Genomic DNA, 144,179 nt, shown 5'->3' with positions numbered 1-144,179 from the left:
CTATTCCAACAAATGAAATTACATTGAATGTGGTCCTATTTCTGTTCCTTTAAGCCTAGCTCATTTTACATTTTCAAAGCATTCAACGAGAATACTTTGTGTTTAGGTAACATCTTTCATCCCCAAGTCTCAAGAATCTACTGGAGAGATGATTGGCAAGAAAATTCCCCAACGTGGAGAGCCCCTTGCTCTAGTGGGATGGCAAGTGTCTAACAGAAGGAAATTTGCTGTCGCTGAAGTCACCGATGGCTATTGAAGATGGTATCAAAGCTAATCAGCAGACAGAGGCCCCAGCTTGGACAACATGACCGTGGGCTTCCTATTTCCATGAATTAATTTAAGAAAAATGAAAGAAGTAGATATTTCCTGTTCTCTTTGTGATGCCCTAAGGACTTCACATTTAATCAGGGGGTGCTGGCCACCTCAGGCCTCGGTCCTGCCTGAGAAGTGCCCCAAATTACTTTGCATTGGATGCTGGTTCCAGATTCAGCAGGGAGCTAGAAACTTTAGACTCACATGAAAGTAGGACATAGGAAGAAGGTGAGCAGACCCAGCTAGGAGCTCCTTTCAGTTTGGCAGGTGACTTCTTTTTTTCTTATTTTCAAATAAAGGTTATTATTTTCTCCCTTCTGAGAAAAAAATGCATTCTTATAGAAAATTTGGTGAAAATAGAAGTGCAAGAAACAAAAACACTCCCATCACACAAAGAATATTACTATTAACACTTGGGTGTATTTCCCTTAAGTCTTTTTTCTAGGTATTAAAAAAAAAAAACAGAATCAAGGTCATACTGCCTGATTAATCCTGAGCCTGGGGTGTTAGGATACAAGACAAGCATGTACCCCCATTTTCCCAAATCCTGCGCAAATGAGACCACGCCATGTTGGAGGACCAGGACTGGGTTTGTCTCTCTCAAGATAGTGACCCTGAGACCTCGCTCAGAGCCTGGCACACAGCGATGTTCTGGAACAAAATAACAACAGGCAATATTTCATGGAGTGGATGTGCTCCAGAAATCATGTAACTCTCTCTCTGATGTGGACATGAAAGTCATCTCCAATTTTTCACTGTTAAGAGTGATACTACAATTCTTGTATGCCTTCTCCCTGCCCCACCCCCACCCCTTCTAAGGATTATCAGCTATAGCAGATACTGTCAGCATCCCAGTCATTTTCCACAGTCATTCCCAGGGACATCTGGACAGTCTGCAAGCTTCCTATGTCACCTGCCTGGACTCATTCTCTGGCCTTGGGAGGGTGCTTGGACTAAATGTGCGTGGAGTAGCCTGTACTAGCCAGTATTCAAGTCCCCTCACAATCTTCAGCCAATGGGGATGGGGTTCCAGTACCCTCGCACCTCAGGGTGAGATCTGTAAGATGTGCTGTGTGGTTTGCCAGGATTGCACCCCAGCCACACACACTGTCCAACTTCCCAGTGTACCCATCATGCTTCCCTTCCTCTCATCCCTTGTCCCACATTCCCTGCTCCCTCACTGTGCTCCCTGGGATCCCCTCCCAAAGAACCCACTTGCTTGTACCAAATCCTTCTCAGGCTCTGCTTCTGGGAGTCTCCAGAGTAAGTCTTTAACTTTGGATAGAGTCTCAGAAGCACAATTACTGAGTCAAATCAGATGACTTCTTTAAAGATCCAGGAGATATTGTTGGGGAAGTCACTTCCATGTGGAGGTTTTCAGAGCTCTTTTTACCAGTCCTGGATGTTGCTCAAAGAATTTGGACTGTGAACTGGACATTTCGGAAAGCGTGGAAAGGAGCTGCAAGCCCTCACCTGCTGGGCCAGCACTGTAGGACTGTTAAACAGTCTCAAGATTATTAAGAGTGTGTTAGTTTGTTTTTCACTTTTCTGTGTCGTCTGCCTTGCTTCACTTTCTTCTGTGTTCCTGGACAGAGGCCAATAGTTGTACAATCTTTTCTTTTGTCTCTGTAATAGAAAGGGAGGGGGAGTTGAAGGCAGCAGGGAAAGGAATCTGGGGGGAAAGATGAATAAGCTATTGCTTTGGAAGCTCTCAGCCTTGGTTCTCTGTAATAACCTCAGTTTGGTATCATCCAAAATAAAGCTGCCTGTTTGGGGATTCTCACGGTGACCCAGAAAGTGTGGCTCCTCCAGGGAAGCACAGGGATGAAGTTTCTTAGCGGCATTACTGCTGCAGCAACAGCTGCACACAGAGATCCAGGCGGTTGTCCTGAGAATTAAGGACAGATCACAATCTTTTGCCAAGATCGAGTGCATATTCTATGGTGGACATGATGGAAACGTAAAGACCTTGGGCACAGGCTCTTTGTGTCTAGGTGGGGAACCCTCTACTGTCCAGTTTTTGCGCATTCCATGTGGTGGAGAAGTGTTCCATTTTTCATTTTTCTTTTTTATAGAATAAAGAGGAGGCAGCCTCGGTCAATGTCTGTTTCATGGTGTTACTAAATCCGACTTGTCCTCCAACCAGAAATGTCAGGTGCCTCCTGGTTATCCTAGGTCCTCACAGCTCTTTCCAAAATGCCCTCAAACAAGCTCTGCTCCCCTCCTGAGAATTATAGCTTGTTCATGAGTCCAGATTGGGGGTGAGAGGGGGACACAATGGTCCAGCGCCTTCAAACTTGACACCTGCTTGCTGCAGAAGTTCCAGGTTTGACTGATCTGGAAGCACCTGGTCTTGTGTGGAAGGTTCAGTGTGGCATGGACTGTGTGATGCTTACAATCCAGATTTCCTTTTCCTTCTGAACACATAGTAGGAAACACATCCTGGACTCCCTGGGGGTTAGGTGGGGCCACGTGGCTGGCAGAGCGGTGCTGCCAGCATTTCCAGACCTGACCTCTGGTTCTTGCCTCTTCACCCTCCTTCCCCATCCCACAATCCTTGAGGCACAGGACTCCAAAGCCCCAGAGAATGGGGGCAATAACAAGACCACAGAAGACTGGTTCCCAAGTCAGGGCTTGGGGGTGACCTGCCTGAAGACCTGCCTGACCAGGGGCACCAACATGGGACCTCAATGAATGAGAAATCTTTCATGATTTAAGCTGGGGACACTGTGGAGCTGTTGGCTGTGGTGGTTCATTTATGGTGACTAGAGCTTCCTGCAGATATGAGCAGCTGGGTGGCAAGTGTATTGATTTACCTGGATGGCGAGTCCATTATGGTGCTTGTCCTGCCTAGCCCCTCCAAGGTCACACTCAGGAAGGAGCATTCAATCACAAGACAGAAAAGCTGCTGATGGACACCTGCTTACTTACTGCGAGAGCACAGAATAGAGGTGTCTACTCAGCCAAGGTGGGAGGGAGACCAAGCAATGTGGCATCAAAGGGGCACAGGTAAGCCGTCCATGGAACGCAAGATGAATCCAGGCTGCCTCTACCTGTCACCCCATGTGGGGGCTTCACGGGCCTCCCAAAGCAACTCAGAAGCAGTTCAAAGCCCTGTTGCAGGTCCTTAACCAACCCCATCACAATGAAAGCAAAACTTAAGATTCCTTTTCCTTCTGCTCCTCCCTGATGCCGTTCACATACACAAAGCAGCTGCTTCCCAAATCTCCTCCTCCCCTTTGCCAAACTCAGTCCCCTAAAACCTCTTGCTAAACCCCCTCAACCCACTCACCCTCCCCACCACCCCTCCTTTGTCCGAGCTGTTCTTAAAAGAATAGCTCCAGTGAGGAGTTCCCCACTTTCTTCACTAGAAATCTGCCTTTCCCGGCCCTGGCGTTTCCTGTGACAGCTCAAGTTGACCTTAAAGCCAAACAGAATCCTTAGGTGCAGCCTGAGGGAAGAGGCAGCAAATATTCACGCATTATTATTATTATTATCATTTTTAAAATATTACTACAAACAGGTTGATTGCCAACTCCCCTACTTGTGTGTTAGGTGACCTTGAGTAAATCCTTTTAACATCCTGAAGCCTCAATGTCCTCCCCTGTAAGTGGGGTTTATAGAGACCCTTGGAGGGAGGGGAGATGCAGCATGTGATGCTTAGCCAACAGTGAGCAACGTTATTTTTCCTGTGCTTTTGAACTTGCAGCTCCTTTGGTCTGTGTGCAGAGACGCAGAGGTGCAAATCCAGCCCATCAGCACAAAGGAGGGTAAACTGAGGCCTCGCAGTAGGCAGCAGCTTCCCTTGATGCCAGCGACTGGAAATCACACTCCTGAGTTTCCTGGTCAACTTTCAGGTGACCTTGAAGGAAGAATGGTTTTTCCCTGTGCCTCCAGCTGAGCGTTCCCACCACAGGGGAAACAGGCCCACCCCTGGCCCCCCAGGGTGGGTTGTGAAGGTTAATGAATTGGTATTTGTGAAGTGCTTTGAGATCCGTGGATGAAAGGCCCTATGAAGTCCAAAGCGTTTGGATGATTATTAAATTGCCTTGCCTGAGGTCAGACAGCGGAGGACTAGGAGAACCAGAAGGAAGACACGTTCCCTTTCTTGCATTCCCCTGCTGGAACAACGAAGACCGTAACCTGCTCTTGTTAAGACGGGCTGCCCCTCTGTGGGCGGATGTCCTCGGGCCCTCGCGTCTGTCGGCTTTATTCCCGGGCACCCTGGTTAGGACCAGACCAGGCTCATCACCAGCCCGGCTCATTGGAATGTCAAGCAGCTCCCCTGCTCTTGGGAAGAGAGCCCAGCTCGCAGGGCTTGACAAGCTCAGGGAAGCCGCTGTGTGAGGGACAGAGCATCACACTTGACCCTCAGACCCTTCTTGAGGAAGAGGGGTCAGCCGTCCCCCTGCCAAGCAGGGGCATCCGAACAAGGCTGCCCGGCTGAATGTGGCCTGGTGTTCCAGCACCGTATTTCTTTTCTCTTTTTCTCTCCCATCTGACCAGACTGGCAGTCACACAGTGTTTGTTTTACAAACATCTCCTCTGCACCTTTGTCTTTTCCTTCCCCCACGTTGCCGGCTGTAGACGCCTCATTGCAATTCAGACACCTGTCACTTTTGGACGTCAGTGTAGCTGTTGCCACACTGATTAGTTAAGATGAAGAAAAAAATACAGCGCCGTATAAATAAAAAATAGCGACTGTCACGTCGTGTAAAAAGGACCCACCTCCCTTAGCAGAGACCGCCGCAAAGCCGCTTCCCTCCCACTCCCTGACCATCCCAGCTAAGGGGGATGCTTATAATGGCTTGTTTTTAGTGATTAAGTGGTTAATGATTTAATGAACTAAAAAAAAAATCTCATTTGTTGCTTCCCTTGGTTGGAAAAAACCTCAAAGAGCTGATTTTCTGTGTACCTCAGTCCAATATTGCTACCTGCTGGGAGACCTACACAGTCTCTAAATAAATTGCTAGTGGCCTAAGGCGGGTGGAAGAGGCTCCCTTTGATCCTGCTCGAGCGGATGGAGTCAAATGTTCAATCAATCAATCACATTCATAACTTGCAGCTACAATCGGGCTGACAACAGCCTATTATTTATTTTTAAAATCATATATTTCATTATTGCAAAACACACAGGCTCTCACGAGGGGAAGAGACTAAATTATTGATAAGCCATATAGATGACGGAGTTTGTTGTTTCTGACATGCTTGTCACTAACTATTGTCAGGAAGAATTTGCTAAGATGTAGAGTCAGGAAAGTTGGCCAGGAATGTATGTCGTGCCAAAGCAGAGGTGGGGAGAGGCAGCCTTAATGGCCACGCGCTCTTCCAGAATTCTTGTAAGTAAAAGGCAGCTGAAGGCATAACAGGTTTCTATTGTAAAGCACGACTTGAAAAGCCCCCAATTTGATTGCTACAGAGTAGGAGATTTGGTTCTCAAAATAGCCATGCGTCTGGGAAATGAAATTTTGCTGGTGTCTGTACATTCCTGGAAATAACAATCGTAACTCTCCAGAATTCCCACATGAACCAGAGCCAGGCATATTTATTCAGCATTGTGTGCCGGGGGCTCCCGGGGAGGTGATGTGCAAACTCAGCCCGGAAAAGGAGGTAACACTGGGGTCCAATGGTGTGGGGGGCACTCTCTCTGCCACACCCCTGTCCCGCCATCTGAGTGGAAGCTGGTCTTATCACAGAGGAGTCCTTCCTATAGACTGCACTTGACCTTCTCCCATGGACTTGGGAGCAGGAGGGCAGGCAGGAAAAAGCTGACCGCTCCTTTCAGTGTGTGTGTCTGGGTCACCAGCAGGGGAGGCCTGGTGGTGCTGAACATCACCACTGACCCCCTGATCTGAACAGGGAGGTGTTGGACTGGAAGGTCTCTCAGTCCGGTCACCTGGTTGTCATCTCCATGACATGGAAGATGTTGCTGCTGGGTTTGCTGGAAGAAAAGCTCCCTGGACTCAGGGGAGGGAAGATGCTTTAAGGGAACTGAAACATTCAGCCACACGGATCAAATCCTCTTAGAACAAACACCACTATGTTTGAACAGAAACAGCTGTGGAGCTGTGGGCTGCTCTCACCCACCCACCCCATCTGATCCCCCCTAGAATGCAATGGAAGTTCCTTTGGAGGTCTAGTTGGGATTTGATTTGTAATCTGAAATTGGTAATTCCCAGAAAACCCCCTAGTTGCTGGGATGAGGGAGAAAGTGCTGTGTGTGTGCTCTAGAATCAGCTTTCTCGGGGCAGAAGGGACCTTTGAGAACAATTCTTCCAACCGCTCCCCTCCCCATTTCATAGATGAGAAAAATGAGTCTGAGAAATTGGAAACAGTTGGTGGCAGATGGCATGTCAAACCTCAGGCCGCAGGGAATTGAGTCAGAACTTGAGTCAGAAGACTCTCGCCTCCCAGGCCAGTGCTCCACGCATCCACTTTCCTCTGCTCCTTCCTGTGTAATATTCCAGGCCAGGCCTCCATGCATCTACTGCCCTCTGCTCCTTCCTGTGTAATATTCCACTCTGTGCTCTTGTGATTTCAAAACAAGCTCACTTAACTCCATGAGTTAACCCCATGCTGACCCCTGACAATGAGTGGACACAGTCACAGAGGGGCAGGATTTGGAAGTAGCTTCTGAATCCATCAGAAGACTTAGGCCCAGTTCCCCGGGGCTGGGAGTCCTCTCTTTTCAGCTGGGGCTGCCACTGCCTTGGTGTGTTCTCTCCTGGTGAACACAGCCCTGCAGGGTCAGAGGTTTCTGTACATGATGTAAGAAACAGTCTCCATGGGTTTCAAGGCAACTTCTAGCTCCCAAATCCTACATATAATCCTTAATTTATTTTTTGAACATTTTGCAGCCTGGATTGGAGCATATAGAAATGGAGTTGACCAAAGAAATCAGCGCTCCAAAACCCTAACCCTTATCATTCATAACACAGTCGAAGCACCTCTTCACCAGGAACCAGGAAGCCTGGCTCTGTGGGACATGGGGGAGTCATTGGCCCTCTGCCCCTCAGTCTGTAAAATGGAACCAGCAGGAGATGCAGATCTGAATCCACTGCCTAAGCAAGAGGAGGGAAAAATGCTTAATGTGCTCTACCGATGTAGAGATAGAGTAACAGTATTATTTGGGGGTGGGGAACTTATTATCGATGAGAGAGCTTGCTGCAAATATACGATTACATTTTTAATTACCTTCAGATGCCGACCTATGTAAATAAGTTATTTTACTTCTGGGGGAGGGGCATAAAAGAGGGATGGAGTGGGATTCATTACCTTCTTGGCAGTGCTTTTTTTTGCAGCAGTTTTCAGAAAAATCTTCAGGAGGGAGAAAAAACAGCTGCTTTTCTGCAAGGCTGCAGTGGAAGAAGAAGGACCCGCCCCTTCTTTTTGTTTTTACCCATTTCAGGTTTGGGGGTTGCAAAGAGCATTTGTCCACTAATAGCACACGGGCAGCTCCCCTTTGACCATGTCCGTAAACATGTCAATGATTTGTGACACTTGCGTGTTTCCTTTGAACCGGTTGGCTGCACTTTTGGTGCAAGTTGCCACCCCCAGGCGGACTGGGGCATCTGCACCAGGCAAGGTTGTGGGATGCCAGACAGATGGCTTTTTTTTCCCCTGGCAAGATAAGACTATATTAAGTATGGTTTTATGAATAGTCTCTCTCCTAGCCCTGGTCTCCTTGGGGGTCTCCCGTGATTGGTCAGTTGTGTGATTACAATGGGCACTAATTATATCCAGGAGCTAAAGGAGTAGCAGGCATCATTTACAAAGCCCTTGGTGATAAGAGTTTGGGTAAACATGAGATAAAAAGGACTTCATCCTTCCAAAAGGACAAAGGAACTACTTCTTGAAAATGAGCAATTTAGGAAAACAGTTAAAGAGAGGACAGAAATAAAGCAGAAATGCTTCCTGCTTTTTACTGGTTCAGGGAGCACAGACAATTTTGGATTAACCCTGTGCAGAACAGAGTGGAGCGAGACCAGTGTGGTCAGGGACTCCTGGATGGAGGCTGGGAGTGCTGACTTCATTGTGACTCCTCCAGGGTGGAGACAAATGGGGTCTTTCTTTCTAGACCCCAAATATGTACATTTGAATCAGGAAGCAGCTCCAACCTACACTGATATAATTGGCTTTTCCAAACACTCCCTTCTATTTCTTCCAAATGAACTTGTGTTCAGTCTATGGTTCTTCCCCTGGGATTCATCAACCAGGATGCTCAACAATGTCAGTTTGGTTGTATAATAACATGCGTGAGATGCAACTCAGGCATACACTGGTCACATAAGCCCTAGAAAGAGCTTTCTGGAAAGAGAGAAATGGGGAGCAGGAGGAAGACATACAGCTCAGGGAAAATCACTTATTTCTAAAGGATGGTTAACTCTGATGCCTGGCACAAAGACTGGACTTTTCATTTATTTCCTCCCTAAAAACATGCTGCTTCTCCATGATTAAGAGTGACTAGGGAGCCAGAGGGGGCTGCTGAGCTGCTGAGTGCTCCTTCCTTAGAAGTGTCTTACTGCAGTGACCAGGACTCACCAGTCCCTGTTGAGAGTAGACCCTCCGCACACTCCAGGGGCAAGTGGTTTCAGGCAGACAATCTCCATGGGTTGACTGCTAAGCCAGTGGGTCCTAAGCCAAAGTTCGATGTTCTGGCACTTGTTCACGAGGCCCCATGTGGTCTCACCCCCGCAGCTTCACTGGCCCTCATGACTTACCATCCTGCTGTAACGGGGTGGTCCCCAGGAAAGGGGGAGGTTCCAGATTTCCTGCCCCACCCAAGGGAGGGTGGAGCTGAGCAGGGAGAGAAGAAGCTGCAGAGGAGACTGAGGAAGGAAGCAGGATGGAGCCAGAAGGAGACCTGGAGGAGGCACATGGAGCCTGAGACACATGAAGAAACTGTGCTTGTCTTTTGGTCGTGGACGGGGTGACACAGATGTGGGTGAGACCCGTGGAGAGGTGACAATAGCAACTTTTATCTTGATTTTGATTTTGCTCTTTTCCTTCCGGGCTTGTCTGGTTGTTTCTGACCCTTTTCTGTGGGTACCCACTGGAAGGTGCTTTAGACTTGTGGCAGGCTTTGGGGACTTGCTCTGAGCCAATCCCATTTGGATGGAGTTTTACCCACGAGGGGACGGGTAACTTTGGGTGCTTGATTTAGAAACTATGTTCTTTGCCTTTCCTGTATTGTTTCCTAATTGTATTAAAGTTCCTTCCCATTAAAGTCTCATGTTTTGTGTTGATGCGGCGGAGGGCAGAACCCTATATAAAATAGGCAGGTTTGCGGGGTTTGGGCTGCCCCTCTCCCCGCCCTGTAACACTGCCACTTGTCCACTCAGATCTAGCCACATGGCTTTCTGGATCCTCCTCAAACAGGCCTAGTTCTTGCCCCACGAGCTCTGAGCTTGCACCTCCCTGTACCTGGAATGTTCCTCTTCCAAATCAACTTCATGTCTCCCTACACGCTTCTCCAGCAAGCCATTCCTGAGCACTCTAGAAGCAACTGCTCCTCCCTCAGGCCTTTCCCCCACCTCAGGGGTTTTTCTACAAATGTTTACTGCTATGAAACACACCATGTTCACTTGGTTGTTTATTGTCTGTCTCCCCAACTAATGAGGCTTCATGAGACAGAAGACTGCATCATTCATGCTGCCACCCCAGAGTTTAGCAAGGTTCTTTGTCTATAATTGATGTTAAAAGAACATTAAATTGAATTCCAATTCCAACGCCCATATAAGCCAGTTGACCTGCATCTCCTCTCAAGCTTCAGGATAAGGCAGTCCCAAAGTGCCAGGCCCATGGGGGATGTTAGAATACCAGAAACTTCCTTACACGTTTGTGGGCCATGGATGGTTTTGAGAGCTCTTGATTAAATCTAGAAGTAGAAGATGTGTGTGACAGAGACCTTGCCCTCTAGCAGTTGGGTGGGAAGAAACTTCAAAGTCCACACACCCATTATTTTTACTCGGCAGAGCATAATTTCTGGACTTGTTATGGCAGAATATTGATCATCTCACTAGATTCCACTTGTTCAAGCTGTCTTGGAGGCAGGAAGAGGAAGGGAGGCTGTTCCACAGCAGACTAGAGGAGGCAGCTTCAATCACTGGCTTCTGCTTGGAACTGGACATGCCAGCTCCTCCCAGCCACCTGCCCAACTGCCCCTCAGGCTCAGTGGGCTGGAGTGCATCACTGACTTCGAAGTTTTCTTCCCTCCTGCCCAACATTGTTCACTGTGAGTGGAGTGTGTGAAGTTAGATTTGACCATTCAGCTTGCTTTGGCATGTGACAGGGGCAGAAGCAACAAGGTAGCCTCCTGCCTACATAGCATCACTTTCTGTTGTTGTTTCTTCCTTTTTCTCTTGAGGTTCTGACACCCACCATGAGAAGCACTTGCCCAGAGGGCTACCAACCCCAAAATGAGAGACCCAAGGAAGAGAACTGAATCTAACCCACAACCTGAAGTTGAGCTGCCTCTGCTAATTCATAGACCCAGATTGAGAAAAGTGCATATTTGCTAGTGAGGTTTTGATGCTGTCCATTACTCAGCATTAGTGCAACAAATGCTGACTAATACACTCATTCAGATCTTTCCATGGTTAACACCTGCCAAGCCTTCACTCTACCTCTTCCGTCAATATCTTCCAAGTGACCAGCCTTTAAAGGCACAGCTACAAAAGGTTGATCTGCCCAGTGAAATTTTGGAACATTTACCAAAGTGTTGCTCAAAGACACCCCAAAAAGAGTTTTACCTAAGAGTAATTGGGAGGTGGGAGAGGCACAGAACACCGTAGCACAGAGTATTCAGAAGATGGAAGTGATAATAATGGACATATTTTGACTTTTAAATTGTTATTTATGAATACAAATTGGCTTTGCTTATCTTTTGTGCTGTATATTAAAGGCAGGTTTCTTGATTATTGACTGCTTTGGTGAACTCAAATGCTTCCTAATTAATAATCTACATTTTTCTAGATGAAGAAATAAAAGACTTCATCAGAGTAAAAGTTTTCATCGTGTGACTGTTTTAAAATTTAATCCTCATTGTTTGAACAGCAAGGATTTGGGATCTCCTTGCTGCCGAGCTCCAGGAATCTTGTAAAGGAAGGGGGTGGGTGCGACACTGTGGCTGACCCTGACTCTCAGGAAGGTAAGTTTGGATCATGCCTTAGGAGGTTCTGTTAGGCTTTTTCACACAGAGGTGGAATGGCCCTGGCTCCTAGTACAAAGTCAGAGAAGCTCATCAGCTTCCACCGAAAGTTGATGTTGCTGAACACTGACTTTGAGTAATGAACCCAATGCTATTCTTATGTGATTCTACCAAGCAATAATATGACATTAATTGAGGGCTTACTGTGTCCTGGGCATGTTATAAATGGATTGGTTTACTTTATGAGTCTGTTTGATGGGGTTGAGGGCTGCCCAGATAGCTGGCCAGACATTATTTCTAGGTGTCTCTGTAAGGGCATCTCTCGAAGACATTGATCAGCATTTGAACCAGTAGGCTGAGTGAAGGCATAGCCTTCACCTGGGGAAGTGGACATCTCATCTGTCAAAACTTCAAACACAGCAACAAGACAGAGGAAGGGCAAATTCACTCTCTGCTTGAGCTGGGACATCCGTCTTCTCCTGCTGCTAGACATTAGCACTCCAGGTTCTCAGGCTTCTAGACTGATGCCAGAATTTACCCCATCAGCTCCATAATTCTCTTGCCTTCGGACTTGGATTGAATTACACTACTCATTTTCCTGGTTCTGAAATTTGCAAACAGCAGTTTGTGGGACTTCTTGGTCTCCTAACCACATAAGTCAATTTCTGCAATAACTCTTCTCATACAGTTCTAATGCTGTATTATTGTTTCTGTTTCTTTGGAGAACTCTGACTAATAGAATAAATCTGTCTAATGTAGAACCTCATCTAAGCCTTCATTTCACTCACGAGAAAAGAGAATGAAATGTTTTCCCACCCAAAATCACACTGATGGTAAATAAGGAACCGGATTCAGACTCAGCAGTGGGCCCCTGAGTTGGCCCTCTGAACCAATAATCTCCAGAAACTTCCATTTGAGCTGTTGGCCAAAAACATAATCTTTAGTTCTTGACTTCACCAGCTACCAAAATCCAGATGAGCACTGAATGATGCAGGGTCCCTTCATTTATACACACTCACCAAGTCATGCCTGGATTAAGGAAATGTCTCAGATCGTTAGAGAAACATGGATTTCAGCACTTTCTGATGATTTTACTGAGTTGCCTTGGAGGATGAGCAGGCCCTTAACTTACACTGAGGTCACTATATGTCATGGCTGTATTACGTTGTCACTTGGTACGCTGAGGACATCTCTAGGGACATTGCCCTTGATGTAACCCAGTGACTACTCCAAGAGAATTCACAGAAGAAGGTCCTCTCAGGTCTGACATGTATTCATATGGCTGCATTTTATAGATACAGTGAATCAAGTAACTCAAAGTCTTTCCCACTTCACATCAACTCCTGGGAACTTAAGAGATAAATATCTGGCAACCACTAGCACAAGGAGAGAGTTTTGCAACCCCAAATTTGTAAGTTTACCTTCCTCTCCTGGCACCAGATGACTCTTCTAAACTTGGTTTCCTTTGCCTTGTTTTTTTCACCTGTTTTTAGCTGTTCTGGTGCATTATATGTGAGTAGTGTGCATATATGTGTATATACACGTTTTGTCACTTGTATATTTCTTGAACTTGGGGAATGTCTCTTTTACTTTCATTGTTTATACACCATCTTCTATTAGCATAATGTACCTCATGAGAAACCCTCCAGTCTCCCACCCATTCCTGAACCTTTGAGTCTTTAAATGAAAAAGTTAAACTTTCAGTCCTGCCTACAATTTCTGGAAGAACACAGAGAAATGGGACAGCTGAGGCATGCACTGGAGTCTCCCTATCACCACTCCCACACAACAAGAAATCAAGACAGGATGTCAGCAGGACAAACAGGGTGAGGACTGCAGTGGTAGGTGCTGTCTTTTCTTGGTTTCTAGCAAAGTCTGTTATGCAGATGTATTCCTAAGTAGAGCAGGATTTTCTTCCTGGGAAAATGTCTTGGGCAGTGGTGAGTAGGGAAGAGCAGTCTCCTGACTTGACTCCCTTCTGTTCTCTCTCCCCCGTGCTATCTGATTTGGTCTAAAAGTTCCATTTTGGACCAGCCCAACAATATTTTATACTGCCTTGGGCATTGTTACTGTTGACCAATGCCCAGTTCTCTCCTGCTAGGACATAGGAGGATTACTCTTGTTGTTCTTACCATCCATGGTCAGAGCTCTGACCATCCATTATTAACCTGAGACTGTGTGTTGTGCACTACAATGATTCATATTATTTCTGGACTAGGGCATTTAATTGTTGGCACAAGACCTCCAGTGTTCTCCTTATTTTGCTGCCAAGTTCTGCAACATCCCAGATAGGCCAGCCTCTGGGACTCTGATTCAAAGCCTTGTTTTACTGTACACCCACGGTTCTGTCCTGTCTATGATGAGGATTGCAACCTATATTCCATATATGCTGCCACTCCCCCTTTACTGTTCATTGCAGACATCAATAATCAACTGAGGCATTGACTCTAGTATTGGCCTTAGAGTCCTTCTCAACACAGAGTTCCAGGCAGTCACTACAAATCAATCAAAGACAGCATTCAAAAAGAAACCTACTTTCCTCTCTGCCCTTAAGGACATTTCTTCTTGCTGGCAGACATTGTTGATTGCGTAACCCAATAGCTATTTCAAAGTCTCTTTTCTGTGTTCTCCTCCCATGATAGATGTTGTGGGGGTGGGAGGGAAGCTAGGGATTTGTTTATGAACTGCCTTGCAGTTAAGTGTGGTCACGTGATCCAGTTAGGACATACTGGGGGACAGCTGGGGGCCTTCTCCAAGGAAGGACACACGCAAAAGGAGATGGAGCTAATGCAAAGCCTCCCCTTCTCATACTTTGAACCCAGACATATCTTTTTAACTATGAGAAAACAAACATGAAGACAAAAAATTAAGTTGCTAACTGATAATGCTTTCAGATTAACCTAAAATCACTTAACCTCTTGATGGCTTGTTAAGTAAATAGTAAATGTCCTTATAACTAAGATACTATTAGCTGCATTTCTCTTACATGCAGCCAAAGGTATTCCTAACTGATAAAGACACACTTTTAGGGATTCCTGCCTATTACCATCTTCATAGAGTAACTGTTACTGTGGGGACATGGTATAAGCTTGATTAGCAAATAGCTCATTTTTATCACAATAAAATTCACAGTACGTTTGCCATTTTAACCATTTAAAAAATGTACACTTCAGTGGTTTTTAGTATATTAACAATTCTGTGCTATCATTACAGCAAACTAATTCCACAACATTTTCATCTTTCCAAAAAGAAATTCCAGCCAGTCAATGAACTGGTTGGTTACCTGGAGGTTTTTGCAGAAATTTAGCACAGTCATGTTTTAGCCTTAAAGACACTGAGGTCATTAAGGTCCGTGAAAGTGGCTACAAGAAATAAAAAGAAATTCTGTATCTATTAAGCAGATACTTCCTCCTTCCCAGCCCCTAGAAATTCTTTCTCTCTCTGAACTTACCTATTCTGGACATTGCATATAAATGGGTCCATATATTATGACAATGCGTGGCCCTGATTTTTTTTTTTCATTTAGCATAATTTTCTCAAGTTTCACCATTGTTGAAGCATGTATCAGTACATTATTACTTGTAATGGCTGAATAATCCATTGCATGGACTCACTCATTCATCAGTTGATGGATATTTGGATTGTTTCCATTTTGGAGTAATGATAAATAATGCTTCCATGGACACTGTAAGCACATATATTTTCAGTTATCTTGGGTATATACCTACGAGTGGGTCACATGGTAAATCTACGTTTAACTTGTTGAGGAACTGCTGAATTGTTGTCCATGGAGTCTGCCATTTTACGCTAGCAGTGTGTGAGAACCCCAATTACTCCACAACCTCTCTCTCACTTGTATTTTCCTTTGGAAATCTTAGCCATCCCTGTCAGTGTAAAATGTAAAAGACATCACAAATGATGAACTACCATTGACTAGTGATTATTGCCTAATCTCAGGGGTTGTGATTGTATTTTTTAATTTTCTTATGCATATAAGAGCTGCGATGTAGGCCAGAGGTGTAGGGGGCGAGAGGGTTAACCAGAGACAGAGTGGGGAGCAGAAAAGGCGGATCTACTGAACCACACTGCTGAGGGGAACAGTGGGTGAGACAGGAGATGTCTGCTGTGTAGCCATGTGTGTAGCTCCCTGGCCGGGGATCAAACTTATGCCACAGTGGCTGGTACTAGCTTGATAGTGCTGAAACTTTAACCCCTGTGCCACCAGGGAGGCCCCATAATGTGTCTCTGGTTTATTGTTGCTTGTTGATTTTGATTTTCACTTTATTATAATTAGTCTTTTTCCTGGTCCCTTATTTAGGTTTCTAAATTCCTGCTATGAGTGAGACTATCCAGTATTTTTCTTTTGAATTATATTCTTAAAGAAAGGACATTGAATGTGAAATAAAGATGAGGAAAAAAGAGAGATCGAAGAGAGTGAGACAGGCAAGTGTTCAGGAGGATGAAGAGGTCCTGGTCCAACCCCTGGGACAGGAGGCATTGTGGGCAGCGGATCAGGTGCTGGGCATGGAGCAGAGGAGAGACAACGGTACCAGGGGATGCTGGGAACTGCAGTGCAGGGGCCATGTCATTGAGGATCTTGTGTACGTATCCATTGGGAGATTTTCATAGAAGTAATGGAAGCTTTTAGGATATTCCTAACCATAAAGCCATTGGGGGATGTTCACACTTACCCCCTCCTCAGAATCACAGGCGATCCTCAGACTATGACCCTGCGTTCTCATGGCCACTGGGACGGGTCACTGACACACTCCGTTCTCTCCTCCACACCCAGCTCCTCCAGTTTCCCCAGTTTCAAAACTCAAAGTTCCATGCCTGGGAAGCCTGCAGCCTCCAGCAGGTGCTGGGGATGGGGGGCCCTGCATGCATTCCTCCCTGGGCCCAGGGCTGGAAGCTGGGGCACCAGGGCTGGAAGATGGGAGCTCAGGACTGGAAGTTGGGGTCCCAGGGCTAGAAGTCAGGTGCCCAGGGCTGGAAATCAGGGACCCAGGGCTGGAAGCATGGAAAGAACCCCCATGGATACATATAAGAAGGCAAAGTGCTCACCCCCTAGACAGCCACAAGGCTTCCACGTGGGGCTCAATCCACCTTGTGAGAACACAAAAACCACCTCCTTACTCGTATACTTGCCAAGGAAGAGGTTATTCACCGCCTAAGTGGATTTGACAAAATAAATAAATAAAACACATGCTTTAAAGTGTAGGGATTAAGTAGCTAAACCTTATGCTGAAGTCAGAAAAGAAAAAAGAATCTTAGGTCATGTATCTAAGTTTACACAAACATCATCTAATTCTTATTTATTTGGTTAACACTTTGGAGCAGAAGAAAAAAGTCAAATGTTATAGTTTCAGCATCAAAAACATATGTAAAGCAGCTCTGACTTGCCCGCACAGTTGAAGGAAAGCGCCCCTTGGAAGGGGCATGGAGGAATGCCTTTGTTTGGAGGAGTTTTTCTGTTCTTGACTTGCCAGATCAAGGACAGATGTGAATGTATTTTTCGACTTCATCACCAACCAGGAGTACTGCAAATTAAAGCAGCTGGGAGAGAGAATATATGTAACACAACCTTCTTTCTAGAACTGGACTTATTCTAATGGTAAACTCGGAGCCATCAGGGTGGATATATGGATTCACAGGGAGAAATAGGAGGTAGGAGTAGATGGCAGGTTCAGGCCCTCCTGGTGTTACAGAAAGTCCCTTTTGTGGGAAAAGCCACCTCTTCAAGAGGATGCCCAGCTGTGTCCGCGCCTGAGGCCCGACTGGCAGCAAGGCCAGGACTAGGTAGAGACGTACTTGCAAGGTGCCAAATGCTGTGCCAAGTGCTTTCTATGGTTTATCTCATTTCATTTTCAGATTAATCTTTTGCTGAAGATGTTCTCAGGCCTTCATCCAAAAATGCTGGGGGCCTGATATGTTGCAAAGTTAAGTCTTTTCCCCCAGACTTTAGAAAAGGAATATTCTGGAGCATAGGCAGTAGCGCATGGAACACCCCAGGGGGCTCCTGTTGCATCCTTTGATCAAAGACATTAGTAATTTCACATTTAGCAGGAGAAATAAAATTTATAAATGGCTTCCAATCAATTCAGGTCAGTCCTCATCACTAGATGGATTTCAAGCCAAACAATCAGAAAAAAGCAAAGGCTTCCTGTTGTCAGAGATTCAGATTTCAGAGTGACAGGAAGGGGATTTGGACCTGTATTCTAGCAACACCCAGGAACAGACAGGGAAACTGTGGTCAAAAGAGCCCATTCCCTGTAGCTCAGCCTCTTCGAAATGTAAACAGTGGTTTAAAGACTAACTCCCTCTGCTTGGGGTCAATACTGTCCTTATAGAATTTGGGTTCAGCCAGACCTGGACTTGCCCTAGTCCCCTGAGGGGCCTTCTCCCCAGGTCGTGGGTCGCAGTGTCTGCAGGGTTCCTGCCTGCATGGAGACCCGGCACCCACCTTCCCTTCATCTACACCCGTCTGCCTTCCTTTTTATCTCAGGAAGGACGATCTGTGATCAAACAAACAAAAATAGACTCATTTTTACATAAAATGAGACACCTATGGATTCCTCTGCTGGGGACTCCTGGGTTCTGGGAGCTGTTATCTGTGGCTCTAGAACTCTCTGTATCTGTTGAACTGCAAGCATTTCCAGGGCAGTAGGGAAGGGTGTCTGCTCTCCACACACGGGCACCTCGGTTCATCACCTAAGAACCATCACTGCAGGGGCCTGGGGAGAGAGAGCCCAGTATGCCGGCAGAGGCGGGCAACTTCCCTACACTCTGAGGAGCACATGAGTGATCATAGTAGCCACAGGAGTGAAGCGCCTGCACAGGGGACTCCACCAGCATTGCAGGTGAAGTGCCTGGGGGTCGCCCACCCATGTGAGTGAGTGTGGCTGTGGTTCCTAGCCCCTGGGCAAAAGCAGAAGCTTCCATGAAGATCTCTGCCTCTCACTGCTTCCTCACGTCTGACGAAGGCGAGGCGAGGGGGCCAGGGCCCTGAGGAATTGTGGGTGCACTGGGACAGGGCAGTGGCCTTCTTGTCCCTGCTATGGACACCATTCTGCTTGGGATGATGGATGTGTGGATGCATGGGTGGATGGGTGGGTGGATGGGTGGGTGGGTGGATGCATGGATGGGTAGGTGGGTCACCAGTGGCTTCTAGAGAAATGGTTACAGAGGACAGGGGTCGGCGGCCACTCACTTTGCTGCCCTGCAGGGCTGTGGTGGGGTGGGAAGTCAGGACGCTTGACTTCTGCCTCTTCAGGCTGAGAGTGACTGTCTTTCAAGAAGGCAAACAAGCAGCTACAGAGAGGTGGATGGAGCAGGGACTCAGTCACACCTGGCAGAAAGACGTTTGCCCAAAGCAGAGGTGTGTGGGGTGCCAGAGGTCCCTGCGGACCGGCTCATGGCTAACGTTCTAACTTTCAAAGAACCACACAGGGGTCTGACCTGCTTACCAACAAAAGGGAGAGAAATCAATCTGTCCTGAGAATGTTTGATGTTACTTCTTTCTCTTCATTTCTGAAGGGACTTGAGCCCACACCTCACCTGGGGAGAAACTGATCCTGGAAGAGAGAAAGATCTAGAAGAGGGGAGAAGAGCTTCCTGGGTGCTCACTCTTGGGTGCACATGGAAGACACCCCCAGGACAGAGGCTGATGAACTGGGAAAGGCAGCCCCATCTGGCTCCATGGACCTGCCATGGCTGGGAGCCAGGCTCTGCGCCAAGGCCGTGTGGAACATCACCTGTGTCATCAATTCTAAGACAAACATCATTCCAAGTTTCATATCAACAGAAGCTGGCATCTCAGCATCGAGTCAAGTTTAATTGGCAACATTTTCCTAAAAATTTAACAATATTTTCAAATAATTGAAACACCCGATACTGGTAGAATCTGACACAGATAAGCACAAGTCAGTTTACAGAGGAGAAGCCTGAGGCCCGGAGAGGTTAGGAGAGCGGCCCAAAGCTGCACAGTCGCTATTAGGACTTGGAAGCAGATCAGGCAGATGTGCAGGGGCCAGTGTTCAGGGGCGCATCCAGTCCCGGAGACAGGAGCTCAAGCCCCACTCCCAGAGTTTGGGCCCAGGCTGCTCAGCCCCAGAAGGGGTTGTGGGAGACCAGGAAGGCACAGAATGGGCCCCCAGGTCTGTGAGGCTCCCTCCCTGCCCACTTCTTGCACCCAAGGTACTGTTTTTGTCGCTACTCATCTCTTAATATCAGCTGGCTTTTAGACTCTGCATCTGAGTTAAATGCATTTTAACCAATTGTCAAAGGAAATCACCTGGGTCTTTTGTCCTTTGGATCAAGAGTGACTAATTCTTCCCAAGGCAGTGAAAAATGGACAGAGGTGGAACATTGAAGTTAGATGCATCTAGATCTGAATTCTGGATTTTAGTGCTTCTCAGCAAGTTGGTAATTTCCTTAGACTCTGAGCCTCAAATGTTTTCATCTATTAAATGGGAATAAAGATGACACCTGCCTGGAGGCACTGTTGTGAGGATTTCATGCACAGAAAATGCCTGAAGTGTGGTAAGTGCTCAGTAAATTAAAACTAGGAGTTTCGATTTAATGGGACCATGATGCTCATATTCCAGATGAGAAACAGAGGCCCAGAGGTCAAGTGTCAGGCCCAAATTTACCCAACCAAGATGTGGAAGAACCTGGATTTGAGCTCAGGGCTGAATACAATGACCTTGTGATCTCCTGGCCCTGCCTCACACCCAGAGATTTAACAAATGTGGTGTTTGTTGTTTGCCACAAATTTTAAGCAGAGCCTGAAGCAATAAAATCAGGAGAAGCCCTTTTTGGAAAGGAGCTCAGAGTGAAAGATCAGGGCAGGATTTCAGCTGCTGAGGCTATGGTCTGTTTGCCCTGGGAGAAAACTGGACCCTCACCCCACCTCCAGCCTGAGGCAGGGAGGGTGCTGGGCAGGCCCCAGTGGTTCCTGGGCAGCCTCAGCCCTTTGGGATTGCTCCAGAAGACATCCATGATGCCCCTGCTAGGAAATCTCACCAATCTGCCAACAAGACTATCATCACAAGAACTTTCTAGAAGTTCTCCCACTGCTCCCCTTTCTCCAGAACCTGTAGTTCCACTCCTGTGGGTGGTTACAAACCTGACCAAAACAGATGGAAGAATTTCAGGAATGTTCATCTGAAGATAGCCATCAAGCTCCAGCCCCTGGCAAGCAGAATCATTTCAGTTCTACTCCAGGACCTTTTTTGGCTGCCAGTCTCCTGTTCCTCTTGCTTAAGATGTCTCCTCCCAGCTTCCTCCATTGGGAAACCCTCAGACCCCTCTGAGACCCAGCACAAAGTTCACTGTCTTTCAGAAGCCATCATGGACTCTTCTGAGGTTCCAGATAACTTTTAAAAACCTGTAGTGGAGTTGTTCGTTTACTTAGCCATCCTTAGCAGACAGCGCAGAGCTTGGGATACAGTAGGTGCTCAATAAGTGCAGGTGGACATTTATGAATAAAAGCTTATTTGGCTTAGAATACAGTGGAAATTGCGAAGAAGTCAGGGTTAGATCTTTGCACCAGGCTGCTGTGGGGGAGTCATCTGAAGACTGATGCCAGTGGTCCTGATACTTTTTAAAAATTGCTGCCAACATCTCCACCTGCTCCTAAAGCCCCCATGCAGTCTGGTGGGATTCCATCCTGGTAGCCTTGTCTTTACTGCCCTCCTGTGGCCAAAAGTTGCTGCTGCATCTGGAAAAGAGATTTCTTTGAGGCCACAGAGGGAGAGGTAGTTATGGCCCCTGAGCAGTTTTTCTTAGGATCCTGAGTCATGCACTCAGTCCCATAAACACTATATATGCTCCATTCCACTGTTTGAAAATTTGTTTAAAGGTTGATAGCTAATAATAGGGCCCAACCAGCCTTGAAATGATCATTAAAGAGACTTTAAGTCTCCATCATCTCTGGTTTAGGGTTGAGTACTTGGGTGTACCAGGGAAGGATGTGACAAAGTGTGTGACAGATTTCTGCCCTGGAAGATTTCTGCCCAGTCTGTTGCACCTTCACCAAAAGTGAGTAGCTCAGAATGACACTGTATACTAATAAAGGCACATAAAAATACCTGTCAGCCTATAGCCAAGCTTTGGAACCAGACAACCCTGGGTGCATGTCCTACCGAGATGACCTTGAAAAAGTTACTCCATCACTCTGAATATTGTTTCCTCGTTTACAAAGTGGACCCAGCAAAGGGTACCTCCTTCACTGAGTCATGGTGAGGAAATGAGATAATCTGTGCAAAAAGCTTGGCATGTTGCTCAGCACAGAGTAGGCCCTCATAAATGTTAGCCATCATTGTTATTAGCAAAGTTTTTAATCATCAGGTACAGACAGAGAAGAGGGCAGGGTCCATACATTCCCTGCCATAGTCTTCTCAACAGCTATCTTCTCAGTGTTTGTTTTTTTTTTTTTATTCTCAGAGTTCATTGCATAAGGGGCTTATTAATATGATATTATTAATTGATAAGATGACCCATAAGGCTGCCTTGTCTCATGACTGCCTCAGAGGTAGGTTATTAGTAGGCTGTGGCCAGAGTCAACTTGCTTCAATTTCTCCTTCCTTTGCCCAGGGAAGACATAACTAGTCTATCCTCTTTCCCCCACAACCATCATTCCTGCAACATAACAGACATCACTAATCAATCATAGCTCTCTTTGACAGAGACCGTGCATATAATGTCAGCATTTGTTGTATAGGATTCCAGGCAGTTACAGCAAGTAAACAGAATGGGAAAGGGACATAAAATCTGATTTACCTTTCTAAGTCTTTTCACATGGGTAGATTAAAGATGTGTGGAGGAGGGAGGAAGGCATTTTAGACAGAGAGAGTAAAATGAGCTGGACTTTGAGTGAGAACACAGACCTAATAGAGAAAGGAAGTCAGTCTGAGAGGCGCTGCTTTATGGAACCCCTTGGCCTCAGCTGATCTAAGTGGGCAGAGTCCTTTGTGGGCATGACCTCTTGTAGCCAGTGCTGGGCAATTAGGAAGGAGCCAGACTGCTCAGGACAGGTGTGGAGGGAACTACGTGGCAGATTCGGGGAAGGAAGCATGATGGGTTTGGCGACTCCTGGCACATCTGAATGTAGGAAGGGGCGCCATCAAAGCCGCTTCTCTGCCCTTGAGCTTTGCATGCAGGGGGAGGAGTGGCACCCCAAAGGAGGGGGCTGGGGCACCGGGGAGAGGATGGGCTTTGTTTCAGGCATGTGGATCAGATGCACCATTGGGACATCCAGTGGCAATTTTCTGTGGGGAGCTGGACACAGGGGATAGGAGCCAGGGGCAGAGCTGCAAATATTAGAGAATGAAAAGAGAAAAAGGTTAATGCTTTTCAGGTCCAGCCTCGCTTTTGCTCAAAGCCATTTGGGTAGGAAAAGAGAGAGTGCATTCGGGAAAAAGATGAACTGGGTGAAGGTCACAGCTTAATTAAGAGGCATTCGCTGCTACCAGTTATTCCAAAAGATACCGCTTATCTAGGTCAAGTGTCCTTTTCACAATATCACCTACAATGAGCAGGAGAAAAAAATGTTTTTTTGGTAATAGGGAACAGTAAGTCTCATGCACTGGACTTCTAATGTCCCTATTGCTAGGAAAGAAAGTGTATATTTAACTGAAATAACCAAGCAATCAGAGGGGATGTCAGAGTCGGTGTCCTTTATCAGGAGACTCCATTTCCTAATGTGTATTAAAGTCACTCGGGCTCGAAGGTCAAACAGACCTGGATTTGAACCTCAGCTCCACCACTTCCTAGCTGTGTGACCTTGGACAAGGTACTTAACCTCTCTGAACCTTGGCTCCCTCATCGGTAAAGTGAAGATAATAGAGTATCTCATTCACAGGGTTGCCGTGGTAATCAAATGGAATAACATATAAAAAGGCGAGGTCCTGTGCTTGACATGTAATCCATGCAGGCTGCATGAGAGTTAGCTTTTTATTCTAACTTCTTAAGGAACATGTTTTAAACAAACAGTGCATCTTGCCATAGCTGTCCTGATTCTGGGGACACCCTCTAAGGGAGGCAAACCCCACACTAATATGAGGCAGCAGGGCACAGTTCCTTTTGTCTCAGTCTTTTGTATCCTCCAATAAGGGATGGGGTCGGAGAGGCTTTGGGAATTCTGTAGGAAATAACAGCTTGCCTTCTCTGGGTTTCTGCTCTGGGGAGGCTGGAGGCCTCTGCTCTCTGCTCTCAGGGGTCCCTCCCCATTTCCACCCATGAGGACGTGACACAGGAGTCCTAAGGGGCTACATGAATCTTTGTCCCTGGAGGAGGTGTCCTTGAGCAAAGGCCAGTGAGCAGAAAGGCATCCTTATGTGCCCTGGGAGTGTCTTTTGAGGAGACTGGAAAATTCCTACCCTATTAGCTTGCATCAGACTGAACCTCTGGAAGGTTCTGGTTTGGAGGTTGGAGTTGAGGATAGAAAGGCAGTTGTCATGGGTTACAGTCTAGCAACAACGGCTGACTCTACTGCGCAGTCACTGCGCCGAACGTACTAACTTTCCCAGCAGCACCCTCACCAAGGCGGGCATTGATCGCTCATTCTCCAGATGGGACCTGGGGCCCAAAGACCTGAAATGACTTCCCTAAGGCCTCACAGTTATGGGGGGACAGAAGTGGGGAGGTCTTGTTAGGGGGAAAGGATGTCCTGAGCTAATCCCATGCAGGCTTTGTGGACGCTACCCCCACTCCAGACTAAAGCCATTAGGACATTGAGAAAGACAAATCCCATCACCACCAAAGGGAGGGTGGCTGGGACCTGAGGGTGGGGTTAAGCAACCAGGTTGGGTATAAAAACCAAAATGTGGGCCTTGGGGGGGGCTCGCTATCGCTCGCCTCCTGGCTTCACAGCTCCTGGCTCGCGGCCAGCTCTCAGAGCGCCAATTGGGATTCCTGATCGGCGGATCGGGTAGGACGCATTTAAAACTTTGTCTCCCACTTTTCTCCCTGAGCTGTCCATTTCCTCATTTCCCCTTCCCTTGTAAATAAACCTTTTATTAACCTTCCGCATGTGCCTGCAGTAGAGCATTGATAAGTCCTTTGAAGCGCGTGAGTGAGGACCCACAGTCAGGCACCCCGTTTTGTATCAGGGCTGCTCTACAACAGTCTGACCTGGGGGCCTGTGTTCTCGGCTGATACTGGGTCCCAAGGTGAGGCTCAGACTCGGAGGGCAGGCCCTCTGAGCCTAGGCTGCCGGCAAAGGAAAGCCTTAAGTGCATTTCCCAGGGCCAGGCCCGCCTGGTGCCAGGCATCCCATAAAGAGCCTTTCCGGCAGATGTCCCTGCGATGAGTCACCTCAGGAAGCAGCTGGGAGAGCCCAAGAGCCCCTCCTCTTTGAGCTGATCGTTCTTTTCTTGGGAAAGGTAAGAAGTTCTCGTTGCACAGCCTCCTCCCAACAAGGGGGTAGACGGTGGGCACGACTGAGCTCTCCTGGTTGAAGGAGTCACCTGGGCTTTGCCCGCTGCACCCACTTCCTCCCACCCCATGCTGAAGGAGCCATTCCCAGCTGGGGACACCCAAGGAAATGGATCCAACAATGTTGTCAGGCAGCCATGGGCATGAATTTCAGTTCTAGGGTGGACACGGCAAGACAGAAATAGGAAAAGATAGCGCAGGTCACAGGGGCCTTTGGAGCCCCCCTCCCAGGTCCTCATCATGAGCCTGGGGAAGATGCAGGAACGCTAAGGAATGAAGGGCAGCAACCCGCTCCCACACGACGCCCTCGTCCATGACGCCCTCGTCCATGCCGTGTACTCTCAGGGAGCCTTTCTGTGCGCAGCAACCCTGCGGGAGCTGCGGATGCAAAGCCACAAGGACACAGGTCCCAGGAGCCAGCCAGTGGGAAGACTGTCAACCTCTGCCCCGGGCTGGAGACCCACCCAGCCTCACTGAGACCCACCTGCGCCTTCACCACAGACCCCGCTGAGAGGCACTGGCAAAGGGACCCCACTTAGTGAGGTTTTGGCTGTCTAGCAAAAAAAATCACACTCGGAAAGATAAAAATCACTCTCTCTAGGGCCTCCCTTGTGCCACCAGGGGTTAAGACGCAACCTATGAAGCTATCCACAGCCACTGCAGCATGAGTTCGATCCCCGGCCAGGGAGCTACCCACGTGGAGCAGCAGACCTCTCCTGTCTCTCCTGCTGCTCCCCTCAGCAGTGTATTTCAGTAGTCTGCCTGTTCTGCTCCCCACTCTGTCTCTGGTGAATCCTCTCACCCTCCACACCTCTGGCCTGTACCCCAGTTCTTGTATGCACAAATAAATCTTAAAAAAAATCACTCTCTACAATAATAGACCAGTAATTCTCAGCCCGAGGTGCTTTTGTCCTACCCCCCCAGCCTGGGGACAGACATTTGGCAGTGTCTGGAGACATCTTCAGTCATGAAAAGTTGTGGGGGAGGGCAGGAAATGCCACTGGCAGCTAATGGGTAGGACCCACCATGTTAAACATCTTTAAGTGCACAGGACAGTCCTGCTCCCCCACCAAGAAAATGGTCTGGCCTAAAATGCCCGGCTCTGGTACTGAGGCCGAGCAGACCAGGTATGGGTCCCTGACGGGCACCATGCTCCTAGGAAGAGGATGGACTCACAGATGCAGTATCCAAGCCCTCGGGCCAGCTCCTCTCCACCCCACCCCCAGGTAAGTGCCCCCGCATTCCTGTCCACATCTCCCCCTCTGCTCTGAGCACTCCTTCATCGGGCAGGCAGCGTTCCAGGCCACTTCCTGCTGCCTGGCGCCTGCTGTGTGTCTAACCTGAAGGTGATGAATGTTCTGTGCTCGGGGCCATCCCTGTGTATGCAGCCCTGACATCTTGTGTGCGCCCTGCGTCCTGAAGTGTAATTTATTAAGCCTAATCCCTGTCTGGGGTAATGGTAAGTCTTCCCTGTAGAAATGCTGGGGAGGAGGCTACGCCCCATTATTATTTCATTAAGACACCGCTGGGTATTTCGGGAGTCCCTGGGTAGATATCACATGCTGCTTGGATGATTTAGGCGAGACAGCCAGGGCCTCATTCCTCCCAGAACGCAGGACAAGCATCCACACATTGCCAGGTACATATCGCAGGCCCCCTTCTTAGTACTAAATTCCTTCTTTTTTGCACCATGCCAATTTTGTTCTTCCACGGCCGGCATTTGTTGCTTTCTCAACAATGTGGCTAATAGATTGAAAAGCTAATGCCAGCAACAGAGCTTTCTAATTGATGGGGGCAGCTAACGCCAGTTAGCATTTCATAAATTCTTTACCCTACTTCCGCTCGGCTGTCTAAACTTGCAGAGTGAAGGGAAAGGCCTGGAAGTATCAAGAGACTTGGAGCCTCTGCTCCCCTCCAGAACAGTCTCTCAATCCACTGCTTTGGCCTGGATCCCGACCCCTCCATGTGCGAGGTCACCTCTATCGTGCCCTGGGTGATAGGTTTCAGAAGCTCTGGATTCTAATTCCCCAACTCACTTAGGTAAATTGTTTTTTCCACACTCTTTTCTGCTCCAAGATTCCTTCTCCTAGTTCCTTTTCTTCCCCACCCTATTGCATTGGCGTCTGCAATTGATTTCTTGGGGGACTGATTTATGGATCTTTCTTAATACCACAAAGTGCTCACACCTTGCCCAAGGGTGTGGCTATCATTCATCCCTATAGGAAGCAGCTGGACCAGAAAGGGCCCAGGAGGGCTAAGGAGTCAGAATTTTGGGTGCAGGCAAACACGGCACCTTAGTAGCAGAGATCCCTTGGGTAAGTGATCACCTCTCTCTCTGCCTCAGTCTCCTCACCTGGCAAATGGGAATCATTGCCCTCAACCACCTGGCAGGGTGAGCAGCAAATGAAGCAATGCCTGCAAAATGTGCTCAAACTGCAAGGAACAAGTGGGGTGTTAGGATCGCCCCCCTTATCTGCAGTTTCCATTTCCATGATTTCAGTTGCCCCCAGTCAAGCATGGTTCAAAAATTCTATGTACAATAAAATACTTCTACTGCAGAATATTGTCCTAATGGCTGTTTTTACTAATTATTGTTAATCTCTCACTGTGCCTAATTCAGCAATTAAGCTTCACCAGGGTTGTGTTTGTTCGGATGAATGAAAACAGAGCAGAGAGGGATTGGTGCTATTCAAGGTTTCAGGCATTCACTGGGGTTTTAAAACACAGCCCTGAGGACAAGGGCGGGAGATCAAGTGTGGTTTGCTGTGAATGGGGGAATGAGAAACAATGGGGTGATGTGAAAGGAAAGAGCATCTTCTCTCTGGGTGTGGCCAGAGCCCAGGGCTTGCTGTGCTGGGGTGACTTTGGTCTTGCCATTGTCACCTCTTAGCAGGAAGGAAATATTTGACAATATCTATCTCCCTCTATTTAAGATGAATTCACCTCTGGATAAACCCAACATCAGCTGAAAATGTCATAAGGAGAAAATGCATTTACTACACCTACCTGGTGGAAGATCCCTGCTCAGCCTCTGATCTCGTGGTGCATCCTGGTGATCGCGAGGCTAGGAGGGCTGCCTTAGCCAGCACCTCGAGAGAGCCTCACACCAAATAGTGCTCACCAGAGATCTACATTGAAATGGTGGGTGCGGTCTCTACTGAATGCAAATTGCTTTCCTCCACCCTCAGGTCAAAACTCGCAGAGGCGACCCATCTTAAATGGGGAACGTATGTTCAAGACACCAGGACGACCCTCTCTTGCCCTTTCTGCTTGACATCCGACAAGGCAGTCACAAAAAAGTTCACACACTGGTTGCTAAGTCATTTCTGTTTAGCTCATCAATAGTTGCCTTATAAGAACTATTCCATGCCTAAGAAGCACTTTAAGCCTTTTTAAGCTCCAAAGCTTAGGGCAAGTCGGGGAGGGGCTTGGAGGAGGACAGATAAACAACAGACTGGAGCTCGTGCTTGGTGCAGAGAAGTGGATTCTGCACTTTGGTCAGATTAATCCCCAAACTGAAACGGGCCCTGAACGTCCTTCAGAGAGAGGAGAGCTGAGATAAGAGAAAGCCCTCCACAAAGCCCTGGCATTGAGCTGTTTGTGGAAATGCCGAAGCATCCTTTCCCTGCAGCCACAGGACAGGAAAGCCAAGCCTGCAGAGGACAAATAGAGGGTGAGAGTTTCTTCAGGACAGTTAGGGGTGTGGGAGGGGGAAGTAAGGGCAGCGGCCAGCCAGGTGGGTGATGCCCACATGTTCCATCAAGCCAGCAAGTTGTCTCTCTTTCCCAGCCTGGGGAAGGCTGACCAGCTTGTTGCACACCATTAAAAACAAAACGTTAGGGTACTGGAAACACCAAAGGCAAGTTGGCTTTGCTTCCAGTCCTGGCAGAAGGACACTGCAGGAGCCCTTTTATGTGCAGAAGGAAGCTACTCCCATCTATGGCAAGTCTACTTTCCAATCCAGGTGGCCCTCTGGGGGAGGTGGGCTTTACTTCCAAAGGACCCCAAGGCTATTGTCACCAGAGGCGCCAGGGGCCATGGGCTCTGAAGGTGGATTCCAACAGACTTAATGCAGCCTGGCTGGAATTTCTGGGTCTTCTGGGAGAGCTGAGAACTTTGGATAGGACGGCGCTCATTTGGAGGTCTCGGCGACTCCAAATTATAGTCCCACGACTTGGGGTCACAGGCACACCGCTGGTCTGCGGGTGGGCCTCTGCCGAGTGTCAGCTTTTGGGAGCAGGGATGTGACAGGCCATGCGTGCAGTGAGCACGGCAGATGGAGGCTGGAGCGGACAGAGCTCAAGGACAACACCAGGGTCCCAGCCAGTTTTGTTAAAAATGAAACAAGAGGAAGTGACTGATAATTAGGGAGGGAGGTAGAATCCAGTCCCGTCCCAGAGCCCAGGAAGGAGTCAGGAGGGCTTGTCTGTCTGTCTGCCTGTCTGGGACCTGAGACGCTCTCAGGAGCAGGGTGTGGGCCACAATAGCAATGGGGAGCAAGGCAGAAAGGCAGTAGTGCATGCAGTACCTGGGGAACCCATGGGGCCACACCCATCACGGAGGCACACAAGCTTTCCAGGTTTCACCGCACCTCCTGATGCTTTCATTCCTTCTAGCCTCTTCCCTCTTCTTTGCTGCGATCGGCCTGTCTGTTAGGGGAAAAAAATGTCACACTATTTTAGAAAGTTTTCAAATGTTTAGGCGAACCACTGAAATGTTTTCAAATGTTTAGGCGAACCACTGAAATGTTCACTTAAAAAATAAAAATTAAAAAAATTGTATCCAAGTGAGAGGTATGCGTGATGGAAAGAATATAGTGTGCAAATGGCTTCTCATGAAAACAGCCCTCCCTGCTCCAGCTCCCAGACTCTTTCATCTTTTCACTTGTGTCTGGTTTCCTTCTTCTGGAGATGCCTCTGTTATAGGGCAGCCCCGATACAAAAAATGGGGTTCCTGACTGTGGGTCCTCACCCGCGCGCTTAAAAGGACTTATCAATGCTCTACTGCAGGCTCACGCGAAAGGTTCATAAAAGGTTTATTCACAAGGGAAGGGGAAATGAGGAAATGTACAGCTCTGGGAGAAAAGTGGGAGACAAAGTTTTAAATGAGTCCTACCCGATCCGCCGATCTGGAATCCCAAATGGTGCTCTGAGAGCTGGCCGCGAGCCAGGAGCCATGAAGCCAGGAGGCGAACGAGAGAGCGAGAGACCCCAAGACCCACGTGTTTGGTTTTTATACCCAACCCTGGCTGCTTAACTCCACCCTCAGGTCCCAGCCACCTTCCCTTTGGTGGTAACGGGATTTGTCTTTCCCAATGTCCTGATGGCTTTGGTCTGGAGTGGGGGTGGGGTCCACAAAGCCTGCATGGGATTAGCTCAGGACATCCTTTCCCCCTAACACCTCCACGTGTCCAAATCATGGCTTCCACTGCTATATCTTGCATCATGGATTTTGACTTAATTGACTCATAGTTAATATCCCAGTCATATCTCTACTGTGACAGATGAGGATTTAGCTCACTCAGGAACAGCCACTCACCGCTCCCCGTCTTCCTGATAGAACGAAACCGCCCTTCTCTGTCCCTCTGTCGGTCACTTTTGTCTGAACAATGTGTGCGTGTATATTACCTAAAAACATCAACGATTTACACACCTCCAGGTCGATACTGGCAGACGTGGTAGTGCCTTTCTTTCCTGTGTTTCATCATTTCTCTTACTATGTTTTCATCTACATGATCTCAAAATAGTGGGAGAAAATGGAGTGGGATGGGGCAATTATGGCTCACAGACCAGTTGCGAAGACAAGCAGAAAGAGGCACAGAGTGACATGCGTGAGGAGCTGGTGTCCCCAGCCCTGGAAATGGCCCAGAGAAAATGAAGCATTCAAGTCCACCCAGCATTTCACCCCTGTAACCCCCCTGCTGCACAGACACACACACACACACACAAACACACACACACACACAAACACACGTACACACTCATCTGCCTGCAGAAGGTCAGAGGCAGGAGACAGGCTGGGCATCGCTGCAGAAAGCCTCTGAAAGCAGGTGAGCACAGGCCTTCTCTTGCCTGTACGAACCTCCCTTGGTAATCTTCCCTCTTTGCCAGCCAGCTCCATTCCCACCCCCTCCAGAAGCAGCCACCCACCTTCCCACCTTCCGTGCCCTGCAGCAGTGGCTAGTTCTGCCTCTCTGCTTCCCTTAGCCACTGATGGAGTCAACAGATAGTCACTGAACAATCACCCTGGGGCTTAGACAGGGTAGGGGGCCTGGGAGGTGGAGAGGCGGAGTTTGGGTCTGGAGGGGAGTGGGGGGAACAGTCCTGCCGGAGACAGACAAGGCCCCTGAACTCTGAACTGAAGAGGACATTGAAAAGGAGAGTCAAGAAACTAACTGTATACTGTGTAAAGTACTCTCAAGGATGTCAAGGTAGAAAATAATTGTTTTTTCCTGAAAAGATAGGCCACCAAGTATTTAAGTTGAGACCAGAGACCGCTAAGGAGCCAGGCTTGTCAAGAGCAGCCTGAAGGGAGGTCCAAGAAGAGAAAAAGGAGTCTGCAAAGGCCCTCTGGTAGTGGGGGACACAGTGTGTTTGAGCAAGTGAGAGGAGGCCCATCATGGGTCCTGACGGGCAAACATGACCCACCGTGAGGTTGAAGAAATCAAGAGTCAGATCACTCAGCTTGGGTGGCTGACTAGGAGTTTGGATTTTATTTCATTTTATTTTAAGCACAAGAGAAAGCCACCAGGGAGGGCAGGACCCCATCTTTATACGTTGCGGTGTCCTTTCTGGAGAATGGAATGGAGCCATTTCATTCTTCCCTAACTAGAGGCAGGGTACCCCATCTTTCTTGGGGAGATGGGCTCATCTCCCCTTTACTTGCTATCATCTGGGGCCAGCAAGCAATCCGGGGATCTGGGAGCAGGGAGAGTCTTCACAGAAGAGCCCTCAAACCAAGTAGCTGTGGGCCACAGTTTACATGGTGATTCCCTTCCCACACCAAAGAAATACCCAAAGGGGAGGCAGCTCTGAGCATCATTTCCGGGTGAGTAGGGTCTGGCGGGGTGGGGCAGGCAGCAGCCTGAGGGCGGGCACTCTTCTGGGGATTTCAACCTTGGAATCAGAAGCCTAGAGTTACAGTCAGATGCATTTCAGTCTCTATTAACTTTTTTTTTTTATCACCTGAACTCTCCCGGTCTCCCTGGCTCCACAGCAGGGGTCCCCATGTGATTTCTGTCAGGATCCACCCCTACTTTCAGGGAGCGGGGTTTGAGGCCCTGCCCCTCCACTTTTCAAAGCTTTTCCTCTGGTCATCAGAGAGTGTCTTGTCAGGGCTGGGCTCTGTGAAATCGGGGACTCTCTCCCTCCACCCCTCCACTTGCTCCTCTCCTTTGTATTGAGTTTTCTGTTCAGAGCAAAGCCAGAGCAAAGCCATCTTCAGGAACTACGCGGACGGGATCTTGTCTCCCATCAAAGCCACAGAAGCTCCTTCAGGCCTGCTAGTGATGCTTGTCAAAATTTTATGGCTGCTTTGGGGGCCAGCGCTTCCCTTCCTGAGCCAGGAGAGCAGGAGGGTGCCCTTGGAGAGGCCCAGAGTGAGGAGTGCCAGCGTGGGGAGGTTCCACCTCCCCTAGTTAAAGGGAGCCTTGAGCAGTCACGGCTCTGTCAGCGGGGTCCAGAGGCAGTGTCTGCACACTGCGGACAAGCAGAAGGATTAACTTCTCTGAGACCCAGTTTCCTCCTTGGTAAAATGATGTCTCTTGCTAGGATTGGGGAAAAGACCAAACAAGATTAAGACATATGTGAAGCACTTAGCACATGGGCATATTCAAGGAGCCCCCCTATCATTAAACCAGGGACATTCCACCAGAGTGTGTGGGTGCTGGTGTTAGGGGGAAAAGGCGGTCCCAAAGCAAATTCCATACAGGCTTTGTGGACTCCACCCCCACCCCAGGTCAAAGCCAAAGACACTGGGGACTCCAAATCCCATCACCACCAAAGGGAAGGTGGCTGGGACCTGAGGGTGGGGTTAAGCAGCCAGGTGGATACAAAAGGCAGACACGTGGGCTTTGGGGGCGCTCTCCATTTTTGGGCTCTTGGCCAGCAGCAGCGTCCGGTCAGCTCTGAGAGTGACTTTGGGGTTTCCAGGTCGTCGGATCGGGTAGGACACATTAAAGACTTTATTTCCCTATTTTCTCCCTGAGTTGTACATTTTCCTTATTTCCTTTCCTCTTGTAAATAAACCTTTTATTAACCCTTTTGTGTGTGTCTGTAGTAGAGTATTCATAAGTCCCTTTAAAGCGCGCGGGTGAGGACCCACAGCCAGGAACCCATTTAATATCGGGGTTGCTCTATAACACTGGGATCCTGGAAGAGGCACAGAAGTTTCCAGAGATGCCCCAGGAAGCAAAGGAAGGAGCCCATACCCTAGCTTCTTCCCTCTTTCTGGCTGCTGACACCTCACTAGCGCCCACCAGTGGCCAGACCCAAGCAGACGTGAGCGAGCAAGAGAGTCTGATGACTGCGGGTCCCTGGTGCAAAGTGAAGCCCGGATGGATCTGAGAACACAAACACCCACGTGCAATGTGCACACATTGCACATCGGGGTACACATGGTGTGCACACATTGCACAATTGGGGTACATGAGGTCTTGGTGACACATTTATAACACACCAAGAAACAACAGCAAGGCACTTTCCATAGTGTACCCTATTTAATTTTCCAAAAACCCTATCAGATAAGCTACAGAGGCTCAGAGAGATGAACTTACCCCACACCATGCTAGTCAGAGGTTCTGGATCCAAAGTGGCAGCCCAGCCTCTGCTCCCCAACTCTAGACCATCCAGCCCTGTCAGTTAGCTCAGGCATGACTTTTGTCAAGGCCATTGCATTTTGAGGTGGCTGAAGGTGGCCACACTAACCCTGTCAGCAACAGGGGATTGCTCCTTCAGGGAAAGTCCCTGGGCGCCCCCTCATCCCGCTCTCATTTCTCACAGATATGCATTTTACCCCTTCAAGTTGCTTCCTCAGCAACAACGTGGCAATTTGGGAAAAGTAAGAATCAATTACCCACAAATAAATAAATGAACAAACAGTAGCTGTTGGGGAAAAAATATTGAATTCTGTTCGGATAAATGCAATGGGAATTCATTTCTGACAAGAAATCCCAATTATTGCTTTCCCTCTCCACACCCTTCCCCAGTGCTCCAGGTATGTCTGGGTAGGTCCTGGGCTAAAGGGAGTGCATGTAGCGACCCCAAGAGCCAGAGGCTGACCCCAAGCCAGGTCAGCTCTCTGCAGCATCACAGGGCCTGAGGGGAAGTCAGCGGGGAGGGAGGAGGCAGGTGAGCCAGCCAGCAACATGTGTTTTGTGTTTTTTTTTCTTTCTGGGGGGAATAGGGAGCTGGGCAGAGAAGGGCTGCCCACATCTCTTCCATGTGTAATCACTCAGGCCTTTGCTGGCAGGAAGGAAGACTCTGCCTCTGCTTCTCCCTCCAGACGTCCCACCACTGAGTGTGCAGGTTACCCTGGGGCTTTCCCAGTTCAAAGAGGGAATGAGCATAGGACCCAAATCTAGGAGGAGAGAAAGCTGGGAGTGGGGCCTCCCTGGTAGCACAAGGGGTTAAGTCTCAGCACTATGAAGCTATTGCCAGCCACTGAGGCATAAGTTCGATCCCCGTCCAGGGAGCTACCCACATGGTGCGGCAGACCTCTCCTGTCTCGCCTGCTGCTCCCCTCAGCAGTGTATTTCAGTATGTTTGCCTGCTCTGCTCCCCACTCTGTCTCTGATGAATCCTATCAATGCCCCCTCTACCCCGCCACACCTTTGGCCTATACCCCAACTCTTGTATGCATAAATAAGTAAAATAAATCTCAAAAAAAAAGAAAGCTGAAGGCCGAAGAGCAGGGTTGATAGCTGGCCAACAGTGTTTTCTGTGACCCATATGGGTTGAAAATCAATGAAATAGTTATCCACTCTTAGAAATCAGAGAAATTCAGGATTTCTGGTTTCTTTTTGCACTCGGCTCCTTTGCACACACCTCTTTTTGCACACACCACCGCATCGCCATCTTGGGATTGGCTGATTTGGTCTGGTCCTGGGATTACTAGCGCCCTGCCTAGGTTCCTGTGCGCAAACCTGGGCCGGAGGGGCACGGTTCCTGGAGTAGGTGGGCCTTCTCCTTGGCCGGTGACACCACTGGCTTAGTGGTATGCTGGTGAATGTTTAACAGCTGGCCCTCCAGGGAGCAGTTAAATATTCATATAAATATTCCCACATGGCAGATTTCAAGTGATCAGCTTGATTTTTACTGAATGTAGCGCTGGGAAGAGATGCGTAACATCGGCTCTCGTGAGCCAGTATGAGGCAGCTTCCGTCCGCCAGCTCTTGTGCATAAAATGAAAAATTGAGTAACTTGGTGAATCAGTGATTTCTTAAAAACTGGGAAAATTCTGATAGCTCTTCATGCAATTGTGTCTACCTGTGGGACTAGTACCATCTCCAGACTGCAAATGTTTTAAAGATCTCCCTGTGAAGAACATCTCAGAGGCTGGTTTCATGAGAAACGGCTGGAAGAATCTCTACCTAGACAGACCCAGAGACTGGAACCCCCAGGGTCGAGTGGCCTCCATGTGACCACAGAGTTCCACATCCAACTACAAAAAGAGCTTGACTAAGAAAATATGTGATTTGTTCCAAGAATATCATTCAGATATACACTGTGTGTTTCTTGGATATAATAATCAAGCTGAGGAGCCCAGTGAAGAATGCTGGCCTCGTGAAAGACCCATCAGGGTGTTGTATAAAGTTCATTAATTTTCTCCCACGATGTATGCACCTATTGATACTTGTCACGTCTTGCTTTTAGGCTGCCAGGAAAATGATAGCTGTGTTTACTGAGTACTTACTACAAGGCTCTGCATTTTATCTGATTTTATCAAATGACTGGCCTTGTTGGGCACAACTAATGGAATCACCAACCAGCCCCAGATCATTGGGCTAGAAAACTGAGGCCCGGAGATCCAGACCCCAACAGCCCAGCCCCACTGTTTCTGGGTGTTTACACTGGCCCTCAAGATGGAGTCCCAGTGGGAGGGATCAGCTGGAGCCCGAGTGGGAGGGACCATGAGCAGTGGCAGGGAAAGGAAGCTGTTTCTGAAAGAGTGGCGACTGCGGCTACTCCCTGTGCTCAGCAACAAGGATGGACGTCAAGGGAAGCCTCTGAATACACTCACACTGGATCTGGCACCTGTTATGACCAGAGGGGGCTGCTGCTTGTCTCCAAACCTCTTCTTCTTTTCCCCATGTCTGACATCCCTGTTACTTACTTGTCCCTAATGTGATGCAATCACGTCCTGAACATTCAGACAGCAATTATTAAGTACCTACTGTGTGCCATTGCTAGAAATCTGAAGATGAAAGAATGACAGACTTGGTCCCAAAGCATGTCTCTTGAGTGACATGCCAGCATCTGGGAGCCAGAAACAGGCAAGATCCACAGGACACCTTAAGGGAGAAAGCAGAGTCCAATTTCTAGGGGAAGAAAGCTTTGCCTGGAGGACTCTGGAGCTCAATTTTTAAAAAGGTGGAGTTCTCCAAGCAGCAGTGGTAGGAAAAGACTGGAAGGGCAGGCGTCAGACAGGCTTGGGGCCGGGGCTTGGGGTGGAGGTGTAGGATGTCTGTCAGGGAAGTGAGGATGATGGTTGGGAACAAAGTCGACGGGAAGAGGAGGAACAGGGCCCACCTCACCAGGGCCTCCAGTCACGCTAATCAGTCTGGACTTTGTCCTGCAGGCAACGAGGCACCGCGGTGACTCTACGCCCACAGATGACACAACCAGAGAGGCTTTCAGAAAGGGCTCATCTGTCATGAGTTAGGCTGTGTTTGTGGGCAGGGCTGAGAAGCTGGGGCTGCTGTGAAGGTCTAGGTGGGGATGTCAAAGGCCTGGATCACAGGTGGTGGTGAGGGTGTCCCAGAGGACAGGAATGGCAGGTATTTGGGGGTGTTCACGCAGACCAACATGCTCGCCTGTGTCCTTTGCAGGAAGGAAACCACAATGGACTTGAGCTTGGCCTGGCAGGAGAGAAGAAGCTGGCAGACCTCCTCAGGTCAGAGGAGAAAATGAACTCTGGAGGGAGAGGCCTGTTCAAGATAGAATCACCTGTCTCCAGGCCAGCTGATAGGCGCTAACTGCACAAACACAGAGGCGGCTGCGGGGGCAAGGCTGGGCCACCACACACAAATCGATTCTGTCATTCCGGGCAGCAGGGGCAGGACCAGGGCCGGCCCTCGCCTGTCCTCATCCCTCACGGCCCCAGGGGCAAACTCAGTCAGGTCACATTTTAGAGTGAGGCTCTGGGAAGCTGGCAGGAGAGGGAGCTAGAACTAGACCCCGGGTCTGGAGAACACATCCAGGTCCCGACTTCCTTTTCTCCAGTCCTGTGACTGGCTGTCTCTCCCTGGCGATGGAGTGCTCGCCTTCTCGCATCATGTCCTGGGTTCTGACTGGCCTCCTGTTTGAGGTCTACGCTATGTGGCGGGAGCTGTTCTCCACACTTTCTGTGCTGGTAACTGACCGAAGCCAATTTGTCCACTCGACAGCTGCCGGGCTGGGGGAATAATAGAGGAAGCCGGGGGTTGCACAGTTCCCCTCTCACCTGCTCCCTGGAGGCATTACAATAAAAGTAGTTGGCCACGGGGACAGAGGGGCTTAAATTGCCACGTGTGGGTCCCTCGGAGTCCCCACTCTGACACCACTTTGCAGGGAGGGTCACTATGCCTTCGCAGTCCAGTGGCAGAGGCAGCAGGCCTTCTGGACCCAGCAGAGGTGAGACCAAAGGCGGTCTGGACCTGGAATTCCTGTCTGAAGGTGCCGGCCGCCGCATCCAGACTCTTCCTCTGCTTATGCCAGGCGCCAGGAGCCCGTTCAACATCGCTCTTTGACCACCGCCATTTCACCAACAAAATTTAGTTTTTAACATCTCTTGTGATATTTCACTGGGACTGGGCACAGATTAGGTAGTGCTTGGAAGCCCCTCCCGAGGGTGGATCCCCTTCCAGAGGGTGAATCCCCAAACAGATGCTCTCACTATGTGGGGGGATATGGATTTACACATCGTAACCCATTTAATTGTGGGAACAGTCCTGTGGTACTTGCTAACATTGCGCTCATGTCCCAAACGAGGAAACTGAGTCCTAGAGAAGAAAGGGCTGCTTCTGCAGGTGGGTTGGGAGAGTCTAGGGGAGACTATGGCCATATTGTATCCTTTCATCCACAGGACCACGCCCCCTGCTGGACACACAATAAATGCATCTTAGTAATAAATATGGCACTGGTATGTCCTTGGTTTTACAGAATGACTTGAGGTTGGAGCATGTGGTTTGTTAGGTATGAGCGTTAGCTGAGAGTTACCCTGCAGTGACAAATGGAAATCATTTTGCACCTATCACTCTCCCCTTGTAGCTTCCTCCAATTCTCATGCATCCTTCATTGTTCACATGTGGTCTCCGCAATGACCTGGTTTCATAGATATTTGCAAACTTACCTTTGTAAACTTCTCTGGAAAGAACAGAAATCTATGATGCATCTTAGGATACCACAGTGCCCAGCACCCAATGAAGTGTCCTAAAACAAGAGAGAGAGTGCAAGATGTAGGGAGACAAAGCACAGAGCTGCGTGTATGTTGTTATTTTCATTCTTGTCTAACTCCTTTTATAAAAACTTGCTTCGATGATTAGCATGCCAATTTGGAGAAAGAGCTATAATTTCCACAACAATTATGGAAGAAATGGAATAGAAGAGGGAGAAAGGTAATATTTTTTAAAAACAAATTGAGTGTTTACTAAGGGCCAGGCATTTTCACATATATTGTCTCATTTAACCCACAGAAAACTTAAGGCAGGTTCAGAGAAGTTAAGCAACTTGCCTGAAGTCACACAGCAAGTATCTGTCTTTGCCGGCTCAGGTTCTTGCCACAACCACACTGCAGAGTCAGCAAGCAAATGTACTTAGGAAAGATGTCAGTGCCAGACACAGCTCAGAGGCCTGCCCTCCCCACCAAAAAAAAAAAAAAAAAAAAAAAAGACTTTTGAAATATCACAGCGCACTCTATTCAGAAAGCCGACAAGTCTAGACAGAAAGGGATACCCAAATCTCAAGATCCCTCCTTTCTTTCAGGTTTTCTGTTACATTGAAGGAAAGGGTGCAGGACTTTCCAACATGCAAAACAGATGCAGAATTTTATTCAAAAAATGTTAAATAAATCAAGGATGCACCTAGAACAAGAAGCATCACACAGCCCAGGTAATAGCTCTTTGGGAGGCTGGAGCCCCAAAGGGCAGATATGTGTTTTTGTAGGACTGATGGATGGAATGGGAGAGACTGGGGAAAAATACACTGCCACAGACAACCACTGACCAGAGGAAATTTAAAATGCGAGAGGTAAGCTTGAAGCCCCACTGAAAGATTAAAGAAAGGAAAGAACTACAAGTGGGTAGATCAGTCATCTTGTGAAGACCTAAGGTGCTTGGTTCACATTGGGCTATGTTGTTCTTGGTGCTTACACAGCGGTGCTGCACTGATGGCTCTTACATCTTTCCAAACCTGGTAGATCACAGGAGCCAGAAGCACCAATGACCAAAGACCAGGGGTTCATTTACTAGAGGGGTTCATTTACTGATTTGGGAGGCCATGGTTTTCTTGTGAACCTTTGTCAAGAGGGAGCTTCTGGTAGCTGAGCAAACATGGCTGCCCACTGTCTCTCCCTCCCTCCATTCAAAAACTATTTTCCACAGTATACTCCAGTCTCCAGCGAAGGGATAGGGCATATCAGTGAACATGACAGACAAGGTTCTGATCTTTCTGGGACACTGTGCCCAGGAAGGGTGTATGAAGAGGCTGAGGAAGCAAGTGGAGGTCAGGCTGAATGGGGTCTCTGTAAGAACTGGGGGTTGTTTTCTAAATGCAAAAGGAAGTCATTGATGTTTTAAGTGGGAGTGTGAAACAATCTAATAAAGTTTTTATACAATGAATTTCTCTAGATCGTGGAAATAGATTTAACAGGAGTAAAAACAGGCAGAGTGCTGAGAGGCTATTAGAGGAGACAAGACAGGAAGTGTTGTAGGCTTGGACTAGGATGGGAACTGTGGAGACAGAAGGTGCTGGAGGGATTTGAGATGCATTCTGGAGGGAGAAGCATGCCAATGATTTGGGGTTCTGGCAGGAGTGGGGGAGGGAGACACCAAGAATGACTTCCAGGTTTCTACCTTGAGACCACGTGTGTATTGGTGCCATTTTCTGAGATGGAGAGAATCAGTACGTGCTCTAGAAAATTGGCCTCTACCTGGGTTTCTAGAGCACCTACTCTGTGTTGGAGACACTCCCTGCTCCTGAGAACAAGGGGGTTTATCCAGATTCTTGACTCAGCCAGCTAGACAGGCTCTTGTCTGGCCACATTGGAGGGGGGGGGCATCCCAGGGAACTTTGGTGGCCATTGTGTCAGAAGGTCCCCTTCCTGTTCATCCAACTCCAACCTGTGCTCCTCAGATTACAAGTTTTTTAAACATCAAAACTGATCTGGAATCAACTCCAGAAAAGGAAGAAACTTAGTTTTCCCTGTAACATGACTTAAAAATAATGAAGATCATGGCAAACAGGATTTTCTTTTTCCTTTGGCCAACAGGAAGCTTAGCTGTAAATATGTAGCTCAGCTTCATAACAGTGTAGTTTATGGTTTCCATAAATGCTTTCTGGTTTTCTCCTAGATATTGATTACCTCCACTAAACATCTGTCATCATCTGCTCGGTGAACCTGGATTGGTCTGGCCATGATTGTGTCCTGTCATCTGTGATTCGACCAAGAATAGATGTTCGTGCAAAGCATGGCCGAGTCATTCAGGTTTCCTGGATGGGATATTTGAGCCAAGGCAGGTGGAGTGGATTTCCAATTAATCATTGGAGTGGATCAATATGCCACCAGATCCCCGCTTCACAAATGAGGCATTTCCTCTCAGTGGAGGGGGTTTGGCTGCTGAAGGTTCTCAACTGAATTCGCTGAGAATTACATTTTTACCCAGAGTTGTCCAAACTCACACCCCTTCCAGAAGGGTAGCCCATATCCAGTGACTGATATCATAATCCCAGCACAAAGACCCAGCACCCTAAGCTCAAGGCACCCCAGCTCCAGAACTTTCCATGGGATGAAACTTTGTTGTAAAGGCATTGCAACCCAGCTACTACACTGGCGTATAGTAGGTGCTCAATAAATACTTGTGGATGAGTGATGGATGATATTAATCTCTCTGTCACACAAAAATGTTCTGATGAGTCTGGGGGGCACAATCTCTGGGTAAATACCTTGAGGGTGCAGTGTTGCACCTATCCTCCCAATATGCCCCCCTTGTCTCCCTGGCCCCTCATGCTTTGGCTGCTTCTGCTTTACTTTTTCCTAGGGCAGTGAGCAGTAGAGAAGGGACTGCTTGTCATCAGTATGGTTGTGTTGGAATAGAGCCATGCCCATTGGCATCAGTATTACCTGTGGCTGCTTTGGTTTACAAAAGCTGGATTGAGAATTCACAACAGAAATTGGATGATAAGAGAAGAAAGAAAATATCTGTTCTCTGTTTGCTGACCCCTGTCCTGGAGAGAATGCACAAGGTAAGAGTTCCCTCCAAGAAGGAGGTCATTCCTTCCCTGGGTCAGAGTCTAGACCCAGTGAAAGCAGAACACTGTCATCTCTTTGGTTCTGGGAGCTCAGCACACACGATCCCATAAAAAGATTTCGCTGATATAAAAGTCGGTGTGTTTTACAAAGTTCTACTCGACACAGCCTCTGCACTAAACATCTTCCTTTATGCTTTTTTAGCTCTCGTACCTTCGAGTCATGCCGTGAAGTGGGAACTATTTTATCCCTATTTTACAGATGAGGAAACCGAGGCTTAGAGAGAGTCTGTGTCTGGCCCATAGTCACACAGCAGAGCTGGCTCCCCAAGGCCTGCTGCAGTGCAGGAAGCTGTTCTTAAGCCTTCCTCTGGGCTGCCTCCCATGGGGAAGGCCTGGCAGTGGGGAGGCTGCTGTCCCATGAGGGATGCAAATGAACTTGAGACAGGCTGGTTCCCTGTAGCCCAGGACATCAAAGGTGGGTTGAAGGACCTGACTCACCAACCCCCTGGCCCCCAACGCTCTCAAGGTAGGTAACTGCCCTCCCCATCAGCAGGTGGCCCGACACCTGAAAAAATGCCCATCAGAACAAGGAGAGAATGGACCGATGGGATAGAAGCCCAACCCCCACCCCGATGAGGGCCAAGGGCATTTTGTAGGATTTAAAAAACAGAGATTCCAGGTATATTTGTTCCAACTCCCCAGGTAAGACTCACTACAGGATACACTGCTCTTCTGTCCTCCCAAATTAAAAGGATTAAGTACCTTTTAGAGAATTCCCTCCTTTAGGGCTGCCTGTGCACATTTATTCAATTTCACATCATCGTGACAACAAAACCAGAGAAATAAGATGACATGTGGGAGGCCATTGGTTATCACACGTACCTGGTCGCCGGATCACTTTTGGCTGAAATAAAGGGAAGATTCCATGTCAGGAAAATGAATCCGGATGAAAAAGAGGAACAGCAAACTCCCAGGGTCACTTCCTGTTGACATAGGAAGAAGAGCTTCAGGCTTGTTTTCTGGGAAGCTCTCCACAAAGTCAGCAGGTCACTAGATCACGCCAGGCCAGGGGCGGAAAGAAATGCCTACGTCACTTGAGGGGCGATAGAGTGATTTCACCTGCCTGAGATTTTCCATTTCTACCCTTTGGTGTCTGTGCAGACAGATGCTGTGAAGCCTGCGACTCTGAAACCGGGAAGCAGCAACCTGAATCCCGCCGGGTGCTTCTCAGGCCGGCTCTGGAGCAGATGACCATCTCCAGGGTCCTCCTTCCACACCCACAACCAGCCGGGCCGCTGTCCCCACAATCACCATGGAAACCCCCAACTGCAGGGCTTCTATGCTATCACCTTCTTTCATTCTTTTTCACACTTATCATGCACTAAAAATCACTCATTTACTTTTTCATTGTTCCCCTCAGCCAGAACGAGCACCTTAAGAGCAAAGTTCGAGTCCCCAGCCCCAAAGCCTGGCTCAAGGCTGAGCGCGGTGAATATTTGATGAATGGAATATTTGCAGTGTTCATGAAGAACTTGGAGTGTGTTCAAAATTTCACAAATCCTTTACGTCTTCACATCTATTTTGCTTCTCATATTGAGTTGGCGATGCTATCTAAGGCGCCCGGGTTATAAAGCATCTAACCATCACTTTCATAAAGTGGTGATTTATTTGTCATTCATTCATTCACAATGTCCTTTCCAGCACCTGGCACGGGCCAGGTGAGTGTCAGGCACTGAGGCCAGGAATTCAGTGGTGAGCCAAACCACCTAGCGTGAGAGTCAGCTATGAAGGAGGCTGCGAAGCAGGCAGGCAGTGGCAACCTGGATCCCTGCTAGGGAGACACAGGCAGGGTTTCCAGAAGCGCTGTTTGGGCTGAGACCTGAAAGAGGCATTAATCAGGTGAGTTAACTAAATGAACTCACTGAAAAAGGATTCAGATTACAGTTAAGGACAGGGTGAGGGCTGGAGTAAGGATTAGGGGAAGAAAGGATCAGGTAACCTTAGAGACAAACTTTCCAGTAGAAGGGACGAGAATCTGTCTGTTGCAAGGAACAGTGGGGTGGTGACTGGGGGTATGTGGATGGCTGCCTAAAATAGGGTGGAGGCCAGTTGAGTGGAGTGAAAGAGATGTAGTGGGAGGTATTTAGGGAATAAAATGGCTGGCCTTGGCTTACCTTTCAAGGCCCATCTGCTGGCTGAGGCATAGAATTTGGCCTCTCCTGGGCTGGTACCAAGGGGACCCTACTTAGCAAGCAACCTGGCTTCTGAAGGTGGAAAAAGGCACTGAGCATGTTGTTGCCAGATAGGGATTGAAGAGGGGTGAGCAGGGGCTCTGTTGAGCTCGCCCCTCAGTCAACAGCAGGGTTGCAGAACTGGGGCTAAGGGCTTAGGCTGGAGGACTCCTGGGCCTTGCTTCGGTCACTGTGGGCAGTCAGGTGTCCCCAGGTACTGGAGAGGATGTCTATTCAAGATCAAATGTGTCCACAAGAATCCAGGTTCATAGATAACAGTTGCTTTCTATAGCCTACCTGCTCCCAATGTTGCTAAATAAGTAACAGTAAATAGGAAACAAAGTAAATAGGAAATAATTGGCCCCAAATATGAACATCATGGGTATTATTTCCCCCTTGATCAAAGAGAGACTCCAATGAAAGGGAAAAAAATAATTAAAAAGTAAAAACCTTATGTAATGAGATTTAAAGGAAAACTTTTGAAGCCAACAAGCAACCAAGGGCAATACTTCAAAGGATCCAGAATCAATGTTTGTCAATAGCAGTTTTGCATCCTTTAATTTATCTTTCATGAATGTAAAACGTGATGTTATCAGGGGCCCATCCATGCCTTAATTCTGTTTGAGATTTGATGAATCAGAACTCCTATTAGCATTCTGTCCGAATCAGCAATAGCAGAGGCATGTGACAGAAGCCTCACCTGCTCTGGGACTTTCTCCCTGCCTCTGGGATGCTAGTTAACCATCAGGTCTTCTGCGTTGAAGGTCCAGCAGTACCCCAAGTGCACCCAGGAGCTGGCGGGGGGGAAGGGGGGAGGGGCGTCTTGATCTCAGAAACTTTCTTTGACGATCTTCTCCCTAGAAAAGAAACCACCCCATGCATTAGCCCAGCCCCAAAGTTATCATTTGTTTAATCAAGATAGTTGGTTTGCAAAACATTAAACATTAAACAGTATTTGATGCCTAGTTAATAATTTGCATCCTCTTCATTTGTTCCTGAATCCTTGGAGACTTGTAGCGCTCCCCCCTAAAGGCACAGACAAGGAAAGATATTGCAGTTAGAGGAAAACAAGAGTCCCTCAACTGCAAACATGCGGGCCCAGAGGTCCGATCTCCATGTTCTGCTGATAATGGTTCTGGCAGGAAAGGCAGCCTTTGGGGTAAGTGTTCTTTCCAAATATCTGTACTTGCGAGATGCTGAGGTTATTAGGACCAAAGCAGCTGAGAAAGGAGAAACGAGGAATCTCGCTGATGCAGGCCTGAACACGGGTGCTGCTGAGCAGCCACGGCCATGAAAATAGGCAACGGGCTGTACCCTCTGCCCTCCCGGAGCGGGCTTCCCACGGTAGTCCCCATCGAAGGGCAGTGGGACTAGGAAATCTGCCGAGGCAAGCGTGTGGGTTGTGATCAGCACAGGCCTCCGAGACCCCTTGGCGGAGCCACTGAAATCGACCAGTCACTCCTGGCACATGCTGACCCACAGGCCCACTTACCCACTCGGGAAAGAAACACTGAGATTTGCCCTTAGGGAGACTCCTACCGGCAACACATTTACTAAGGTGGGTGCAAGTCAAGAGAAGCTTGTGGGTGGCACTTTTTCTCTTTTCCCATCGTGATCTTGGTGGAGGGGAGGTGAGCAGGAGGCCAGGGTAGTCGTGCTGAGTGGGAAAGGGAAGTGCCATCGAGGGGTCCTATCAGGAGAGATGAGTTTGGGGGTGCTGGCTCCTGCTGTGTGCCCTTCGGGACTATGCGTGTTCATTGTGCGTGTTCGCTGGATCTCACCTGTACCCGAGAGAGGGTTTCCCATGACAATAAAGCCTCCCGGGGTTTCCCACTGGACATCGTTTACAGGCATGAGGACTGGCTGTGGAGCAGGGCTTGAGTCTCAGCTCTGCTGCAGTTGGGCTAGGCGCTCTGGGCAAGCAACATAATCGCTCTGAGTCTGTCCTCCAGGGCAAGCCAGGTGACTGTAGTTCGGATTTGGGGGAGGTCACAGATTTGCAATGAGGCAATGCGCATGGCTTTCTGTACATGTTAGCTCTTCTCCCTTTATAATTTTCTTTAAAAAAAAAAAAAGATTTATTTTTTATTTATACAAAAGCTGGGGTACAGGCCAGAGGCGCGGGAGGGTGAAAGGATTCAGAGACAGAGTGGGGAACAGAACAGGCAGATCTACTGAAATACACTGTTGAGGGGAGCAGCGGGCGAGACAGGAGAGGTCTGCTGCGCCACGTGGGCAGCTCCCCGACTGGCCGGGGATTGAACTTGTGCTGCAGAGGCTGCAGACTGCTTCACAACGCTGCACTCAACCCGCTGTGCCACAGGGGTAGGCCCTCCCCTTATATTTTCAACTTCTCTACAAAATCAGAGAATGCGCCCCTTTGTTGGCGGGAGGGGTAAGAAAATAAACAGGGGATGGAAACAGAAATTACAGCCGTAACCTCTTTATCTTATTAAATACCTTTGCATTTCATTTCCCATTTTACTCCATAGAGCTTATCCTGCAGGAAGCAGATTAAATTCCAGATTTTCTATTTTAAAAACAACAGAGCTGTAAGCTATTCTCCATCCTTTCGTAAGCTGTGCTCCAATTCTTACCTGAGCCCTGTATTAAGCTGCTAAGCAACTTGCTCTGAAAGAGTTTTCTTTTCCAAAGTTGACTTGTGTATGTGTGGAGTGGCTGCAGTTACAAATTGTAAGCCAGCCCCCTACTTCATCTGGCTGCTCATCTGATGTCTGGGGCCAAGACCCAGAAGAGCCTAGAGAAAGGTGTGGGAATAATCAGAGCCCATAAGGACCTGGAGAAAGTTCCAGCATAGGGAGAATGAGATCCTAAACCTGATGGGCTAGGAGAAATGATGCAGTCTGTTTGAGGATCCTCACCAAAAGATAATGGTCCCCCCAAATCCCTTCTTTGCAACCCCCAGTGAATTTTTTGGGTTAGCAATGAAATCATAAGTCAATAATGGATAAAAGAGAAACTATAAGAATTAGCCTTTAGGCAATGAGCTTAGTCAATTCCAAAGAGAGGATTCAGAGCTTTGGAATGTTTTCTTACCCCAGATGTGGACTAGACAGGTGGTTGGGAAGGCGGCTCGCTCGTGTTCCACAGGCCAGCACACAGACATCCAGGGGAAAGTGGCCAACTTGTTCAGATGCTTTGGAGAGTTTGGGGCATCATTGGTGGGGAGAAGGAGCCACATAGCCAGATGGGCTGGGCAGTCTCTTCTGCCCCACAAAGCTAAAAATAATAACCAACACTTACCATTTAATGAGTAATCGTGTGTGCCAGGCTCTGAGATTTTGATGGATGGATTGAGAAGTTCATTGCTGGAAGGACTCTAAGAAGTAGATACTTATGTCTTTGTTCCCATTTTTTTATAGAGAGGGAGTTTGGACACTTGGCCTCCAGCTATACAGTTGGGAAGTGGCAGAGCTGTGCTCTAGCCTACCAGCTGGGGTCTATATGTCCAACTGAGGTTTCTTGCCTTGGGTCCTAGCTAAGGATGAGATTTCTTTGGTCCCCAGAGCTTCAGGAGCCTGGTCTTTCCCTCCTGTAGGGACAGGGGCATGCTATCTGCCTGTCTGTCTGCTGAGTGGCGTGTAATGGACTTCATGTGTCTCCGAAACTTTTGAGAGAAGCAGGCACAGGGCCTGTGATGACTGCTCATTGGGAAGATGCTCGACGCATTCCCATGAGTTCAGGTCACAGAGGGTTGAGGGGACCTGATGATGGCGTCTCTTTGGGCTTATTTTCAACATAGTCATTCAGATACCCTCTCTCCCAAGAGGTGTAGGTTAGGTAATATGGCTGTGAATTCCAGAGAATCATTCATAGTGCCTTCAGCTCAGTCCTGATGGTTATCCCCATTTTATGGATGAGAACCAAGCCAAGGCATGTTAAACGACCTTCGCAGCAGGATTGAGACGCAGGTCCATAGGTATTCCTACTAGTCCAGGGACCCACTCCATGTGTAAGGGTGCACGCCACCCCCAGGGCTTAGTGTCACTTCTTGCTGTGGTCGTTAAGGTGGTTTAGACCTCTTGCAGGGTCAGGAGCTAGAGGAGAAGGCTTGTCTGGCCTGGCCAACTTCTGCTCATTACAGAGAGGAGAGAAGACAACACCCTCCCTCTCCCCAACAAGGGACCTCACAATTAAAATGCTTGTTTGCTCCCATTTCTGGACTTTTTCAACCCAAGATCTTAGAATTTTCCCAGGTAAGAGCAGCCAGCCTGTTTGCATAGACCAGAGGTTGCAATTGGCAGTGCGGATTTCATTCTGTTCACAGCCTAAGTTTTATTTGGCAGGTGGACGCTTAGCCTGAAGAGTACTTTAATTTCCTTGTAATTGCTTGGTGACATTTGAAAATCAGAACTCTTCATGTAAAAATACAAGTCTCTAGTTTTTCTTGACAACCAGGCGTTTTGGTAACACCAAGCTGTTGCTCTTTCAGGACAGCAAGGAGACGATCTACTGCTTCCAATTTTGGGAGAGAATTAGCCTCTCAGGAATATAGGGGAACAAAATAAGGAATCTGGAGGGTGGGGGGAAATAAGTATAATAAATTAAAAAATAAAATCAACAGGCAACTATAAATTAGAGACATTCTCCAGGGGGGCGTAGGGAGAAGGATCAAAACTGGGGAGGGAAGAGCACAAGGGACTCTGGTGATGGTGACAGGTGAATTGGTGGTGGAAATTTTATGGGGACTACACTTGAGAGGAGAAAGCATGCATTGTACAAAAATGCAGAATGATGTAAAATGTATATAAAATAAAATTCAAAAAAAGAAACAGCCTCCCAGATCCACAGTCCCCACGCATTTCTATTGTCCACACCCTTTCTGTTTGACTAATGTATATGCCTCTCTGGCTCTACCTTGGAGTGAGAAAGCTACAGAGAGAGGCAGGAAGAGAGGAGAGATTGGTTATTGTTCAGAAACACCATGGATGGTGAAGTACTGGGGCAGTCGAACAAGTGGGCTTAGCAGAAGATAACCGGAGCATCCAAGCTGCATGGGCTCCAGGACCAAGAAGGTCTTTGACAGCAAGCTACCAGCCACTCTTTCTAAAGCTTCCATATTCCAGAATGTCCAAGTCTCCTTTGGGGTGGGAGAAACACCCCTCTCTTCTGCTGTAATCCACACCATGTCTTAAGGAAAAGAGAGGGCCTGCCTTTCCCTACAACTTTCTAGCAATAAAAAAAAAAAAAAGGAAGGAAGGAAGAAAAGAAAGATGAAGGCAAGTCTAAGGGCAAGTCCAGCTCATTAGCATTGGCAGTGTACAGTGGCATTTAGGGAAATCAGGTTGCAGGGAGTCGTGTGTGCACAGGCACAGATATATTTATATTTTAAATTCATCAGGGTTCCCTAAATGCAAAAGCAATTCTGCTGTCACAGAGAAATAACATGGCAGCCTATTTGGCAGCCGGGATTTTAAATAAAACATGCTCTTTCTTCATAATTAATATAACAAGCCTTCCTGGCTTAGGACTTGGCAAAGATCCCAGGAGAAATGGGGGTGGGGTGGAGAGAGGGTTGCTGTGACGTGTCTGTGACCCGACAACTAAGTTCCAGGAAGAGTTTGTGCTGAGGGAGGCTCCTCAATCACTCCATGATTTGCAGAAAAAGAAAACTCATGGCAAGAGCGGAACCATCCCAGCAGGAGGCAGTTCCTGAGTTTACTGAGTCTTGACCTCCTTACCATGTCAGGCGCATCTGCTCTCTTACCAGGGCATCCCCACCACCTTGTAGGTCAGGACCCTGTCACCCTCATGTGACAAAGCCCTAGAGAACTCACACAGAAGAAGCTTACAAACCAAGCTCTCGAGAAGCCACAGAATCTGCCCCAGGAGCTTAAGCAGCGCGGGGCTTTGAACCCAGGTCTCCTCCCCTGGGGCCATGCCTGTGGCCACCATGGTGTGTATAGATCGCCATGCCAGGTGCTCCCTGAATAAACGAGGCTGTTCCACTTGGCTGGTGGGCAGAGGTGGGGGGGGGGTGTCAGAGGGGCCACGGCCTCAGATGCCAGCCTCCTGCAGGAGGGGAAGTAACTCCTACCCTGTGGCTCCTCCAGCAGCCCCTGCAGGGTTTCTTTCCAAACTAGAAGGACAGTCTTGCTAGAGAGCTAGCAATGCTGTCCGTGTTTTTAAAACCAAAGTCATGAATGAATCTGTGAATTCATGAATCCATCTTTAGAAAGTTTGCCAAAGTCAGCTCCTTTCTTAATACCTTTGTTAAAGAGACCCACCTTTTCTAGCTACATAGGCTTATTTTTAAGGGAAACTAGCACAACCGTCCATGGAAAAATCAGAGAAAATAAAGGGATGTCACTGAAATCTCAGCTATTACTGTGTCACACTAAAAAGACCACAGTCTGCCTTCTCCCTGCTAGGAGGGGAGAGCAGAAGGGGAGATGAGGAAAGACACTGAGCACCATGAGTGTGTTCTTGCTAGGCCTAGAAGGGTGGACAGTCCACTGAGAAGGGGTGACTTTCTCACACTGTGTTTTGGTGGTGTCACCCAGCCAGGCAACAATCAGCTTGGGCGCCACCAATGGGTCATGACCCACACGCCCCACACCTTGGAAAACATTGGTTTCCATCCACGGGAAGTGACTTTTCTGAATACCGGAGTTGCTCCCTGAGGCCAATTAGTCCAGAAGGCTAATGTGGGGGTCCATCCCGCTCATCTTAGTGCCTAGATGCATCGCTGTCCTGTTTTATTTGTTCATTTATTTTTTCAATGGCCTTGCATGTGTATTATTATCTCCAGAAATGAGGGTTAGTTTTTATCAAGTCTCTTTATCCCAGATAGTCTCACATCCCAACCTTCAGCCCTCCCTGCACCAAGTTCCTCGGATGACCCATTTGTACTGATATTTCTCACCAGGTAGAGTAATCCTTGGCAAATGCTGTGTTCCCCCTGAGCAGCCAAATCCCTTAATCAAGTTGGGTAAGAGTATTCTGACTTTTGCAATTGGGGAAACTGAGGCACAGCATGATTCAACAGCTTGCACAGGAGCAAAGATGGGCACATGAGTCTCCTTGGCTGGGAGCTCCATGCCTAAGAGAGGTGTGGCCAAGGTATGGCTGAGCCAGAGTCACTTGGTACCACTTAAAAACACTCTGATCAGTTCATGTCCTTATAGGATCCATGTAACACCACTGGACCTCAGCTCCCTCCCCTGTGCATGAAGGATCCAGGCCAGCTCCTCTAACCAGGCCTCCTAGCTTCACTCAGGCTCCCCAGAAGGAAACCCACCTATAGGGATCACTGATGAGATCTTTCTCCTTTGGCTCCAAGTTTCCCCATTAGGACCTTCCCTCTTTGCCTGGGGTTTCAGATTAGAACCAAGTCAGAATGACCCCACCAGACCTGGGATAGCCCCATGCTTGTGTACTGAAAACAAAACAAGAGAGGCTAGAGCCTTGTGATTAAAAGGGCGGAATGGCATGGCTTCACACCCAGTAGGATGCGTAGAATTTCAAGAAATGGAAAATAACAAGTGATGGTGAGGATGTGGCGAACTGGGACTCTTGTGCAAGGCTGCTGGGTGTGAAATGCGGCAGCTGCTGTGGAAACCAGCACGGTCGTTCCTCGACTTCCTGGACATAGAAACGCATTGGACCCAGCAAATTCTACTTCTAGGAAGATGCCCCCAAAATCAACAACTGGCACGGACGCTCATACCCCCATGTCCATAGCAGCCTTAGTCAAAACTCCCAAGTGCCCATCAACCACTACGAAGCACCATAGACTAAGCAGTGGGATGTGATTCAGCCATAAAAGGGATAGGATTGTGACATATAGTAATAATTTACAAAGTGAAATAAATCCAGTCACGGTGAGCAAAACATCTTGAGTCCACTCTAGGAGATTCTAGCAGAGGTAGATTCATAGACAGGGAGTAGAATAGAGCTGGCTCAGGGCTGGGAGGATGAGGAGGAAGTGAGGAAAGGGGAAATCATTGTTTAATCTGAGTTTATGTTGAGGATGGTTAAAAGATTTGGGTATAGACAATGGCGATGGTTACACACGTCGTAAATATAATTAACCCTGCTGAATGGAAAACCCTGATGTTGTATATCTTTCACCACAATTTAAAGAAAAAAGAACTGAGTTGCTTTGCACACGTGAGGATCTCATGACTCAGCTTATATTTGCAGCTGGAGTTAGAGTGGGAGGAGCACCAAAGTCAGCCGTGGGGCTGGCGATGGGAACACTTCCAGCCCTGTCCAGTGTCACCTCCACTCTTTAGCCTGACCTTGCACTCTCTGCCCAGGAACTGGCCCTGCTGAGCTGAGCTCTCTTATCCCTGGCTCATCTTCCAGCCCAGCAGTTGGAGCCTCACTGGCCCTGAGGAGAGCTCCCTCCTCCCCAGATACCCTTGGGTGGAACGCAATCCTTCCCTGGTGGTGGGGAACATCTGGTCTACCACCACTTATGGTGGAACATGCAGGAAGGGTGGAGGAAGCGGTGGCTGGGAGGGGAGTCCGCATCTACCTACCAGGCAAAAGGTTTTTCGGAGACTTTCATTCTAAACCAGGTGTCTGGCCCCTAAAGGACAGGGCTAGTCTGGCCTTCCTCCACTGCTCCCTAGTCCTTCTTGAATCTTCTGTCAGTTAGTTCCTGGAAATCAACAACTTAGACTTTTAGCCTCTGTTTTTTTGTTTACCAAAATGTTTAGAATTCTGAAAGGAGAAGGAAGAACTTGAGTTGAAATAATCATTCGATTGAAGACGGGACACCTTAGATTGGACCTCAGTGCCCTCCACCCCCAAGGAGATGACACTGGCAATCAGTAATTCTCAGGGACACAGGATCCTGTCTCTGTGCCTCCTTGCTTTCCCTACTTGCCAACCTCAGCCTAGAAAACACCAGACCTTGAGACCCTCTCCCTGGTGCCTGGGGCGGGGGGGGGGGGGCGGTGCAGGGGGAGCTTAACATCATTGGGGGATGGCAATAGAGGGGATGGCCAGATTCCTGAGCCACGGACCCCTGAGATACCCTGAGTGTGGAGAAGGGGTCCAACAGCTGGATGCAAAGGGGTGTCTGAATCTCCTGCTCGTCCCATGTGTGAGAAGCAGCCATTTCCAGCCCTGTAGGAGGAACTGGGGCCCTTGAGACCATAGTGTGATTTTGACCCAGTTGAAACCAGGAATGCTGGAGGTCGAGCATGTGGGCAGCGGCCTGCCTGCCTTTTGATCTGGGCGGAGATGTTTGTTGAGATGTGTTTGCCACAGAGGACTGGCCGAGGCGCCAGCTGACTTTTGTCCTTTCCCTCCCCCATAGCCTCTGAGGCCCAGGGGCCTACTTTGGCTCCTGCCTGGGCTGGCCCGGACAGGTCTTTCATAGAACTTCCTAAGGACAGGAGCGCTGGCCTCTACATCTGGCTCCATCCCTGCCTTCTGTGGGGTGAGGCAGCTCTTCTGTTCCCTTCTTGCCTGCCCTTTCAGAACAACACTCGTGAACCCCAACCCCTGGTCCCGGGCAGCAATGGCTCCAGGGCAAGGGCTCTGGGGAAAGGCACCTCCATCGTGGGCTGACCCCAGCATTTACAAGCTGAGTTTCTTGGGGCAACTTAATCTCTGCAAACCTGTGTTCTCACCTCAAAGTAGGACATCCTTATAGCACCTCAATTATCAAGTATTATTTGCAATAAATAAGGTGAAATACATACAAATCCTTGAGTGCAGTCCCTGGCACTCTGCAGTTCTTACGAATGTGAGCAGAGGTCTGAGTTCTCTCCTCCTCTGCCTTCATTTGCATCTATCTTCCTTTTAGGATTGGCAAGTGCCAGGAAGAAAGAGTTCTTCTGTCATTTCCCTGTTTCTGTGAAAAAACTGAATGGAATAATGGGATGAAATGAGGCAAAATATTGCATTCATCTTTCCCACCTGATCCCTGCCATCATCCAGGTTAGTTTTAGGGTACAGGTTGGCATAAAAGGCCAACGATTACCTGGCCTCTCCCCTAGAGTCCCCCAGACATCCAGCCCACAGCGGACGCTGCCTGTCTCTGGGGTGGCCCAAGTGATTAAGGAAATAAGTTGGCTTGTTCAGCCCTGGACACCCTGATATTCAGCCTAGGCTGGGCAGTTCTTTTAGGCTCCCCGAGAGCTAGCGGGGCCTGAAGGACACCCCCACGCCAGGAAACTTTGTTTTCTTTTGGTTTGGTTTTCTTCCAAGTTTGAGATTCTAGGAAGGGCACGTCTGCCACCTGCTGGTCGTGAGCAGCACAGCACCCGGCGGTCCTTCGGGTTGGCAGCCCTGAGAGTTGGCTCTCCGGCCCAGGAGAGCTTCCCGGTAGCCTGTGTTCTGAGTTGGGGCCTGAGGAGGTTCCCCGAAGTCCTCCCTCCTGTACTGACCACTTCTCATGCCTGGTGGTGGCCAGGCCTGGCCCGTGCGTTCAGCCAATAGGAGAATTCAGGTTTCTCCTCAGGGCTGGGCAGAAACGTAGGGAGGGTCAATCCCTGCCAGTCTGACAAGCTCCTTGGAGCAAATGAAGACAAAGCAGAGCTGATCTGACAGGCTGTGATGAGGATAAGATTGCAGGAGGGAGACTGGGGTGACATTTGTCCTGGGGCTCTCACATGCCCCTCTGTGGAGCCTCCCCAGCATCCCAGCCCAGATGGATGCACTTCACGTGCTCCTTATCCAAGCGCCTCAGCCCAGGAACACCTCTGAGCCCTGAACCAGCCCTTCCTAGCCAGGCTCCCCACTCCCCACATGCCCACCCTCAAACAAAACACGCACCCCGTCTCACTTCCTGCAGAAGCAGGGCTGGGGGCGTCTCATGAGGCCACGGAACAGCCACAGTCCAAATGACAAGTGGCTTGCTCAGCCCTGGACACCCTGATAGTCAGCCTAGGCTGGGTAGTTCTTTTAGGCTCCCTGAGGGCCAGCGGGACCTAAAGGACACCCCCACCCCAGGAAACTTTATTTTCTTTTTGTTTGGTTTTCTTCCACTTTTGAGATTCTGTTATTTTATAATGCGTCAAGCAGAAAAATGCGAGGAATAACACACTGAATATTCTGCAGCCAGATAGATGCAGCAATGAATATTTTGCCATGTTTGTGGTCTCTCTCGCTCTCTCATGCATGAATCTGGTTGGTGCATCTCATCGTGGGCTGGTTGGCTAAATCATACACAATGAAGGGGCACATGTCATCCTCACCTTTGTGCCAGGCTTTTCCTCAGAATAAGGGCGATTTCCTGCTGAGCCTTAGCAACATAGCACTCTCGGGAAGTCCATTGTTGATGCAGTAACACTCCCGCCGTGTTCAAGCATCCCAGTTGTCCCAGTAATGGCACCATGGAGAGTTGAGGCTGGTCATTTTGTGTGATGCCCACAGCTTGGGTCTGGCATGATCCTCACAAACAGATTTGGGGTAAGGATTTTTGTCAAAAATCCTGCTGTTGGTATTCGCCATCCATACATGGTGTGAGGTGGCGGCCTTTCTTTCCTGATCTATCATCCCTGTAGTTCTCAAGATGGGTATAAAGAGGCCTGGGTGAAACTTCTGGGGAGGACAGAGGAAGTGAGTCTGCCGGTGCCTAGGTGGATGTGGATGCTGGGAAGATGCTTTGCATTGTCCTCAGCTGCCGAGCTTTCTGGCTGCCAAGCTCCCCAAGGGACCATGCCCAGTGATAGGACTCTTGTTCTCTCCATCAGAGGTGAGTACTTCTGTAAAGAGCCAGGTAGGACATGCAGTCACGCGTGCCCTATGGATGTCCTTGGTGGGTGATGGACTCCATACAGGATGCTGGGCGCGGTCGGCTCTACCTCACTAGGGGTGTAGAAGCCTGGATCATCTCATCACACTCAAAGATGTTCACACCAAGGTGAAATTGTCCAGTGACACAGTTCTCTGAAGGCAGCCCTGTCATCAAGGGACTTAGGGCCACACTGTCTCTGTTACACCTCCTCTGCCATGGCCACTCAAAGCGACCCTGTACAATGAATCAGTAAATGGGCGGGATGTGTTCCAATAAAACTCTATTGAAAAACATAAGTGATGGGTTTGGGCCTAGGGCGTTAGTTTGCCTTTGACTTAAATGAGTGAAAATATTAAAGCTATTAAAGAGTGAAACTTTCTTTTTCTGGTAAATTCAGCATTAAAGAAAAAAAACCTGTTATTATTTATTGATTCGCCAAACCCTTCCTGAGGGGTGCCTGGAGAACCAAGCTCCATGCTTGCATAGAGGGTAAAACATCAGGGACAAAGCAGGCGAGGTCCGCCTGTCTGGAGGGCTGAGTGGTGTGGGACAGAAAACATGCAAATAAGCAAGTTCCAAAGGACAAGCTGTAATGTGGATCGTGGAGGAGGTGAATGGGGGTGGGGGAAGGAGGGGACAGTGACAAGACAATGGGGGGAGGGTATCTCGCCTATAGGGGGCATCCAGGAGGCCTCCTTGAGAGATGACAAGCACTGCTGAGGCCCAGCAGTGGTCATGGGGGTGCGCTTCTGGGCAAAGAGCAGCAAGTGGGAGCTTGGCTAGGGGCATTTTGAACCTAGCTGTGTGACCTGGGGCAAGTTGCTTCCCCTCTCTGGACCTCAGTGTCCTCCTCTGTAATACAAAGGGAGATTGATTAGGGTCAGGGCGAGGGAAGGGGATGGACAGAAGTTTAGAGGCACGGCAGAGAATTGCACTTTTCTAAGAGCAATGAGAAGCCGCTGGAGAGTTGGGAGCACCTGCGCATTCCCAGCTCCAAAGAGCTGTTGCTGGAAGCAAGCCCTGAGCATGAACCCTAATCCTATCAGATGGGTGTAACCCCTGAGCCTCAACTTTCCCATTTATAAACAGACCAACGCATGTGTCCTCTTAGGGTTGTTCAAAGATCGAGTGCAGCGATGCACCACGAGGCAGCTGAGGCGATGCTGTCAGTGCGCGGCAGTCACCGTAACTGACCAACCGACCCCACGGTTTCTCCCCGGGCAGCGGTGCTGTCCCACGGGGACTTGTAAGTGCCAAGTCACAAGTCAGCACCGAGGAGAAAGGCCAGTGTTTCCCACGCTCAGCCAGTGCAGGAAGGCGTGGACTTTCTTAACATAGGCCCCCGGTCTCCCCACCCCACCTCAGCTGACCCCCTAGAAGCGCCCAGTGCCCCTGTGCCTCAAGAATGACAAAGCTCCGTGCAGGAGGTGCCCAGCTGACTCTGCCTACTCAACCTTGTTCTTCTCTGTGTTTGCTTTTCCAGTTCTCCCCGATATCTTCACCCTCAGACCTGGACCCAGGTGAGTGTACAGATCGCCCTGGGATTCCCCACCAACCACAGGCTGGTTCTGCCTTGGAGGAAAGGGGTCCACGCATATAAGTTTTGGAATAAGCCCAGGATTCTTACGGTTCAGAAAACCCCCTTTAAAAATACACTCCTGGGGGTTGGAAGTGTGTGCACACACAACGCTGTGCGCGTTTTCCAGCTGCCCACTCCCGCCCTGGATGCCCATCTCAGGATCCCAAGGGAAAAATTGTTGAGGCAGTTAAACCCCTTTGTATTACAGAGGAGGACACTGAGGTCCAGAGAGGGGAAGCAACTTGCCCCAGGTCACACAGCACATTAGTAGCTGAGGTAAGATGCAAAGGCCAAGGGAAAGTGAGGGTGTCACTGAGCAGGGACTACTTGCAGGCAGGCCACCCAACGCATGCCACCCCGGGGTGGGGAGCTGGTATGTCTCTGCTGAGAGGACAGTGTCAGGGCCGCAGGGGCTTACCTCCCTGCTGATGGCCTCAGCCAGCACCCCCACTGTTGTCCCAGATGCCTGGTGTGCTTACTCAAGACTCAACAGGCCCGCAGTGCAGTGACTGCTGCTCTCCCTTCACTGGGACTTTGTCTCTCACCTCTCCCACTCTTGCTCCCTCTGCCCGGGGCTCTCAGCTGTGCCCAGAATGAGCAGGGAAGCCTCTTCCTGCTACATCAGCTACTCTCAGTCTCTGGGTGTGGATCTCCCTTTGCTATTCCGGATCAGAGAAGTGAACCCCCACTTCCAAATCCTGCCCCTGCGCTGGTCACCCATGGAGAATGAGAGCCAAGAAAATAGCACTTGGAAATTGCAGTCACACTTGAACTTTGGGTCCAGAGTTTATTTGAAGCAAAGATGGTGATAATTGGGCCAAATTCGGCTTGATACTCACCAAAGCCCTGGATGGCCAGACAGACATGTGTCAACCAAGGCAAGTGACATCTGACTGTTGTCCCATCCGGTGTGTTCAGAGAATGTTTCTAGATTGGAGAGCAATCTAGATTAAACGATTTTATATGAGCAGGGTGGGTGAGGTGTGGAGAGATCTATGAATTGCCCCAAGCAGAGTTGAGTGTTCAAGCCAACTGCCTGTGGCAGCTCCTGGAAGACTCACCCTCAGAGGGCACCCCCTGCTGGCCACACCAGCATCCACAGGTGGGGCGCCAGGAGCGTCCATAGTCTGGGGCTGCCCCTTCTTTAGTCTCAGCCCCAGGCTCCAGGGAGGGGAGCTTTGGCGTGGGCGTCAGAGAGACTGCGCAGGGCTGTGAGGCTGCACAGTGGGAGAAACTGAAGCCTAGAAGATGCAAAGACGACACTCTCTTCAAGTGAGATGACCTGCCCCTTGTCCACGAGGGAGATTTTGTGGGGATCAAGAGGGGGGTCTCTACCTCAAGACACTTTACTGCTATTTGCCAGAAAGTTGTCAAAGACATCCACAACACCCTTGATTGTGCTGTGAACAATGTGAACAACCCTAAGTGGTGGGCCTACTGCTCGGAGATCAGAAAAAGAGCGGATTCTTTCTTGGGCTCATCAGGTTTTAGCTTGAATTAAATAGATCGGAGACTGCAGAGTCGGCTTTGATCCTAACTCTCAGAGTCGTCCAAAAATCTGATCAGGCTGTCAGCCGTTGAAGGGGGAGTTCCCCATCACTGGTGGTATTTCAGCACAGGCTGGGGGTGGAGGGTGCGGGATCTATCATCCTGAGATTCTGGGCGCTAGAAGAACTTTGCCCATAACTTCTGATGAGTTAGTGAGTAGATGAAGGGACCCTGGAACACGCCAATGCTGGGCACTCAAGCTCATCTCTGGAAAGAATGTCAACCTCTGGCTGTGGAGTGGGGTGGCTGTAATGGCGGGGCCTTCTGCAAAGAGCACATTGGATTTAAAAAAAAAAAAAAAACCTCAGTTAATATCTGATTTAATTTGACCTGGGGGTAGAAGGACCGTGCTTTGATGGAATTCGCCAGACCTGGCTGACTTTAGATAGCAGTGTGTCCAAGGAATCACTGAGCTCATGTCCCAGGAAAGCTGCTTCTTTTTTCATCAGTCTTACTGCAGATAGCGCATGCCATGGGCATTGCTGGAGCAGAGGGTGCCCAGGCCATGGTCCCCAGTGGGTAGCAGAGGACACAGCACAGACCCCTGTCCCCAGGGCAGGTCCCCAGATATGTCTCTTTAAAGCTGGCTTGGCTTTGCCCAGTCACAGGGGCTGAGCCCATCCATCAGCTGTCCTGCCGCCTGCCAGCGGGGTCTCCTCTGCGCTCGCCCTGTCAGCTGGATTGGAAGCATCAAATGCAGGCCGACAGGGCTGGGACTTGGGGGATATCCTCGGAGGAACCGTCTCTGCCACGGTGATGGATGACGCCAACAGGGACAGCATTCCAGGGATTTCTGTTCCGTTCCACACATCTGGCAAGCTCTTTAACCCGAGCAGCTGCAAAGCCCCATCACAGGAACTCTGGGCTTTTTGTGAGAGACCTGGGTGTGGACCATGGTAATCCTGGTCCAGGGACCCGGAACATGTGCTACATAAAAAAGATCTCCCAGAGCCTGTTGCTTCCTGGAAGCTAAAGCCACGGAGTTTATGGAACACAAGCCACACGAGGCTCTGGGGCTCTTGGAAAGCACAGAAGTCCCCATATAATTCCCCCCCTCCTTGTTTTGATCCTACCAAGATGGAAATGCATACAGTATGCAAAAATGAACATAAAATAAAAATGCTCAAAAAAATAAAAATTAAAAATTGAAAAAATAAATTATCCAGCCCAACAATGTGGGAAAAAAAGAAAAGCAAAGCAAAGCACAGCAGGTTTGCAGTTTAGGTTGACACGGGTTTGGATGCGGCTGCTCCTGCCTGTGTTTCCTTCTCCGTGAAACAGGAGTGAGACCTATGCCAGAGGGTCGCTGGAAGGTTAAATAAGACCACGCACAACCACATTTATCTCATGCCGTGTCCAATACGTAGACAATACTCAACACTTGCTATTGGGGTGATCGTGTGGACTCAGGATGTTTTCACCACTCCTCTGGACCCATTCAAGACTCAGACTCCAATATATAGACAAGGCCACGGAATTTTTTTATACTTAATACAAAAATTTTGCTGATCATTTCCCCATTCTTTCCCCAAAGCTTCCCCCTTTTCTGTAATATATAGAAAGTCACAAATAACCTATATTCCAATGTAGAGTGTCTACGATTAACTGATGGAAACAAATTCATGTCAGACTACAATCCTTCAGCCAGGAAAGCAGCTGGACAAGTGCAGACTCCCCCAGAGTTTACATCTTCTTCACAATGACCTAGGACCCAAATCACACAGTTTCTGGCCTAAACCCCTCTCTTGTCTGCACCAGGCAGACACCACTGCTGCTGGCAGAGCCATGTGCCTACTGTGTGCTGGCCAGCCAGGAGGAAGGGAGGCTTGGCCACAGGGAAACAGTGATGCAGACATATACACAGATGCAGATGCATACTGCTCTGGGTCTCCTGGCAGACAGAGGTACAGACTTGGAACACACTTCAGATGAAATGACTCTAATGAATACTGAGCACGGAGAGAGGTCCCAGCTGAGACCCAGTCATCAGAACTAAAACTCTGTAGCCTCCTAGGCCACTGAAGAATGCTCTGGTCTTTAAAATCCTCAGCCCTCCAACAACCCAATACCAATCAAGCCCTGTGTGTCCCTTTGTTAGCATCACCTAATACACCACCCCAAACTCAGTGGTTTAAACCATTGATCATGTGTTTAGTCTCAATGCTTTGGGTTGAGCCTTGGATTAGACTTGCTTGGGTTGAGCTTTGGGTTAGACTAGGTTCAGCCACATGGTCCTTCTGGTCTGGGCCAGGCTTACTGGTCATGGCTGGGCCTTCTCGTGTCTGCATCAGCCAGTAGAGAGTCTCTACTTTTCATATGTCTGGAGCCTTGGTTGGGGTCACGGGATCTGCTGTTACCTGCATGTTTTTTTATCTTCCTGTAGATTAGGCTAACTTGTTCGCATGACAGTCACAGGCCTCACAGAAAGGAAACACATAGGACTTCTTGAGGCTCAGCCCTGTTGCTGACACATGTCTTTCCACCATATACAGTTGACCCAAACCCCAAGGCCAATCCAGACTCAAGAATTGGGGAACTGAGCTGTGAAGTCACATTGCAAGAGATGTGGCTCCAGGGAGGGGTGGAGAATTGGAGCCCATTTTTCATCTGATTGAGTTCCTATGTGGAACTTGAGGCTACTGGACCTAGACTCAGCCATGTCTAGCTCCCTGACCTCTTTCCACATTTACATCTTTTTCCCTGGTTGACTTTTGTGTCCCACCCAACTTAGATTATGGATCCTTTGAGGACGAGGTCACACCCCACTCCTTTTAGTGAACTCTTCACTTGCAATGCCTTCCTGCACCTGGCACACCTGGCTCCTCACAGGGGGCATTTCTTACATGGCCCATGGGGTAAAGTGCTAACAATAGAAAACACAAAATAAGTTTTAAGTTTGGATGTGGAGAAATGTTCCCAAGTGATGCCCTTGTAAAGCAATCTTGAATTATCCCAAAAGCCATCCCAAAAGCAAGGGATCTGGGTGCCTTCCCTTGCAAACCCCTCCAACTGGGTTGCACCTGGTGATCTGGGACCACCAAGCCTCTACTGCTTCTGCCCACCTCAAACAAGGGCTCTGGGCCCTGGGGAATGGCAGGGCTTAACACCTTGCTCAACAGGAGCATGATTCAAAGCCTGTATGTTTTATTCTCTCTTTCACTTCACTAAGATGAGCAAACCTTATTAATAGGGCTGGATGCAAGTCGAAATCCTCCAACAGACATTTCAACAATCCTGCATCACCTGGAAAAGTCACGCCATCCATCTATGTGAAAACCTTCCTGTTTCCAAATATCTGCGAAGGGGGTGATTCTTAACAGGCTGGCCAAGTTTGGTCAGTCTGACCCTCAACCTGTGGGAGAAATTATTGCCCATGTAAAGGCACTTATCTAAAAACACCTGTTAGGAAAACAAAATAAATTCTCCAAAGAAAAAAGAAAGAAATGATGGAATCAACTCATCACCAGACCCACTGTCTCTCCAAATGTCAGTTTGAAATCTTTCATGTCAAACTCAGAAAAATATTTTTGCTCACTTTTTCACCCTTTCTCTGCTTTATCAAGCTAGATGGAAAGAAACTTTATTTGCTCCAAGAAGACAATGGCCTTATCTTCCACCTAGATCCTCATCCCTGCAAAGGTGGCCTCCTCCGGGAGCATTTTCATAGTGCGGAAAAGCAGCTCGGGAGAAATAATGAGCAAGCAAAGGGAGTCTTGACTTGACACTGTGATAAATGAGGTGAAACTTTGCCAAGGAACCGGAGTTGGCGTATTCAAAAAGGAAATAAAAAGATAGTTCCATTTTAATAGGAAATATAAAACAGCCATTGTGCAAAAGTCGATTTTTCAAAAGCCAAAGAGATAAAGACTATAAGGGAATGACTGAGAACTGAGTGAGATAATGTGGTTGATAATCAGGCTGAGGTAAAGTGCCATCCTCCAAGCCATCAGCTGGCACTGCGGGAGAGCCTTTCAAGTTTATTCTCTGCATTTGCTCCTGCCTCATTATCATATGCATCTCAGGACAGTTTCCTTATAGCTTCAACTTGCCAACTTGCCACACTCCCGCCAGCTGAAGAGAGCAAAGTCAACCCAACTTTCTTCAAATCTTAAACTTGTCTCCCTGAGCCATAGAGCTTCCCAGCTGCCAGAAAACAAAGTGCTGGGGTCCAGCCTTACACACGGTCTTCCCAATGGACTGGCCTTGTGTGAGGTTCTCAACTCACGGCCAGCCCTGACACTGCTGCCCTTCAGCAGACAAGACCGTGAAACTTCTCAAGCTTGTCATTGGGTGATTCTTAATTAGCAGAAGGGTATTGAGTGGAGATGGCTGGACCCCTTCCCCAAGGGTAAGCGTGAAGATACCTGAGGCAATAAGGCCATTGAAGAAGATGAGAATTGGGGTCAAGCCTGTGCAGTTGGTGATTGACTGGGGACAAACCACCTTAGCTTACATCCTGCCTTTTGTTAGTGATGTGGCAGAGAGCAAGTTACTTAACCTTTTTCAGCCTCAGTAGAGATAATAACACGACTCCTGAATTTTTATGAGACTGGAAAAGATGGTTAATGTGAAGTGCTTAGCACATAATAGAAGCTCAATAAATACTCTTAGGTGACTCTAAATACACAACCAGGAGCAGTGTGATGCGACAGCCAGAAGGCAGTAAGGATTTCCTTTAACTCTGTTAAGTTATGGTAACTAATAAAGCTCCACTGAGAAATGTCATTCATAGAACCACCCAACAAGTCATGTTAGTGCCCCTGGACCTGGCCCCAGCAGAGCCCACCTAGAGCTCTGAAGACCCAATCATCTTCCTGGTATTTACCGATGAGAAAACCAGGGCACTCACAGCACAATTGGCTTGTCCAAGGGCCCAGTTAGTTGGAAGCCAGAACTTGACTTATCCCCATTTCCAACCAGGTGCTTCTGACCCTATCGAAGGCTGACTCACCGTGCTGGGTCATAACCCTCCCCTAAATGAACCTCATAATGCCTAGTACTCAACAGTATGGAGAGCTGGCAAGGCGCACAATTCCTCCTGCAAGACTTTGAAATCTTCAGGGGGTGGGGGAAGGTGTTCAGCAAAATAAAATGCTGACTTATTTGGGTCTAGTGATTACAGTTTCTTCTGTCCTGTTGCACCTGTGCAGACTGGACTCCCAGCCCCTTCTACTACAGCCAGGAGTATGACTACGAGGAAGAGGGCACCAGCAGCCCACCCACCTACTCTGACAACCCCGACTGGTACTATGAAGATGATGGTAGGTATTGAAGTGACTTGGGGGGCTTCTGACAGGTGCCAACACCCCAGGAGGGGGTTTATGTGTGACCCTATAGAAGGGCCTTTCTTCGTTCTCCTCTCTGGCCAACATCATAAAATAGCTACCAGAAAAATGACATAGTCTGACTTCTCTTCAGTTAGAATCAAACACTGTGAGGACTAGTGTGGTTCTCAGGAACCATCAATCTCTTCCCGCATCAGTCTCTCCCACCCTCAAGTGACAGACGGAACAAGGAACACCACAAGGGAAGTGGACTTAGCCAGGGTCCTAGAGAGAGTTACTGTATCACTATCCAGGTCTCCTGACACTGTGAGTAGGAGTCATGTTCAAAATCATCCCACAGCCTTGATGAAAGGGAGATAGATCCTAATTCTGCAGAAGAATCTGAGCGTGCATAAGGCCAGAATCCTTTCCTTTCCACTTGTCTATGTTTTTCTTCCACTTTTTATTCTTTAGGAGCTTTGCTCAGGTGTGTGTGTGTGTGTGTACTCACATATATGTGCTTCCATTACCCTTGTTTTTGTTTTCATGACTTCTTAACCCGAGCAATGGGACAGAAAGGAAAACTGAGAAGCTGGGCCCAAGTGAAGCCATGTGACTCAGGCAGCAGAAGGCAGGGAAGGCACTCAGCAGCGGGAATAAAAGCTGTGTAACTGTGCGAAGTGGCCTGGAAGGCAGGGCCAAGATACAGGGCACCAGGGGAACATCAGAAGGGACCATCAAAACAAGAGCCAGGCCCCAGGATCCTGGTTCCTGAACCAAAGAACAATGTGTGTGAACAGAAGGATAAAGAATTCCCCAAGGGACGATCCATTCAGACAACCATGAAAAGCCAAAGGCACAGATGAAATATGACAAAATCTAACTGAACAAGTAGTTGAAGAAAGATGAAGGCCACTGGGTCATTTCCTTCTCACCGTCAATTCTCTGTCACCCTCTTGCCTTTGGTCTTCTTGCCTGATGTTCAGAAAGCTTGTGTTTCATTAGGGGTGGGTTTTCTTTCCCACTCCTGACCTCCACCCCTGGGCACTGGGAGTAGGGGAGGTCTCCAGGCTTGTGAAATGCCTTAAGCATCAGAGACAGACCCCGTGGCACTCCCAGCAAGACTGGGAGGAGAAAAACACTGATGATGGAAAAGGAGAGTTTCTCAATGAGAAAGGCCCCAACTAAAGCCCGGCTGAGGCGTTGCTATTGCTTCTTACTCCCCTGAATGCCTCTCTGGTGTGTGAATGCGGTGAATGCACTTTTCCTTGCTCGTTCAGGCTGTGTGCGTTTCCTCCTCTTCCCGGTGGCTGGCTACGCAGTTACTGTCCCACTCTGGGTGGGAGACGAAGTTCAGTGGGTCATTGGGGGCATCTCACCTGCTGTTCATTGCAAACATTGACAAATCCTGCCCCCCGTCTCTTAGATCCATGCCAGTCCAACCCCTGTGAGCATGGAGGGCACTGCCTCATCAGCGGGGACAACTTCATGTGCAGCTGCCCGGCCCCCTTCCATGGGAGCAGGTGTCAGAAGGGTGAGTCTACCTGCACAGGCTTCCTCTGAGCTGAGCTAGCGGCGGTTGCATCCCCAATGCTAGTGGGTAAGGAAGGGCTCAGGGAGCCCACAGAGAGGACTGGAAAGTTGAATCGTGCATCTGGACTCCCTGCCGTGGTCACAGGAAGCACCTCCTGCAATCCTCACCCACTCGGGTTAGGAGGGACTAGTGGGTCTGCTCTGAGGACGAGAACCTTGGGCCTCAGAGGAGGAGAGAATGGAAGTATGACCCCGATGAACTGCAAACTCGAGACTCTTTTTTGTTATTGTCTAAAGCATTTAGACTAATTGCAACAGAGAATTACTGTTCTCAAATAGGAGCACGGGAAAGATCCAAGGGACATAGGGCCCAACTCAGGAAAAGAATCCAGAGCCTGCACAGAACTTGTTCAAGGTCACACAGCTTTAGAGAGAAAAACAGAATTAGAGCTCTGGTGTATGGTTCCCGGCCTTATGCCTTTTCTTCCTGCCATCTTCACGCAAGGAGACTCAAATAAAAGCTATCTCTGGCTTTAGTAATCTCTTGGGGGACATAGAAATGGAGCTCCAATGGGCTAATTCAGTCTGGACTCTCTCTGGAGTGCTCATCAACCATTTCACTTACCCATGCACACATACATGTATGTATATTAGCAAGAAATATGTAAAACTTCTTTATGGTTGACTTCTTTCCTCTGTTCCCCTGTTCCCACTTTGCTTTTCCTTCATTTTCCATCCTATCCATCCTCTAGTAAATGTTTCAGGATGGTTTGGGCTATCTGGTTCATCCCTTGACTTTTCAGAAGAATGACCAAACCATCAATGCAATATGAAATCAGCTGTAACATGGAGAAACTCAGAGTGTGGCTCTGTTAGTTGAAAGTGTAAAAATGTATCAAGATTTTTATGGAGACAGAAAAAAAAGGGCTATGATGAAACCACACCAGTGCAGTTCCTGTGGCACCATGGTGAGCACACAGTCCTTAGGAGAAAAATAAGGGCTATGGACTCTAGAAGGAACTGGAAAGCAATCATCCATGACCCGAGGATAAGAGAAAAGCCTCGAGGGGCTGGGAGGGTGGGTGATGGTGTCTTGAGGCCATGGACAAGGACCTGTGCTTTGACCCTTCTTCTCTGTGGCTCTCCTGTAGCAAAGACCAAGTGCGCGAACAACCCATGTGGCAAAGGGGAATGTCTTATTACTCAGAGTCCTCCCTACTACCGCTGTGCTTGTAAGCATCCCTACAGGAGTGCAGACTGCTCTACAAGTAAGTGCTGACGGCCCCTTTATTCTAGGCTTTCTCTGCTTGTCTTGTGGCTGGGTCTTTGCATCCTTCTGTGTCCAGCTACATCTGCATTTTAGTGGCATCCAAGATGGCCCCTTTAAGACTTTATAAGATGTATCATCAGTGCAGAGTCCAGTGGGATCTGTATCCCTTTCCATTCAAAAAGAATTATCTTGAGGGCCTCCCTGGTGGCGCAAGGGGTTAAGTCTCAGCACTATGAAGCTAGTGGCAGCCACTGAAGCTTGAATTCGATTCCTGGTCAGGGAGCTGACCCCACATACAGTGCAGCAGACCTCTCCTGTCTCACCTGCTGCTCCCCTCCGCAGTGTATTTCAGTGGATCCACCTGTTCTGCTCCCTGCTCTCTCTGGTGAATCCTCCCACCCCTACACCTCTGGCCTATACCCCATAAATAAAATAATTTTTTTTTAAAAAAATTATCTTGATACTCACTTACTCCAGGAAATATACCCTGGTCTGTTCCTGGACTGGGCCTTATAGGGGCATAAATCTATATTTAGACATTACTCTGAGTCAGGCATTGACCCAGGAGATTTACATTCTTACATTCTCCCTCAAACACTGCAAGGGAGAGTTTTTAAGATGAAGAAAGGGGAGTTCAGAGAGGTTACCTAACTTGTTTGTGGTCACACAGCTAACAAGGGGCAGAGCCAAGTTTCAGACTAACTCAGAGTGGCCCCCAAATTCCTGTTCAGTCCTTGTCTCTTGCTCTTTCTCACTGGCTGATGCATCTACTTACCTGTTCTATTTGGCACAACCTCCATCATATTGTTTCGTCTGTGTTTATGTTCTCAAGGTTTGTATGTGTATTTCTTAGCGGGTCTGTCTTTTCTTTTGGTGACCCATCTTTTGTGAAAGTTTGGGCACCAGAAGAGTGCCGCCAATATCTCCTCATCATCTCAGAGGTAGCTGCAACTCCTTCTGAAGAATCTTCCTGGCCCCACTTCCTGTGTTCACAGCGGTTCCTGCGTGCAGACCAAATCCTTGCCAAAATGGTGGCACCTGCTCCAAGCATCGGCGGAGATCCAAGTTTACCTGTACCTGTCCTGCCCAGTTCAAGGGGAAATTCTGTGAAATAGGTATGGGTCTCTGCCACATCAGCAGAAATTCTGGGCCACAAGTGAAGCTCTTGGAATTCTTTTCTGTGAGGTTTCTGTTCCCAGAATGGGGTTCAAGTCAAGATTCCCAAACTCTGCTGTTAGCTCAGTCTTCCAACCTAAGGGCACTGGGTGTGTCTGGGATGTACGACAGGCAAACAAGACATACCTGGGCATCCCCGAGACCTCACAGTCCACCTGCCACCAGTTCTCGTGTGAGTCCAAATCGAGGGACTAAGTTCCCATCCCCTCCCCCACCCCACAACATCTGTATTTCATATTTTTAAGTTGAATTGAATGTGTAACGTTCTTCCTGGGATTTGGGGATAAAACCTCCAGGTGATCAATATTCAGGCCAAAACCTCTCACCATGCAGTATTCCTGCCAAGTCCTTTTCAGGTGAAGCATGCTACTTGCTCTCTTCATCTTGCTTGCTCTCCCCAAGGTCCTGATGACTGCTATGTTGGTAATGGCAACTCTTACCGAGGGAAAGTGAGTAAGACAGTCAACCAGCACTCATGTCTTCACTGGAACTCCCACCTCCTCTTGCAGGAGAAGTACAACATGTTTATGGAGAATGCTGAGGGTCATGGGATTGGAGAACACAACTTTTGCAGGTAAAAAAAAACAGGGTTCACATTTCTTCTCCCCTAAGCTGTCTTGGCCTCTGTCAGTGTTAGTGCTTGGTTGCCCCGTTCCACTGTTCCCCATATTCCTGGACCAACTTGAGAGTTTTGGAACAGAACAGAAATTCATCAATCTTCTCTGCAGAAGGATTTTCCTACTCAGGACTGGTTAAAGTTATACTGCTGTAACAAAGAACCCCCAAATTCCAGTGACATGAACTTATCAAAATTAATTTCTCATTTAATGCTACATGTATCATGTAGGTTGGTGGGGGGGGGGGTGTTGGGGGAGGGGATTCTGTTCCACAAACTTACTCAAAAATCCAGGGAGGGCAAAAAGAGACTGAAGAATGGAACATGAATTTCTTACTATCTCAGCCTAGAAGTGACACATCTCCTCTGCACACATATTTCATTAACTAGCGTTTCGCGATCTCACATAATTTCAAGGGAGAAACATAGAGAAGAAAATGTAATGTCTGGTAAGCACTGCAATCCCTGCCACAAGGACATTCAGATTTTCTCAAAGATAAAGTCCTTATTCTCTCTGGCGATGACAGTGGGGTACCCTCCTGCTGCTTCCTTCCCTTCTGCTGGCTTCCTCCCATGGCAATTCCTGTAGCCAGGGTTTAGGAGATGCCCAGAAGTAGAAAGGGTTCTTTGTGTGGTTTTAAACTGGATTCATTAAGCAAGATGGTTTCTCATGCACAAAATGCAATTTGCCTTCTACTTTCACTGACTTTGAGTTGTTTACTCTGGGGAGCTGTCTTCAGGATGATCCTTTTGGCTGCCTTTGGCTGAGAATTCTTGTGTGAAGAGTCTGGAGGTTTGGGCAAAGGAGCCCTACTCTCACCACATTTCTGTGGCTTTTCAAATTCCTGACAAAGGGAGATCATCAGCAGAGTTCACAATTCTATTCCCGTGAAAAATCTGTCCTGTTCCATGGATCTGGTACAAACCTCGGTCATTGGGATTCTTCTCTGGAAACTGAGGCCTTGCCAAACAAACCAAAACAAAAAACTATGACCACCCCCCTATGCCAGGGTTCGTGGATCTACTGGAGGGATAGAATGGAATTTGGTCCCAAATACGGGGAGTACAAGACCTTAGAACTCTCTTATTCAAAGTAGTGTGGGTTTATCAAGCCTCGACCATGGGTTATTTTCTTGTGTATTTTAGAAACCCAGATGGTGACCAAAAGCCCTGGTGTTTCATCAAAGCAAACAGTGCAAATGTGAAATGGGAATACTGTGATGTCACAGCCTGCTCGGTCCTGGGTAAGACCTGCTGCCTGGAGGCCCCAGGGGTGGGCGGTTGCATGCTTGCATACAGAGGTTCCTGACACCCCATCTCTCCCACCCCAGTCCCTGCACCCCACCTGCTCTACAATCCCCATCCCAGCACTACCCAACTGTCTGATCCCCCCTCCTCTCTCTGCATGCTGGGCAGCCTCGGATGCCTTTGTAAACTCAGTCAGAGGCCCACCTCTAAACTCACGCTTCCTGACATCAGGTCAGTGAACTCAGCAAATATTTATCAATTGCTTGCTGTGTCCTCGGCACTAGGCCAGGCCCTGAGTGCACAGTTGTGATCAAACACTGGCTGGATCCCATCTCAGGTTGCAACATAGTCTGAATTCCAGTCATAGAGTCCCTCTACCAGGCTTTCCTGGCTCACTTCTCTACCCAAGTCTGGAACAATGCACCCTCCATCCTGACCTGTGGGATGACTTGGACAATTTCACTCCTGTGACTGTTCTCAGTCCATCTATAAGACTCAACCCCATATATGCTTTTGCCCATACCCAACCATTTTCCAGTATCCCTCCCCTTCCAGGAAGTCCTCCATGGTCCCTCCAATGAATTGTTTTCGCTCCCTCCTTATATGATACACAGAATGGAATGTAGAGCCACCCATAAAATACTTGTTGTTCTCCCTTCTATATGAAAGATATCTTTTCCCTCACTCTTTTCCTACTCCATCTTCCCTTATGCACTAAAAATGTCCCCTAAATATGTGTGCATTGGCCAATAGCTGAGCACACACCCAGTATAGAGATATTTATTTATATATACATCTTTGTGTGTACACACGTCAGAATGAGAAGAGCAACATTTTCATCATTAGCTCTGCAGACTTGCTTTATATCAATCAATGTTTTCCTCAGGGTTTTAATTGTGCACCTACTACACGTCTGCCCTGCAGGTACCAGTCTCTTAGCTCTGGACACTTGTTAAGTGACTGGACTCAGTCATAGCCTGATGAGTCCTTCCAAGGAACTGGAGAGAGGCTGAGTGGCATGTTTTGTCTTTTCTTGTGTCCCACAGACATTACTGGTCCAGAGGAAAGCCCCACGGAGCTCAATCCGGGGTTTAACTCCTGTGGCAGGACTGAGATAGAATTGAAGATCAAGAGGATCTATGGAGGCCAAAAGAGCACAGAGGGCAAGCACCCTTGGCAGGTGTCCCTGCAGACTTCAGTGCCCTTGACCGTCTCCATGCCCAAAGGCCACTTCTGTGGGGGGGCCCTGATCCACCCCTGCTGGGTGCTCACTGCCGCTCACTGCACTGAGTAGGTGCCTGCTTGGAATGGAAGCCAGGGTGACTCAGGTCTATGGGGGTTCTCTCCTCTGAGCAGCATGGTGATGGTTCTGGCAGGATTAGGGGTTCTGACCTAGTTTCAAGGGCAAAAGAGTGCCTTTCCATCTCTAAAACCAGATGGAAAAGAGCTAGCATGGCTAGAATGCTCACCCTGGGCACCACACATGTTATGATATTAAATCCTCAACTCTCTGCTGGAAGCAACTAAGAAAGGACAGGGATTCCCATCTGTTTTATTCATTGCAATATCCCCAATGCCTCGAGCAGATCTTCAAGGAACAAGTGCTCAGGAAATATTTGAAAAGTGAAAGAATTGTTGATGGTTATTTTCATTTCATAAATGAGAACCTGAATCTGAGGAAGGTTCAGCACCTGCCAAAGGTCATGTGGAAAGTAAGTGATGAAGTGATGAGAAGGACTTGAACCCAGATCTATTTGCTTCTTTGACCTCTTCAGTCCTGCCTCAAGCAGAGGAAGATAACATGTTCCAATCTGATCAATCACCACTGAGCCTGAAGTGTCTTCTGTCATGGCTCCTGTGTGCCTGAGAGAAGCCAGGTCCCACTGGAGGGGTCCTGGAGAATCACCACCTCCCACATGTTGCCCAAGTTCATGGCCAGGGTTGCTCCCCCAGAGCCCACAATTTGATGGTGACTTTACAGGTTTTCCACTCCACCCTGTTATTCCACAATTTCTCCTGGGATTCCAGAGTCATCTTCAGGAAAGATCAAACATGCAAATACTAGCATCTTCCAGGAATTTTTCCAAGATATCAATTGATTGTTCTTTGGAAAAGCCCAGGGAAATAAAGAGATCTCCCAGGAAACATGTGCAACAAATCCCAGTTTACATTTGGAGACTATTCATTAGTAAAGCAGTTCCCTCACATTATCTTATCTGGACCACAGTTCTGTGAGCAAGACGATGCTTCCATATGAGAATGCAAAAGAAACTAAATATTGGGTCATTTGTCAAAGGTCACATGGCTCACCAGGTCGTTTTCCTGACCATCTTATTTTCCTTCCCAGAATAAAAGTCAAATATCTACGAGTGGTGTTGGGAGACCGGGATCTGAAGACGACAGAATTCCATGAGCAGACCTTTGGGGTGGAGAAGATATTCAAGCACAGTGGCTATAATGAAAGAGATAAGATTCCCCACAATGATATTGGCAAGTCTCTTCTATATGGACCTATATGGGTCTTGTCCTGGGTGGATCTCCCTACAGACAGAAAGCTGGGGTTTGGTTTCTAGAAGGTGCTCATGACTTTTTTGGTCCCTTCTAGATGCTGAATGGTAGAGAATTTATTCCAGAGCTTGAAGTTTCTAAAGGTCTGCACTGAGGTTGTGGATGAAGGTGCACAACTTCTTAAATTGAAGAGAGGAGATGCTAGGGATGCTGTGTTGTGGAAAGAGCACATCCTTGGATTCCGGCTCCTCCACTTATTAGCCAGACTCACCTCTCTAAGCCTCAGTTTGTTCCTCTAGAAATATAATGGGAAGTGATGTATAGGTCTCGACTTCCCATGTGTTAAATGACATGATTTGTCTGCAGACATGATGTGCATCTGGGAGGTGCTCAGGTGGAGACAGTGATGAATTTATTCTTCTTGCTTCTCATTTCTGAACCCCAGCTCTCCACTCCTGGGACCTCTTTTTCTTCTTTCTCTGTATATCCATCCCCCACCCCATTAAAGCCTGTGTATTGGAAGAATAATTTAGAAGTGTTTCAAACTCAGCTATTCTTTCTTGATATTACTCTCAGGTAGAAGTTAAAAGAATGAAATGGCTGAGAAAGAAGTTGGCAGGCACTGGGACAAGATGATAGCAAGATTGGGGACTTTCTATCAATCAGTTAAGATCATTTCAATTAAATTGATGCTGATGCTTGTTTTGACAGGGAGGTGATGACCATTCATTTCCTCTTTCGCTCTCTGTCTAGCTTTGCTTAAGTTAAAGCCAGTAGATGGTCACTGTGCTGTGGAATCCAAGTACGTGAAGACTGTATGTTTACCCGAGGAGCCATTTCCCTCCGGGACTGAGTGCCACATTGCTGGCTGGGGTGCTACAGAAACAGGTGAGTCTGGCTGTGCATTCTCCTGAGATTCAGGTGAGTTACATCAAACAGAAAAGAAAGGGTCAAACTCAACCACCCTTCTGAACTTGAAATCAATGTTATATTCAAAATGTATTATCAAAAGAAAGAGATGGCCTCATCTCTCAAGCCCTGCTTAAATCTCATCCTAGTCAAAGAGTCTCCCCCGATCTCTCCAGCAGTCCCTGCCTCCTACCCCTAGATCCTGGGCTTTCATCAACAATTGATTCTGTGTCCCTGCAGACCTTTCTCCTTCCATAGGTAGATTAGAGAGAAGGTGGATTTGGAGTCAGGCAGTCTTATGTTAGGTTCTTGTCTTTCTCATTTGGACAATTCTTTCCAAATGAGAGTCTTCCAGGTTTGGAATCTGGACCACAGGAGATGACGGTCTATAAGGACCTTCATTAGGGCAGCCCCTGGAGGGCAGAGTCAGCTCTCATTCCTCTCTGTCTTTCCCACAGTGCTTTGATGGAGGTTTTCCACATAGTAGGCATTCTATTAATTTTGTTAAGTCAAATGATCAATTTATCTCTAGAATTTGGTGTTATTTTTAGAAGTAACCAAAGGGTTACTTCCCTCATAGTACTGACAAACCTGTATCTTTTGATTCAAAAAAATTCAGAATGTCCAGTATTGCACATCATTCTCAAATACTGAAAATAGGTTTATTTCCCCATAAAATCTTGTATCTAATAATGAAAAGCAAAACACCACTTGACATGGGTCTATATTGATAAAGAAAGTGAGATGGAACAGACACATTTTTCAGAAAGCTCTTTTTGCAGCTATTTCATTGTAGTTCATCTAAACCTTTCAATGTTAGATTGATTTTTAAAAGAGGAGATTGAGCAGGACAGAGGTCCATTGGGGTGAAAATCTGTGCTTGGGGATGCGGGTGATCTAGATGATCAACCAGGTACTTGATCCATCAACAAGAATCTACTCTGTGCCAATTCTCAGTTGGGAATTTAAAAAATGGTTTAAGACACCATCCTTGCCCCTAGGACTGCACGGAGGGAGGGAATTAATGATTCTGTTCACCATTGTTAGCCAGCCTTGCAGGTGTGGACAGGCATGGTCAAGGCTGACGCCAAAGGACCCCCCCTGCACTAGAAGATGAGTCTTTTCTGCCCATTTTTGAAAAATTATTCCTTTCTGAGCTCAGAGCTGGTGGCCTTCTTTTCCCTACTGCTGGCCTCTGGTGGGGTGGAGGCCACCCTGGTCCCCACAGCAGCAAGCTCTTCTTTCTGCTCCACAGAGAAATTGTCCCACGAGCTCCTGGATGCCAGAGTCAAGCTGATCTCCAACACCAAGTGCAACTCCCGTCAACTCTATGACCACATGCTCGATGACAGCATGATTTGTGCCGGAAACCTTGAGAATCCTAGAAACGACACCTGCCAGGTCACAGATTCCAAATGACACTTGGGGACAGAGAAGCAGGCAGAAACACTACTGGGCTCGGAGACTTTTAGAACCCTGGGCTGGGAGGCAGGGTCAGAGGTCCACCTGCCCTAGAGGTAAGGCATAGATGGACATGCCCATTCTGATAGCTGAATCCACGTCAATCCAGGGTGACTCAGCATGGTAACCACTGGACGACTTTGCCTGCATTGTCTAGTATAATTTTCACAACACTCTGGTGAAGGAGATCTCCTTGCCACCATTTACGGATGCTTAGAGAAAATATCTGGGCCATTAGCACTTGGGAGGTGCTCTGGGAAACATGTCACCTTCACTGCTCTCTTCAACATCATCATCCTCACCCCCTTAATTAGGGGGTTAATGAGAACCAGGAACTGTCATATACTTTAAAATATTAATCCTCACAAGGACTCTGGTGGAGAGGTGAAGTGGGGGGAGTCCTGTTGCTACCCCAGTTTACAACATGAGCACCTGGTATCTAAGGTCAATGACTAGCAGGTGGGAGAGCTCGGTGTGGAGACCAGAAGACCCTCCCCCATGAACCATGTTGACTGTCTAGGCCTTGCTGCTGAAGCCCCATCCTCACCTATGTGCCCTAAAATGACAATGCCCAAACAGGGCACTGCCCTCCCGCACCATGTTCCTGCGTAAGTAAGAGGTTGCAGGTCCTGAGAACTCCCAGTACTGCCAAGTGATGATGAGTCAGGACTAGGAGTCAGGCGTAGGGTGAGACCCCAGTGCCCTGGCCCCCATCCTGCGGCTTCTCTGAGGAGCGCTAATGATTCAGGGATGCAGGCAACCTTGGCTGTTCTGCCTTAAGAGCCATGCATCGTGCATGACACAGTGAGGAAATTGTCACCACTTTCCAGGAAGCCCTCTATGGCTGGCTGGAGATTTCACCCCAATGCCTGCTGGCATCCCCTCACAGGCAGTGGGGTGTGTCTCCAAATGTGTTCTGACTCACATGTCCAAACTCACATGTCTTTTTCCACAGGGAGACTCTGGAGGCCCTCTCACCTGTGAGAAGAATGGCACCTACTATGTCTACGGGCTAGTGAGCTGGGGCCTGGAATGTGGGAAGGTGCCAGGAGTCTACACCCAAGTAACCAAATTCCTGAACTGGATCGAAACCACCATCCAGAGGGCGTAAAGCTTCTAAGGTGCCTTCTGAGCCTCAGAGCCCATCCCCCTTAGCCCCAGCCAGGGCAAGGTCTTGCAGGCAGTCGAGGAGGCCCCCTGGAGCCCTTGGGGGGGGCCATGCACTGGAAGCCCACACTCTAGCTGAGACCCCAGCCTGGGTGTCCAGGAGCAGCATCTCTCCCATGTCATCAAGCCCCCTCCTCAGTAACCCAAGACAGGATACAATCAGCCTGAATATGTGATGTTTGCATCCCTCAAACAATTGTATCTTCTGGAAAGTCAGGCATCACAGACTACCTCCACCTTGGACCTCTGCAAACAAGGAGCTGCTGAGCCCCCAGACCTGACTGGAGTGACTGCTGCATCTTTATTCCTCCTCCCAGATGTTCAAGGTTCACAACAGAGCCAGCTACCCATGCCTAGGTATCAGAGAGAGGACCAAAAAATACACCATTTTGCATCTGCTTTCACAGAATTGTTATTTTAATAAAGGTGGATCTGGGGAGGGGGTGGGTGGCGTCTTCACATCTCACTCGGACTGATACACACGTCTCTGCCCTGCAAATTTCCTCTCTGGCTTCAGTGCCAAGGAGCCTGGGTGGACGCCGCTTACTCACAACAGCAGAGCCTTCCTCCTTTTGACGTGCAGAATTTCAGTGGCATCTGGGTTCACATCCCCCCTCCGATTATATCCAGTCTCCATAGCCTCTGGCCCTCCCTGCAGAAATCAAATGTAGCTCCCTGAGTTAAGATGAAGCCCCTGCTCTGCTCCCACGGGACAAGCTCTTTAAGATGCCCTGGGAGCATTTAAAATATTCACCCTCCCTTTCCTTTTTTCCTCCACCTCCCTCCCCAAGAAAAAGGATCCTCAAGGCAAGAATGAGAAAGAAGCAAAGCCAATCTCTCATTTAGACGTGGTGTCTTTCTTCTGAACAAAGTAGGGTTCAAAACCCACACTGTTATAGCCAGCAAGTCCCTGACCCTTTCTGCAAATGTAACGAACAAGCAGTCGGCACAGCCCCGACTGCGGTGGCCCGGGATTGATGTAGCCCTCGTAGGTTTGTCTCCGCAGAACTAATGGCTGTGACTTCAGAGAAAACCCTGCGGGAAGTTTAACCCATATGTCATCCGCCTGGTCATCTCAGACCCGTGAAATTAGGCGCCTTGCTTAAGCTGCATTTCATACTTCTTTAGAGCAGCTGACCTTTGGCCAAAAATAAAGTTTGAAAAGACACAATGAGTTTGCCTTTCCCAGTGGCCTTGCAGGTGGGGTGGGTTTGCAGCTTGCTACTCACATAAGCCCCCTGGAGGCCCAGGCCCCTCGCTTTGGCCAGTTCTGCAGCCCGCCGAGCCATTTCCACTTTGTAGGAGCCGGGAGGGGTCCAGCCAATACCTCTGGTCAGGTTCAAGTCTGATTTGTACTTGACCTTGGGGGGAAAAGGAAAGCAGGAAGACTATGTCAGCAGATTGGGGCAGCTTGGCCAGAGTGGATAGGATTAAAAAGGTAGTTGTGAGATGGGACTAAGCTGTCAACAAATCCAGGGAAGGGAGCCAATTTATCTTAAGCAGGACCACCCTGGCACTGAGGACCCATGTGCTGTGAGTCTGTTGGCATGCTGCTGCCCCTTGTATCTTTCCATTCAAGAGATGGGAGCTGCAGTGGGGGCGGAGAGCAGGGAAAATCTGGATCAAGTCCAAGCTCCTGCCTTAACCTTGCTCTGGGGCTTAGGGAAATGACTCCCCTCCTCTGGGCCTCAGTTTCCTCCCAGAGAAAGTGCAAGAGTTGGAAGCACTAGAGCTTAGCAATCAAGAGCTGTAGTCCATCCAGCCAAATGGAAGTCATTCATATTTCTTGTTTGCCACTTACTTGCGGTGTGATCTCAAGGTACTTCACCCCTCTTAAGCCTCACATTACTCATCTGTAAAAGGGGATGGTGATGTGAGTAATGTGGTTGCCAGGAGTTCGGGACACAAGGCTTGCCCAGCGTTGGGCACAGACCCTGGCCCACAGTAAGGACTGGATAAATGGCAATTATTGCTATTCCTCCTGGCACTAACATATTGGGCATCCTGGATTCTGCCTCAGCCCTGCTCCTCCCAGAAGGTCGCATAGAGTGTGATTATGGCCATCTCTCGTGAAGGGCAGCAGAGGCGGGGCCTCGGCAGGTGGGGAGGGGCAGCTTACATCGCTCTGTAGCTGGTGGGCCTTCTGCGCATGCTTCAGGCCCAGCTGCTCCGGGTCACTGGTGGGCTGGGGGAGGGGTTGCCTGTAGCAAACATCACTGGCCAACTGCTGGCTCCTCTTGGCATGGAGGAACCCGGGCTGGTCCAGACGGCTGTGGAACTGGGACTGACTCTTGGCAAAGTCCTTCTTATACTCATTGTCACTCTGGAGTTTGCTGACGTTGAGGAAATGCTTCATCCTTGGATCGTCGTTGACGCTGCGGTACCCGATCTGCAGGCCTCGGTCCCGCAGGAAGGCCTCTTTGTAGTGGAACTGCAGGTCAGAGAAGCAGAGGTGGGTCCCAGGGGTCTACCTCCTACAGGGGCCGACCCAGGGGTTGCCAGCAGGGATTGTTTAACAGTGGGTCAAGGACACAGCTTTGGAGTCAAGTTGACCTGGGCTCTGTATCTCTGCCTGCTACCTCTAGCTGTGTGGCTTTGTGCCATCCAGTCTCTTTGCTCCTCAGTTTCCCCTCCTGATAAAATGAGAATAAACCTCCATCCTTTGCCATGTTGAGAAAATGCAAGGAGAGAGGTGCTTCAAGATGGCAGCACAGGAAGTTCCTGGACTCAACTCTTCTCATAGATACACCAAGTATATAGATAATTATGGAACAATTCTCTCTTTAAAAGATCTGAGAACAAGCTGAACGGCTCCTCCACATGAAGACACAAAAAGGAACACAGTAAAATGGGTGGAAGAGGCAGAGACATGGACTCCCCAAGAACCCCATCCCTAATTTGGCAATCACAAATCACAGGTCTGGGCACAGGAAGGCGCTTATAAATACGAAGCTTTTTCCTGAGGGGTGAGGGTTTGTAACCCCCATCAGGCACCCTGTCCCTTGGTAACTGCATCATAGAAAGAGGTTCCCCAAAACATTGAGCACTGAAAACCAAGGAGACCCAAAAGGTAGTAGGGAAGGGAGAGCCCACTCTTAAAGGTCAAGTATGCAGACTCACTCACCCAGGAGCCAAGGGTAAGAAGTAGCAATTTGAAAAGCACTCAAGCCATTCTTGAATTAATCATTAGTTAATCCTAAAGTATCTGCCAGAGTGGGTAAGGTCCATTGGAACTTTCTCCAGAGATAGATGGAGGCACTGGTGGTACCATATTTGTATTGAAATTCTATCTTCCTAGAGTTGGAGCTAGAGGGTGGCATTTTTAGCATTTCCCCTCTCTTGCTGGAGCAGCCCACCCCACCAGCTGACCACTTCACAGCTAAAGCTGGTGGAGTGCTCAGGCCAGGACACACTATCTTTGCACCTGCCTATGGTCTTGCCATCACTCACCAGAACCTCCCAGAAAGGAGATTATACCTTCATGTGGAACGCTGATTCTTGCAGCTATTCCCAAGGACATCTCCATAACACCAGATCAGGAGGCCATTTACATCCGCAGCCCCAGAGCACACTACATGTTGGCATACTTTAAAGGCTGACACCTGGGAGTCTGACCTCTAATCAGCCTGAAAGTTGATACTAAATGGGATCCCTCCCCTTGGAACACTAACAGGTCTGGGCACACCCTGAGCAGCTGGGACCATTCAAGTATAAACCAGTCTAGACAATCACAAAGTTTCAAGAGAGAACCAAAATCAGGACAAAGTTGAATAACAAGATTCAACACCTACACAAGGCCACTCTTTCAAGATGGGGAGAGGCAGCTGTTTTGTCTAATATATTGAAATAGTCAAGCAAAATGAAGAAATAGAGGAGTGTGTTCCAAATTAATGGACAAGATAAAATCTCAGGAAAAAGAGGTTTAAATTATCTAATTATTCATCTATTTGGATGAATAATTCAAAGCAATGGTCATAAAGATGCTCCATGAGTTTGGGAGATGAATGGATGAACAAAGTGAGAACTTCACCAAAGAGAGAAAATGTAAGAGAGTACCAAACAGAAGTCACAGAGCTGAGGAATACAATAACTAAATTGAAGTAGAGGGTAGAGGGGTTCAACGAAAGAATCGATGAAGAAAGAGAATGGATAAGTGGGCTCAAAGACAGGACAGTGGAGCTCATCCAAATGTGGCAATAGAAAGAAAAATGAAGCTCACTTAAGGGATCAACGGGGCAACATCAAGTAGTATAACATGTACATTATAGGGGTATCAGAAGAGGGGAGAGAAAAAGGCATAGCAGACTTATTTGAAAAAGTAATGGCTGATAACTAGTCCAGTCTGGAAGGAAATAGCCCAGAGAGTTGCAAAGAAGATTAACCCAATGATAATCCCACCAAGACACAGTATGATCAAATGTCAGAAGTTAAAAAAAATCTTAAAAGCATCAAGAGAAAAACAGCATGTTACATTAAAGGGACTCCTGTAAGACTATCAACAGATTTTTCATCAGAAACTTTGCAGATCACCAGAGAGAAATGGATATTTCCTAGAATGCTGTAGTCCTTTGAGACCAAATCAAGAAGAAATAAAGTCTGAATAGACCAATCACCAGTAAAGAGACTGGATCAGTAATCAAAAAGTTTCCCCAAAATAAAAATCAAGGACAAAATGGCTTCAGTGGAAAATTCTACCAACATTCAAAGATTTAATACCTGTATTTTTCAGACTCTTTACCAAAACTTGAAGAGGAGGGGACACTTGCAAACTTATTTTATAAAAGCAGCATTACCCTGATAACAAAACCAGACAAGGACACCACACACACACAAATACAGGCTAATATTCCCAATGAACATGTGTGTAAAAATGCATAGATGTGTGTGAAACAGATAGATATAAACAATACATTGAAAGGATCATATACCATGATCAAGTAGGATTCATTCCAGGGCATAAGAATGATTTAACATTTGCACAGTAATCAACATGATATAATACATCAACAAAATGAAGCCCCCAAATCATCTCAGTGGGTGCAGAAGAAGCATTTGACAAAATTCAATGTCCATTGATAATAAAAATTTTCAGCCAAGTGGTTTTAGAGGAAACGTATGTCAACATAAAAAAGGCCACATATGACTAGCCCACAGCTAACATACTCAAAGCCAAATGCCTTTTGTCTAAGATCAGGAACAAGACAAGCTTGCCCACTCTTGCCATTTTTATTCGAGATAATACTGGAAGTCCTAGTCAGATCAGTTAGGCAATAAAAAGAAATAAAAGGCATCCAAATTGGAAAGGAAAAAGAAAAACTTACTATTTACAGGTTACTTGATTTTATATATAAGACTCCACCCCTAAAACTGTTAGAACAAATGAATCAGTAAAGTTGCGGGATACAAAAATTGGTTGTGTCTCTATATAGCAACCATGAACTATCAAAAAGAGAAATTAAGAAAACAATTGCATTTACAATCATATTACAAGAATTAAATACCTAGCAATAAATTTGACCAAGGATGTAAAAGACCTGTGAAAACTAAAAGACATGGATGAAAGCTACTAAAGAAAATAAGAAATGGAAAGACAGTTCATGCTCATGTAGTGGAAGAGTATTGTTAAAATTGTCCATATTGTCCATATTACCCAAGGCCTTCTACATATTCAGGGCCATCTCTATCAAAATTCCAAAGGCATTTTCACACAAATAGAACAATGAAACAATTTATATGTAACCACAAAAGGTCCTGATGAGGCAAAGTAATCTTGAGAAAGAAGAACAAAGCTTGAGGCATCGCGTTCCCTTATTTTAAACTATATTATACAGAGGGCTGGGGTGGGCAAAATGGGTGAAGGGGTTTAAGAGATGCAAATGTCCAGATATATAACAAATAAGTCAAGGAGATGCAATGTACATCAGGAAACTATGGCTAATAATGAGGTAATGCAAATTTGAAAGCAGCTAAGAAAAGACGGTAAATAGACTCAAGATGATGATCATTTTGCAATGTATACAAATGCCAACCCCTTGCATTATACACATGAAACTAAATAATGGTCAAATACACTTCAACTTTAAAAAATATTCAACAAGATGGGTGCTGAGCTTCATGTCTGGCACAAGCTGGTGCCCACTGAGTGGTGGCTGCTGGTGTCATTGGTGGTATAATTACTCACCCAATGAAAAGTGTCCCTACTCTCTGAGCAGCCACCCTTGCTCTGATTCTTTCCAGCTCTTAGTGACCAAGTCTAATGCTCCTCACCCATGTATAGGAAAGGACTGGTTTCATTTTGATTTGCTTTTAAACTTTTAACACTTCAAAGTCCAACCTGTGGTTCCTATTACGTGTGATGAATATGGAGTAGTACCATCTGCAGTTAATGACACCCTAACTAGGCTCCACGCTACTGAACAAGATGTCATGGCATTTAATTGTTAAAAACATTTCTAAATGGCTGCTCTTGATCTCTGTACTTATCTCACTGTAGACCAATAACAAGCATTCATGGGGGAATCACACATCTAGTCAATGACATTTCCTTTTTCAATCATAATAGCCACCATGTCTTGAACACTTGTGATGCACGTGACAGTGTTAACCATTTTCATTTGTATATCAGTCCTAGGAGAAAATTATTAGATCTGTTTCCTAAATGCAGAAAGATGAGTTCAGAGAATTTAAGCAATGTGCCAGAACCACAGAGCTAAATCCTAAGTGACTGAACTAGGATCTGAACTCAAGTCAATCTGTGCGAAGACCTCATCTCTTTCTCTGTGTCAAATTGCACTTGGGCTAAGAGTCCTTTTTCTGGGGATCAACAAATCAAGCACAAGTTCAGTGATTGCCAGACAGACATACACCAACTAGTAAGAGTGACTCTCTTGAAAAGGAGGGAGTGGAAATACAACCCACCCCAACTCCAAATTTCTGGTTAAGATTCACAATATAAAGTCTATTTCTTTTCATATGAAATATTTGCTCAGTTTTGGTTCCTGATGGTTTCCTTTTTAACAGACCTGGGAAAAACAGTAAAATCTGAGTGTTAGCGGGTGAGCGCATGCATGAGGTCTTACGTCACTGGCGATGTCCCTGGATGCCCGGGCAGTTTGGAATGGAATGGCATCCAGCCTGAAGTCATAGCCACCAGCTCGCATCTGTTCCCAAGAGTTTCTGTAGACTTTCTAGATTGGGAAAGCAAAGCAATGGGTAAATGAGTAACTCTGCTGTCTGGCACACAATTGGTTCTCAGCAGAAGTTCCTAAGCAGGTGTCCTCCGCCTCATTGGTACCCAGAACAGCAGACGCCATGGCCCAACATCTATCTTGGGGGCTTCCTCAGTTGAAGGATTGGTGGGTTGGCCATGAAGAACTTCAACTCTACCCCCAATGTGAGCACAGGGCCCTGCTCTTGTAGGTCTTGGGGTCACCTAGCACATTTGCTACCCCACCCCTTGGTATCAGGGTCTCTGCTCTACTTCCTATCTTGGCTTTTGCCTTCAGTGCCCCAGATTTACAGCCTGTGGATACCAGAACTCAAGGTTCAAGAACCCTGATTCTTCCATCCCTCAAGCTGAACATGCTATTCCTGGGGTCTGGAGACCCATTTGTTTGTTAGCTCCACTGCCTCCCTGGAGGGTCCCTCAGCTCCCCAGGGTGCCATGTCACACCATCTCTGTGAAATATGCTGCAATCCCACATGCACTCCTGGTGCCTGCGCTGTGGAAGAGCCTTCACCTGAATTAAATTGATTGTCAAGAACCTGACCGAGTTCCTGACCCATGTATTTCACATCTTCCTCTTTCATTTTTTCTCTTTTCAAGTTGTTCTCACACACCCTCCGGGAATCTGTAATCACATCTTCTTAGTCCTCGGGTAGACCCATATCACCGACAGAGGCATCAAAATCTCCCGTGCCTTCATGTAGCTAACATTTTTTTTTTTTCAAGATAAGGGAATGGCTCCATGAAAGGAGTCATCTGGAGCTCCCAGTGGAGGGCTGTCCTTTATTCAGTCACAGAGAAGGGAGACAGCAGGAGAGGCACATCGCCAGCAGATGACAAAGTGACAGCTCTGGCCATGTCGGTCTCTCACTCATTCCAAGAGCCACAGCAGATCAGGGGCCCTTAAGAACTTTACTTCAGTCACTTGGAAATAGAGGTTAAGGCTGGGGAATCTGTTCTACAGGGGATCAGGGGGATTAAGCAGAGGGTGGCAGATAAAAAGCACAGTGTTTCATGCCCCCTGCACTCCACAACTGGACCTGCAATTGGAAGGGGCCACAAAATACCTGGGCCAAGCTGGACCCAGCAGGCCCATTTTTATGTACTGCTGTCCATTGTCCCCTTCACCTTGACCATCACCTCCAACTCCAGTATCCAACACCACAAGCCATAAACCAAATACCTGCTGTGTTCAAGGGCCTAGACATACAGAACCAATAATCCGGAGGCTAATCACCTAACTAATGGATCCCAAACAGGCCCCTGATTAGATTTACTGGGTCATAGTGGAGTTCAGCCGGCAGGACTGAGGGACCTGCAGAAGGGGAGGAGCAGATGACAACAGACCAACCATCATTGTCAGCCCCAGGCTTCTGTTTCGGCAGAACCACAGATACTCAAGTCAGCAAAGAGAAAGCCTTTTCCCTCCCTGGAACGGGACCTCGGAGCACCTTCCTAACAAGAGTCTCCTGGCTAGAGCTGCCAGGGATGCAGGGATGGACACCAGAATTGACATAGCTCAAACGCCAACGTCGCCCCCACTCATGTGTCCAGAGCACCCTGGCTTCTGCATCTGTCAACGAGGGTCACCTCGGGCGCATAGGCCTCGGGGGGTTCTCCCTGAGGCCTGCTCCTGCTAACGTCTCCCTGTATACTGTTTGCTTGATTGTCACCACTTCCTCCCTGAGTTTTTTATTCTGTGGAGGTTTTTGCCTTGCCTCTGGGAGTCTTTAGATTCCGTAGCGCTTTGATATGGAACCCTGGGCGTTCCTCTTCTTTATCACAGTGGGCACAGTTTTGTCCTCATCCTCACACATTAGAGGCATTTGATTTTTAGTTATTTCGGCTGCCTGACACATCTCAATGGCTTTCTTTGCCCAGGAAGGTCACTTTCCCTCCGCATCCTCCTCACAGAACACTTGATCCAATTGTGCGGATTCTACACGCCCCCGAAGAAGTGCTCTTTCAAAAGAGGTTCGTGAGTTCTCCACATCCGCATGCCCCGGCGGCTAATTTCAGCTCCGGGGACTCTACAGATGGACGTCCCTTGTGAGAGAAAAGCAGCTCTGCCACCAACCTGAGGTGTCTGTCCTCCTTCACAGGGCCCCAAAGGGGCTGGCAGTTCAGCCCTGTTGCCTGGGCTCCGGGCCGCCATAGTTCCTCGCACGGAGGCCTGGCCACCCCCATCCATGAAGCATTAATGAGATGGATGTTTTGTCCAAGCTCCACGGAGGGGGGCGGGGGTCCCTCTTCCCCAGATGGAGGTCAGCCCACCAGAGCTGCTGCTCTAAAATTATCCCTCGCGCATCCCTCAAAAGCATCAAATGGTCATAATAACTCATATTTACAAAGCACCGTCACATTCACTGCATGGGATCCCACAGGGCTTTACAAACGCAACAAACTAATACACACGCTAACTAGAAGGCGTCTCTCACAACCCCCGCGAGGCAGCCACCTCCGGGGTGAGCGGTAGCAGCTGTTGATCTGCACGGAGCCCCAGGACACAATGGCCAGGCCAGGGAGGGAAGAATGGCCGGCCTCTGGGAGGCCCCGCGCTGCCCCAGGCCGACACACTCAGCCTGTGTTACTCTGATCTGAAGGCGTCTTTTGATTCCACCGCCTGGCTACCTGTTATCCTGGGATCACAGCCCTGCAGGCCGAGCAGCCGCCTATTCTATTAGGACCGGGGCCTCCAGCCCCTGCTAACAACAAGCTGGGGTTTAGGAAGCAGCATCTTGGTTATGCTCGCCAAGGGCACACATCCAAGAGAAACCAAAGGGCTGGAGGCCACAGCCCCACGCACAAAGGAGCGGCCGGATTTGGACCCATGGCCTCCATGCAATTGTAGCGTCTTTCCAAGCTGCAGGAGGAGAAAGGGGTTCTCTGCTCTGAGGCTGAAGGAGAGGTGGCCAGCAAACACAGCAGGGGTCCACACCTGCAGGTGAAGGGGGTCTCTCCCCTGATGGCAGCTCAGCACACCACTGAGGTTTGTGGGGCCAGTCTCCACAATTTTAGGGCTGGAAGGAGCCACGGCTGTCCCTGTTTTATAGCTGAGGAAACTAAGACCCAGGGAGGAAAGTAATTCAAAGTCACACATGCAGTTTGTCCCACTTTCAGTCCAGAGTTCTTTCTGATTTGACTTCACCTTCATAGAATATTTTAAGAAATAAAATTCAATTTGGACACAGTAAACCTGAAGAACACCAACGGCTAGTTCACTTACATCACTCAGATGCAGCGCGTTGAGGCGGGCCCTGGCCAAGTCTGGGTGGTCGGGGATCAGGGTGTATCTGTGCAGGGAGTCGGCATCCCCAGACCTATATAGACGCTGCAGAAAAGGTGGTTCACGGTGAGTGTAGAATTGCACTTGCAGAAATCACAGGAGCAGAGCAGGCTGCTTCTCTCCCCTGCCCCTGCTCCGGAGAGCTCCTGTGTAGGGCACCCAGGGAACCTGCCCTCCCACCACAGCTCGCAGTCATGTGGCCAGACGCAGGTGGGGCAGCTTTGCTTAAAATACTCACTAAGATCTGATCCAAATGGGCCACAAATTAATACTCTGATGTGCTTTCCAAATGGTGAAAACTGCAGCAACTTCAAAAAATCTTTGCAATTGAGCATCAGCCTTTTACCAGGAATAAGATGTCTCAGAGCCATTTATTTCTCATTTATAGTAATAAGTGTATGATAGGAAGTTACAGCTGAAGTCTTTTTAATTATATATCTTTTTTTAAAAAATATTTATTTATTTATACAACCACTGGGGTACAGGCCAGAGGTGCGGGAGGGTGAGAGGATTCACCAGAGTCAGAGCAGGGAGCAGAACAGGCAGAAGGACCAAAATGCACTCCTGAGGGGAGCAGCAGGCGAGACAGAAGAGGTCTGCTGCGCCATCTTGGAATCTCCCTGGCCCGCCAGAAATCGAACTGGTGCTGCGGAGGCTGAGGACAGCTTCACAGCGCTGCGCTCAACCTGCTGCGCCATCAGGGAGGCCCTAATTATATATCTTAATGTGCCCAGAAAAGTAACATTTTCATTGTCCACTCGGGTCCCAGGAAGACCCAATTTTAAATTCAGGCTTTATCCTGGACTTGGCAGCCAGGACAGCATTTGGACTCTGTGTGAGGATGGACAGCGTTGTCACTGTATGTGCAAAATCAAAACCCTTGACAATTTCAGAGAAAATATATTTAACTTCTTATTCTCTGAAATAAATACAGGAGACAGGAAATGGGGCTAAATCATACAGAGTGAAAGCAAGAAGAAGCTTTTAATCTAACTGTTCTTTTCTAGTAGGTTAAGCTTTTAATTCTATTACCATCTGTTGACAATTAAGACTATCCGATCTAGTGTTTGGTAAGGGATCATCAATATAACATCTCCTGATACATATTATTGCTGTGATTACTAATTGAGAACTTACTATATTCTAGATACTGTTGAAAACTCTGCACACTTATTTGTTTCATTCTCATTTAATTCATTTAATCTTATGAAATGTTTCATCACTTTCTCCCTACCTTTTAAACAGGTTCCTGAGATTAGAAAAGATTAAGTTATTTGACCAAGATCACCCAGGTAACGGAAGGCACCCACCTCTATCCAGAGCCTATATTCAGCACTGACTGCTGAACAGCACTAGAACAGCACTACCCACTACTTCCTGTCTGGGCTGAGTTATGAGAAAACACCTACCTCGTTGCAGTGCACGTAGCTGTTCTTGGCATGAACCAGGTCTGGGGAGTCAACCACTGTAGTGAACTTCATTGTATCTGGTTTTCTACGGTATTTGGTCTGCAAGGGAAAGACAGAGATTCTTATCCAACTGTTGAACATCATGCATTTTTTCAGATGCAGCTTCACCCAACCTACTCAGTACCAAATATGCCAATGAAATTGGTAGAAGACAAGTCTCTCCTCTTGGTATGCCCCTAACAAGAATGTGGAAGAGTTCCAAGCTGCCTCTGTGGGGAGAAACATTTTACAGGTATACACTTTCTTGCAAAAAGAGGGTACGAGATACCAGCGTTCATCAGGAGGAATTCGGTAGAAGGCCAGATTCATAGCAGTGTGGCCCTGCTTTGACCCCGGCCAAGTAAATTCTGTTATTAAGAAACTGGAGAAGGCAGTGCCACCCTGGGCACAAATCCCCAGGCATTCAATAAGCTGGGGAGTCCAGTTAATGTGACTGTCCCGGTACAAGGTTTAACGTCATCTGAAAGCAGGTAACTCCTGGACACCGGACACTTTGAGTCAAGTCAGGACGGGAGTGGCAAATTCTGCATCTCCCATGAAAATAATGGGCCATCTTTGACTTTAATTATATATGATGTGTCTGTTAAGAAATTCAAATGCATGATCCCTCTTTCACTGCCCTATTTGGAATGTGCCTTTAACTACCAGCAAATGAATTTATTTGGAAAGAAATCTTGTTCTGTTTTGGGATTTGGTTGCAAATGGTCCCAGAAAAACGCTGAAAGTCAGTAATCATGGGACCTTCTTGGGTTCTCCACCCCCTAAAAAGGCTCCCTCTTCAGAAGGAAGTAAATGGTAATGGTTGTGATTATGGGAGAGTCTGGTTGATGGTACCTCGCTGATCAGTTCTCCAGCCTTCATCGCGCTCTCAATCTGGGGGGATCTCAGTGCCAGCCATCCTGTCCCCTTCATGCCCATCAGATCTGACTTGTAGCGTGACTGCAGAAAGAAAATCACTGGCTTTTATCAGGAGCATATCTAAGCCTGTTGGAGCATTTCCAGGGGATCAATTTATAATAGCATTTGAAATAATGCTTCTCAACATTTCAACATCTTCGTTCAGAGCAAATTCTGCACATGAAACTGTCTGAATGTGGATTAAATAATGGAGCATGCATAAGTCACAAGCAGGAGCCTCCAGTGATGGGCGAGAATTGAACCGGAAGGTATGACCCATGTGAATATCACTTAAAGAAAGAACTGAGAGAGATGTCCAGTCCAGAGCACCAGCCCAAATCCCAAACACTGTTTTCTTTCATTTTGGCAGTGAGGAGGTTGATGGACTGAAGGCACCCACCTGCCTAAATAGAATCACGTTACACACTTTCAGCCGAAAAAGAGATGTTGAGCTTTGGATCAAAGCTGCTATGACTCAGAGCAAATCACTAACAAATTGTGACTCAGTTTCTCTGATAGTTGAAGGTCATAAAAACCCTCTTGTCTCCCGAAAATACCTGGGAGTATTCAGGTACAAAAGCCCCTATATACATTCATTTTTCCTTCTTGGACAGTGGGGGGAGGGGCAGACAATTACACAAGATTCTGAAAACTGGAGCATACTTAGATACAGTCGGTGAGAGCATTTATGCCATTTTAATCTTTTTTGTGCCTGTTAATTATAACTTGCTTCTATTGCAAAATGTGGGTTAAGCTTTGTCCATTTCCTCCGCTTTAAGGACTCCTGCATCATTCCTGGGAGAAAATAATAAGTGGTACTTTAAGACAATGGGTCTGATTAGCCATCTCCTAAAATGTTAAATCTTCTGACTATTCTTTGACCTGCCCACCATGACCTACGATGAGACAGACGTGAAGCTTTTCTTCTCCTCTTTATGGAAATTAGGCATGTTTAAAGGTAGAAAAGACTCTGTGGAAATCTGAAATTTGGATCTAAATGAAGTGATAGCATTTCTCTAATTTAGATATAAGCTCTGCTGCAACGCAAAATATCACTCCAGAAATCAGCCTTTCGGCCTTTTTAGTTTTCTTTCATTTCAGGATTCACAGTGCTCCTCGCAGCTGGCCTCAAAGAGGTCCGTTTCTGATCTACTGTCTGCCGGTTAATGCCCCTGTGCAAATCCGACTTGCTTTCCAACTGGTGAAGGGAGACATCACTCAGGTCCGGGAGCAGGTTTCAAAACCCCATGTCAGTAAGATTGCTTTTTATACCGCGATCTTTCAGTCTACACCGGCAAAGCTTTTGCCTTCCACTCTGATAAAGAACAGAGAAAATTGGATAAATTTCTAAGTTAGAGAGAATAATCCTACCGGGCCTCTTCACAGCCAGGCCTTGCTCCTTTCATAAGCAAGATGAAGTGGGGAGCGCTCTTTCAACTTGTCTTTTGTTGAGCTGAACAGTGCGATCGCAGGTAAGTCAGAAAGCAAGATGCAGGTTCCCCAAAGATCTGACTGCGCCTCAGACTCTCTTATAAATGGATGGTCTATTGATATTTCAGCTCCCAGCCCAGCTTTGACTATTCACGCAGACCCTAAAAACAACACACCTGCCCCAGACTTCAGGATGAAAGAGGGGGAGCGGGGAAGAGAGTTAAGAAGAATCAGCTACCCAAAGATGGTTTCCAAGAAGGATTCTAAGATAATAGGAGATTTCTCATGCTGCACATTTCAATCTGGCCTCTGCTAAATGGCTGCCTGGCTATTTCCCCTTGTACATATTATGCCTGGAAGCCCCCTTCAGATCATGTGTGGGGTGTTCCTGGCACCCCCAATTTGGAGCAGTGTGTTGCAAATGCATGAGCTGCAGCTTTTGGTCCCTGAGTTCTAACAGGAATGACGTAAACAACTGCATTCAGGAGATGGCAGGGGAAAGAGTATATTTGTCATATTAATGAGAATTATTATAATTATTATCTCATACAGTGTGGTTTACTTTAGACTCACAATCTCATTCAGACCTCACACTACCCTGCAGAGAGGGGCTCTTATTCCCATCTGTAGAGCAATTTTAGTATACAAATGATTGTTCAGATTCTCAAAAGGTGCATGGCTGCTGTCCTGAGAACATTCTGGAGCCAGAGCACCTGTTCCTAATCCAACCAGCTGAGGGAGTCCTAGAGCACTGAAGAGGAGCCAGGAAACAGAGCTCTGCTTTGTCTCTTACTAGATGTGTGGTTTTGGGTAGGTCATTTCCCTGCCGGCTTGCATCCTGGGCAAGTTACAATTACAAGTGCCTTAGTTGCCATATCTATAAAAATGGGAGTAATACCTAGATATTCAATGAGCTAGTTCATACAAAATATTGAAACAAATGAGTGACCCTGTTCCATGTATTTTAGCTGTCTTCCCATATCATGGAAAATCCATGAACACAGGGACTATTTTTAACTCTTGTTGACTGCTGTATCCCAGAATGGTGCCTGGTACATAGTGAGTGCTCAGTACATGTTTGTTGAATGACTGACTGAGCGATTCCAACCTAGATGACAAGTCACCATTGAGGGGTGGGGGTGGGGGGGGCTCCAAAAAGAACAGATTTATACTCAGGCTTGGTGGGAGAAGGCAGGTGGACAGTGGGGTGCTTCTCATGAGACCCCCCTACCTCACTCTGCAGGGCATGAGCTTTCTTGGCCCAGGTCATCCTCAAGTCCTCAGGCAATGCTGTGAACCCGTGGAACTGTGTCCTGTAGTCGTGGTTGCTGGCCAGGGCCTGGGCCTTCCTGGCATGGACCAGGTGCACCATGTCCATGGGCAGGTGGTACTGGGCCTGGCTGCCCACGGCCCCCCTCCGGTACTGAAGCTCACTCTGCAGCTGGCCCATCCGCCGGCAGTGCTGCAGGTGGGGGTCGTCGCTCACACTCTGGATGCCAATCAGCCTTCCTCGCTCCTGCACAAAGTCGTGTCTGTAGAGAAACTGGAGGGGACAGCCAGCCAGTCAGGGGCGACATTCAGCCTGTTTAAATTCCTTCCGCGTGTTTTCATGGCAGACTCCAGAAAAATCACCTGTTCTTACGCTAGGAGGTGATGATTAGGAGAACAACCAGAGTGAGGTTAGCCTGAGAGCCAGTCTCCTCCCTGGGGGATGAACAATTAAAACCTCTCTCCATTCTTCCTATCTAATTAAAACTGGGTCCTCAGAACCAAAGGGAGGGTCCCGCTCCTGTTAAGCGCCCTCTGGCCAAAAGGAAGGTATCAAAAGGGTAAAAGAGAAACTTGTGCTTTATCCATTCGCACTTGGCAAAACACGACGCCCAGAAGACAGGCTCCATGTATTTGAAGTCTGCAATAGTCTGTGATTTGTTTGTGGAAACGAGAAAGTCACCTTCATGTCCCAAAGCTAGGGATGCCATCCACAGCGGCTGGAACACAGCTGGCAAGTGCTGACACCAAACGCGTGGTAACGCACAGCCAAGAGGGAGACATGTGACGATTGCTGTTCCAGGGTCTCTTTCTAACACTGGGTGGACTCAGAAAGCAGTTCCCAGGCTGCAGGGGAAGCGCGGTCTCAACATTGTAATTGGAAATAAATCAGAATTGCCTTCCTGCTGGAGACCTTTGTCAGAATTTAGCCTCTGATTAACAAAACCTTTCTTTCCCTCCCTCTGTCTAAGAATCTCATTCATAAGTAATATATTCTGCTGGTGACAGCCTGTCTCACATGGTTATAGATTTGCTTTAATTCAGGAAAATCAGCCACAGACACTGTTTTACATGAAGTTAACAGAAATTAGCCAAGATGGAGGGTCATAGCATTCAACTCACATCACTGGCTCTGTCTCCGGAGACCCGGGCCGCCCGGAAGGGGAGCGCGTCTGCCGTCAGCTTGTAGCCGTGAGCATGGAGATTACGCCAAGACTCCTTGTACTTTGCCTACAGTAAAAACACATGTAGATCTTTAAAAAAAAAAATTACATGAATCAACGAACAAAGGCTACCCTTTCGTTTGCAGTGCAGTGAGTTCCAGAATCGATCCCCAACAAGCCAGGGCTGTCTGCTCGGTGGAGAAGGCCTCGTCAGCACCTGCCGTTCTGGGCCCCGACTTGTGTGAGCTCAACACGTGGGCAAAAAGGTCTATTTAACAACAGAATGTCGAGGATGTTTCTTAAAGTTTCTGGGATGGCAGGAACTCGGTGATTATGTGGTGTGGAGCAGCAACACACAGGGCTTACGTCACTCAGGTTGGCCGCGTTCGTTTTCGCTCGGACGAACTCTGGAAGGCCTGGGATCATGGTGTACTGGTGTCTTGTGTCCTCTCCAGCTGCTTTGTAGAGGCGCTGGGCAAAAAAGGAAAAAGGAAAAACAGATGGAGGCTGAGCATTTCTCAGAGGAGGCTCACGGCCGCCATGGGGAAATCCCCCAGTCAGGCCTCTGCCGTGTCACTGGTCTCCGTCAACCTGGCGAAGACGTGTCTTTCACTGCAGACCACCTTCCACGGGTCAAATTGAAGGATGTAAGGGGAATACGTAAGAATCTGCAAATTGCTTTTGACAGAATTCAGGACATGTTACTCCAAAATATGGTATCCTGGCATATTTAATACTTTTAGCTGAAGGAGTCTGAGAAATGGCAGGTGGTGAAAGAACTCTCTCTGACCTCCTCCCCTAAAGCAGGTCACAAGGCCCTCTTGGGAGCCATGCTCTCCCTACATCCAGAGCATCCTTACCTCTGATGTGGGGGGATGCTGAGAGGAATCTGAACCAAGAGACCTTGCTCGCTTCCCCTAGGGTCTACACTTAGCTCCTCAGCCTTCTGTCACGTCCCATTTTCCCATCCCTCGCTACCATTCATCGGCTAGTATCAAAATGCTCAGCTTCAATGATTTCTTCTGGCCTTCACTGCCTTAGGAAGTCCCATAGCAAGGAAAGCTCACACTACATAACCTGTCTGCTTTCCTCTTGTTCATCTGCTCTCTGTGGCAGAGTCTCAGCTGATTACCTAAAACAAGCAAAGGGGAAGAATTTCTTCTTTTTTCCCCTACACTCTACTCAATAACAAGCTGCAGAGACAAAGACACGTTTAGGAATGCTGTGCTGGCAACCTGGACAGATGACTCCCTCAAGGACACAGCAGAGAGACTAGACTAACGTCTGGGAAGTCCAGAGGAAGCCCTTTGTGGTGGAAGTGACGGTCCCCAGCCCCAGTGTGCAGGAAAGCTGAGATCTTTCTTCACTAGGGAACACAGCCCAAGGCTGCCCCAGAAGGTGTCACCCAGTACAAAACCATCTTTTCTCCAGTGACTAGAAGTGGGTCTGTGGCTGCTGAGTTCTCCGAGGCTGGAGGCCAGCTACCCCCGGCAGCCAGCTCACAAAGCAGACAGGGATGGTGCACTGGGAATGAGAGCTGGATCATGCAATCCCCCCCTTTGGACTTGCTTGTCCCAAGCTGCCATTTCTCACATTTTGATGTGGTGTGAGAGTAGGAACTGATCATATAAGGAGTCACCTCTCAACTGACTTCTAAAAGCTAGAGTCTGAAGGAGAATCTTCAAAACTGAATGAATGCCCTGCCAAGTTCACTTTCTATTTCCAAGTTGCAAGAGAGACATTAAGAAAAAGTAGAGGGCCTCCCTGGTGGCGCAGGCAGTTGAGTGCAGTGCTGTGAAGCTGTCCACAGCCTCTGCAGTGCCAGTTTGATGCCCGCCGGTCCCGGAACAACACACATGGCGAGCAGACCTCTCCTGCCTCGCCCGCTGCTCCCCACAGCAGTGTGTTTCAGTCAGTCTGCCTGTTCTGTTCCCTGCTCTGTCTCTGGTGAATCTTCTCACCCTCCCATGTCTTCGGCCTATACCCCGGATCTTGTATAAATAAATAAAATATTAAAAAAAATAAGTAGAACCACCACGGCAGGAGGGATCAGGTTATGTGGTGAGGTTCCTTCTCCAGGTCCCCCACTAGAAATAGTCAAGTGAATTGAGCCCACTGTGGGGGAGAAGAGGTGGAAATTCCAAGACAGATACCATCATTTATCAGTGGCCTCAGCAAGCTGCAAATCCTCCCTGTGATAAAGAGCAAAATGACCACAGAAGAGCGGTCAGCCCAGGTTTGCCCAGACAGAAGACATGAAGGCACATCAGCACTCATCACCCTTTAAAGTACAAAGGAATCGTGTGAGGACCTTGTCCGATGTCCAGGCCCTGGGTGAGGCTTAAGGCACAGCACTGGTAACAAACTCAGCAGATGCAGCTGCTGCTACTGCCCTATGTTTGCACTTGGGGGCGAGACTACAGACTAAAGCAGATGTCCCACGGGGTCTTCTTGATTTCTGGAAAAGTTTTAGGCTTCCTTTCTTTCCAGCTCTCCCTGCAAACACTCACGCTTTCCACCACCACTTAACCCCACAAATATTCACACATATTTTTGACAACATAACAGCTGTTTTAAAAACCATCAGGAGACTTTACCTCATTGGTAATCTGGTTGCTGAGTTTGGCGTGAAGGAGGCTGGGGGTGTCCGTCACTGCTGTGTACCTGAATGTCTGAGGGAGCTGACGATATTTACTCTGAATTCACACACAAGAGAGGAGAAGATTTGGTAAGTTGAAAACCAGAAGAATCAGCTCATTAAGTGCTGGTTATTGAACCTCGTTGGCAAAAGCTGCTAGACCATCACAGGGAATCCAGCCCTTTGCTGCTCTTGTGGCCTCAGAAGTCACCGGGGTGAGGAAATAGAGAGGAGGGTGGGATGGATGGAATCAGATGCTTATCTATAGGAAGGGAGTTCTCGTCCTCTGCCATGAATGTGAACATGGTGAGAAACATTATTTGAGATTTGCTCCCAACCTTTGCTCACCAGAGACCTGGTCCAGGCTCTTCAGCTTTGGAGGTTTACCAAACAGCAGTGCAGCTTAAACATTACCCATGCTGCACCCCACTCCAGGAGATGGGGCTCTGCACCTCATCCATGGACCCAGCCCTCTGCACTTTTTTATAACTCCAAAAGGGGTTCTGAGGCATCATAAGGTTTAGAAAGAACTGCCTTTAGAGATTTCATTGAAAAGAAAAGGGTAGAGTCATATTCCACAGTGAGTCAATCCTGCTTTCCCAGAGTCACTAATCCACACATCAGCAAGGCCACTGCTGATGCCCCAGCTGGCCACTGACCAGCTTTACTTTCATTATGCCCCCCTGTCCTCAAACCTACCATAATGGAAGTCCCAGAGCCCTCTCAGAGGTGATTCCTAACACTTTCAAACAGTTTAGTCTTCTAGACCTCCATATATTTTTTTAGTATGAAATTGTCATCACCAAGTTCACAAAAACTAAATGGGTATAGTATGAGTATCCCTCTTTGACTAATTAAGAGGCTGAGCCTCAGAGAAGGCAGGTGACAGGCTGCAGGTCACACAGCAACTGAGTGCTGGTTTGGAAATTTCAGTTTCCAAAGTCTGCCCTCTTTTTGTTGTACCACTGGAACAACTTCAACAGGATACAAGGAAAGTATATCTTATGAGCTAATGAATAATCCCTGCATGTTAATTCAATATCTGTGAAACTGTCTCATATGGAATCCAGTCTGAAAGGAGAATCCATCAGAAGACAGGCCAGACAGGAGGTTACACAGTAAGTCACCAAGCTAGATGTGTGACCTCTAATGTACTTGAGCAGTAAGAAGCAAAGAAATGGCTGTGGAACAGCCCCTGACAGGGAAATACACTTGGCACCTATCACCCCAGGGCCCTCCCATTACCTCACTGATGAGCTCAGATGCTTTCTTCCTCCCTTCAATCTCTAAGGTGCCTGGAATGACACAGGCCACACCTCGCATGAAGTTCAGGTCCGACCGGTACAAATTCTATAGGGGGCAACGCAACAAATCAGAAGAGCCAAACTCACAGCACAAGGAAGCCAGGAGAAGCCAGAGAGCCTGTGACCAGGCAGTGTCATAATTAGAATTCAAGGCCAAGTGTGTCTCTCCAGATGTGTCATACTGAGCAAATGCACAAATGCTTCTTAGTACGTGCTCATTAGGGAAACAAAAATAGGTGCCAGAAGAAAATGACTCCACTGTCATTTGTCTCAGATTAGAGGGATGCATGGCAGATTCTTTTTTTTTTTTTTGACATGGGCTATCAAAAAATAAACGCTGGGTGGATTGTGGTTAGAAAGTCAGCTGTCTTGGGGCAAATGCAAACATGGTTTAATAAGTTTTCAACAACAAAACCCAGTAGCAGAGGGTGGCATTAATCAATCATGGGTTAAGAAAGAACTAATAAATGAATCCAGAATAATCTGGCAGAGGCCTGTCTGAGTCTGTGTGGGAAGGGGCAGGTGTGTGTACCTGAGTGATTTGGGTTGACAGTTTAAAGGGTTCCCAAGTTTTCTTCCCTTCAGCCACCGAGAACCCCCTGGGTGAGCTGCCTTCCTGTTGCTATCACAGTGAGCAGCAGGCCAGGAGTGCTGCTCCAGTGACAAAGGGACCCGGAGCTGAGCCTGGCAGCTCCCTCCTCCCGACAGCTACGCTGGGTCCCTGACAGTTTATGTCACTCAGTATATGCTGCACACAGGCATAAAATTCCAACAGATGACAGAGGCCCACATCTGAGCACCACTCGGCTCCCAGGCACTGCCAAACCAGGAAGAGGGCTCGTGCAGTGTTTTATTTTCTGACACAGGCCCAGTCCTTGCACACCTCACAGCACAGAAACCTATCCAGCTGGGGAATAAGGTGAGGACCACAGAGGCTGCTGCTGTTGCCTGTCAGCTGAGGAGCTCCTATATCTCCTTAGGAGTGAGAAATATCCTCCAATGCTCCCTCACCCTCCTGGGTCTGCTGCTTCTGCGAGTTCAGGGCATGAGCTTGAAATGCATACCCAGCAGAGGAGGGAAGACCTGGGCCCTGATTGCCCTATCCTGACCCAATGTCTCCGCTTCTCCTCCTGATGTGGCTCAGTGTCAAAGGAGCCCAGGGCAGCCTCTCCTGGAGTTTCTGAGCCCTCCTCAAAAGATGGGTGGCACACAGGAAATGCCACAAGGAACCCCCAGTTCAACTTGAGGCTAGGGGCAGTACCATCTGCAAAACTTGAACAGGGGGGCCTCCCTGGTGGCAAAAGGGGTTAAGCACAGCATTATGAAGCTATCCGCAGCCTCTGCATAATGAGTTTGATCCCCGACCAGCCAGGGAGCTACCCACATGGTGTAGCAGACCTCTCCTGACTCACCTGCTGCTCCCCTCAGCAGTGTATTTCAGTCGATCCGCCTGTTCTGTTCCCTACTCTGTCTCTGGTGAATCCTCTCATCCCCTGCACCTCTGGCCTGTACCCCAGTTCTTGTATGCATAAATTAATAAATCTTAAAAAAAAAAAACTTGAACAGGTAAAACTGGGGAACTTGAAGGCATTGTCCTCAGACACCATCTAAGTTCAAGTTCCGTGTCCCCTGCCCTTCTCATGTATAGTTGTGTGAACTTGGGCAAGCTATCTACCATCTTAGAGTCACACTATAAATTCTCTGTAAAATGGGAATAAGGACTATCAGTCGAGGGTGATTTTGAGGATTAAATGATACAGTGTGTGAAAAAGCAATGCCTAGAATTCAGCAGCAATATTCAGTGGGTGTTTGTTATTATCAGAGCTATGCAATTGTGTTTATTCGGAGCTAGGCAACTTAATGTAGTATTTTTACATGCTGACTCCCAATTAGTACACCGGCAGGCATAAATGTTACCATGCAATTCTACTTCGTTAAAAAAACAAAAAGAGCTAGGCAGGAACACCAGGGTGGGTTCCAAAGGGAAACTCAGGTTTCCCTGGGGTTCCTGGAGCTCCCGCAAAGCCACAGGAGCATGTAGGTCACTATCTTAGGTCAAATCTGAGGGGAAAAGAACCCCACGAGAGAGGCCAGACCCCCGTACCTCGCTCTGTAACTGGTGGGCTTTCTTGGCGCAGCTCAGCCTCAGGTCCTCTGCCAAGGAAGTGTGCTGGGGGAGCGGATGCCTATAGTCCTGGTCGCTGGCCAGGCTCTGCGCCTTCTTGGCATGCACTAGGGTTACCATGTCCAACGGCAGATGGAACTGTGCCTTTGAGTGTTCAAAGCCTTTCTTGTAGTTCACCTACAGGGGCAGACAAATCAACAACGGTGATTTCAAAGCCACCATTTGCATCAGGACTGTGAGGGAGAACAACCCCAAAGCCACCGTCCCGGGAAGCCTGAGGGCATTCTTGGCAGGGTCAGGTGCCTTTCTCGTGGGCACAGGCTTCTTAAGCAGACCTTGTCTCCAGGCCTGACATTCACCACCCCAGCCCTGGAGTCATTGATTTGAAGGATGAATGAAGGGCCATTGTTCGCTCATTGGGAACACGCAAAAGTTCAAGGGACAGATGTAGTGTCAGTAGTGCCCTTACTCAGGTCCTAAACTTGTCTTGACTTAAACTCAAGCCTTGTTCCCCAGAGGCCAGAAGATGCATGGCGAAGCTGTGCCCGGTACCTCGGTTTCCCCATTACCCTCCCAAGTTCAGATTTTTAGACACTGGAGGTCTCCTCCATGTGGATATCATGGCATGTCAAACATGAAATCATCTCATGACGTTGGAAGCGGGAGTGGACAAGGCAGTTCTGAGAGAGAAGGGGCATGGCCCATCTCCAAGTTCCACAACTGTCCTTGGAAGAGCTGTTTTGAAGGTCTATGGAGCTCACTCCTGGCTTTCCTAGAAGTTAGATACAGAACCTCCACCTCTTCCTCGTCCTCCCTTCCCATTGCCTGCCGGAAGCTCCAGTCACTCTTCCCTAACTGCCCACTCTCCCTCAGGCAATCCTCCCTCGCCTCTAAGACAAAGCCAGGGACCTCCTTGGTGATGCAAGGGGGTTAAGATGCAGCACCATGAAGCTATCTGTAGCCGCTGCAACCCTAGTTCAATCCTCTGCCAGGGAGCTGACCCACATGGCACAGCAGACCTCTCCTGTCTCGCCCACTGCTCCCCTCAGCAGTGTATTTCAGTCAGTCTGCCTGTTCTGTTCCCCACTCTGTCTCTGGTGAATCCTCTCACACCCCCCCCCCCACACACACACCTCTGGCCTGTACCCCAGTTCTTGTGTACATAAATAAATCTTTTTTAAAAAATGACTTTAAAAAAATAAGACAAAGCCAAGGACAATTCATATTCAACCCCATACTCTTTGGTCATCACCCCAGGAGAAAAAAGGGGAAAATGTTACATGTAGGGAAACTGAGGCAAAAAACTAATGGAGAAGCTGTGGGAAAAGTATGAGATATAGAGTTGGTTTCATGTCGTGGCTCTGCCCCATTCTATGGGCATGACACGGAACTATTCTGAATCTAGGCACCCCCCCCCCATCAGTAAACCAGGTTAAATAACCAGATGAAGCTTCTAAAGAGAGTCTGATGGTTCGATTAGACATTGCAGGTACAACTGTCTAGTCCTCTGTAACATGCTAACCAGGGTTTTCATCACTACCATTAGCCAACTCAAAAATGTGGAGGGAGAAATGGTATACACAGAGGCCAGCATCTGGAGGCTAGTAATCAAGGGTTGCAAACTCAGATGCCTCCAGGAGCCAGACATGAAGCATGGAGGAAGTTGGGGGTGGGGTGGAATCAATGCATTGACTGCATGACAAAGAGACACAGATCCTTCTAAATGGAGTTCTCAGTAATTAACCAAATGCAGCCTTGAGGAAACGAATCTGATCCCTGGCCAAAAATCTAAACCAAATTTTAGGTAAAACTTTCCACTTTTAAAGATTTGCAATTAATTCACTCTGTAGAACAAAGTGCCTCTGTGGTGCAAATTCATTTGTGCCCATTGGTGAGAATCCCCAGCGAGAAGGGAACTAAGGGGTCAAGGAACCCAAACTCTCACTTGGCAGAGGAAGAAGCTGAAGCCGGTGGGACCAAGGCAATGCCACACGACTAGTTAGGACCCAGCCAATACCCAAGCCAGGACACGCTACATTACAGGCTGTACATCACTAAGTAGGGACCCCCAGTTCCATCGCAGCTTCTCCCACTTACTTCACTCTGCAGCGAGTTCGCATACACTGAATGCGCAAGGCTGATATCATCTTCCAAGCTCCGGGAGCCAAGCATTTGTCCTTTCATTTTCTCAAATGCCTCTTTGTATTTGTACTAAAGGCAAAGAGAGCGGGAGAGAGTAACAGCTCAGGGACAAGGGACACGGAATGGAAGAGGTGGGTATTGGGCGAAATGTTTTGTTCTTTTGACAGTAACTGGGGTGAGTTAAAAGAAAATGTGCGGGAGTCGTCAAAAGGTCTATTCTTTCATATGCAAGACTCCCAATGACTAAAGGGCTAGCTATGAAATGGCAGGGTGTGTGAGCACTTGGGCGGCCCGCGCTGGAAGAGGGTGGGTGCATTGTTAACGGTCTCTCCACATGGACTTGCTTTAGGAAAACGCTTGGTTGAGGGAGCATTTCATCTGCCCAGGCTCCATATTGACAGTCCAGCATTTGGCTTTGTATGCCAGCTAGGGAATTTTTTTGTTGTGAGATATGCTCTTTCTCACTGGTCATTACCCAATTGCCCTGACACCATCAGTTGGGAGAGGCCAGGCTATTATTATCCACAGGCAAAAGTAGGCAGGGGTTAGGGGCAAAAGGATTAAAATTGGTTCTCTTTGACAATGTCACAGTCATGGAGGAGGGTGCTCACATCGCTGATGATTTCACCAGAAGCTTTTGCTGCCTGGAATGGAATGGCATCCAGTCTCAGTTTATAGCCACCGTCCCGAAGTTTGCTCCAGGACTCCTTATAACGCGTCTGTTGGGAAGATGTGCACAAATAGAGACTTTCACACGACCCGGAAATTCTCTGAACTCCCACCAACAAAATGAGAATCCGGTCTGTTGTGGGGTTCCCCTCCCAGTTGGAGTTAAAAAGGTGCTTTGGCTTAGCAAAAAAGCACTGAACTCAGTGGATCCTGCTTCATGCCCAGACTTGGAGTGGTGGGTGGGGCCAAATAAGCAAGAGCTTGGATTTAGGTCCAGAGTTCCTGGAGTAGCAAGCTCGAGGGCGTACCGCAAAGCGCTTTAGGAAAGCTGAAGAGAAGTCAGCTGTCTCCATGAAAGAGCAGGAAAGGGTGTGCTCATGGATATTATGGAGGAGAGGAGTTAAGTCCCCCAAGTCTCTTTTGCCACCTCTGAGAGATAGACACAGCTATATCACGATACTCCCCAATGAAATGCCCCATGCACTAGGCAGTTTCCCTCATTCTCATTCTTGTTAATGAATCTGACTCTTCTGCAGGATGGGCTATGCAATCTGCAGGACCCAGGGCAAATGAAAATTTGGGACCCCCTTGCTCAAAAATATCACAAATTTCCAGATACTGACAGTGGAGCATTCAACAAGCACAGGACCCTTCTGAGCAGAGCAGGCTGTGTAATGTCCAGGCCCCCTGATCCCCCATAATTAAATATAGGGCCCCTTCCAGCAGCCTCACCTCACTGATATTCATGGCATTCAACTTGGCCAGGAGGACTTCAGGGAGGTCGGCTGTCTGCGTGTAATGATGCTTTATGTTTTCTCCTTGTTCCTTGTATAACCTCTGTGAAGGGAAAGAGATTTTTGCATGAAGCCCAGAAGCCTCTCTGAGACGGCCAATGGCCAAGTCACACTCCTGGGGACAAAGGCGGAGCTGCCACTTTGTCCAGAGAGACAGGACCCCAGGTGCTCAGCCGCCACCTGGACTCCACAGTAAGCGCAGTGACATGCATGTCACTCTCTGCCAAACTCTGCCTTCCTACTGAGAACATGACAGGCTGAAACTCTGCCTTCACTGAATGCTCTGCTAGCAGCAGCATATTGCTGAAGGGGGTATCAAATGAGAAAAGGAGGTCCAGAGAACAGCTAGTAATTCTGAGATGGATGACAAGCTAAGGGGGTGGCATTAAATTCAGAAGGCATGAGAGGTAATGGCTCTACTGCAGGTCAGGTTTTCCCTGGACCTATCTCAATTTTCTCATCCCCTCTCCCCATTTCCAGGGATGTTGTGATGGTAAAATTTCTCCTGGGTGGTCACCCTGGGACTCCGATGTGGGCTTATGATACCCTAGTAGTTAGCAATGACACATGACGTTGCCACACACACACCACAGAAAGTTTCTAAAACAGGCTTTTCCTTCCCAAATCTTTTTAGATGTGTCTGAGTTTCTGCGTATCACAGCAGTGCCCCCTAGAGTTGGTTAGAGTAAGGAAGAAGCAGATAGTGAGTTTTCTTTATACGAAAGTTCTCGTTTGGCCATCTGTGTTTCTCAGGATCCCATTTGCTTCTGATGGGCTGCTTAAGAAATCACAAATTCCTAACCCTAAGTCTGTAAGTTTGTAAATCATCCCATAACATAATCTGACAGGCACTCAGGCTGTTTCGGAACACCGTGGAACAAGGTACACCCAGAACAGCTTGCTCAACAGGAAGAACTCTGGAAACCCCTCTCCCTGGGGTTTGTAAATTTTCCTCATGGTAAGTTGTATGGTTTGAAGATATTTAAAAGGTGAGTCTGCCCCGCACAAAGATCTGTGGATTTCTCTCAGGAGAAATCAAATAGGGTTCATCCATGCCCTAAAGTGGATTTTTATCGGACCTTGGCATTCAATTTAGTCTCCCAGGAACCTTGTGCTGATAGGAAAAAAGGCCAGTTCTTGGTGTCACTGCATGAAGGAAATATGGGAAATGACTGGAAAGATGACCTAATGTATATAAATCAAACCCAGATCATTTTCAAAGTCTTTGGGAAATTCAGAGAGCAAGACTTCTTGACCTTGCATCCCTAGAAGCCCTAAGGATCGTTTCGGCATTCCAATTACCAGGAATTTTGCTCAAAAGTTCCAGTCCTGAAAACAACGCTTTAAAACAAAAGGAGTCGGGGAAAGGCCCCATTACAGACAAACCTTCAAGACATGCAAATAGGAAGAAGGATCGTAGCCTGGGCAGTGGGGTGGCGGAGCCCCACTTGGCATTCTGAGAACAGTAACACCCCATTTGCATCCTAATGAGGAAGCACCCCTGCTATGGTGTGCCTCCGCAAAGGACCAGAAGCTCCTTCATCCTTAGAACAACAGAAGGAGCAAGCCAAGAACCCCTCGGCTTCAATCGCAGCGTTGAAAGAAGAGCCCACTCTTCGAGTCATAATGTATATACATTATCACTTACATCCACTGCTTGGGTATAACTAATTCTGGCCTGGACCATCTCCGGAGTGTCTTTAATACTGGTAAACTTCAAAGCATCTGGATGCTGACGGTACTTCTTCTGTTGAGCAGAAAAAGATCAAAGCTGTGAATTTTGTGCTGCTCTTTCATGCCATTTGAAAGAGAAAATCATAGGTTGCTTGAGATTAGAGTGAATTTGTGAACATAATTATTATTCGGCTTCCTACATCTTTATATCCTAGGTGTCTTCGGGTTAATATTTGTTTCAATTTAAGAATAACCTCATGTCAATTAACATTAGAGGATTTCTACCTGGTGCAAAGAAAACATTTCAAAATTAGAATTATGTCAGTAAACTACGGTGGCATACACACTTAGGTTTCAATTCTTTTTATAGGTTTCAAATACTGTCTTGCAGTTGTTTACATAGCTAACTCTTGGTCTCCCAAGCAAGAAAGAACATTCACAGTTACATTTATCAAGTGAAGCTTTCTATTTTCCTTCCACAAAAGGACAATGGCAGGGGTTAGCACAGTCAAAATCTTGCAATGAACAGACATTGAGTACATACTATCCCATCACTTTAGGATCCAGTTCTGTTTACCTACTCAATAATTCTTTAAAATGTTAAAATAACAAGGAAAGTGGTGCTATTACTGAAAGAAGCCATCATAAAATTTAAAAGAAACTGACACAAAAAACTAACAAAAATTTAAAATGCTGGTAAAAAAAACCTAGATGTATTTTGACATATTCAAAAAATCATGCTTAAATTAATTCCTACTTAAATAAACAAGCAAAGTACATATCCAGAAGACTAAGATGGTCATTATCCTTATGGAATGAGGAAGTGTATCTTTTGTCTAGTCAAACACTGATTTTATAAACACATCCTCATTTTTCAGGTTTGGATTTTTGAATATGCAATGGTCTTAAGAAGACAGAGCTTAAGACCTAGCCAAATCTAGCCCACCCCTTGTTTTTGTAAATAAAGTTTTATTGGAACACCACCACGCTCATTCATTGCTATACTGTCTGGCTGCTTTCATGCTATGGTAGCTTAAGTTGAGTAGTTGTGACAGAAACCATGTAACCCACAAACAAAAAATGTTTACTATTTGATCCTTTACAAAGTAAGGTTTGCTGGTTCCTGCTTTAAATGATAGGGGTGTGTGTGTGTGTGTGTGTGTGTGTGTGTGTGTGTGTGTGTGTGTACATGTATGTCTGCATGTACAAACATGTGCTTTGTGGCTCTTTCAACAGTGCCTGGCATTCCATCCAGAAATTTAGAAGTCAGCCCAATTGTACACCAAACTAGAAATGTACCGAACTGAAATGAGATGATTGGCTCAAATTGCTGGATGATGCCTCGCCCTACTGAAGTCTGAGAATGTGTATGAGGCCAGGACATCGTGGGAGATAAGCAAATGTATTGAGTAATCTGTAAAATGAGCTGGAAAATGAAAACCGCTGCAGTACAAGCAGCTCCCAGAACATCCCTGGTTCCAGACTCAGCTGTAAGAACCATCTTGCTGTCTAAATTGTGTGTCTAATGGTCTTTATTCTTCTTGTCTTTTATTGGTGGGCCCCCTATTGTGACTTTGGGTTCATGACTCCTCAACTCTGTCTGCTCCTTGAAGTTGCTCATGGTTATCTTCCTAAGAGGCCTTTGCTTGATTGGACTGAACTACTTAGGGCAGAACAGTCTCCCTTGAGCTCCCAGGGTCTCCTGAGCCTGGAATTAACTAAAGTTTCTAAAACTTAGACCAAACACAGAGAAGCCACTTTTGAAATCAGCTTTGTGACACGACAGGGAACCCGGGCCTCTCTCATAGGAGAACAGCAGTGCTGGGCAGCTGTGTTTGAGACACCAGCAAGGTGTCTTCCTGTCTGAACTATTCATTAGGTATAAAGGCACCTTGCAACAGGTCCCAGGGGTCTGTTGTCAAGGCCAAGTCTGCCAGGGCAACAGCCATTGTGGTCTCCTCTTTATCACAAAAGTCCAGGAACACCCAGCTACCCTGAAGGTAACCAAATAAACGGCCCCCCCTGGCCTTCTCTGCAAATCTCTCCCCCAAGAGATGTGAGCAGAAGCCAAAGACCACCCCTGGCCTGGCATGTCCAGGCCAGTGACTCTCCACCTTTTGGCAGAGTTTGGAGACAGGTATGGCTGTCAGAGCTGGGTGCTCCAGGCACGTGGGGGCAGAGCAGGCCAAGGAAGCCACCCTATACCAAACAAGGCCCAGCACAGCCCTCCACACCCATCCCTGCCTCCCCAAAGAAAGGTCAAAATAGCAGCATGGAGCAGGCTGAGAAATCCTCATCAAAGATCGCTCGGCCAGACAGTCCTAAAATATGAGGAAACAGCATTTTCTAAAGGGTTATCCCTTCGGGCTCAGCTAGGGAGGTTCCAAGAAGGTGGGGGTGAGATTTCAACAGAAGTGAGCCCCTCTCCAAAAAAGAGAGACACGAGGGTCACGTGTGAAGACCACGAGAACATTTAAAAACTGTTTACACAGTGGCAGAGCGAGAGGGGGAGAAAACGTGCATGGAGTCACAAGAGGGCTTTCCGGGGGCAGGGGATTTATCTTTTCATCATCTCTCCTGTGTTGCTTCATTGGAAAGGTAAGTTGGTGGGTAGCAATTGAGCTCCGTTTGATTGTCATTATTATTCATAATATCATTTGTCACCCACTTTGTTTTTGCCGGGGCTCTGCGGGCCCCTAACTGCTGTGTGTTTGGTATGTGGTTTCCCTCTAATTACCAGCCCTAGTCTGGGTTTCGAGGCCTTTCATGTGGCTTTGCCTTTTTCTTTGCCTTTTGAGTGGAAATTATTTTAATTTTATACAGAAATGCCGCACGCCGAATGCAGCCAGGCCTGTTGCATGCTGTCAGGAAATCTCACCTCGCTAATGAGTTCTCCTGCCTTCTTCGCCTGCTCCACATTTAATGACCCGGTGGCGACCCAGCCCGCGCCTTTCATCCACTTCACATCTGCCCTGTATTGGTTCTGACAAAGGAGAGAGAAAAAAAGGCAGGCCATTGTTGCTGCACAGACATTTAAGGGGCTATTAATGGCTCCCCGAAGAAGCCTTGGTGCCAGCTGAGTCAAATTAGATGCCACTTTTGTCTTATCCGTTTCTGCACAGTCACAGGTAGAGCGCCAAAATGTAAATTAATTCCCCCTTTAATTGGCACCGTCCTGGAGATGGCTGCTCTCAGCCCCACCTGCCACCACTGGGGGTGCAGCGGGGGAGGGGGGAGTCAACCTCATCCTTCATTACAGACTCACGTCTACCTCGAAAGAAGAGCGTCCTCATTGTCTGCTTCCCCGTTTCCTTGTTTAAAATGACATGCAGGGGAGGAGAAGATAGAACTCGCAACCGAACCCAGGTGGGGAGCTATTTGAGGGAATTTCACAAGACGGCTGAGGCTGCCCACCATGCCAGTCCCTTCCTCCAACCTCTGTGGGGCCCTGGTATTTCTCATTTCTTTACTTGCCATTGAAGGAGTCCTTTGAATGGAAAGCCACTTAAATTGTCACTGCTCTAAAAGTAGCAACGTATCTATCCCGAAACAGCTCTACTTGCACGGGGGTGCCTACACTGCCTGCATCCCCCAACCCCAGGCATGCAGCAGCCTGGCCTGCCTTTTCAGTTCACCACCTTGTTGCACAAGAGTCTGGTGAAAACAAAAGAAAACAGAACCAGGTGGGGAATGTCAGGAGAAAGGGGCGGCGGTGTAAGATGAGAGAGTCTCTCATTCTCAAAAAGGGGGCACTGAAGTTGGCGGAAGCTTCAGTGGGGCTCTTCCCTGGAAGGCCAAATGTGTCTCCCGGGTAATAAAAAGAAACATGAAAAATATATGTAGATCAGAATTCCAAGGAGGAAGAAGTGGCTTTAGGGTTTTCTGTTCGGTAGGATAGAATGTAAAATGGGTATAGTCTGAATAAAAGTGGAAGCACTGGAAAGGTAAAAGCTTTCCACTTAAGGATTCAGAAATAAACATGTATAAGCTATGGTCTTGAAGGGACACCCTTGCACACACACACACATGCACATGCATATGCACACACGCACACATGGCTTACATCGCTCTGTAAATTGTAAGCTTTCTTGGCCCACTCCACCTTCATGTCTGTGGGCAAAGCAGTGAAGTTGTGCAGCGCCGTCCTGTAACCGATGTCTGTGGCAAGGCGCTGAGCCTGGCGGGCGTGCACCAGCTGGCTCATGTCCAGGGAGACGTGGCACTGGGTGTTGGAGTCCTGCAGTCCCTTCTTGTACTCCAGCTCGCTCTGCAGCTTGGACATTTGCAGGGAGTGGCTCATTTGTGAATCCCCCTGGGCACCATTTGCTCCAATGAGTTTCCCTCTGGACCTCTCGTAATCCTCCTTGTATTTCACCTAAATAAGAGGAATAGATTAGGGGAATATTAGAATCTCCTAAAGGAATTGTTAAGTTTCAAGCCATAGGCAGAGAAGTTAAAATAAAGCCCTACATAGAATCCTACTGAAATTACGATCACAAAACATTGCCTACTTTGGACATCTAATATATTTCCTTTCTTCAAATAGTGAAATAAAATATTACTGCTCATTATTTCCCTTTTCACCTCAGTTGCCAGAAAGCTCAGAGCCAAATCAGCTCTGGAACAGACTTTTCCCAATTTCCCTGTGAAATTCCACCTTTTGTCTAAAGAGGTCCTTCTTTCTGGATTTATTTTTCAGCCACTTATTTATTTCATGAGTGCAATATCCTTTTTGGCAATAAAAGTCCAATTTTTATTTGGGACAAATAAAAATGAAAAGTGAATTTAAAATCCTTTTTGGTAATAGTGAAAACATTATAAATCAAAAATAATCATGAAATGAAAAAGCCACAGTGTCCAAAATACAAGGGCTCTTTGAGAAAGGAACTCAAATTAAAGAACAACTGGAGGACATGTAAATAAATAATTAGGGGTATGGGGACATTTTTCCATTGGCTTTGGAAAAAAACAAACAAAGCACTAGGCAAAGAGCAATGAGGATCAGGGAAAAGCATAAATAGGGAATGCTTTCAAAATTGTGATGGGACCCCACTGTGGGACATCGCTTTCAACTTTATCTTTACTGTGGCAGTAGCAGACCTGGCCTCCACTCTCATCTCTGTCCACAGCAGAAGTATCAATATCTGCCACATTTATTGAACACTTACTATGGGCCAGTGTCCAACAGGAGGCAGGGACAAACCTGTGCCTCCTAAGTGCATCTGCAGACCAGTGCTGGTTTGTAAAGCATCACCATTTGATGAGCTAAGATGCTATGTCAGAAAGTAAGTCAGCCAAGCCACTGTTCAGCTGATATCTATCTATATGTATGTATTTAATATATATAATAAGGATACAAGGTGTATATTTCACATACAAAATATAGTCAACATAAATACAAGTACATAGGACACGTATACAACACACAACAAATGTGTGTGTGTTATCTATGTAAGCATAGGTATATCCATCGTGTGCATATACATATTTGGAAGGTTTGACTCACATTCTGGCCCAGGTTCAGACTCACCACAGACTGCTTCGAACGCTAGAACACTTAATATACCTCAATCCGTGTCATTTCCTCAAGCTAGTTTTGAAAATTGTCAATTTACCAATGAGATTTTGAAAGGTTTCACAAATGTCCTGAAGTCAAGTGCTAGCAGGAGACGGAGCTGGGATCCTCTCCAAGGTCTGTCTCACACCAGAGCCTGGCCTCCCTGTCATTAACTGGCCCCAGCTTCCTCAGAAATACATGGAAAGCTCTGGGCTTCTGGTTATCTGGATTTCTACTAGTGTTACCACCCACCAATCAGAACCATGTGGCAGGCAGTGGGTAGGCACTGGCACGGTCACCTCATGTCAGAGGGTCACATTTATCTACATTGTCCTGGAACCCTGAGGCTCAGAGAGAGAGAGAAACTGCTGAGGCTCTTTAAGAATCCCCCAGAGGTAAGCAGGGTCCACACATCCAGTACGAGTCAGGGGCTGACTCACCTCACTGGCCAGGTCCCTCTTGGCTTTGGCTGCCAGGAAGGCCAAGGAGTCAAGACGTAGCTCGAAGCCTTTGGCTTTCTGGTTTTCCCAGCTGCTCTTATACAGTTTCTAAAGAGAATCAGAAGAAAAAAAGGTCATCCTCATGAGAGAGGGCTTCTCTAGACTGTGTAACCACCTTCTAGAGAGGCAAATACCGATGACATCCCATAGAAAACCCTAGAATATAGTTGCTAAGTTGAGAAGCTATACATCTTAAACCTACAAGTGTTGTAAACCAATGTTACCCCAATGGAAAGAGAAAGAAAAAAATTACTAGAATGAATAAGACCAAAGGTTCAAGCCCAGGCAGTGAGGCGCTAACAGCTGAGCTCTTAGCCACTCCATCACTGCCCTAGTGTTTCAACGCCAACGCCTACCCTGCCATAGCTAGTGATGTCCTGCCCTAAAACTGGTGTGGAACAAGCTGGATGAGCTGCTTGCAATGACCAGACCCAGATGTATGTAACCTCAGCTGACACAGACACCCCTAGGTGGCCAGTGGGGTTTGGTGCCTGGGCACCTACGTGGGGAAGCAGAGCCCAGGGCCACGCACTCCCCTCCCCCTCGCAGTACCTCGCTGAGGTTGGCAGCATTGGCTCGGGCCTGTAAGAAGAGAGGCTCATCTTTGCTGATGTTGTACTGATGCATGGACTGCTCGTTTTCTGCCTTGTAGGCCACCTGTTGGGAGAGAGCAGTAGATTAGGGGCATAGGGAAAGGTGGGGAGTGGGGGTTAAAGGGGAGTAGGGTGTTGTCCAGCATCACTAGTGGGTCTTTATGTCTGCTTGGCCCTCCTGAGACTGGCACAGAAGTCCACTGCAAAACCAACCAGACCACATGCGGGCTGGCAGGAGAGGTGATGGGGGTGCAGAGACAGTAGTGAGGAGCGGGGAGAGAATGTGACCAAGGGGCTAACCTCAAAACTCCTCTAAGATCTTTGCACCCCATTCCCTTAAGAAGGCATCAGCCTCAAGTTGTGCCCATCCACATTGTCTACAGCTATAGAAATAGCCCACCAGAGGGCTCCCTGACTGGGGAAAATAAGATACATACTCTGCCTCCTGTACCCCCAAAATCAATCCCAATGCTTTTGCAGGTACTGACACCTGGGAAGTGACAGGGACCAAAAGACAACTAGTGAACATGTAGTTTTCCATGGAAACTAGAGAAAACTCTTGCTCTTTCTCTCCCCCCTTCCTGCCACCCTTCAACTTGACCGTCCAAACAGTGGCTTGCTGCTGCCTCAGTTAGTTGATAGTGTCCTTTCTGGCAAGTGTACCTGGACCCTAAGGAGGGAAAATTTGGCCAGGTGGTAGCAACGACGACAACTGTGTATAGCGCAGGTGGGGGCATAAAGCAACTGATATTAATGGGTAAATAATGTATGTGGGGTTTCTCTGTTCTCCCCCGGGCCCCTGCGAACAAGTGGGTATGAAATGCACATATCCCCCAAGCAAATGTCATCCCCCTCCAAGATAATTCTTTCCTGGCTCCAGAATCAAGGAGTCTCTGATGACAGGGAAGACAGGGCTCCAACTTATTCAAAGGGAGACTCTTTGGCCCCTGCATGGTGGCTGGGCGCCTGCTGCTGTCGCCAGAGGATCACAGAACCATGATACCACAGCTTGGGGGAGAAGGCAGCCGAGACTCACCCCACTCTGCAGCCCCTGGCTCCTCTTGGCGTGCTCCATCTGGGAGCTGTCAGTCACACTGGTGAACTTCAGCTCATCCACCTTCTGCCTGTAGTTTTTCTGTTTCCAAAGAAAAGGGACCCCATTGCATTAGGACTGTGCTGTCCCGGCCACCTGCAGGCACCTCTCCATGCAAATGTAGTTCTGTGACCAAGCATTTTCCTAGGTTCTTCCTTATCTCTACCTGCTTCATTTTTCTATTCTAACCTGTGATGTGTCTGCAGCCGAGAAAGTGAGTGCAGTATAAAAATAAGAGTAAATAAGAATGTTTGCTTTGGGGATATAATATTGTTTAATGGCCAAGCCCTGGGGCATCAGGTCAAACACACAGGGTACAGACAGCAGCTCTGCCACTTACTCGAAATGTGACTTTGTTCCCTTTCTTCAGATATAAAATGGTGACATTAATAAATTAATAATAATATCTACTCAGATAGGGCTGTTGTGAGCAATGAATAAGCCAGAAGTATGTCACGCACTCAGTCATCCAGAAGCAATGACTATGCAATTATTATGGGTCCACAGTTGTTGTCTATTGTCATCACTATTACTATTGGCAAGAGACAAGCCGACTCAGGCTTCCTGGCTTCCTAACAAATCCCCTCTGAAGATCCTAAGAGCATTCCTGAAATAGTCACATTTCCAAATGAAATGCCCTTCAGAAATCCTCTCTGCCTGCTGCCAAAGCTGCTTTCCATGGTATGAAGAGAAGCGCAGGCTTAGAGCCGCGGGACCTTGGACCGGCATCCTTCCCAACTTTCTCATTTTTATATGAGAAAGAGGATCACAGGGTGGAGTGACTTGTCCAGAGCCTGCAGTGAGTGTGAGGCACAGGTGCAACGGGAGAGCTGACCTCCAAATAAGACCCTGGTTCCGAGGGAATCACATGCTCCTCACTCAACAAACATGTTTCCCATAGGCTGAGTGTCAACCTTCTGAGCTGGTCCTTGGATGCAACCGATACTTCAATTGGTGGGCAGCTCATAAATACCTCCCCAGGGAGCTTAAGGGTCTGCAAAGTTCCTTCAGGGTATGCCACGGGTGCAAAATAGAAGCACACCTCTAAATCTGACTCAAAATAAGCCTGGGGCTGGAGGTTGGGGGGATGGAATCAGAGGAAAGATCACTCTCTATGGTGACTCAGGGGCTGAGAACTTCTAAAAACCAGTGGGCTAGGCTCAGGTTACCTCGCTAACCAGCTGTCCAGCCTTCTTAGCCTGTTCCAAATTGAGGCTGCCCTCGGTCAGCCACCCGACCCCCTTCATCCATGCCAGGTCAGCCTTGTATTGCAGCTGCAAGAGAAAGAAAAGGCTCTGATGAGACATAGGATGAGCAGGCCCATTGACAGAGACCTAGAAGGATCTTTGTTCCTATATTTGTCTTCCTAAGACAGCTGTTCCTTACTCTTTTAGAGTCAGCCCAACTCTGCTTGGAGGGGTGTGAAGTCGTGGATCCACTTTGTAACCAGAACAACATGTTGTACCTGAGCTCTGAAACACTAAGACCTTAACAAAATAGAGAAACATGAAACTTTTTTGACCAAGGGCATTATCTACCAATCTGCTAGATTTCCAAGATTTACTTATCATTTCCAACAATTGCTCCCCCTTTGCTCATCCCTAGTACCAACACATCCTGACTTTCACAGTAGCCCTGAGCTCCAACCCCCTATCCTGTACCTCCATAGATATGTTATCTGTATCTAGGCTACATATCTGTATCTAGACCATCTATCTCTATCTAGACCATCTATCTCTATCTAGACCATCTATCTTTTATAGACTATCTCTGCCCACATCTCCACAGTTCTTCCTAGTCCTAGTCCTCTGAGTTATGTAATATATTCATGCACAGATTCAAAATCTCTTCCCAAGTGCCACTGTAACCAATGGCAAGAGATGCATGGCAACAAGCATGGGCTTACCTCACTCTGGAGCCCGTAAGCTTTCTTGGCCCACTCGGTCTTCATGTCTTGGGGTAGCACAGTGTATTCATGAAGTCTTTCCCTGTAGTCCAGGTCACTGGCCAGAGCTTGAGCCTTCTTAGCATGCCTGATATTTACCATGTCCATGGGCAGGTGAAAGTGGGTCTTACTCTCCTCAAAGCCTTTCTTGTATTCAACCTTGAATGGATCAACAATACCCATTACTGGAAGGCTGCTGTCACAGGAGTAAGGTAGAAACAGGCAAGAAGGCCAGGCTGTCATGAGATATTGGACTCTGGGCAATGCCACCATCCATCAAAAGGTGCGTTCCCAAGGCCTGGTTCTGAAAAGCAGCAGGGCTGGGAGCTATGTTCCCACACTACTTTGTCTTTGGGAGGAATGCCTCCTATCTGTCCTAAATCTTTTTTATCTGGCTGTTCTAGGAGGAAAACATTCATTCTATCCATGGTTTCTGTAGAAGCTCGAGGAAGCAGAATAACAAGCGTGGGTTCCAGAGTTGGCGAGGCTTAAGTTCAAAACTGATCTGCCCTTTGTCAACTGGATGACCTCTGGAAAGGTACCTCACTTCTTTATGGGCTCATTTTTCTCTGATGACTATTATGATAAGAAATGAAATAGTGGCTGAAACTGGCTTAGTGGGGGGCTGGCATATAGCACATACTTGATAAATGCTAACAAGGAGGATGGCAATGACAATGGCTGATGGTGGCCCGATGGTGATGTGTTGATAGTGTTGGTGATAATGTTGATAGTAATGACAGTGGTGATGACGGTGACGGTAGTGATGGTATTGTGACAATGATGTTGATAATGACGGTGGTGACGGGTGGTGGTGGTGGCGATCATGTTGGTGGTGTGATGGTGTTGGTAGTGAGGACAGGTGGTGTGCTAGAGTAGAAGTGGTATGGTGCCAGTAAGTAAGACTTCTAGGGTCAAATTCTCTATCCCTCCACAACGACTACTCCTATATGACTTTGGACAAGACTATTTTATTGGCTCTGGTTTCTCCAGCTACAAATGTGAAATACCAATTTATTCTGTCTAAACTGAAGCCAAATTTTCAATGTCTCTGTATGTTTCATGATGATGGGCTTTTCCTTGGGCTTGTTTTATGGACACCGCCATAATGATGACCCAGGGGCCAACTCTCTCATCCTACTCAAACCACACCTGCTTAATAACTTATCAGGTAATTGTGTCTGTCTGCAACATGGGAGCAGTATGAGCTGGTCAGAGCTTATAGCAGGCAATTTTAAGACAGAAATCCGATGCCCCTGTGTCCTTTCTGCCTGTTCAGCACTGACAGGTACATCTTGATTAGAAACCAAGTCTGACCCCGCTAGCAGAACTCTCCTTCCCCAGAGACTTTTGTAAGTGATATTTACTAAGGTTAATCTCCAGCCAATACAGTTTATAAGCAGCATCATTTTGAGTGTTAGAGCCTGGATGCTGCAGTTGTTGGCTAAATATTTTGTTTGTGGCCACAGGGTTCACCTAGGGCATTGCCACAATAAGTAGAATGATTACTCCCTGACTCTCCCAGTAGAGAGATTAAGCTCCATGAAACAGGAACCTGGCAGGTGTTGTTGGTTCTTAATGTCCAGAGTTCCTCTTGGACATAGTGGTTGCTTGATAAACATCTTGGACTGAATAGATGCAGCCCAACACCTCTATAGTTGGTCACCCTTAGGGGCCACATTTCTATCTATGTTTAAAGAAGAGCATGTTTTGGCAAAATAAAGTGAACAAACTGCTCGTGCAAGCCAGAAAAGAAACTACAGGTGAAAGTCAATAAAAATGGTAACAGTCTCAGATGAAGTAGGCCCAGGGAAAACTTTCCAAGTCATACAACACGAAGGAGTAGAAAAGCGTTTACCTCGCTGCTCATCTTGGCCACCTGCAGGGAGTGCAGAAGCCTGGAGTCTGAGGCCCCTGTGACTTTGCCTTTGTTTTTTTCATATTCTTCTTTGTACTTAATCTTGAGAGAAGGAAGAAAGTCTATTGTGAGTGAGAGAGAAACTTTGCTACCCAAGGGGTTCTGGTTTTAACAAGAGCAAGGGAACAATTCTGAAAAAAACCCTCCCAGTCTTTCATGAATCCAAAAGAAGATTAAAGTATTGCTATGTTTACATTGTTAACAGTCATTATTTTTTGCAGCAGGACCACTGACATTTTGATGGGGGCCATCTCCTATGCATTTCTGAGTTAATGAGAGGAAACCTACATTGCTAGCGAGCTCTCCAGAGGCTTTGGCAGCCAGCAGAGACATGGCATCCAGCTTCATCTCAAATCCTTTCCCCTTTGTCTTCTCCCAGCCTTCTTTGTACTTAACCTGACAAAAAAATAAATGGGCGAATAGGAGTCGCTTTCCATATTTTTGCCAAAAGTTGAAGAAAAATGCAAAAAAAAAAAAAACAACAAAGTTGGTTTCTCCATGTTTCAACAGACCGGAATCTTGGCTATTATATGAAAATGATCAAAGCAATCATTAACACAGCTAATTGACTCGATAGCAGAGGGTCATGCTAGGCCATGTAATGGGACAGGGAGAGGGAAGATCAGGTGACTTCTAGCTCTGTACCCCTGTTCATGTAACCTTGGGCAAATCACTTTTCCTCTTTAGGTTTCAGTTAAACATTTGCAAAAAGAATATTCTAGGCTATGTTTCAGAGTTGTTGTGGGAATTCATTGGACATAATATGTGAAGACAGACCTTAAACTGATTAAATACAATAGAGATACTGTGAATCTTTCATGAGTGACTTTTACTCATCAACTATAAATCTTGACTTCAGGCCGGTGAGCTCAGAGACATAAAAGATCATGTAGGTCCATAATGAGTTAAAAGCGGTAGGTATGACCCAGGGCTGTCTGACCCCAAAGCCACCCTGTGCCCCTACAATAATGGGATAATCCCAGGACCCAGTGTAGGGTAAGCATTCCAGAAGTATTCTTTCTTTCCTTCACCTTCCACAAACCCCATTCAGAATGAGAACCTTCATCACAGCCTATGTGTGGTCTAGGGAGAAGCTGATGACTTAAGCTTGATCTCTTTAAAACTCAAAATTTGTCCATACAGCAAAGCACTAGTTAGAAGTCCCCAGGCAGAAGGATGGAGTGTGTGTGAGTGTGTGTGTGTGTGTGTGTAAGTACACACTGTACACACAGATAATGGGGATTCAATTGCTGTGACAATTTATCCCCACTGAATTGTCACAGGCCATGAGGCAGCAAAATTCAAAATTGTAGCATGATACTTACTTAGATGAAACTCACAGACAGAACAGTCCTTGTTTGTTGAACCAACTGGCATTTGCATTTTCACGACTGTACGTCACCCCCACCTTCCTGTAGGTAAGCCCGTTTTGCTTGCTTACCTCACTGAACAGGGCAGCGTTGGTTCTGGCCTTCACCAGCTGAGGCACGTCCTGTGGCAGCGTGTAATTCAACTTATTTTTCTCATAGTCAGCACGGTAATTCACCTGTTGGAGTTAAAGTAAATCCTCAAAGTAAATCAAAGCTTTACATGGACTTTGGAGAGCTTTGGAGAAGATACTCTCATTTTCCTTTCTCCTTAAGCTGATGGTGAAGAAGAAATTTCTGGAAAAGGGATTTTACAAGGAAACCTGTTATTTTTACAGTGTTTTGAGATAACAGGTTGAAGATGCCCAATGAGAAGCAAAGCAGGACAACGGTGCAAAGTGAAGAGCTGGTGCACAATCTCCCTGCGGCTTCTCGTTGGAGATCACCAACTCTGCTCTGAAGCACCTAAGGACAGGAAACATTCTTCAAGCTGTTGCTTATAAACATCCTTCTCTCTGCAGGGCCTGTACTCAGAAGGATTATCTAATGGCTATCATTTAAAATCCCACAAAAGAAGCGATTCCCAAGGGCAGAACCAGCATCATCTGAGAAGGTGTCTTGCCCAAAATTGACCCTGAACCCATCAAACTTAGAGCACCAACTACTATTTTATGGGCCTTTCAGAGGCCAGTGGATCCCCCCCCCCCCCCCCCCCCCGCCGCAAAGCACAATGGGCAAAGTTCAGACTCTGGAGGCCTTCACACGATAAACCAATCCAGTTTCTTCAAAGAACAACTTGTGAGAAAAGAAAAGAGTGAAGGGGGAAACTTAAGATGAAGAGGCCATCACAGGATATTTCTTGGATCATGAGTCAAAGAAACTGGTAAAAGGGAAAAAATGATCACCTATGAGACTATCAGAATTCTGAGTGTTGATCACTGGTGATATTAAGAATTATTGTTTGGTTTGGGATACAATATATCACAATAAATGGACAAAACTTTTCTCTTTTAAAGATTCATACTGAAATATTTAAGGATTTGATTATAGAATACCTGGGATTTTCTTCAAAATAACTTGGGGTGAGGGGAGTGGATGGGATCTTGATAAAGCCCCTGAGTTGACAGTCACTGAAGCGGATCATGGGCATGTGGGGTTCACTGTGCTATTCTGTCTACTTTTGAATGTACTTGAAAATTTCTATAATAAAAAGTTTAAAAGGAGGGCTCATTAATTTCCTGGTTGTAATAAAGTGTGTGTGTATGTGTGTGTGTATCTCTAGTCATGAAAGTCAAATATTTGGGGAATCAGATATTCAGAGGCTACAAAACAATCCCAAAATCCCCCATCTGCAAGGCAGGGGCTGAGGGGTGACTTACGTGACTCAGTTGCTGGGCATTGATTTTGGCTTGAACAATCTGAGGGGTGTTGGTCACAGAGCTGTACTTCAACTTATCGATGCTTTGCCTGTAGTTGACCTGGGTACAAGCAGGCATGGGAAGAGTCACTTGTTCTTAGCTCTAAAATGGACTTAGCTCCCTCCCTCTAAGCCCAGCAGAGTGGTGATTCTCAACCACCAGAAAAAGAATCAAAGTTTCCAACTGGAGACCAGCAGTCACTGGAGACCCACAGAGAGAAAACGGTACCTTGAAGAGCGAGTGACCAGAACAGGTCACTCAGCTCAAAAGAGATGTCAACTAAATGGCCAGTGAACATAGGACAGTGCTCATCCTCATCGCTGGCCAGAGAAAGGCCTTTTAAAGCCAGAAGCCACATCCTCCACCCTGGCCTGAAGAGTGAAAACCAACTGCCGGCAAAACCACGTGTTGGCAAAGGTGTGGAGCCCAGGAAGCTCCTGCAGCACCGACAGAAGCTCAGGTTGGCACCACCCCTTTGGAAAAGTCTGGCAACAATCCTATCCTTGACACATTCCCAAGGAAATTACACACACAGGTCACTCAGCACCATTCAAGCTATAGATCGATATTCAGGTACATTTCTACCTATCTCTTATACTTCAAAAAGAAAGGTTTTTTTTTTTAAAGGGAAAGAAAAATGAAAGAGCACAGACATCCAACCCAGGCCACGCACACAGCTTAAATGGGGGCAACAGCGCATCCCGGCTGCACACGTCTTCTGACTGCACACCCAGTCCCGGCCTGGCCCGCGCCCCCAATGGGACTGCCCTATTCTCAGCACTTTCATGGCAGAGGGGGTTCAGAAGAGAAGAGGGTGGAACCTCCAGGGCAAGCCGCTGCATGGACTCCCGGTTTCTGCCATGTTGATACTGGGAGTTTGTGAATTTTCTCTTTTGAAAGTACAAATTGCACTTCAGAGAGTTAAAGATTATTATTCATTTTCACTTAAAAATATATTCATTTCATCATCTTAGTTTCCTCCAAATGTGCCCAAGATCTGCTGCAGAGAGAACAGGAACTTGAGCAGAGTGGCAAAGGAATCTGTTTGAGGCTTGGGGGCAGGTCATGAGGGCTGTGGTGAGCTGAGTGGAGCCCCTGAGACCTGCACAGGTGAAGGGGAGCCAGGATGCAGGTGGTGAAGAACAGGACGAGGCTGGGTGTAGCAAACGAGCTCTTCCACAATTTAACCAGGGTTGGCCCTAAATCCAAGTAAAGGAAGGAAAGTGAACTCATCCTGACCTTTATTGTGACTGCCTGGTCCCCCCCTCATCCATTTGTTTATTCATTCACTCATTCATGCATTCATTCATTTCTGCTCTGCACAGAGACTTCTGTGCAGGCTGAGCACACCCCAACACAGTCCTGCCTATGTAGCCACCTCAGTTGGGTCTTAATTCCCAGACCCCGTTCTGACATTGAGCCTCTCTGCTGACAGACTCCAGGTGAGGTGTTTCAGTCAAAGAGGCCCTGGTTATGTCCTCAGCAATCAGGGCGCCACCCCACCCCACCCTTATTTGCTCACTACTTCAGCTCTGTTGCCTGAAACTCAGGCCCTCATCCAGCATCCCAAGCCGTGTGGCAGCTTCTTTAGGCCTTAGTTCTATCTGAAAACTCCATACTCCTTTCCTGCATCCCAGTGCTGCCATCTGTCCTGAATTCTACCTCCGTCATACACCTCTGCCAGCTGGCTCTGCCTTTCACAGGGACCCATCCGTGACCACCACCAAGCTTCCCTGCCATTTCCTGTCTCTCTAAACTGGAGATGGATGTCTTTGCTACTCTATCTGCCAGCTACTACCTTCTGTTACCAGCTTTCTGGGTGGCATCCCATTTTAGGGAGTCTCTGGAGACCAAAGGTGACAAAGTCTGAGAATCAGCTGGGTATACAAGTGAAGCATTAGTCTGAGTTCCATGTCTGGCTTCCATGTTGAGGAACAGTAAGGAGGGGCGGGGATTGTGGCAAAGGGCACCTGCCACTGCTCAGTTCTAAGAGAAAGTAATTGTGCATCAGTGTGAGAACCAGAGTGGCCAAATTTTCCAGTCATTCCAAAGAAACCCAAACCCATATTATTATGTAAGATCTTGCAATTTTAAAATTCTTTCCAAACACTCAATACTTTGAAAATCCACTCACCCAGCTGAAATTGACTAAAGGACAGCTTGTATCCACCTCCTCTTCCTTGTCCTCACCCCATTCTTGCCTGTCCCAATGTCACTTAATAATAATTATGATAAAATAACACTATGTGCCAGGCACCATTTCAAGTGCTTTTATACATATCTATAGACTTAATCCTCAAAGTCACAGTGAGTGCTGTTATTAGCTCTGCCTTGCAATGTGAAAACTGAGGCACAGAGACCCCAAGAGACCTGTTCAAGATCACACAGCTGGTGTCAGAGCTGGGATTCAGATCTCAGCAGTCTGCCTCCCAACATGGTTCTCAACTTCAACAATACAAACCTGATTTGCCAAAGTTGGTGGAACTATTACTTATTCTTTTACAGATGCACCGGCGGTTTCCCATAGGCAGAGCTAACATTGTTTAGACAGGGAAATGTATCCCAGGTGCAAACAAATGACTTACAAATTAACTCTGAGAACAGGGAAAACTGAGAGCTCCCGACACTGAGCCACAGAGTGTCTTGCTGGATGTGGAGATAAGGACAGTATTATTTTGTACTTTTTAGTTAAAGACACAGGAAGAAAGTTGTTTGCACATTCTGAGTGCTGGACGTGGGATATGCAGGGAAAAGTAAGAAATACAAAGTCATTTCAATGTCAACTGTTGATGAGTTTACAGTGGCTTCCTAATGCATTAATTCAGAGAGAAAATTATCTCATAATAAAGAGTCTCTCAGAATGCAGAATTTTGCAAGATAAAGTGTCAGGAAAAGTTTTTTAAGTAGCATGTTCCTTCCGATAATTCTGCGTTAAATATATGGCAGAGCACAATTACTTTCCTCTGCAGGACATCATTAGCAGTGGCCGTGATTAATCACATCTTTGCAACATCACAGATGTTGGCCATTGCTTCTGTCTACTTTCTGACGGGTCTGTTTATGGAGGACAGAGTCTCACTTTAATGTTATTAATGTTTATTAAATCCATCTTAAAGGAATGCTCTCTAATTAAGGACTTGTGCTTGTTTATTTAATTCATAGTTATTTGACCACTCTAAGGCTACCACACAGAGACCACAAATGTTCTTGTAAATGGATTTCCCAAGCTTTTGACCACTAAAGTGGTCAGAATTGGAAGGCAGGAACCACAGCAACAGTTTCCTAAGCAAATGCTCATGATTTCTACATATTGGTTCAAACACAATTATTTTTAACTCTTATTTGTAGCCAAACAAAATACCTCTGCATCCTGGACCTGGCTCACAAGCAGCAAATTTAGAACCAACATCTCCTTCCAACTGAGATATTTCTAATCTGATCTAGTTTAAATCTTCTATCAGACTTCCCCAGGCATGCTGGTTATATTGATGGTGCATGGTTTGATCCAGTCTTGTATCAACAAATGCAATAGCAAGTCATGTTAAAATGGGCTTATAGAGGTGTAGGAACCTCTCTCATTATGCTTGTGTATTAAGCATGATTTATAGAATTCTACTGCAAAGCACACACTTAAATTTTAATGAGGTGCTCTGGATCCTCAAGTTTCCCAGGTGATATATGCAGCCAAAATAGAAAGGAAGGAGGTTTGATAATCAGACCGAACTGTGTGTTTCGATGAGGTGAAATGAATGAGTCAATTCAACCAAACGTCCTACAAAATTAAGCAAATTTTTGGCCCTTATATTCCTTTACTATCTATTTCTTTGTTCCATGCTTGGAAAGCCCCTTTTACTTATGGAATTAGCACTTGAAAATGATTGGGTTTACTTGCCCTGTAGCCTGTGCTTAAACTGGAGATGCCAGTTTAAGCCACCAATACCCCCACATGGAGCAAAGGAAAGAGAGATTGAAGACCTACTAATGACAACAAAACCCAAGTCAAGATTGGAGTGAGCTGACCCCAAAGGAATGTGAGGCTGAGGTACACTGGGCACTACAATAAATATATGCTGAATTATTAGTCAAATGACCCATTGATTACATTAACTGGTACTAACATCCATGACCCCCCTTAAAAAGAAGTAACCCGCCTTAGGTAATTTTTAAAAGAGTAGACAATCATTCTCTTTTTTTGTACGTTTCTCTCTATTTTTTCTAAATTTTCTCTAGTAAACCTATAGTAAAATTCTTATAATTAGAAAATAATAAATTTAATTAACTATACATATTTTGTTGGGGATGAGTCAAACTAAAAATAAGTAAAATCACTGCTATAATAAGTAAGTGATATGTATTATTTTACATTTATTTCCCAAGTGTTCCTGAGAAAAATATGAAGGCAAAATTATTACTTCTCAGAAATTCCTTCAGTCCTTAAATATATTCCAAAATTAAAAAAAAAAAAACACAAAAAACTAAAAAACTGTTCATCCTTGCTAAGGAACAGGTGCTTAAATGTGCCCAGCAACAGACAAAGTCCACTAAATACTAAGAGTTGAAATAGAACCTCAGGGTTTTTAAGACAGAGCCAGATTTGATCCCACCTTATACTGAAAATCCAAGAGTTTCTAAACGCGTACAAATGGACTTTTCCTTGTGAGAACAAGTTCTACTTTCTTGGTCCCCTTCACTCTCCTCTGCACTGTTGTATCTTGTCTCTTTCCATCTTACTGCCCAAGAATCACCTCACAGGAGGAAGAGGCAAGAAACGAAGCAGAAAAGCTACTGGAAGAGGACTTACGTCTTTCAAGGGAACCAGCTTCATCGTGGTTTGATAGGAAGGCGTGAGAGTGGCCGGATAGTTATAGTCAACGACATCGTGCTGATAGTCGGCCTTGTAAGCCACCTAAAACCCCAGGAAAGAGCCAGAAAAGAGACATTAGCTCCCACTTCTTTTGACCTTTGTGGAATGTCATAGGAAATATTTTAAAAGTAACCAGAAATAAAATGAACTCATTTTCACCAACAAAAACAAATTATGTGCACACTTTTGCTTTTAATTAATTTACATTTTTCCCCTTAATGAATCCAAAATTAGTCAACTTCCATATGTACATTTATTTTATCTTTTTCACTAATTAAGACACCCTTGTAGTTTTGTTAGAAAGACACATTTGCACACTGAAAATGAAAAGTGTACATGAAAAGACTTCTTAGCTAGCCCCAAGAAAATAAATGAAAAGTAGAATCTGCAGATTACTTAATATTCTTTTTCTAAAAGCAAAACTTGACATTCTCAAGCAGAGGAATTTGACATTTGTATGTTCTAATAATGAAATAAGTTACTCTTAAGTGTCCTTTACCTCTCAGACTTACAATTTGGCATTTGCAAACCTATAAATTGAATTGACAAAGCCAAAGAAAGATGAACAGATTATATTCATGGGGAAAACAGGGAACCTGCTCTATGTTGTTGTCCCACCACCCTGACCTGTGTCTGGTCACAGGAGGTCTTTAATGAACACTGGTGGAATAAATCAATGAGTCAATCAACCAACCAACTCCAAATAAATCATAAACACTTTGGAAATTAGAAGAATTTCATACAAGAATTATGCTCATTTTATTCTCTTTATCTCTCAGAAAAACAAAAGTTTCTTCTCATAGGGGATTAATTTAGTAGATTTAAGTATTGTTTAAGCCAAAGAAAGCAAAGATAAATTAAATGATTTTTAAAAAATTCCAAGGCCTTTACCTAGCCTCGATTATATTGGTTAACATTTAGAAACCCTCAAGGGTCAGTCTTCACACAATAGAACTCTGATATTTATTTTAAAAGGAAAGCTTAAAGAAGGATTGGTTGAATTCCTCAGGCCTCACCCCAGCAAGTGCCCAGGACTACTTGTCCTTCACAAAAGAACTCACATTGCTTGCTAGATTTCCAACTTTCATAGCGTGGAGAGTCCGTCTGTCCATACCAACGCCTTCATAGTGACCTCTCATGTGATTCTGGTAGTCTTCTTTATATTTATTCTACATGGGAACACAAAACTTTGAACAAAAGCATTTTCTTGCAACTTGATGACAATAGACTGCTCACCTGAATGCACTAAATAGGGAAGACAATAATTAAATAGAACCTAATTACATGGTTGGTGTGTCACCAAATAAAGAGTAAGACCAACCTTTTTAACAACAACTTAAATGTCAAGCAAGCATAAGCTACGGGAGCAAAACAAGCACACATGAATCTATGAGCACAGACAGTATGAAACAAACCTGACTTTTAAAATCATTTTCAGTAGTAAATATGCTAGATCTTTCCAATGTGAAAGCTAAAGAGTGTAGAGTCCCCAATGATAAAGCACCGATTGTGCAGGCAATATATGCAAAGCTGCAGGCTGGGGGCTGGTAAAAATCACTGCTCACCTGAGTGCACTAAATGGGGAAGACAATGATTACTATCACTCCCATGCTATCACTCCCATGTCTAAATATATGATGGATAACATCGGAGATTTGTCAAATTCTGTGACTTTTATATCACCGATTGCTCACTACTGTAGCCATGTGAAATAATTGATATTATGTCCCAAACACAGCTTTTCAAATAAAGAGAAGACAAAAACAAAAAACCTAGGATGATGAGAAGTCATAACTAGGAAAATCTGCGTAACTTCTAAGACGTTACAACCTTGGGAGGCCATTGAGTTTCCAGGCACTGAGAATATTCAAAAAAAGTACTATAACTTCTATATCAGACCTGGTTCTACTTACCTCCGTTAATCTTCACAACACCCTATGAGGAGGAAGGAATTATCATACCCATTTTACAGATGGGCAGAGTGACTCAGAGAGATGAAACAATTTGCCCAGGATGACCACTGGTCTTATTATGGAACCATGCCAGCCAGCCCCTAAGCTGATGCTCGTAACCACCATTTATGCAAAGTAAACATTTCACTAAGCCTTATGAAGTCCCGTGAAATTTTTAATCCTGCTAGTATATGGAGCTCAGCAGAATTAAAATCACACAATCTAGTTTTGGTCCTTGATGTTCTCAAGGAGGCTTCCTAGACCTTCTGTGGGAATCCCCAAACTTGCCAATGTCACCCTAGTATATATCTGCTCTTCTGTATGAAGGGGAAGTAACTTCTGGCTCCCTGGGTAACAGTGAAGGTTAAATGAGATCATGTATTAACTACAAAGCACAAAGTCGTTTCAAGAGGGCAGGTCACATGCTCAGCCAGGCTCCTTGTCGATGTTTGCCATTCGGAAAGGGACACTACTCGACACAAAGGATGCAAGAAGACAAGTGCTGCTCTGAGGCTTCAAGGTCAAGGTGTGGCCAGGCATGTGGCAGGATGTAACAGTGCATAGAGCAGCCCCCACAGGCAACCTTAATCAAAGCTCTTGGTATTTGAGACTAAAGAAGCCATGCTTCTCCAAGACACAGACACATTCATATAGACCATGCCTTAGAAGACCTACAATTGAAGGTCATTTTTAAAAATTCCAAACCAATGCTTCATCATTGAAAACTCACATCACTGGTGAATTTTGAAATCTTGCTCACGTTCCTGAATTGAGGTGTTTCACAGTAGTTGATACTGTGACCTTTACTACTTTCCAGGTCCTTCTTATACTCCACCTTGGAAAGCAAAACACCAGAGGCACAATAGAACCAAAACTGGAGTCATTATAGAAAATGTCACCAGGACTCAACTAGGCCATTTTTTAGAAAATGATTAACCCCAGATTTTAAAATACATAGCATGAGTATGTTAGTGTTTTCCTTTCTAGTAATAAATAAGCAAACGATCAAATAATCAGTTTTGTTCTGAAATTTAAAGAGAGGGTGAGTAGGTAAATAGATGATAGACACAGACAGACAGAGTCCCTTCCAAGAAAAAATACTGTTAAGATTTCATGCAGCTCAAAAAATGACAAAACTGGTTTTAGAAATCAGGAGGTGGTTGATCTTGGTGGGAGTGCCTGGAGGTAGAGTATCAGGGGATATCTGGACCTCTGGCCATCCTTTGGGATCTGGGTGCTAGTTACACAGATGGAAATCCCACTGGACATTTACGATGTATTTACTTCTAAGAACAGACACATCAACAGATAACATCTTTAACCAAAGATGTTATCTCACAAAGGAGTACCATAAATGACATGACTCATAGATGCAGAGAATGTTTCTCATTTTAATAGCTGAGCTCCCTCCCTCTGAGTGTAAAATTTCTGGATATAAAATGTGAGTTATAGTTATTAACTTGACCCCAAGTCATCCCAGGAAATTAGAGAAGGCAGCTGAAGACATATTACCATTAGTAAAGGGATCCCTGATTTATCTTACTGGATAAAAGTAAGGGTAAAAAGAAACTGAAGTTTCCCTTGTGACCTCTTACCAGAGGAAATATAATTTGTTATAATAGCTGACAAAACATGGCAGGAATATACCTTTTAAAGTATGCTCACAATGTTAAAGTAAAAAAAAAATTCCAAAAAACTGTATATATAGTTGAATTCTAATTCTACAAATGTGCTTTAATATTCACATATTTGTTTCCAGTATATTCACATAGAAAAAGCCAAAATGTTAATTATTATTACTGCTGGAAGAATTGCACTATCATCTTCCTAGTTCCAGTTCTACCCCTGAATGTTTCTATAAACTAGAATAAGACACTTTATTCTTTTCAGCTCTCTGACAAAGTGTGCATCTGAAGCTTGTGGAGGTCCCAACTAGAGCTTAAGACCAAGGGTCAGTGAATTTCTTCAATAAATGACCAAATAGAACATATTTTAGGCTTTGCAGTCTACATCAAGCACTTGACTCTAACCTTGTAACCTGAAATCAGCCATAGACAATATGTAAACAAATATGATATGACTGTGTTCCAATAAAACTTTATTTACAAATACAGGCCACAGGCCCACTTTGAGACTCAACTCATAGCCTGCTGACCCTAGGCCTAGAGCATCAGAACAACATGAGATATTTGGTTAAAATGCAGATTACAAGGTCTTAGCACCCATCTATCACTTCAAAAAAACCTGAGGCTCCTGATAAGACTCTAGAAATGTCACTCCTTGTGATAACGACTAGACCACCACCAGTTAAGTTAAAGCTTTGGGATAAAGGACTGACCTTGAGCCTTGAGCATAAAAATATCTTAGGATATTTGCATATCTGTTTCTGAGTCACACCTTCTTAGGTGAATACTTTTCATAGCCTTGGGCCAAACAGGTAATGCATATGAGAGAAGATGCTGGAAGAGAGACTCTGGGGTGTGAAAAGGATAAATGGGACTAGAGGCCATATTTCCTTGCCCACAAATCTGAGCAATTCTGGAACTCCCGACCACTGCGTAGGTTAAACAAAACACCTCCATTCAGCCTCTAAAGTAAGGGGAATTCAGTGTTCTGTTCACAGTCCTGACCTGCAGACCTGACAACAATCCTAACAAAATGTTCTAAACACTCTTTCTGATCTTTGATTTCCACTCTAGAGGAAGGACATATTGTTACAAAAGATGCCCATGCAGCATTCCAGCAGTTGCAATCAAGATGCCTCCAACTTTTGAATAACTACAGCTCTGAGAATTTGGGAAAGGACTTTGGAACCATCAGAGGAAGACTTGATTTGTTTAATTCCAAGTTCTCTTGTAAATCACATATTCAATCTCTGGAACGCATGTGAACTTTGTGTGGAGTTACAGGGGTTTTTTATTCAGGGGTCACCGTCCTTAGGAGACAAAGGAGGGGGCAGCCCAGAGGTACAATTGTCCCCATACGCACCTCACTCACAAGCTTGTTTACACTCTGAGCTCGCTTAAGGACCAAGTTGTCTTGGGCAGGTAGGGAGTGATAATGGGCCGCGCCTTTCATCTTATTGAAGTCTTGCCTGTATTTTATCTGAAAAAAAAAAAAAAGAAAGAAACATAAAGAGGGTCTGGAGGTGTTTTCAAGTCTCATGAGAGAAGTCATTCCAAAATCAACCCACATTTAATGTCAACATATATGTGATAGAATTTTCTGAATGCAAAAATCATATGGGGACCTCTCTGGTGGCGCAAGGGGTTAAGATGCAACCTGTGAAGCTATCCACAGCCACTGCAGCATGAGTTCGATCCCTGGCCGGGGAGCTACCCACATGGCGCAGCAGACCTCTCCTGTCTTGCCCACTGCTCCACTCAGCAGTGTATTTCAGTAGCTTCGCCTGTTCTGTTCCTCACTCTGTCTCTGATGAGACAACACACAACTCTAGCCTGTACCCCACAACTCTAGCCTGTACCCCAGTTCTTATATGTATAATTAAATAAATCTTAAAAAATAAAATAAAATATTAAAAAAATCATATGGGTATTTCTCTACTACAGCCATTAACCACTGATAGGAACACAGTCTTTGGTATTAACATTTCACTGGCCCTTTTCACACTTTTATACCTCACACTTTAATTCTGCATGAAGAAAAGTGTTAAAACAATTATTCAACAGGTATAACCCCAACCCCATCCTATGGGGTCTCAACATCGTGTGTCATCTAGTCTGCCACTGAGGGGCAAAGGGAGTGAGGAGTCTTTTACTCCCCCTCTCAGGGCATAAATGCACTATTCTGGGTAAATGGGTACTAACTGAAGAGTGACAGAGGGAAGGAGGTTCAAAGTGGCTGTGAAATAAAAGTCAGCTTCTGATTATAGACCAAGTTCAAGTTGGTATATTAGTTCTACAGCGTCTATGTCACTTTACCTAGTTTAATTATAGCCAAACTTTCAAGGGCTGCCAGCAGACTAATATTCTGCAAATAAATCACTTTACTCACTTGGTGTAACCCAGTTTGATAATCATAGCACTTATATCAATCAGCTGTTCTCCTAAAGTGCTCAATTTCTAGAAGAGTTATTTGGCAAAGGCTCCTAAACAGCCCCTCTGGCTGGAGCACATTTGCTCTTGCTTCTACTGACCTAAAGTGCATTAAGCCATTTGTCTGGAACACTCTCCTTTGAAGCAGACCAATGTGACTAAACAGTCCAAACAAAAGAATATCAGAAGTGGGGATGGAAAGCGAGGCCCAACATTCTATTTTGGCTCAGTTTTGATACTTGTATCTGTGGGTGGAGGCGTTCATGAGCCTCTGCCTCTGTGGTGCTGTGGGTCACCCCAAGGTGGTACTTACATTACTGGCGAGTTCATTGGCTTTCTTGGCGTTCTGATAAGCTGGGGTGATCATGGCCGGGAAGCTGCCCTTTCCTCTGGGTTCATCACACTCCTCTGAGTAATCCTGTTGAGTCAATCCAAAATTTCAATCAGTAATGCTCCTTCCTGGAATGGGGAAGTGGGCTGGCAATGTTGTCTCCTGGACCCTGCTCCGCAGAGGCCCCTCCACATCGGCCATCCCAGTGACCACACCGGGAACACTGTTCTGTGGTTCAGGTGGTAGACTCTGCGGGCAGGCTTACTTCCTGGTGTCCAGGTAGCTATTATAAATGGTAGCTATTATCACTGTCATCCTCACCATTTCCACCAGGTACACGGAGATCCTATCAGTCCCCCAGAGCCTTTTGGGATGTAGTATTCCTCTCTTAATGGACACCCAGAAAGCTCCTCTGTCTTCCACTGGTCTCACACACTATCTTTCCTGGCCCATTGGCAGATCCATGCAGAAAGACATTAACACCCCCAGTTCTATCTCCCCCAGTGAGGTGGGTCATTGACCAAGAAAACATTTTATAAATTACTTGAATTTTTGTAATATGGGGGCACTTAATCCTACTGAGGAGTTGATGGGTTCGAAACAATAAGTTGAATACATGGTATAATCCATTAACCTAAAAAAAAAATGATTACTCATGAAGAAGAATGAATTGTTTGACATTTGAGCACCATGGATATTTATAGTTTATCTGACTGTGAGCCTGCCTATCTCCCTCCCTCCTCCTCTTGCCCTGGGGAGTCCCGCTAAATCCCACAGTGAATGCCAGTCCTCTCGACAGCTGTCAGCGGTCCTATCAAACAACACCCACTCTCAACTTGTATTTGTTCTTACCAGAACTGGAAACTTCAATAAAAATGTTCTAATAATCAAGAACCTACTAAAACACTATAAAGTTACATTTCATGGATGTGCATGAATGTGGAGATACAAATAAGAAATTATATGTGTGTGTTGTAACTAGTGGCAGATAATTACAGTCCAAATATAGAACAAAATGTTTTTTAGACAAAGAATAGTCAACTGCTCTTTAAGAAAGCTGATTTTTATAGTTTGCCCTGAGACTTCTAAGCAATATATTTAGAACATGAAACCAATAAAATGTTTGGGGGGCATTTAAAGCACTAAGAGACCAATTCAGTAATGTATCAAGGGATCTGATAAACTACTCTTTTTAATTCAAAACCAAGTATTTTTTTCTCACATAGACCTTTGCAAAGGAAAGTCAATCTACCCTCAATCCATATAAGTCTCCTGCAAGTATATCCCCATTAAAGGCAAGTCGTTTTTCTAAAGAAGAGAAATAAGTTATATGTTTACCTTCGTAAATTATGTATGTTGAATAAGTCATGTATGTTGTAGAGACTCCCCACTGCCAAACAATTCAAACAATTGCTCAATTAAGAAAAAAATATTGGGCCTCCCTGGTGACACAAGGGGTTAAGCGTTAGCAGAATGGAGGTGTTGGCAGCTACTGCAGCACAAGTTCCAACCCACATGGTGCAGCAGACCTCTCCTGTCTTGCCCACTACTCCCCTCAGCAGTGTATTTCAGTAGATCTATCTGTTATGCTCCCCACTCTATCTCTGGTGAATCCTCTCACCCCCTACACCTCTGGCTTATACCTCAGTTCTTGTATGCATAAAGAAATAAAATAAATCTTAAAAAAAAGAAAAAAATATCAAGTAAGCCTACTGAGTATCCTCTTCCAGCACATGCACCTGGTCTTCCAAAATTCTGTATTAACAGCAGTGAAAAAATAATGTTCCCTTTCTCCCCTAACCCACCTGTCTAGTGCCAGAGAATAGAATGCACAAAACAAAAACAAAACAAAACAAAACAAAAAATAGCTTGCAATTGTCATCTCAAACATGTTACACCTCTCAAGATGTAGTTCTGATACTTCCTGATACTTTCTGGCTTGGAAAATCTACCCTTTCCACAACAGGGAAGATAAACTACAGCCCAACTCTGATTAACTGGCTCAAGGCTGCGCCACAAGCCAGAAGATTGCTACACTGAGACCTGACCTCTGAAAAGTGCAGGCTCCAGGGACGTCACCTGATCATATACCTGGTTGAACGGGTCCATGCACTCCTTTGTCAACGAGCCCTCAGCGCCAACCACTGGACCGACCATGCCCTTCATTTCTCTTTGATATTGTTGGTGGTACTTCACCTATTTGAAGAAAACCACAAACCTAGTGAATTTAGCCTCCTGTGCTTAAGGGCCAGAGGGATAAAAACGAATGTCTCATGGGATGCGCTTTTTCTGCTTGAATCCAGGAGTGTGCCTTAGACACAGAAGTGCCAGATCATTGTCTTGGTGAAACTGAGTAAAAGCTATGAAAGGTAGCTCCTTCCCAGACTCCATGGAGCATGCAGAAGTAGACAGGAAGTTGGACGCCCTAACCCAGGCCACTTCCTGCTTCCTCCCCTAATGGGACAGCAATGAAGGGACACTTACATCACTGGCCAGCTCGTTGGCCCTTTTAGCTATTTGATAAGCAGGTGTGATCATAGCAGGAAAACTGCCCTTCCCCCTCTGCTGTTCATAGTCTTCTGTGTACCTCACCTAGAAAATGGGAAAAAACTGACTTACAAGCTGCCTTCCCGCTACCCACCAGGCAATCTGGAGAGACACTCCCATACACTCTGCACATCGCGTCCAGCTCCTACGGCAACGTCGTTGGCTGACAGCTTGATGGACTACGTGCCTTTTATTTACCTTTTTATTCCCAATACCCAGCACTGTGGCTGGCACATGTCACCCTCAATGTGGAATTCAACATATATGTTTGGGCAGTTAGGGTGAGCCAATGCCAGTTTGGGCAGAGGCATGAGGCTTCTGCTCTCAAGGAGCTGCCTGTCAAGTTTGGTAGACAAAAGAGGCTCTCAGCCCAAGGCAGGTGGAAACCACTCATGAGGTTGACCTTAGGTTTTGGGGTTTAAATTTCTTACTCAGAATAATACTCAGTCCTTCATCTTGTGGATCATTGCTGTGGAGCAATAAGATTATGAAAAAGTGGTAGAACTTCTTTAAAAATTATGTGCTACAATTTACAGTTGACAAGGAAAGAATTCTTTCAGATTAGATACTTATGGTTTGTTACTCTCTAAAAAAGAGTTTCTACAAGTTTCCACATGTGCTCGATGACCTTACAAAGTTCTTCCATTAAGGATTTCCACAATCTGGGATAAAATTGCCTGACCCCCTTGTAGGACTGAGATTCCTTCTACATTCAACCTCCCTTCACCCCCAGTAAGGGAAGGGTGGGGAATCTTAAATGAGAATCATCACGTCTTACATCACTTTGAAGTTGCCCCCCAGCCTTGGCGCGAAGCAGCTCCGGGGTATCCGCCACGGTGCTGAACCTGGAAATGCGCTCATCATGCCCTTTCTTGTATTCCACCTGGCGAGGAGACAGACAGAGTCACAGCTGTCCCCACCTCTACGGGCCTTTCCTTGCAGCTCTCCGGAAACGACCCCGTCAGCCTCCACTCAACACAAAGCGGTGGCAAGTCTTCGTGGCTTGCTTTATGGGCTCCATCTCAAAAATTATCGCTGCTAATGGAAGTCCAAGAGAGTGCCTGGTATGGCTACATTAACTCATTTCATCTCCACAACAATCACCAGGGGCAGGATTATTGTTTCCCACCTTTTGCAGATGAGGATTTGAGGAACAAAGAGAGTAAGTATATAATTGACTTCTGGATTTAAATCCCAATATTCAGTCTCAAAAATCTGATCTCTGAATCAACAAGCTGTGCTATTCTTCATGGGGATCTTGCATCTCATTAAATAAAAATCAGTGTCCTTAATGGTAAAGTGACCTCAAGAAATTATATTTGGTCTAGTCATTGGGTGAGGCACATGGTCCCTCCATTTGGTAGATGTGGCCCAGTCAAAGCCCAGAGGATAACTGATAGGGGAGGATAAGATCACAGTTTTCTCCATGATATTGCACTAATAGTACCTACTCTCTTATTGGATTTTTTCTGAATCTTGATGCTCATTAATGACAAAAATTAGCAGAATCAATGGTAAATAAGCGTTAAGACACTTACCTGGCTGGCCAGCTGGTTGGCTTTCTTGGCCCTTTGGTAAGCAGGCGTGATCATGGCTGGAAAGCTCCCCTTGCCCTTCTGTTGCTCATAGTCTTCTGTAAATGCCTGCTAGTCAGAACCAGTGTCAGTTATTAGCGGAGAATTAACACAAGTGCAATAGCAAGTACCAGCAGACCCACATATCTGGGGTCATCAGGCACTTGGAAATATTTCCATCACTGGACCAGGTGCAAAAATGTTCTTCAACTGGTGATTTGCATAATACCTCTAACGCCGGGAAGGTCATGTTTCCCAGGTCAAAGATGTTTCCCCTTCAGTGTTTATATCAAATAATATGGACCCCAGTACCACTGAGGGGACCCAAAGGGAGCACAACCCCTTTGATTTCAAGGCTTGTAAGATAAAGCAACAATTCACATGCAGGAGACTTTTCTATAACTTGACCACTCACTGAAGGTAGTTCCATAGCATTGGGAATAAAATGTCTATTATTTTTTTCCTTCTTACTTTTTGAGTGCATTGATGATTAGTTTAACTAATAACCTTATTATTTTTCTGTTTTCTTTCCACTTGCAAAAGAAGAAATCACTAAAGGCTAACAATACTTTCCAAAGTTTCTGTGAAGAGCAGGTGTGTGCTGGTGAGGACTAGGAAGACAGTGTACAGATGATGCAAGTAATTAACCTCTATTTTTTTCAATGTTTCCTGATGATTATTGCTGAAGGGCATCTATAATCATAATAAGAACCTTAACAATTGGTCCAGTCATAATACTAGCTTAAAAGGGGAAATGTCTATGGGCCCACGTGAGCACCCCAAGACATTTCTACCATCAGCATTATTATCAATACACTAGGATCAAAAAGGAGCAATACTATTTGGGAAAGGAGAGCTTTAGTTCCTCTACCACAATCTTATAAATAAACTAACTGCTAACAATTACTGAAGGAATTTCTAGATCCCTTACCTCGCCAAGAGACTTTCGATCCTCGACCATCCTTACAATTTCAGGGTCTGGCAGATCTCCTGGGCACCAATTGTTTCCTTCTCCATATCCATTCCAGTAAGCTCTCTATAAAGGAAACACGAAATGCACATAAACACACACCTCACGTGTTTGGTTGGTAAGATACCCCTATTTACCCCATGTTCCCAGCCACACTCACATACACTGTCAGGGTAAGGTAGAAAGTCTCCAAAAACTATATATACTCCTATTGGTATATGGTGGGGTCTCAGTTCACCAGAATGTTCTATTTGTTAGACTAGAAAATAACTTAACATCCTAAGCAATTTTGAACTTTCTGAAATTCACTTATGCCACAGAACAGTTCCAAATACAACAATGTTACTTTGCTCATCTTTGAGCCAAGAGCCGGCTGCAGGAAGTTGCTCAGGATAGGCAATCTGAGATTAATCAGCATTATTGAGACAAGCTGCAGAGACCTAACACTTGTTATGTGTGACAGAATCAAGCAATTAACAATGGAAAAAGAAAGAACTCGAAAAAAAGGGAGGGAAGGGACAAAGTTCATCTTTTAAGATACTTATGTCCTATCTAGGGAGATGAAACTAACATATGAAACAATTCATGATTAGAAAACTTTTATGTGCTTAAAATTGGCAGTAGGCATGCCCAAATGTAAGCATAGTAAATAAATAAATTATATAGACACAGATTCATAAACGAATAGCGAGAAATCTGAACAGATACTCACAAGATTCATCACAATGGTACCCAGAGGGAATGGGAATTGGAGATCGTGGGCAAGCTTTCTAGTGTTTGGATTTTTTTGCAATAAGAATAATCCATGGGGGCCTAGGGGTTAAGTCTCAGCGCTATAACCGCAATGGCTCATCATAACAGCCTGAATTCCATCCCTGGCCAGGGAGCTACCCACATGACGCAGCAGATCTCTCCTGTCTTGCCCACTACTCCCCTCAGCAGTGTTTCAGTAGACCTGCCTGTTCTGCTCTGCCCTGTCTCTGATGAATCCTCTTACCTCCCACACCTCTGGCCTACACTCCAATTCTTCTATGCAAAAATTAATAAATAAAATCTTTTTTTAAAAAAGAATAATCCAAGTATTAAATGTAAAATTAAAAATTAATGATTGAGGAATTTTGAAATAAGGCTGTCAATAGTGACGGGCCACAAATCCTCAGGTGCTGAGAAGAGAGAGCCATGCCAAGAAGCTGTGTGACCAGTGTGGGCAGGACAGCCAGGAGAGGGGCAAATCCCCAAGAGGAGGGGCCACCTCGAGAGGCCCTCACCAAGGTCCAGGTAGATGATGTCGATGATAGCTGGGATAGGGGGACTGCCGGGAGCTGAGTGAAGAGTCAGAGGGGGAAGAGGCAGTCCAGTGACAGGAACACAGTGATGGAGGGAAAAGTCCCTGAGCTTGGCCTGGAACAGATGTGGTAGACTGATGTTGGAAGATGGCGGCAGCCGCCTCCTGCCAACGGCTGCCATTACACACTAGATGGAAGACCTGCTTGATTTCCTCTAGAAGTCATAACAATATTACATTTCATTCATTGCACAGCATGTCCCATTTTTCTTTTCTCCCAAACCCATTCCTAACTCTGCTCTCACCTCATTCACCAGCGGTTGTCCATTAGGTGCGACTGCCCCATCCTTGGAGTTCATGTCCCACTGAAAAAATGATTTGAACTGCTCGCCGTTGTATTGGCCACCAATCTGCCCAATGAAGATGTCATAGGTAATTTTTCCATCATAAAGAAAAAGGAGATAAATAATGTATAGTTAAATTGGGGGATTTTCCTAAGTCTCAGCTCATTGTAGTGGTGGGTTCACTATAGTGAACCCACTGTCTGTTTCACCTGCCATGAGGCACATATAGGACTTCCCTGTATGCAGAGCTCTATTCAGCAGCACAGTTCAAAAGACTTAAAGGCTCTATGAACTGAGCACATAAAACAAGTATTCAAGTTAGAATAACTCAGAAAACACAAGGTTCTTGATTAACTTTAGCCTGTGCAGCAATCACCCACGGGGTTGTTGAAATGCTGTCGCCAAATTCACGTAGTTGCTCTCCAGTGTTTGAGAAGTTATCTTTAACATCTTGATCTAGGATATCTTTTGAGTTAATTTTTATGTACAGGTGAGAGGTAGGTGTCAAGCTTCATTTTTCTTCTAAGCAAATATCCAATCATTCCAGTGTCAATCAAGATCATTCTTGCTACAGTGGATTGCAGTGGTGACTTAGTGGTAATTGAAGTGCAATTTAAGTAGCACATGTGCATCCCTGCTTCTGCACCTTGGACTTATTCTACTGGTCTATTCTTGTGGCAGAATTAAGTCGATCACTACTACTTTTATAGCAAATCTTTCAACTATGTTCTTCAAGATTTTTTGGTGATTTTGGAATCTTTGTGTGTCCATATCCATTTCCTAATCAATCTGTCAATTTCTAAAACAAACACCAAGTTTTTGACTAGGGTCATTGAGTGTGTAGACCAATTTAGGAAAATCTGACATCTCAATAACATCTTCATGATCTGAGGAGAGGCAAAAATTTCTTAAAGAGAACATAAAAAAAGACTAATCATAAAAAAAATCAGGAGGGAGGTTTTGGGTCCAAACTTAGATATTATCACGTATGAGGTCTAAGATGTTTGCAATGTTTGCAAGTTGAATTTTAAATCATCAATTTTGCAAGTGAGAAAGGGTCAGAAAAGAGGATGAACTTACTAAAATCACTCAGAAGGCTAGCAAAGCCAGGTTAAGAACCCAGCTACTCTAGTTCCCTGTCAAGGGCCCTTTCTGTCATTGATGTTCCAGGCTTGCTACTCCATGTGGCTCCAAAATGTATACATCTGAATACATAACTTAAGAAATCTTGATGTGCTTTTCTCCTTGGATTTTGAGAAATTACCATGAAAATTACATAGACTAAAGGCAGGATTCCTTGTCAGCAGCTCTACAAGTATTTTGGTCAGTTAATTCTTTGCTATGAGACTGTCTTGTAATTTTCAGCATGTTGAGCAGCAGCGTTGCTTTCTTAGATGAAACAACTTAGAGAAAGAGCAGAAGTCTAAAGAAGAGCTGAATTTGGTATTTATTGTAATTTCATGCAACTGCTTTAGACATCAAGAGATGAAAAGGAAATCCTCAAACAATTCGCCTGCTCAATAATCTAGGATTTCTTGTGAATTCTTGAGGCTGGTGAATCCTTAGGAATTAATGATATGATGAGCAACTCTGTGAGTCTTTCTTCTCACCAGTAACATTGGGTGATAATAGTGTTGACTGTTAGATTGTGACGTGTGTTAAATGAATGAAATGATTCTGCAGAAATGCTATGATTCTTTGTTCAATAATAAACTCATGATGAGTGCAAAACCCTAGTGAAATAAGCCTCTGGGCAGATGTGTAGAGATTCATATGATAAGGGTGTGTTCTATCTAATACACATTTTCTCAAGGAGGAAGATGATGAAAGCATGGGCAGGCCAGAATTGTTATGAGGGAGAGAGGGGGTAACATTAAGAAGGCAGATTACTAAATTTCCCCCCTGTGTAATTTGCTAAATTTAGAAATTTAGAGGAGTTAGCCTCTAAATCCATCCCCCAGAGCAACTTATTATGGGGCGTCAGGGAAGTGAAATGATTCATCATTTTAATAAATGCAAATGTTCAATCAATAGTTATTGACAAATTCTACTGTTGGTCTTTCAAAAGAGGTTGGTTCACAATATGTCCTCCTTGTCTATCCAAACATCACTTCCAAGTCAAAGTATCTTTGCTCTACCCCAACCCCAAGGAGAAAAGGGGGTTGCAAATAATCTTCAACACCACTGAATTCAGAGATCTAAGTGTGAGGAGCTAGAGGCTTTTCATTTTGTGTACCACAAAATCGCAGGGAAAGAAAGAAAAGGCCCTTGTAATATTTTCCAACTATATGAACTTTATGTTTTAAGTACCTAGCACGCAGGGACTACTATATCCATGTGTCCAGTGCAGATAAACCCAGGGGATCCCCATTGATACAAGAACCTGACACAAGCTAGATTCTGGTGCATATTAGACTCTATGTTATGGTAGGAGAAATGACAATATTTTGTCATTGACAATATTTTGTCAACTTAAGTGTATATTGCACACGTATGCGGAGAAAATTTGGGGGAGATAATACCCAGACAGAAATGCTGAAAAAACCTAATAGGTGCCTGAGTGAAGAAAGTTTCTTTAAAGGCTATTTTGAAATTGAAAATTTAGTAACTCACCCCATGGATGGCCTCTGTAGATTTTCTCGCATTTAGGTTTAATGGTGTGTGATAGACACTTGTAAAAGTGTTGTTCTTGGGGTTATGGCTACAAAAATCAGATAGAAACCACAATTAGAAATGTACTTTATCCAAGATGACTCAGCAACTGTTCTTAAAATACCGTTGTTGAAAAAAAATCAGTAAGTATAAAACTTAATTACTATTAATGTTATGACTTTCCAGGCAATGAGTCTTAGGGTGAAAAATCAAATATAGTCAACGTATATTAAAGACCAAATTTAATTGGCAATGATCACTTTATAATTTTCTGGGGGAAAAAAAGATTTTGAAATCATTTAACAGAAAAATAATCCAAAACTCTTTAAGCCTAGCCAAAGTGAATACATTGCTTTGCATAGTATTTAATAGTTTGACTTGAGGTTATTGTGAATAGATTTGAGTTTTTATTGATAAGAAATTTGAAATTTTCAACTTTCTGTCCATGGCATAAAATTCTGCCTTGGGATTTCTTCAATGCTTGCAGGAAGCGCAATCTTTGGGGAAGACACTGGAGTGTGTCATTTGAACCTCTGTTTGGCAACTTGTTAAGAACTAAAACCCAAGGGCCCATCACTTACGCGTGACAATACGGCCTTTTCTGGTGACTCACAAAGTTATTAACTGAAAGCATCATCTTGCAAACTTCACAGTGAAAACATGCTTTGTGCCAGATCTAGAAATCACATAGGAGACATTTAGCAAAATCATGTTTTTCCTAGACTCAGAATTATTATATTTATACAATATTTTATATTTCAGGGTTAAAAATGGAGCATTGGGGATAAAAGGATGATTTAGACACACACACACAGAGCTATGATATGTTAAATAAATAAATAACTTATTTTTTGAGATTGCGTAAGAGAAAGATAGAAATGGGTAGAACAGAAGCAAGATGAGAAATATAACTTCTGTTATTTATGGGGTTTTTTGGTGGTGGCTCAAGAAAAAAATATTCCACGTGTAAATACATTAGAAAATAATTTTCCCTTTTTGTTATTATTCCCAAAGGTCAAAAAGTGTTTACTGACCTGATCTAGACAGTTGATCTTCTCAGCAGGATACACTCCATACCCACACCTAGAGCAAGCCTGCACATTCATCTTGACGTCCGAAGAGAGAAGATAACGACAAGCAGCAGGCAAGAAAATCCAGACGCCCTGGCCAGGTGATCCAAGTCTCCCAAATCCCGGTAACTGCTAAATTCCTATAGGCACTGCAATCCGTTCAGATCCCACTTCCACTTTCTTCCTCTGACCTTCTAGTTCGAAGTCAGCAGCTGGATGGTTTTTAAAGCTGCCACTTACTCAAGGGGCTATTTTGGCGACTCACTCAGCACGCATGCGTCTGGGAAATAAGGTGGAGGTATTTCTAGCTGACTTGTTTCTCTAAATAGAAAAGTGAACTCACAACAGCGTCATGTTTATGTGCATGACCAAATCCCGGTGTATGATCAGGCCATGTGCAACACCAGCTGCGGTCATACCCCAAGAAAAGAACCCAAAGGAATACGCCACACCCTTGCACAACCATCAAATTAGAAAAGTTTCTCTTTGAGTCCTATGACTACAGCACAAAGGCCAGATCCCTGAAATACAAGAAATGAAACAGGACTGATTCACTCAACAGGAATAGTAAATACTATTATCGAGCTATTGACTTTAGTGAAACTGAAAACATATCAAGATACTAATTGGTGTTTAGCTTTTGCTAGAATGTAAATATATGACCACATGAGAATTCCTGGTATTTGGGCCACTACATGCAATCCTGGACTATTCCAAGAAGGCCTATCTGTTTACCCTTGTCTCCCAAGTCTGAAAGTTGGCAGCTTAAAGTTGAATCCTTTCCTCCTGGCTTTGTGAAGACCTTCACTATCTACCTAATGTCACCTTAAAGCAGACCTTCTAGAATCCTCTTATAAAAGATGGCATCTCAGGCCTTGCTTGTGGCCTGGGGGTTAAGTCTCAGTGCTACCACGGCTACAGCCTGAATCTGATTCCCAGCCAGGGAGCTGAACCACATGTTAGAGCAGACCTCATCTGTCCCGCCTGATGCTCCCCTGAGTAGCGTATTTCTGTAAATTTGCCTGTTCTGCTCCCCACTCTGTCTCTGGTGAATCCTCTTTCCCCTTCTCCCTCCACCTTTAGCCCTCACACCAATTCTTCTGTGCAAAAAATTAAAAAAAAAAAAAATGAAAAAGATGGTGTCTCGCCTGTCCCAAACCCGGCTCCTACCTTCTGTGAGCCTTACCCTGCTGTGTGCTCTGCAAAGCCATTACCACCACCAACATCTTAAATATTAGTGTATCCCAGTGAGAATGGCACATATTAAAAAAACTAGCAACAACAAATGTTGGTGAGGATGTGGAGAAAAAGGAACTCTTCTGCACTGCTGGTGGGAGTGCAAACTGGTCCAACCACTATGGAGAGCTGTGTGGAGATTTCTGGACCTACTAAACATAGAGCTTCCATATGATCCAGCAATTCCACTCCTAGGTCTTTACCCAAAGGACACAGAAACATCAATTCCAAAGAGCACCTGCACCCCTATGTTTATAGCAGCACTGTTTACAATAGCTAAGCTTTGGAAACAACCCAAATGCCCAAAAATAGATGACTGGATCAAGAAGATGTGGTACATATATACCATGGAATATTACTCAGCATTCAAAAAAGATAAACACATGCAGTTTGCAGCAACATGGATGGCACCGGAAGGGATCATGCTCAGCAAAATAAGCCAGAAAGAAAAAGAAAAATACCGGACGGTCTCACTCATAGCAGGAATCTAGAAAACTGAAATAAGGGACCAGGAAAATGATAACTATAAGAAAGTGAAAATCAAAATCAACAAAAAACTATGAACCAGAGACACTCTATAGGGGGTGGGAAGCGGGGAGGGGAGGGCTTGGGGTCAAAATAAGGGGGTTGCAATTGTATGGGGAATATAAAAATAAAATTTATTTTAAAAATAAAGCAAACTGAGTGAGAAAAAAAATAAATATTAGTGTATCTACTTTTTAAAACCATCTGTCTCTTACATCAAAATAGAAAATCCATCCAAACAGGACCCTTGGTCCTTGTCATTTCTATCTCCCCCATGCCTAGAATAAGGACTGGCATGGAAAAGGTACCATAAGTTTTTATGGATCCAGTGAAATGTACTGATACTCTCACCAAAACACCTTTAGAGGTCAGAGGTGAAGTCACAGGTCAAGGTAGGGACCTTCCAAAAGGGAGGGCACATGCTGATCTGAAGCAGCAACCACTTCTTGTCCCAACAACTTGACAGGAGAGGTGTTTCCAGAGAAACAGGTGTCTGGAGGCTGGAAATCCAAGATGAGGGTGCCAGCACTGTCACGTTCTGGCAAAGCTTTGTTGTGTTTGCAAACTGCAAGCTCTCTGTCTTCTCAGGGTAGAAGGGTCAGGAAGCTTGTTTGGTCTCTCTAATCATGCATGTATTCATGTTCTAATCCCATTCTGGATGGCTCCCCCATCCAAGCACCTCCCAGAGACCCCACCTGCCAACTCCATCAAGTGAGAGGTTTTAGCATCTGAATCTGGGAGAGGGACACACATTCCACTGATAGCAAAGCCATGTTGGAAATAGAGTAGCTTAGCTGTTAAAATATTCGAAAATTTAGGATGTTCACATAAGTCAATAAACTGTAATTGTTCCCTTACACTTGCCTGGAGTCATTTTTTTAAGAGCTATAACTGGTATCTACCACTATTATTTTGGGGTGTGCAAGATAATAATTTGATATAAATATATATTACAAAATGGTCACAGTCCCGATCAACATTCATCATCCCCCAGTTACACATATTTGGGGCTCACCTTTCTTAAACCTAGAGTCCCTGACCTGGGGAGACTTTGGAGAGGATATTTGGTGGGGTGATTGCCTTATGTCCTGCCATGCAGGCCTCCCTTCTTTCACACACGGTGTTGGTGTTGCTAGATCATTAAAAGCAGCTACCTCTGGAGTGAGTGAAAGTAGTTTGTTCTCAGATATTTAAACCACAGTGTAACTGAGTTAACCCGTTGTTGCCCTGAGAAGCCCTGGAGAGAAAAGCATCGGAGGCCGAGGCTGGCCGCACATCCCGAGGCTGACACGCGGGGGCGCTCAGGAAACGTTTCCCGAAGGCTCCGCGCCAGGCCCCGAGGAGCGGGCTGTGTGAGCAAGTGGAAGCCCCAGGGGAAGCTGAGGCAGCGTCTCACAGCCCACGGGTGAAGAACAGCGCATCCTCGAGGGGAACCACTTCTGGGGGGCGGGAACCGCAGCAGACCCAGGGGGCCCAGGAGCTGCTCCCCGGCAGCTGGAAGCTCCTGCAGAGGCGCCGCCTGGGCTGAGCCCGCAGGGCCTGGAGTGAGGGGTCTGGCGGGGGAGTCTTGGGGCCGTGGGAACCGGGTCCCCACACGCGTGCGAAGGCCGCACCCCAGGCAGAAGGAGGAGGGGAGAGGGACTCTGAGAGCCCCCTTTGTCGAGGCCCGGGGAGTCTGCGGGGCGCCCTTCAGTCTTGGGGCTCGGGGTTTGCAGGGCGCCCTCCGGTCACCGAGCGCGGCCAGTGCTGCAGAGCGCGCTCCTGGGAACTGGGGCGCCGCGCCCGGAGCCCTCCCAGCTCTGCCGGCCGTGCGCCTCGCGCTCCGTGCGCGCGTGCGAACTCGCCCCGGGAGCGCCCCTTTGCGGAGGGCGCCCCGCCCCCCAGCCCCGACGGCGGCGGCGCGGGGGCGCTTTCCTCGGCGCCAACTCCGCGGAGCGCGACACCCCGAGCCGGGGGCGGCGCGCGGGGCCCCGCCTGCTCGGCGTCCGGCGGGAGGCGGCTCCTCCCCCGCGGCGGAGCAGCTTTTGCTTTCGCTTTGCGCTTCGCCCAGACCCTCCCGGCCCCGCACCGCGCTCCCGCCGCCCGCCGCCCGGGGAAGGTAACTCGCGCCCGGCCCCGGCCCCCGCCCCCCGCCCCCCGCCGCGCGCTCCCGCCCGGCCCCCGCCCCCCGCCGCGCGCTGCCCCGCGGGCCCCGGGCTGCGTCTGGCCGGGCGACCCCGATGGCCCGCGAAGATGCTGGGGACAGGGTCGCCCGGCCTCCCGCCCGCGCTCGCTGTGCGCCTCTCTCTCCAGGCCGGCGGCCTGGAACGCGCCCTGCTCTAGGGGATTTGGAGAGAAGGCGGGTGGGTGTAGACGCGGGTACAGGCGCTCTAGTCCCAGGCTAACAGTCAGATGCGCTGGGGTGCAGTTCCCGCCGCCCCTGCTTGTCTGCCCTGGGCCCTGGCCCTGTCTGTGCCTCGTCTCTTCAATCGGGAGGACGTGATCCCTGGCGTCGTGCCAGGAGGGC

At 46.7% G+C, this 144,179-nt stretch overlaps 2 protein-coding genes across 5 annotated transcripts; one reads left to right on the top strand and one right to left on the bottom strand.

The window, feature by feature from the left end:
• Window positions 1-44,883: 44,883 nt before the first annotated feature.
• Window positions 44,884-75,735, top strand: HABP2 (hyaluronan binding protein 2; the record flags this gene model as incomplete). The annotated part of the gene is made up of 13 exons (XM_084244553.1): window positions 44,884-44,952; window positions 56,996-57,032; window positions 63,790-63,900; window positions 65,330-65,437; window positions 66,588-66,704; window positions 67,702-67,821; window positions 68,285-68,456; window positions 69,645-69,742; window positions 70,793-71,036; window positions 72,094-72,236; window positions 73,008-73,142; window positions 74,419-74,564; window positions 75,580-75,735. The coding sequence occupies 13 exons, from the start codon at window positions 44,884-44,886 to the stop codon at window positions 75,733-75,735; spliced, it is 1,656 nt and encodes a 551-aa protein (XP_084100679.1).
• Window positions 75,736-76,196: 461 nt separating this feature from the next.
• NRAP (nebulin related anchoring protein) lies at window positions 76,197-139,948 on the bottom strand (the record flags this gene model as incomplete). Of its 4 annotated transcripts, none has more annotated exons than XM_084245864.1 (42): window positions 76,197-76,443; window positions 77,021-77,152; window positions 77,911-78,222; window positions 82,871-82,978; window positions 86,243-86,347; window positions 87,712-87,810; window positions 88,606-88,710; window positions 91,331-91,642; window positions 92,491-92,598; window positions 92,898-93,002; window positions 95,129-95,227; window positions 96,415-96,519; window positions 98,578-98,775; window positions 100,696-100,809; window positions 101,352-101,459; window positions 102,142-102,246; window positions 103,852-103,950; window positions 106,756-106,860; window positions 107,941-108,252; window positions 109,875-109,982; window positions 110,487-110,591; window positions 111,564-111,662; window positions 112,790-112,894; window positions 113,527-113,724; window positions 115,424-115,525; window positions 115,772-115,879; window positions 116,925-117,029; window positions 118,230-118,328; window positions 123,070-123,174; window positions 124,194-124,301; window positions 125,815-125,919; window positions 128,073-128,189; window positions 129,453-129,557; window positions 131,562-131,666; window positions 131,955-132,062; window positions 132,796-132,900; window positions 133,556-133,663; window positions 134,523-134,627; window positions 136,152-136,256; window positions 138,804-138,891; window positions 139,424-139,518; window positions 139,877-139,948. In XM_084245864.1, the coding sequence occupies 42 exons, from the start codon at window positions 139,946-139,948 to the stop codon at window positions 76,339-76,341; spliced, it is 5,196 nt and encodes a 1,731-aa protein (XP_084101990.1). In that variant the 3' UTR covers window positions 76,197-76,338. The 4 variants fall into 4 exon arrangements, with proteins under 4 accessions (XP_084101990.1, XP_084101991.1, XP_084101993.1 ...); XM_084245865.1 differs by having other exon boundaries at window positions 133,556-133,660; XM_084245867.1 differs by lacking the exon at window positions 109,875-109,982 and having other exon boundaries at window positions 133,556-133,660.
• Between the last annotated feature and the right edge of the window lie 4,231 nt (window positions 139,949-144,179).

Source organism: Talpa europaea, assembly GCF_964194135.1.
Source record: "Talpa europaea genome assembly, chromosome: 10".
Lineage (NCBI taxonomy): Eukaryota > Metazoa > Chordata > Mammalia > Eulipotyphla > Talpidae > Talpa > Talpa europaea.
The sequence above is the reverse complement of the archived record's forward strand: the minus strand, read 5'-3'. Positions and strand labels throughout refer to the sequence as shown.